The sequence below is a fragment of the Molothrus ater genome, chromosome 5 (genome assembly GCF_012460135.2).
Source record: "Molothrus ater isolate BHLD 08-10-18 breed brown headed cowbird chromosome 5, BPBGC_Mater_1.1, whole genome shotgun sequence".
Lineage (NCBI taxonomy): Eukaryota > Metazoa > Chordata > Aves > Passeriformes > Icteridae > Molothrus > Molothrus ater.
Window position 1 is genome coordinate 25,462,027 of NC_050482.2, and position 144,179 is coordinate 25,606,205.

A 144,179-nucleotide genomic window follows, 5' to 3' on the forward strand; every position below is an offset into this window, starting at 1 on the left:
TGATGTCAGACACCCTGTATCATTTTGTACAGTGACACAAAAGGACTGATAAAACATTAAAATGAAAATTGGCTTTAAAAAAACCCACGCGCCACATCTTACCACCAGTATTATGAATTTTGAGAGGTTTGTAAAAGATGTGCACTTTGATCAATTGCAGGGTTTCTAAGAAAAAAATCACTTTTATGCTCTTTGACTGGCAATAGCACTGAGCAATGGACAAAACTGACAGAGACAGAAGTTGCATAAACAAAATAAGTCAGGGATTTTATTAAATATTAATTCTATTAATTCACAGCAAAAATCTTTGTTTATTATTGTATATTAAAAATATATTTTCTTTATTCTAAATCATTTCTCCACAGACACAGTACAACTTGTCAATGCCTGTAAAGATCTTTTAGCTTGCTAGAAATGCCTCAAGCACAAAGAGCAGCAAAATATTTTTTACACTGTAGACTTAGATCTCACCACATTTAACAAAATATATTAAAATAATGATTTACAATGTGGTTAAAAGAGAATGGTAAAGAACACATTTACTTTTAACCAGCAATAATTGTCATTGTACCATTGAAAGACATCAAAAGAATTAAAAACATTGTGCAATGAAACTTGGCAGATTCTGTGAGCTGTTGTAAGAACACATTACCTGCGCTCAGTGTTCACAAATCAGCATGTGAAGCAGAAGGATGTTGCACTTCTGCATACACACAAAAGAAAAACTCTCTTATTCCAGGGTTCCTATAGGAATTACAACAGTAAATGCATTGTCAGTATAAAAGTTGTGTGGATTAGAGTTGTAGACACGACAATGACCATTCTATCCGTGGCTTTCTGGGTCCCTTACACACCTTCTGTGTGAGGCACAGGGTTTTGGCTCCTCTGCTGTGCTATGGGTCAGCTCAGCCCAAAAAACTGTGATCAGCTGCACTGCAAAATCACAATAAGTCTTAGACGGTAACTGTTTGATTCTTCCTCTTCTAGGTGTCTCCAGAAATCAATTTAAAAAGTAAGCTTTCTACTTTAGGAACATTCATTACTAGCCATGTATTTCTATTAAACCTAATCTCTATACTTGCAACATCAAACACCTAAATGGATCCCATGTATTCAGTAGGATACCATCCTCATGGCATAGACTTTCTGCTATCCTTAATAAAAGCTCATATTTATGGTGCCTCCTGCCTATGTTGTGACAGCAAAAGACATGAACACCTCTGACATATAATTTCATAGCAATTCCCCTTCCTAAAGTTGTCTTGCAAAAGAGATCCAAGCATCATGCAGAGCGGTATTTGATTTTCAGGTATAGGCATACAGTATAACAATTTTTTAAAAATGTAAAAAGACAGCTATCCACCAGTTTAATTTCTGATTTTACAGAATCTAAAATGGTGATTAATACATACCATTAGAACCAAGGAAGAGTTTCCTATCATCATTAATAACCACCTTCCTTCTCTGTGGACACTCATTCACTTGGGGCAATATGAGTACACACACAGAGAACCAGAAACTCCCTTCCCACTGTCATCTAAGTTCCACAAAAGTTCTTATCCAAAGGTCAGCTGCCAATCAGTATATACATATATACACACATGGGTCCTTGGTGGGAATAAATTCCAAGTTAGTTGGCTACAAGAGCGTATAGGTACTACTACTTGAGGTAAAGAAGAATAAATCTTTCTTATTTGATCTTTTCTCCTTCCTGGAGGATGGGATGTTCATATATCCTGTGTCTGTATGTCTCAACAATAAATGGTGGCATATAAAAGATAGAGACAAATTTTAATTAGAATATCTAAAAAACATTAAAATGCCTCTGCGTAGCAGTCATCAGCCTCTATTATACCTTGACTATCAGGTCTTCTAACAGGTCTTAAAATCAACTTAAGCAGTAAAGGAGGAGTCTTTGCAGGGTAATTTCAAAGTTATGAATCCGTCTTGGAAATCACCAGCAACCTCTTCATCTTTATGAAATCATCTCAAGAAGGTTGTGTTTAGTTGAGACAACAATTATAGAAGCCTCTGCTGCTGCTCCTTGTCCCTACAGAAAGAGCACAATAGAGTAACTGCTTCATGGCCTTCACTTACAAAGCTGGAACTGTTTTGAATGTAAAAGCTGTACAATCTTCAGAAGAGTGGAAAGGCTGAGAGTGACAGCTATGAACATCCCAAAGGCAGAAGAAACAAGCAAAGTGCAACTACGTGGGATCTTAGGCCATTGTTTAGGAGAATTTACCTTAAAAATTTTGATTTTCTGTCTTCGGAAGTTACAAAATTATTGGTAATTTTGCAAATAATTTCTAATTAAAAATCAGAAGCAGTTTCCCTTTCTTGGTGAATCTGCAATGTAGTGAAGGCTTTTTGTAGCAGTGTTATAGTGCACCCAGATTTTTTCAGGCAGATGTTTAAAAAAAGCAAGAAGGTGGAGATTCAGTCCCCTTACAAAATCAGAGACCACTAGTTTGGGAGCACTTGTAGAGAATAACATTTGCTCTTGGAACAAGAAAGGAGAAGCATTCAAAAAAATTTAGAAAAATTAAAGTATGTCAATATCTTGGCTCTTATACGCTTATTATTCTCTCAATGATTTCTGCAGGGGACTGCTTCAAATAGTGAGAAGACATATATTCCCTTGAAAAAAATGAAAGTACAAGAAATGGTCTGTGTTGGTTTTGAATGGCCTGGTTTTTGGTAGTGGGGGGACACAGAGGTGGCTTCTGTGAGAAGCTGCTGGAAGCTTCCACCATGTCCAGCAGAGGCAATCCCTGATGGCTCTGAAGATGGACATGCTGCTGCTGGCCAAGGCTGGCCAATTAGAGATTGTGGTAATGCCTCTGGGACAACATATTTAAGAAGGAAATCAAAACAAAGACCCACAGTTTCTAGTCAGAGAAGAGGAGGAAGTGAGAACATGTGAGGGAAATGAACTGGTGACACCAAGGTCAGAGGAGAAGGAGGGACAGGAGGTGCTCCAGGTGCCAGAGCCCAGATTCCTCTGTAGGCTGTGGTGAGACCATGCTGAAGCAGCTCTGCCCCTGCAGCTGCTTGGGGACCCATGGGGGATGCAAAGATCCACCCACAGCCCATGGGGATCCATGGGGGATGCAGAGATCCACCCACAGCCCCTGGGGATCCATGGGGGATGCAGAGATCCACCCACAGCCCCTGGGCATCCACGGGGGATGCAGAGATCCACCCACAGCCCCTGGGGATCCAAGGGGGATGCAGAGATCCACCCATCCTGGGGGAGGTGCCCATGCTGGAGCGAGTGGATGCCTGGGGAAGGCTCTGATCCAGTGGGAGACTCGGTGGAGAGAGGGGCCCTTGCTTCCAGGCTGGAGCAGCCTGTCCTTGGAGGTTTGTACTCTGGGGAAGAGTGACCCACACTGCAGCAGTTTTGGGAGGACTGCTGTTTGTGAGGGTGGACCCAGGCTGGAGAAGTTCATGGAGGTGGAGGGACCCCACGGTGTTACAGGGGAAGGACTGTTCTTCTGGAGCAGCAGAAGAAAGCCTCAGGTGATAAACTGACCAAACCCCTGTCTCCCTGTGCTGTCAGTAGGATGGAAAGAGGGGCTTGGGGAAGATAAGGTGTTTTTAAAGTGCCTCTTTTACTTCTCATTTTCTTCCTCTGAGTCTGTTAGTAATAAAGTCACTTTGCAACTTGAAGTTGAACCTGTTTTGCCCTTGAGGTGTTTCCTCCCAGTCCTTATCTCAACTCATTAAGCCTTTGTTAATTTTTGTTCTCTCCTCTGCCCAGCTGTGGCAGGGCAGGGTGAGCGAGCAACATTCAGGGGTTACTGGCATTAGGTCAGTGTCAAACCATGACATGGTTTCACTTGGTAAGCTTGCTATTCCTGCCCTAAAGAACATGTTTTCTGTGGAAATTTTTCTTGCTGCACAATCTTAAAAGAAAAACCAAAATAATATAATCCTGTACATACAATACAATAGAATACATACAATAATACCATCAATACAATCTTACAGTTCCAAGAGTCGTAAATAACGCAATTAATAATTTTCCAGCTGCATGGACATGTCATAAAGAAAGGTTGATGCTTCTCTCACTTGATTACATTAGGAACACCTATAACAAGACATGGAACAGAAATATTCAAGGAGAATAGAATCAGAATCAGAAACTTTATTAATATGGGTTTAAAATTCTGTCATTTTTTGCATTGCCACACACTTCTGTTCAGGCCATATGAAAGCATGCATTTTTACAAGCAAAACTATCTGAAAAATTCTTCTTTCTTGAGGAAGATAAATAGCTGATAGCTTTTTATATTTATTACTGATTTCAGTATACAGATTTTCTGTTAAATTAACATAAATAAAATTACTTGAATCACTGTATAACTTAATGAAAAACCTTTTTTATGCATGATGATATTAAAAAGCGTCTGATTATGTATTGGCAGCAGATTCATATACTTTAGCCACTGATATCATACTATTAATTTTAATAATCAGCAATGATTCTAACCCATTTAATGAATTGCTTAGTAGTAGATATAACAAAGTTTAATCCATGTTGCAACTACTTGAAAAATAAACCCAACAGTACTATAATTTGATATGACAGTCAGGACTGCAAGTGTAAGATCATTAACACTTCACAGGTTATACCCTGAAGTAAATCTTACAAGAGGTTCACATAAATAAGGACAGATTTACACAATTATGTAGTTATGAATATCGCTGCATTTCTAACCATAAGTGAATTCTTCTCAATTTGCTGTTCATTTGACTTTGATATGCATAAAAACCGCAATCCAACAAAAAACAAGTCAACCCATTTTTCCTTTTTTCTTATTTGGTTTCAGGACATTTATATATCAGGTAGAGGTATATGAACCCAGACAGTTTCATCTTGGAGAATTTTTGCTTGTGAAAGAATTCCAAAAAGTTTCGTTTGTTCCACTTAGGTTTGCATTTTTACCTGTTGTTTTACTGAAATGCTACAAAAGACTTACAAGGAGTTTAAGAAAAGTAAAATTTGGCAAATATAAGACCCTCTCTGGAAATAAAAAAAAAATTTAAAAAAAAGAAAAGAAAAAAGAAGAAACTGCTGAGAATAATCATAAAAAATTTAGATAACCCCTATGGTGGTAACATCAATATTTTTGAATGTTTTTTAAAATAAAAAATGGAAAGACAAGGGAACTCTCTACTTTGTCAAAGAGCTTTTCATTGATATTTGAAACTGAACAACTCAAAAATGTTACACTAGCACACCATACTGCTCTTGTAATTTACATTATCTTGTAAAATTCCTCACCTCTGTGGAGCCACTGATGACATTGTTTGGTTTTTATCTGATAGGGAGAGAAGGGAATTAGAAAGGTATTATTTCAGGATATTATAAATAACTCTACATTAAATAAATAGCCTTGAAAGATGGAGGAGGAGGAGGTTAAATTTGCAGTGATAATGACTTTGTCACAATCAGACTTTGAGAACTAGTAGATTTCTTCTCATTTTTTTTAAATACACACATACACACACAAATAGTATTTTATGCAACTGTTTTGATTTTTGTGGCTATCACCATTCTGAACTATTTGACCTCACCATTTTATAACGCAGCTTTTCTTATGAAATATAAGAGCAACTGATTGCTCAGAACCATTATATGTGAAACTGTGAGAGACTGTATTTTTATTAATCAGAATTGAAAGTTATTTATTTTTTGCACTCCGCTTTCAGAGAGCTCACATTTAGAGCAGTTTGGAACAGTACTCAAAGCCATTCCATTATTGCTTCCAACATTTTGGAGCCTTTTGTTTTACAGACAAACTTTGTGTTACTTCACTGCACAATACACTGAAGGCTAGTAATTACTGGGACATGTGGTAGGCGTTTATCACCACTAACATCACACAACCCACTCTATGATCAAGATAAAATAGGGCAAGTGGTTCAATTAAAGGCACATTCTTTGGTGCACAACAATAGAAGGCTTGTGACATGGCAAGATTAAGAAAAGACTCAAATATCTTTCAAACTACTTATTATCACCAGTTAAAATGTGCATGTCTGACCTTTATGGTAATCAGTAATACTCCATTTGCACACTATAGAACTAAATAAGCTTTATTTTAGACACAAAGAGTTACTTGTGGTGGCCTGCAGTTAACTTAGCTGATCTCAGAGCTTATGCTTGCAATGAATCAATGGCCATAATGATAGGCCATCATCTTTATCAACCCATTTATGATGACAGGAAGAAAACAGGACTGTAGATTTTCCTGACAAGTGGAGCAGTATTTAAATGTTGACTGCTACATACATCAGATTAACAAGGTTGCAAAGTTACTGAGAATCTCTTTCCCTGAGGTACAGATTCACCCTGTGGTGCTATAATACCATAAGGTATATCAAAGATAATTGCTTAGTTTATTATCCTGTTGTCTTTTATGTCAACCCTTAATTGTGAATTCAGAAGCCTCTTGATCTCCCTGTTCTTTATGGACCTGTTATTAACCCCAATCATTTTCATTAGGATTTATTACTATTTTTATTATTAAAGTGCAGATTTTTTAACAATTATGTTTCCAAATAACCCACAACTCCTTCATATTGTTTCAGTAAAAGAGAAATTGATGAGATATTCAGTCAGCATTGTAAATACCAGTCTCTCAAGCTCTTTTCCTTCCTCTGATAAAATTTTGCATATAAAAGTTCAGAATTTTTTACTCAGTTACTTCAATATTCAGTTAAATATCTTGTAAACATACAAAGAATTCTGTGGTAAAATTAGATTACTGTAGTTCTATTTGACTTTATAGAATTATCCCAACAGGAAAGTGCAAAGGTGGCAATGTCACTGCTACTATCTTTCCCCACGGTCCTGAAGTATGGTGGTCAAGCTTTCATATTTCTTGTGCTGCACTTCCAGAGAACAATTTAAGCAATATTCCCATAAAATACCACATGAAACCTACAGAACCTAGAAACAGTTAAAAAACTATGGCCTGGCTAGTACAGATAAGTAGTCATTCATAATTCCTCCTAATGTATACAATATTAATCTGTATGTACCTAGAAAATCTGACTACTTCCTATACTTCAAAGTCATTGCCTTTGCTACGAAGCCTAGAAAGTGCTTCAGGATTCATTATGACATGTGGAATATATAAGCAATAAGGCATGACAGGGAGTGTGGTTATCATAAGATAATCACACCCCTGGGTCATTACAAAGCATGAGGTGCAGCCGAGCACCTCTCATTCCCCCTGGGGTGTGATTATATCATGATAAGCACACTTCATGCAGTTACCTTATTGCTTTTATAAAAAGTCTTTGTTGGGAAGAAAAACTGTATTTTTTACTTAAAGATGATAAAGTTGGCAGTTTACAGTCTTGAGCACTACTTTCTGCTAAGCTCCATGGTTTATATGTATTCATCTACTCCTTTTTAATGTGCATCTGCTAAAGGTGATCTGAACTCATCAATCAAAAGGAGTTTTCATAATTCAGTATGTGTTTGACTGATCCAGTTGGAAAAGAACAACTGCATGTCCCAGACAATCTCAACAATCTCATTGTCATTGGCTGTTCACTGGACACCTATTTCTTTTCTGAGAAATTAAAAAAAAAGACAATAAATTGCTTAACTAACAGTTTAAATGATTATACATATTACAAGTAAGAGAGTTCAGCAACTGGAATACTTGAATCTGTAAAAGAAGAAAAAGTTTCTAACTTGTTTTTGCCCCTGGTAGATGTTATCCCACAAATTAAGGGTGACAACTTAATTTAGGGTCCTAGATAAACTACAAAATCCCACTGCTGTCATTCAGATTGTAGCCTAAGGGGTCTAATGTGATCTTTTGGATTTACAAACACCTGCCTTGGATTATGCCATATGTCTTCTGAGTGGCTCCAGGGGTGTATGCTCTGTCCAGTACTCAGCTCATTTCGTGGCTTAAGAATGCATAACTGAACACAGAAATATGAAGGTTTGCATCCATTTACAATTTATCAAGTGTGATGGCCATGTTCTGATTTTGGAGGCATTCAGTGGTCTGGAAAGGGACATATGTATGGACTGAATTTGGCCCTGGGCCATTTATGAATATAGGTAACACTTTTCACCTAACATGAGCAAGTCACAAATTCAACTGTTTAATTTAAATAGGTCATTATCACCACATCTTCCAGATTTAAGAGGCAGGGCTAGGAATACTGTCAGTATCCTGGATGAAAAGGAAAAATTCTACTAGCCTTCTATCTTCCAATATTTGGTTTGACACAGTGCTCTCACTACATAAAGATGCATACAATTTTGCTTCTTCCAATGACTGTTTGAACTCTATCATTTTGCCTTTACATTTTAATCATATAGTGGTACAATATTTTTTTTTTTCCCTGAAATGTTTATAGTTTGTATTTCAACTAGAAATTTGTTTCTTAATGCAGAATGGTATGCTAAAAGTATTATATATAAAAATATTTTATAGAAATACATGTATGTACATATATTATATTAAGGTTATTCCCAAAAAATGTAAATTAAATCAAAATATGTATTTCTTATCCATTTCCTTAATGGTCTGTAGACTTATAACAAAGAAATAATCTAGTCTTTCAAAAAACAATGATACTTATTACAAGTTAATTTAAAAGACATAACAGAAAGTAGTTAAACAAATATGGGTGCAACAAGATAATCTTAAACTAGTAATTTTTGTCCAGTTTTAGAATTTTTTCAGATGAAACTTTATATGTAATAAATTTGAAGTGATTTTATAAATAACTTTGGAAGCAGGATGGGTTAAAGTTGAGAATTGTGTCTTCTCACTTCATTACAATTAAATGGAAGGAGTAAGATGTTGAAACAGTAGAGGAGAAGTAAACTTTAGCTGCTTTGTCCTTATAGCTGTTATTTTAAAAATTGCAGCTAGTAAAATTACTGTCTTATGGTTCCTAAAAGCATTCCTAGCATTTTCTAACACTAGAGGTACTAACATAGATACTGACCTCTGTTAATACATTTGTGTTCAGAAAAGAAAATTTTGCTTCCAAACTCTTACTCCACATTTTAGATTAATTCTTCATTAATTAAATGGGAACCTGAATGTGCAAGGGATACAAACCTGAATCACACTAATTTGGAGAAATGCTGTTTAGGAGTTTCCAGTGTATTTGAGGCTACAGAAAAGGTTATGTATGCAGAGTTCATCTTAATTGTGCTAATGTCTAATTTGAGTTTTACCTGTGGATATAAGTATTTTAATATAGAACTATTGTGTATGGTATAAAGTACCTTGGTTCCACAGGTCAGTAAATTATTCATAACAGTATCATGAAGCTTGTGTTGATGAATTTCAGGATAGAAAGGATGGAATGAAGAAAAAAAACAGGAGGTGGGAATTTGGGAAGAAACATGGTTTGTATTAATGAAGTACTATATAAAATAAATGCAGTACCAGTGAAATTTATTTATTAATGCACTTCTACATATTCAATTTGTTCATGTCCTTATCTGCAACAAGGACTTTCCATACAGGGATGAAAATCCTGATGTTACACAACATAAGTGGAGGTACATGCAAGTAGCTCTCAATGGATAGGTGACTACCGTCTTGGGAGAATTGGCTATTAGAATGCATTTGCCCAAAAGATTTTTCAGTACTTTTTGCATAAAAGCATCACTGGGTATTAGCATATTTAAACTCTGTTCATTCCCTGGACTGGTAACCATGGCTACACTTGCCCAGATTTTCCCTCCTCCTCTGCAGCTGGAGCCCAGAACAGCTGGGGGTAGGTAGGCTTGGAAGTGGCTAGTAGTGGCTAGCCAGGGCAGCCGTACTCCAAGGAGTCCAGGGAAGGCTTTTCAACTAGAAATGATTTAGCAGGAGCACAGGAAATATCTTACTAGACAACAGTTTGCCAAAAATTCCCTTCATTTATTGTAGCAACTGCTACCCTGACACTTGTCAACACTACATGCCTCCTCGGAAAGTGGGGCAAGAAACTCCACTCTAGTCAGAAAGCCAACCACCTGTCCCCAGGAAAACAGCCTCTATATTCCTAATGGCTAAAGTTTGGAACAAAATCTGAATCTGAAGAATTTATGTTCTTTCCAAGATTGGATTCTTTTCGGATGAGTGAGGTTCTGTGTTCCAGGGGTTTTTAGTTCTTTCAGGATTATCTGGATACATTTGTTAATTTGATAAATTTCCACACCCTACTGGATTTCTGTCAAACTTGTGACCTCGCAACACCAGTTCCTTGGCTTAATCTTTATGTGAAGATATATTTCCATTTACAAGATTTGGATTCACTGCCCCTCAATTTTGACCATCTTGCTTTGCAAGGCAAGAACAGACCATTACCGTCTCTTTTTCTTTTATCTGATTCTAAAATGTTCTTTGTTATTCTCGTCTCTAAAGCGAAAAAACACTAAATTGCCATTGCACAGGTTTAAGATGCCACTCTTGTTCCTCGGTGCTTTCCCCCACATCTCTCCAAGGGCAACAATGACCCCGCACAGTGTCTTGTACAAAATCATACCTTCATTTCATATTCTGACACTAGAAAGTTTTAAACTCTTTCTCCATCTTGTTAATATATGAATATTTAATTCCCTTTTTAACAACAATCATACGCCAAGCAGATAAATTTCTTGAACTGCCCATAAAGTTTTCAAGGTTTCTGAAATGATAATATTTTTTGAGTTTTGTTTGTCGTGGTGTTTCCTATTACGTACTTTAAATAGGTCCTCTTGAAATTCCTCACAAGCTTTACTGATTTACTTTTCTGCAAAGTTTGATTACTTGCTTTACCCCTGAGGCAATCACATCCTGATTCTATAGTTATCTTCTGTTCATTTATAATATATTTTCAAAGGTAATTTATTAATAACTATATTACATAATACAGGACCGCAGATTAATCCATGAACCATTGCTACCCTTTCTTGTGGAAAAAAAATTCTTCCTATTCCTTAAGTCTTGAAAGTCTTTTTCCTAAAATAATTCTTGTCCATTATCTAACAACTACTTAGAGGCTATAATAGTCGACCTCGAGGAAGGTAAAAGCCTTTTTAAATAGGCTAGAATTTAGAATATAGAAATTTCTTCTCCTTTTGAAAAATCTATGAATTTTGCTTTGTAAAGCTTGCCCTACTACAACCTGCTTATTATCCTCCAGTGACTATGTTACTTTTTTCTACATTATGCCAACAAATTAGGTTCATGAAACTTTTGCTGGCCTTTAATTATTTTTCTAAAAACAAATATGACTTTTGATGCATTTCAAATTTTTGTCCCATAACTGCTTCCTAACAAGAAAAGAAGACAATATAAGTGCTAGCCATTTGGCCTGTTCATAGTAAAACTCCTTACAGCTTTAAAAGATTCCTCCAGGTACAGGACATGGCATTTACACATATGACACCTTCAAGTCTTCAAGGTATAAACAGGTGTTGCACTTTCCATAAGTAGGGACAACAGGAACAAGGTAGTTGGAATAAAATGGCTAGAATGAGAAAATACTTACCTAGTAAGCAAATATAAGATTCATAAAAAATTAAACAAACAAATAATAAACATATAGGTAAATTCAGGTTACTGGTTCAAATGAAAAATATATAGCTAGGCCCCACTGTTGCCCACTTGGTCCCAGGTACAGAGTCCAGGTCATTCTGCTTCACCAGCAGTGTATTTGAGAACAAAATCTTTTTTCTTCTCTCAGACACAGTGTTGCTGACATATAAAATATATTCAGATTAGAGTGGAATTGTAATTAGGATAAATATTTGATGTCCAAAGTGCTATCATGATAGTATAGGTGGAGAAGACAGAAATTTGTACGTAGGTATTGTTGAAGTCTTACATATCTGCTGTGCTTTTAAAGATTAAACAAATAAGAAAGATGGACAGAAGCAGGCAATATGAAAGCAGCTTTACTTCAGCAGAGTTGTTAAAAGAGTCTTTCAGAAAATGGAAGCAGCAAACCAAATATTTACACCTCGGTAACGATACAGTATTGCAATTTATTGGTAATGATGGAATTAGGCTCAGTAGAAACAAATTCCTGCTTTTTTACTGAGATCTCATCTATTTGGAACATCTGGGCTTATTATAGGGGATGATGTAGAAAACATCAAAAGGCCAGATAGGCTCCTGTAATGCTAGGGCTAATTTGATGTATCTTGCTTTAGTTTCAAAACTGAGCACTGCTACTCTACCTCAATACTGGATCAGTCAGGCATTCCCTACATACTCAAATTTGCCCCTTAAATTAAGGGGCAACTAACAGCTTCAACAAATTGTGAAGCAAAGGTTTAGTAAACAAATAAAGGGATTTTTCTTCCTAAATATATATACATTATCAGAAACATATATCTGTGCTTAATCATGTCCATAATTATAAAATCTTATTAATGATTGTATGTAACACAATTACATAAGTGTTAAAAGTGGTAATTTTAACGGCAAAAACCTGCAAAATGAAAGGGTATAGATTTCTCTTTTTACAGGGATTTACAGTACTCATCAACTTGTATAGTTCACATTAGCATCCAGTGACATTGCTTTGTCTGTATATATTTCTAGCTGTCAACAGAATGTCCTGAGGCAATCGCATCCTGATTCTATAGCTATCTTCTATTCTTTTATAATACACAAGGGTCTAATTTTCCATCGGCAAAGCATGAAATCATGTAAGAATGCCACATAACCAGCATGTGCAAACAAGTAGCACTTTTTCTACACATAAAAATGCTTCATAAAATAACAAATAAATTAAATCTTCTTGTTCAAGTAAAGTGCTTGAAAACCTAGACTCTTTTTAGAAATTAGAGTACTGTGCATAATTTGCCATACCACACTGTTTCTTTAAACATGTGCACCACCTTGCAGCATTATTTTCTGTGGTAAAAATCATTTCACTCGGGCTGATGCAGGAGCTTTCCTTTTCCTGGATAAATAATACAGTTGCAAATATCAGGCATATTAATTGAATTATTTTAAATAATAACCAGCTAGGAAGTCAACAAAAGAAGAGCATTTGTAATTGATAATGCCAGCTTATTGTTCCAACAGTAGCAGCCTTTCCCTACACCTTTGGAGATTTCTGCAAAGTGCTTTTAACAGAATTCATGGGAGCAAAATGGGTACAGTGACCGTCATTTGCTACTTACAGCATATTTCTGTGGAGTTACCAGAGGAACCACTAAAGCTCAGCAGTTAAGTGATTTTAAAATGTACCAGAACATATGTGCCTATGTGGTAAGCAGACTCCAGCTCCCTGTCTGGAACTTATGCCTCATTCTGCAGCACCATCTGCCAACAGCAATGACCTCTGTATCAGCTTGCATTGGCAATACACTCAAATCACACTCAAGACATATGTCTTTCTTCTTAGAAGGACCATGTAAGCAAAGTTCAGTTCAGTCTCAATGTATTGACTACGACTGCCAAAATCATCATCTTCTTCTTTGCCTCTCATATTTCTACAACTTCAGGGGATTTTTAACACCCTTCCTACATAATGTACAGTTTATTTAGCACATGGCTTTCAGATGTCTGGCTGCAAAGTAATTTATTGTAATTTAAGTCAAACATGTTTTGAATAAAGCAGCTAGTGTTTTTAATCTCTACTTCATCTAGCACAATGGAAGCTTTAAGAAAAAAATGGATTTTCCAGGAGGAAGAGAACCACATAGTCTCTACTCATGAAAAGAACTGACCTAGGATTTATATATAAAACTTTCAATAAATTTGCCTTTGTCAAGTCCTCACCATTATAACAATACCTTTGAGAAATGAGCCTGCATGTGATAAAGTCAGACAACATCCACCTGTTTTTCCAACACACTCTTTGTTTATGGAAATATTTTCTAAACATTACAAAATAAAACAGGATTGATTTTATTTGCCTCTTAAGTGCAGGGGATAGGAACAAGGGTGCTAGTTGCCAAAGCATAATGGACATGACTGAAGATGAGTCACTGCAAGCAAACAGCCCTGAGCTTGCAGGGAAAGTCCTGACCCCCCTCCACAGCTGGGCAGCCCTGCCCACACTGGAACTAATGAGCTTGTGAGGCTGCTGGCCCACACAGGTGCAAGGATTAGCTCTGAAATCAATCCTACAGAGCAGGAGTACAGAGACCTGGCATCACTACAACCAAGACTATGTGCTCATTAATCAGGGACAGTTTTCAGCAAGTTTTCACTGTTGCTGGTCCACAGAGGCCGAGGAAAAAAAGACCATCTGTAACATATGAAAATCTGCCCCTCCAATGTTCCTCTCATTAAAAATGGAATTAAAGGAAATAATTGTGTAGCACACAAATAACCTTCAGGAAAGAAAACTCACCCCACAGAATGGAATTAATCTTGGATTTGAGTGTATTCACTTCAGCACTAGATCTTTTCTAGGCTATATGTGTGACTTTGTAGTCCACAGTGAGGGAGCATCTGTGTAAGGAGAAGCTGGGCAAAAGGTGAAGCTAGCCTGTGTCCCATACTTGTGCTGTTGCTGTGAATCAAGACTCAGTTCGTCTGTGCCTCCAGAGCTGAGGCAGAGGGATGCCTCTGTTTTTACAATCATGCTGTCTGCATTGTGAAAAAAGCCAGAATAGTATCTCCCTTCTTCCCACTAATACTACAGGAGCCAAAAAAATGGAATGCTGAAAGGTTCAGCCACTCTGTCTGTGGGTTACCTACCTGAGATACAGATAAATCTTCCAAGTGTGTAAGGCATGGTGTCTCCTCCAAGCAAGCTTTAACTTTCCTGCAAGTTATATAAGTCTTCTCAGCAACAACAGCAAATGAAACCTTCCTTCACCCAGATCAACAGCAAGAAAATCAGAAAATTTGTGGTAGTTATAAGTTGGAAAAAACAGTCAAAGACAATATAATCACCTATACAATCCTGCCTCTACTACTTTTTCATGGTTTAGCAGCTGTCGAATTATCTTATGTGCATATTTAAACTGTGTTGACAGGCATGCATATTCAGAATATGCTCCTTTTCAGAAGCAAAGTTCTATCTATCTATCTATCTATCTATCTATCTATCTATCTATCTATCTATCTATCTATCTATCATCTATCATCATCTACCTACCTACCTGTCTACCTACCTATATACCTACCTATCCCATTCTGCAACTAAATACATCGTAATAACATACAATTTTTAGGGTTGGAGAAGACCTATAAGATCACCAAGTTCAACTGTTAACCTAAAACTTCAATCTTCACCACTAAACCATGCCTCCAAGTGCCACATCTATATGTTTTTTGCAGACTTCCAGGGATGGTGATTCCACCAATCCCCTGAGGAGCTTGCTCTAATGCCTGGCCACCCTCTCAGTGAAGAAAATTGTGATCCTTAAAGCACATATTCAAATTTTACATTTCTCATTTAACATACAATACAGATGATGACTCAACTGCATGCAGATTTTCTGATTTACACCACTTCTTGTGCTCCAATGGTGTCAAAGGACCAGTTGAGCTTTAAGGCAATAGGCCAAATTTATTTATTTCACATAATCTGTAGTCCATATGTTACACTGAAATTTTCCATATTCTAAATTTTAGTATAAAATCTTTTCCATGAAAAGAAAAATATTATTTCTTTCTTTTATAGCTATGAAGTAAACCTGCAATTGCTAACAGACTGTAAATGGATGCAATGTCTAAGGCTGGAAACAGATGGAAAACTGGGCTTGGGAAGGCGACGACACAACTTCTCTCATTAAGCCGTCCCAATGTTGATATTAAAACCTAATTATGTCTCTTTAAAACTTAGCACTATGTGTTTAGGTGAACATTCAAATACACAAGGAAGAAAGTGGGAATTAAGCCCTCTGAAGTCATAGTGGGAAGCTATGAAGAAGAGATACAAGACTGGAAAAAAAATTGTGGAAATTCTTGTGATTATGTAATGCATGATGAGGAAATAAGAAATGAATTATAGATTTTAAAAAGTTAAAAGAATGACAGGATTAGGAAATAGTAGAATGAGGAAAAATGGTAGCCATAGATTTACATCTTAAAATAAGAAACTTAAAATAGTTTCAATAAGTTTTTAGTTTAAAACATTTGGTTTTAATTGTAGCTTCTTTTAAGAACATTCACTGAATCTATCCTATTTTTGTTTTTAATGGTGTTGGTTGAAATTGGCTATTTCTGTCATACTTTCAATAAACAGGCATCTGAAACAGTGGGATGGATAAGTTCACCCAAAAGCAAATTTCTGCTGTACCTGTAGAAGGAGTGCACAACTTGGCAATGGTGGATTTGTGGAATGATACTACTGATATGTGGAATAGACATCAAATTCTATGTGGTTTGGAGCTTTTATTCTGGCTGGCTGTGATGGGGTCCCAGAGCCTGGATGCCTATTATCAGGTGAACAGGAGAACATCAGTTCCAGCGTTGTTTATCTCAAAAGAATAGAGAGCTGTGATCCCCAAGATACTCCACAAAGTGAATGAAAGCTCATCAAAAGAGGGTTATCTGGAAATTTGCTCTTGAGGTCAACTAAAACATGAAAGTTGGTGTGTCTTTGATTTGGTTGTGTAATGCTGTGCAAATCTGGACCAAAAGCTGGGTGGAAGGTAAGGGTTGTGCACGTGTTGTGTACTTGCCTGTTGTGTTACTATGAGCCAGATCTTCCCATCTGTTCTTTCCTGAATGGGAAATTACTGGAAGAACCTTAAGAAGGATGCCTGACCACTTAGCTTACCCAGACCTTCCCAGGGCAAAGCTAGAGGGTGAAACTGAATGCAGGTATTTCCTGCCTTGCTGCAAAGTGACTGCACATAGCCATGCACTCCTGAAACACTAAGGCACATGAGTGTTCTGTGCATGCCCTCTTCATTCATTTAACATACAATTTACCTCTGCTTTGCTATCTTCTTTCACTCTTTCCTGCACTGTCATCTGCTGACACATAGCTACACTTATGATAGTCTTTGCACTTCCACAGGAGACACTGGGAGCACAAAACTAGGGTCGCTGGACCTTCTCCCACCTCTTTTCTTCTCACAACTTCCTCTGTCTTTTTCTTTGGCTGCCAGATGCACTGTCCTGGCAGCAGGTCAGTACAGTGAGCGGCAAGGGAGGGAGATGAGGCTTTCTGCTCCATTAGTACCAAAAGTGGTCCCTGGCAGGTAGGACAAACCATGGTAAAACTTTATTACACCCAAATCTCCAAATGTTTCTGTGTCTGTATTTCAGCTAGATACAGCTTGGGAGCAGAGGGGTAAAGAATGAGGAGAAAGTTTATAAACACAATGCAAAATGCTTGACAGGAGATAGCTGCCTCTCAGAAGAGCTCCTCAGCAGCCTCCTCAGTAAAGGCAGATTATTTGCTCACCTGAAGACAACACATGGGCTACAAGAAAGGGAGAGGGAGTACAATGAGATTCCCAGAAGGGCTGAAAGATTATAGACTCAGCTCTTCATCTCAGTACAACATGCTCCCATCTCATCCTTTCCAGAGGCCCCATCACACACAGCTTGTGGTTTTGCAGGAGGAGAATTAACCTCTTCCCCTGTACATTTACTCAGACTCTGTCTACTCAAACCATTCACACAAAAAATTCTCAAGGGTAAAATGTGCAGGCAGATGCAATTTTAAGAATTACTTAATTTCAGAGTTAGATCTGGCCAGAAAACAGATTACATGTCCCAGGAAAATGATGGCATTTAAGATATTTAAATGATTTTTAAAAACCAAAAAAACTCAATGAAAATTAAGGCAGAAGAAAAGAGCTTTCAAATTTCTCTTTAAGTATCATGACAAGGAATATGTTGTAATATTTTGAAATAATTTGAAATAACTTTTTTTTTTAATTTGTATCTATATCTTCAGAAAAGCAGATTAAATTTTAAAACAAAACTGCTTGAAAATAAATAATTGCTTAGGTGACAAAGAGAAAAAAGTAGCTCCACCACTTCAAAAAGTTTTCCTTACTCTCCCTGCCAGCCTATATTCTTATAGGAAGATTATCTAAAATTTGTTATAACATGAAAGCATTTGTCTGTCTGTCTACAAGTGAACAGACATGTCTGTCTGTTTATGTCTATATATTATGTTTTTATTTGGTCCACAACCTTTCTCAAAATTTGTTTTCTTAATAAAAATGAATGCGAACTGAAATCCAAACTGGTTACTTACCACTAGTTTTGGGAGAATATTAAAAGGTTTCATTCAACTTCAGGAATTATCAAGTCTCTTGAATATAACAGTAGTTGAGAACAATTCACAGCTTCAAGCTTTTCAGGATTTTATATCAGAAAGGATATCACAAGGATATCAGGATATCACAATATATTTATAAACCAACAGTGATGGGTTTCACTTGCTCTGAGTAATAATGTAATTAAGAATGCTACTAAAGCCTAAGGAGAGCCTTTTCCCTAAAACCATCTCACATTCAAACTGCCTTAATGACTTTTTTATATTTGATTTTTATTTTTATTATTCCTGAGACAGTCTGAAATTGTATCAATACCAGCTCCTTTTCAAGATATATATCAAAAAATAGCACCACGCCACCTCCAAACAGATTTATTAAATGCGGTGCTAAGCTGACAGGGCACCAACAATATAAGCAGATGTTCATTTCTCATCAGGCCTTCCCCATTCAAACCATTCATCCAGAGCCACTGCAGCACCAGTTTTTAAGACAGAACCTTTTAAAGATATATTATGCACTTTTCCTCGGAATGGGCTAAAACCTCGTTGCATGATTTTTTATTATATGCAAATGATCAGTATCTGATTAGGTCCTGAGGCAGCTTCACCTAGGTGTCCATGGGAATAGTAATGGGAGATGGGGAAGAATATTTCATAACTGAAGTATATTTTCCCTTGGGGGACACCACCATTTGATTTTGACATTTATTTGTCCTGTGCTGTTAAGGACAAAACTACAATTACACTTTTTTTTTTCTACTGTGCAGTGGGCATAGTGTCAAAAAAATTAAATCAAAGGTAGTGTGTTCTCACAGAAAAAAAGAAAAAATAATAAGCTTTAAAACCAAATTTAAAAAACATATTCAGTTAAGTCACACTAAGTTAGAACAGCCTAAGTGATTGAAAATACATATAATAAATATATTTTTAAAAATACAAATAAGAATAAAATTAATATATAGCCCTGTTCTTGCTTTTTCTTAGTTTATTTTTAACATTATTAATATTCACATACTCAACATTTTGATTTATTAATAATTTCATTAACAGCTTTAAAAATAAGATGCATAAAAAATAAATAGGTTGCTTGAGTTCATTTCTATTTTAATTCCTACAGTTTTCTCCACATTTGGAGAAAGTTGGTGTAAATTAATTGAATACAAGATTAAATGAGTGATACACATGATGACTCTTGCATTTTGCATTTCAACTGTATACAAATCTATTTTTATTATGTACATTATCATGCAACAAATAGTTTCTCTTTATTTATTTCCACTGGAAAAAAAATCACACAACCTGAAAAGAAGCTTGTCCACATTTTATACAGAGCATGCCTGGAATTTACCAATATTAGAAACAATTATAAGCTACCACTGCATGTTTTATTCCAAGGGTTCCAAAATTCATTGCACATAATTTCCACAAACTGAGCTAATGTTTCCAGAAGAATTCTAGAATAAAAGTGTTAGAGAGCTAGTCAAAAAGTGACACTTCATCCTCAAATTAGTAATATGTTCTTATCTGCAAATCTCATCCAAATCTCAGTCCAAACTAAAACAGTCAAACATGTCTGAATTCCCACTGAATTTAAATGTAGTTGAACATGAAGAGTTCCTAACACATCTCTAGTACATGAAATTAACTTCCTATATCTTATTGACTCCATTAGTTGGAATAAATAGCAACAAACATGAAAAAAATAGATACCTCTTGGTAAAAATGTGAAAAAAGCACATTAAACAAAATTCAAGAAAATTTAAACCAGCATTTGGAGCAGAGATAGGTTGAACTACAATCTCAACATGTCTGCAAAAAGCAGACATGGTCACTTTGATCTGAATGCAGGTAATACCTGATAGGAAAATAGGATGAGATGGAAACAAGTACAATACCTAAAAACTTGGAAGGTTTGGGGTTTTTTTCCATTTCATTTAATTTGTTTTCGAATCTTTCATCCATTGCTGATTTAAACAGTGGTGTTTGATCAGCAGATCGGAGTGAGGACTTCTCTACTAGAAGGACAAGTAAATGAACGTGTACATTTACTTTGCTCCTGCATTGGGCTTAGTTCAAATAAGAGTTGCAGACTATCACTAAATCCTGCTAAAGAAATAGTACTATTTTATGCTTTCATTGCTCACTTGCATTCCAGACACATATTTCAAACAGGTCACCAAAAAGAAAACAACTTATTGGTATGCAAGAATCTACCTAAGATCTGAATACGTGTGTTTTTATGAATTGCGTATACAAGAGACATTACATTCAAGTCATTTAAAGTGGTTGCTCTCTATTTCTAGAGAGGATTTGTAGTAACAACAGTCACAGTAGTTCTCTATGCCAGTTGTGTCTTTAGTCCAAAAAGAGGCCACCCCTCAAGAGTTGGAAGGCCAGGTGATCTTCTATTCACTTACTTGGCCTCTGACACTGACGCTGATGACATTGCTCATAGGAACACTAACAGACTCTAGGGAAAAGTGGGTTTTTTGCAAAAGATTTATCAGTGAAATTCCTTATGTTTTGGCTGGATACATGTTTAAATGATTTGATAATAAATAAGAAATTTCTGAAAGGGCAAAAAAAATTCTTCTGTTTAACATCAGCCTTAGTTTTGCTCTCAGCAGTGCAATAATGTGGAAAGTTTCCTTACCTGGATAGCTCTCAGTATGGCACGACATATTATGTGATAGATTGTGCAATCAGCTTCAATTCTAGTATTAGAGAGAGGTAATATTGCTTGTTATACACATTTATCTTCATACTGAAAGTATTATTATATTTTTTTTTCATAACAGTCCATGCTTTCTACTGAAGGTTTCAAAATTTCACTGAATCTCCTAAAAAACTGAAATCTACATAATGTTATAATTTCATATGGCAAATTTTAATAAAATCCCCACACATCTTTGCTCTTTAAAATGCGGTAGTTTATAATAGTATATTTTAACATTTAGGATTTCAACACCAATGTTTCAGTGTAATAAAACTTTTAGTGATTCCCTGGCATATCTTGTTCAGGCTTAAGTTCCTCATTTACATATCTGATGTCCCCCAAGAGACAGACAAGCTTCAAGTTAATTATCCATGTAGCTGTAAGAACTCCTGTTTCCTTGGTAAGAACTCTCTAAAAGAAAACTAACAGTTATTAAATATTACTTTGAGTTTTAAAGAGTAATCAAATTGCATTTAAAGAGACACTAAAGAGATACTTAAATTTAATACTCTTTGCAGACTAAATAATATATAAACCATGTACAGCTTGCATGCAATTCACAAATAAAACCGTTGAAAACTAGCAACAAGCCCAAAATTCAAGCACCAATATTTTGCAAAAGAAGCAAAAGGGCTCTTCAGCAGACTCACTGCTTCATAACACAGTCATTTTACATGAAGGCAAGACAGCACCTGTTGAAAGCAATGACACATTCCTGACTGCTTCTAGTGGAGCAAGATTGCATTACTAATAGCTCAGAAAAATGTGGAGCCAATCATGCTTTTTACAGAAAATAACAAGTGAGAGAACACATAGTTCTGAAATGAAATTAAACTACAGTAAAGACACAAACATATCTCTTTAATCTCACTAAACTACAATTACAGCGAGGAGCAGTGGATAAATACTGTAGTGTATATGTTGTCATTTGTGACCAAATGCATCTTTAAAAAACTGGTTTGATGTAGCATGGAAAAGAGGAACACAATAACTGTCAAGCATAAAATGGGCTTTAATTCTAACCTTTCTACAGTGCTTCCACTCATGTAGTATCAAAATGCCTTCAGTAGAGTGGTAGACCATACCTAACATATGTCATCCATGGCTCATTGTCATCCTCAGCTTCAGCTGGCAGTTTACAAGTACAGATATCAGGTGAAATAATTAATCTGAGTATTTTACAATAAATGAACATGTGCATCTATTTCCCACAGTCCTGTGATGACTTGCATGAGAGGCAAATTCATTGACTGTCTCCAAATTATTACATGCATCCTATAATTAAGTTACAATAAATGAATAGAGTGTGGAGGCTCCTCTGTACACAGAAGACAACAATCTCATTCCACAAGGACCTTGGAGGTCATTCAAGAAACAATTAGATGTCCTGCTTCATATACTATAAAGAAAGAAGGCTGAAGGCAGAATAGCCTTTCTTCTGTTTCCTACATCTTCAGTGCTCGTGCACTCAAATGAAGCCAAACAATATTAAGTCACAGAGCAACACACATAGAATACAAATGCCTTTGAAAGTTGGTGTTCTTCCCAGCAAAATGAGATGGGAAGAATCATGCCTGACATTTTACAGAAAGGCATTTGTTAACAAATTTCTGTTGTTTTAGTCTCTCAGCATTACTGAGTACCAAGTTAAAAACACTAACTAAAACCATAGATTGTTCTGTTAGGTTAAGACAGAAGAGGGTACATACTGATGTCAGCTATGCACACATTCAGCTCTGGGTTAAAAGCATTACCATTAGAACAGAAAGAGGTAAGACCTAACTTTTACATATCAACCAGGAGTCTTCTATACTATGTAGAAATCATATCTGATATTTTCTGGCAGTTTACATTTGATCAGAGTTTTGATCTAATGCAATAAAGACAGTTAAAACTCAGTAATGCTCACAGACTTTGGGAATGCAAAATCTTGCAATCCTTAGGCAGACAGTGCTGCCACTGACTTCAAAGAAGACAAAAGAAGACTTCAAATAGACAAAGTCTATTGTCACCCTGGGATGATGCCTTCTGGCTGAAACACAAAACAATGTTGACAGACAACTTCAAAATAGCAATTTCCAGGTCTCCTCAGTCAAAAGAAGGGTCACAGAGCAGCAGACCTTTAAGGGTACTTGCAGGACTTATATGGAACTGGTTCCTCCAGGAGCCTCTCGTGAACTGGGGAAATCTTAGCCTGTGAAGCTTACTTCTATAGGATTGAACTAAAATGAAAAAAAAATACAAGAAAACATCCTCTAAGATACAAATGGTTCACAACTCACTACTCTGAAATATTTCAACATTTCTCTCCTTTCTTTTCAGTTTTTTCCCTTGGCCTTCCTCTTTCTAGCAGAACCAAGAAATAATTACGGGGTGAGTGGAGCAAGTATCAGTAATGAGGTAGGCTTTGCAGCTTGATCTGAACAGTTGCCTAGGTGAAGTTCAAAGAGCAATGCAGGCCACTAGAAGATTTGTTAGTAGAAGATTTGCCACTAGAAGATTTGTCTCAGAAATAATGGCTTGTTTAATGTCCATCTTTTGATCAGAGATACACAAAATACTAAGAAGATGGCATAGTCCTGGACTCTCACTAGAGTGAGATTTTTGGAAAAAAAACCCATTAACTCCAACCACAAAAATAAATGAAGTTAATAAAGAAAAATGCTTCTAGGTTGTCTATTATTTTTCCAATGTAAGCATTAACATTTATTCTCTTTTCATAGTCAAGTCCACCAATAAATAGTTGAAATTTCCAAGACCTGACTACTGAATTAACTAGAGAAATTGAACAATATGGAGCAAAGAGAGGAGGACATTAAATGACTACTCCTGCAAAGAAGATATGATATTTTCCCTTGGTCTGGATGAGGACCATGAGTGATTACACCCAGCACTCCCATTATCTAGAATACAGATCCAGTGTCTAGCAAGAGAGAACTTATTCTAAAGAGGAGATGTGAAATAATATGTTTTTCAAAGAAGATCAAGCTGCCTACTTGCTCTGAAGATTGAAGCTGGATTTTCCCTCATCAGAACAGTGTGTAATTGCCTTTGGATTCTTACTGTTGTTTTCAGTCCATGCAGTAGTTATTTCAAATGAAGAATCTGAAGTTAAACAGAGCTCTCTATGCTATTGATCTTATGTATGACAGTCTTGATCCTGCAGTGAAATGAGTTCACACACAGACAGAGCACATTCTTGGATCTGCAACTAAATATGAATTGTGAAAGCTCCCGATTAATAAGAGCTAGGTTCCATATTTGTACCCTTGCATCATTCTCAAGACAATATCTCATCACATCCTTCACAGCAAAACAAAATTAATATTTTAATTCATTCCACAGCACAGCATTTATTATTTGCCACCCATTGAGTTTGTGTGGTAGAGAATACTCAAATTCACTTCAAATTTCATGTCAAACAAGAATTGGAACATTTTGTGTTGTATTAAAATTTACACTAGTGTTGATGGCATAAATCTCCTCACACTTCATTACAGTATGTGAGATTATTTGGACACCATAGTCAAAAGGCAAAGCATACATCCTGTCTCCTCCTTGTGGCACAGAGAGAGGCGATCAATCAAAAAGGTGCTCAGAGTCAGACAAAATGGCCGTATGGTGCTTCAGTGTTCAAATTATGTGTGTTCTTTAAAAAATTGAATGCTGGATAATGATTTTCCACACTGCTATACTACAGGTAAGTTCAAAAGCAGTCATTGTCAGTATGCTGATTGATGTAAAGCCTTCAGTCTCTGGGGGGAAGAGTATAGCACTTCCTACTGCTTGATCCATAAAGCAGCATTTACTGCAGCCCACCTTCCTGGTCTGCGCTGCATAATACATTGCCAGATTATGGGAGTTAGGGAATTAAAAGGCAAAGAAAAGAATGGATGAAAAAGCCCTGACCCCCTCCTCCACAGGTGAAATATTTGAGTCCCTGCCTCAGGGTATTGGAAGTTGACACTAATTGCCATCCAGGTACCCACTACTCACATTCACCTAAATATTTCCCACTTCTGGCTGATCAACCAATGTAAAATTTAATTGAAAAAGTTTTCATTTAACGTTTGCATCCTGTGATGACTAGCTGGGACTGGAAGCATTCACTATCAGAGCTACAGTATAAAAAGGGAGAATAGCACTGCGTGAAGGAGCCCAAGTAAAAGGGAAGAAGTGAGAAGGGGGGGAAAAGGCTCTTAAGGATACACACTTCAAGTTTCTTTCACTAAGAACCAACAACTTCCTCTTCATGTGATACTTCATGTGCCAGGTACTGTGCCAGTTGTTTGATTCTGTATTTGCTACTTATCGATCACTATCTGGATTTTTGTAGGCATTTTCTTATGGCTGTTGAACAGAAACCTGCAACACTATCCACAGATAGGAAGGGGAAAGTATTATTGATCTGTGTCTGCTTTGATGTGCTGCTTTCTGGGAGTGAAAACCAATCTGTTACAATCAGATGCTGCACAGCCTGAATTATATTGAGGTTCCCATCAATATATAGAATATATGGGAGCAAATAAACAGTAGTCACAAAAGAAAGACTTGACCAGGTTATTAACCAACTCTGGGTGTTTAAAAAAAGAAATTCATGTGGGATCCAGACAGGTCTCATTCTTAAAGACCTTTTGGGGACAAAAGTACAAGAAAGGAAACGTTTGATATTGGAGACCATGCAGAGAAGCCAAAGAAGAGGATTTGTGCTTTATGAAGCATTAAAGTTACTTCTGTAATGACAGTCTATTTGGAACAGAAATGCCCCATTAAAAAAAAAAAAAAAAGAGGAATGAAAGCAACCGACATTTAGAACTTGCAAACCTTGTTGGCAGCCTTAGAGATATTTTCTATGTTAGAGTTTTACCTGAAAGGGACAAATGGAATACGGAGCACCAAACCCACAAATCCTTGCTCAAAATTATTTGCAATCCAAGAGAAGGAATATAAGCACAATCAGTCTTAAGAATTATTCAAAGGCAATGATTAGAAACAAGGGAACAAGATCTGAAAGACAAAAGAGTAAAGAGATTGATAGTTTTGAGCAGATAACATTCTCTCTACCCCCTCAGAGCTTGCTACCATCTGCATATCAGCCTCCAGGAAGGGCAAGCAGGCAAAAGGAAATATTGGTTACAAATGGGAATGTATGCCAAAATAAGAATTGTCAGAGAAGAAGGAACAAGTGACAGAATGAAATTTATTTAGAAACAAAATATTCCTGGTAATGATTAACAGTTAAGCAACAAAGTTGAAATGCAAGACTCTGTGTGTGTGTGTGTGTGTGTCTTACAGATTTATAATATGTTTGGATATGATTACACAATATTTTGCATCTTGCTTTCTTCCTTAAAAATCACCTGCAAATCAAAACAATTTTTTCAGAGATCTAACTACAAAAATTTTAAGTGTTATCCTTGTGCAAAACAAATTCCAGCTGCCTCTGCACATTAAGATTTCTTGTAGGTATCTCACAGTAAATGCAGAGATGCTAATGCTTTGCCAAGCCAAAAGTATTCCGTAACAGTGGTAAACTGTGCCATGGAGGCTGAATTAATCAGTAAAACAGGTAAAATGGCCAAATATATGTTAATGACAATAGCTGAATAGAAACAGAACTACATAGGCCTAAAGACATGATGAAACTATTGGAGAGTAGAATCCAAGGAAGATTTAGGAATATCACTTGCATGCCAAGCACATGTACTAGAGGGACAAAGTAATATAAGGAACAATCTTTCATTTTGCTTAGCTCATTCAATGTTTTCAGTGTGCAACAGTAGAAAACAGAGATAACTGGAACAAAACAGGAGAGGCAACTTAGGTACTCTAAATACTGCCAAAGAATTACAGTTTCTGGGACAATATATCTTCTTCTGTCAGAAGACTCCTAATACTGAAGACAAGCAGATTACCTTAGAATGAATCAAATGGCACTTGACATCTACAATGAGGTACCAGGAATATTCTCAAAGAGCCAAAAAAAAAAAAAAATAGCTCTATTGAAATATCTTGAAGTGGAGTTCTTAAAAGAAAAGTCAAGTTCCAGAGATTGGGTTGATGCCTCTGTACACAGGTTATTTCTCCTGAAAATGTATGTGGTCATGACCTAATGAGATGCAGATAATACTGCATAATAAAGACAGAGGACTCTGAAACAGGGTCTTAACTTTAATTTTCTGGAGAAGTTTATGGCAATCATCTATTCTTGGGGCTTCAATTTTTCTTTGAAAGAGTAAATAACTCAACTTCCAGCTGTGGACAGATTGTGAGCAGATAGATATTAACCTGCCATACCTGTGTGTAGCCAACTTCCCCCATTGTTCAGTAGCATTTGAATTGTTTGCCTTATATCTCACTGGCTTTGACTTTGTTGACAAGAATGCAGGTGACATTTATTTCTTAGCACAAACACATATTTGCAAGCTGTTTTTAGAGATGCAGCTCAAATGAGGGACCATAAGGCACACATATGGGCAGACACATTATAGCAATTTTAGAAACAACAAAGATCAGAAGGGAATTGTTACATTTGGAGAGAATGTGATTGAAAATTAAAGGATTCAGGCATGTGTCACTATTCTCTCGATGCTAAAAGAAAGCAGGAAAATAATGACCTGTAATTCCAACAGGGAGCAAAAAAGAATCAGACCTTCTACAGCCAATAGGGGTGCTTCACCCCATACTCCTGTTTTGATTTCCACAAGAAGCCATACACTGAGTAAATTCCTGACATAGTTCTGTCAAATCTCCTATCACTGTAGCTAGCTATTAAATAGCTGGGTTCCACAAGAGAAGGGACAAATGAGTATTACATGAAAAGGAAGTATTTTGGTATTTTGGTAGTTTCTTGACACGCCTGCTATAACCAATAAGAGCTTGATTAATCTGGATAGCAATGACTTAACGTTAAGACATTACATTAGCACTTAAAGAGCTACAAAAAGCAGGTATGCAACTGACCTCAATCAGGAGATACAGAAAGTGCTACCCTGGTATGAAAATGCCTTACAATCAATAGACAGATTGAAACTACTTAGAAGAGGGATCAAAAAAGCCCAGGGTTGGCTAGAGTTGGTCAGGATCAGGTGTGTGTCTGAGCTTTGGCCCTCACAAAAGTTCAGGTGTGGTTCTGCCATGAGGCTTTGGCCCCAGACATGATGAATGGCTTTTTGCAAATTTCTTAATGACCAGAGCACTCAGAGAAGTGATATCTGTGTTCCAGCTACTCCTCAGCTTAAGGAGATTTGATTCCCCAAAATTTTATGCCCAATGATCAACTAGAGCTAACTGCAAGAATGAAAGAGGCTCATGAAAAGATTCTCTCTAACCCTTCTTTCCAGGCTGAGCCATTGTGTAGTCAAAAGAGAAAACGCCTTGAAGTCAAAAGACAATACAGAATTGAGAGTCTGTGGATAGGTGCAGATAGGTGCAGTCCACCTGTGGATAGATAGGCAGAGCCTACTCCCTAACCATTTGTAACATTTTTAAAAATTTCTTTATGAGACATACCGTGGATAAAGACAGAAAAGATAATGTCCATTCTAGTAGCTTTCAATATTCTGCAAGATGGAAGATGACAACAAGAAATGTGTATGATTAGAAAGTTAGTCAAGCTGACTGTTTTTTAGTATTAAGTCATAAGTGATGATAGAAACCAACACCTGACATATTAATGCCTAGAGTTAGGGATAAATTCATCTGAATAATTAATTTGATTGCTTTATAAATTCATAGTATTTCAAAATTAAAAGGTTTGAAATTGTATAAAATTAGATAAAATTTCAGTATCTTATCTGTACTTTTTTTTTTTATTATCACTTTCAAATGATACATTATAGGAAGGCAAAAAAATGCCTTCACTCTCAACTCTAAACAAGAATATGGAGGTAGTTAAGAATGAACAGAATAGGAAAATGGTGTGACATCTGAGACCTGGCTTTGACAGAAATATTTCTAGCATTAATTGGAGCATTGTAAGTAAAATGTGGAAGACTTTGCACAGACTCATAGTCAGTACAGCAGTAATAATCCTTGACACACATTAGTTTTGAGCTGCTGCTGCCCCTATGCAATGTGTTAAAATGAACTTCCAAACCCAGTCAGAGGATGTCACAAACATTAGTGCTCCACTCCTCTGCACAGAGTGGTGAGGCAGGGCAGGCCCCCGGGAGTGCTGAAGTATGGCAGCAAGGCAGGAGAAGCCCTCAGAGCTCTAAACTCTCACACTTCTGTAACTTGGTCTGACTGGGAACCAGCAAACGCTGCAGCTGCTGCTCTTTTGCATGCTGTCTGTAAGCACATGTGCCTTGTGCATTTGGCAGGGTCTCAATTAAAAGGAAAAAAACACAACTAAACCCCCATGTTTTTTCAGATCAGAAAAAACGATCTTTCTTGTATTCTGTATTAACCACAGATTTTACTTAATCAGGCTTCTTTTTATATTTTCTTACAGTATTGTACTCCATCTCAGTTTAAAAGAAAGTGAATTTATATATGTATATATTTGTGTGTGTATATATATATATATATATATATATATACACATACACATATATGGCCTATATGGACCCCAAAATTTTTCTGCATGTGTTCTTTGCTACTCAGTTTACATGGGCAATAAAGATGATAGGATTTCCACAGTTTTTGCACCTTTCATACCCATTCCAGATTCTTTAAGGTTCTCTGAGGGACTATTTTTAAGCATGCTATTTAATCATCCACAGAAAATACAAATCCACCAATCTGAATTCAAAAATGCTCACTTACTTTGATATATAAAGCTGTTTGAAAAGTTTTTTTTTGCCTGAACATATGTGATGCTATTTTGAGTAATTACAGGAATTGTGAAAATACAAATTCAAAATATAAAATATTTGTTGTGTATAAAATTCCTACATAGGTGGAGCCAGGTATTGCTACCTGCTCCTTATTTAAAGCTGTCATTAACATAAACAAAAGGCAAATACTCTCCTATTACTCCATACCCCTTCTGTCCTTAGAGGGTCAGAGTCTACAAGTATCCAACTCAGTTCCAGAGGGATCCATTTTCCACTGGCCCAAACTATAGCATCAGGTTCTAGCACTGGAATATGTTGAATGGCTGAGCATGTCAAGGGGTGAGATTTAAGCCTGAAGCAAATCTCAATTTGCAGATTGAGTTCATCTCTAATATACGCTCAGGTTCAAATACATACTTATTTTTAAAATGGTTCCAGAGCAGATGGAACATGATTCCAAACTAGATGAAAAAATCAAGGTTGCATTGGTTTTGCTTTGCCTGTCTCCTGAAGAATACAGTAGTGCTGTTTAATGGGTGGGCATGTGGAGAGGATCAGTCATCTGTCTGATTATATTTGAGAGGCATGGGGTCCCATACTCACGTGTATGAAATGCTGGACTGAGGAAAGTCCTGAATATAAAGCTACGTATTAGTGGGCATTTTGTACACAATAATATTTATCTCTAGAACAGTATTTCCTGTATTTTAGTAAGAAACACTACAAACATGATAGCAAACAAAATTGCATACAAGCCTCACTGCGTTGTTTTCATAAACAAGGACGTGCTAACAAATTAAACCCTTTATGGTTCATTAGACCTGGACAACCATAAAAATTGTTCCTGCCAACTAAATTCTGAAGTAGTTACAGGCCAAATAGTTTTATCAACTGCTGATTCATCTAAGGCTGAAAATTGCTCATTCATCTGATGGTCATGACCATCATGACCAAATGTCTTGCTCTTCTACCAGTCTCACCAGAATGCAAAGGATCAGTTTCATACACTCAAAAACCCCTCCTGCCTTCACAGGTCAAAACCATTCAAGCCAGCTCTTCTGATCTGGCCCTTATTGTTACAGATCAGGGCCAAATTGTGGACTTAAATGCAGGTATTTGTATGTTTTGACAAAGCCATTCCTTGCTTCTCAGAGTGAGATTTAGGCAGAAATGATTCTATTAAAAACAAATCTGATAAAAGGGAAAATGACAGGAGTGAGACATGGCTCCTCCTTCCACAAAGGATGCTTCCTCACTAGCAGAATCCTACTCTCCTTTTCCCTCCCTCAGTTTGACAATTGCAGAGTGCCAAGACATGGAAATCATCTTTCCACTGGTGACATCTGTCTCCCCAAAGAGCTCTGGAGGCCGTTATTGTGAGAGCTTTGGAGTCTGTCATATTATTAGGTGAATATCGAACAATCTGGGACTTCATTTTCTTAATGCCAGTGGCTCACATTTGCCTGTCTGGTGTCCTGGTTTCAGCTGGGATAGATTTAATTTGCTTCCTAGTAGCTGGTACAGTCCTGTGTTTTGGATTTAGAATGAGAATAATGCTGATAACACACTGAAGTTATAGTTGTTGCTAAGCAGTATTTACCCTAAATCAAGGACTTATCTGCTTCTCACACCACCCCATCAGTAAGGAGACTGAGGGGCACAAGAAGCTGGGAGGGGCACCTAGCTGGGACAGATGACCCAAACTGGCCAAAGTGATATTTCAGACTATATGACATTGTGCTCAGTGGAGGGGAGGGGGAAGAGAGCATCTGTGTGGTGTTCAGCTCCCTCTGGGTTAAAGTTCAAGAGCTTGAATTAATACTATATGTGATTTTATTTTCACTTTTGATGCTAAAAGCAAGGAAAGAAAAGTTTTAACTAAATTTATGTATTTATAGAGCTTGTAGTTTAGGAATAGCTTCTCTTTCATTTATTGTGTGGTATATATATCAGTCATAACTATTGATCAGCATTGTCCATTTACGCATCTACTAAAAATATTGAGTTTTCATTGTGGAAGGCATGATGCTTATGAACATATTAGAAAGCTTTATCTGCCACTTGTTTTGCAAACAGAGACTTCAGAATACTCTCATTAATGAAACGTAAGTGAAAAAGATTGTTTAAAGTAATAGCTCTCTTAAGGAATGGCATTTAAAAGGTGTAGTGATAAATATCAGAAAAAAGTCAAAAGAGTTGAAGAAGTTTTAAGCATTATCCTTTTCAGCATGTCTATCAATAGAAAGCTGACAATAGTATTATTGCTATTTACATATTGGTAACACACTGGTATGAATTTGCATAACGTATTGTAGTTCTGTGCTCTAGGGACTTGCATTGTAACATATTGGTGCTTAATGAACTCTGAAAAAATTGATTTTCCACAGAGTAAATTAAGGAATGCATTATAGCTGTTAAAGCAATCTTAAGGGAAATCTGAGGCTTCCACTGCAGCACCGTGCTTAGTAAGTAATAAATTACATGTTATACTTATTTGCCTTAATTCATGCTAATTTTGTCCAATTAATGTATCACAGTAATTCAGAAGCCTGTCACAGGAGAGCTAATTATTTATTGGATTTTTGTGTTCAGCTCCCTAGGAGTCTACTAGCAAACAAACTTGCGACTGTCTTTCTGTTAGGTCCACAATGACAATCTTATGTCTTACTGGGGAAAGAAAAAGAATGTTATTCTTTTTTTGTTTCAGTTATATAAATGGATCATCACTCATTTAAGTTAGTTTTTGTTTACAAATTGGTGTCACGTCATGACAGACTGGCATACTGCTAGGATGAAATCCAATGTTTTTCTCCTGTATCTTCCTGTAAATCTAATCTTCCTGTAAATGCCTAAACACGACATAATTCTTCTAAAAGACCATGGCAGTACTTTTCACCATCTGAAAGCTTTTTCCTAGTGGTGTGTAAAGTTAAAGAAAAAAAACGTTATCATTCTTTTCACTGCAACTTTCTTTTCAAAATCCACTGGCTTGAAAAATCACAACGTGCCCATAGCAATTGATACTGTTTCAAAAAAATTAGATTTTTAACTGTGGCAGAATGTTAATTCACAGCAAAAAATGAATTATTTATGATATTAATTTGTGCAATTCATACCTATAAATAATATGGCAGTTGCTAAATAATTTGCACAGTGTGATAAGATGCAGACATCACAGTTAAACAATAAGAGAGTCACCAGCTGTGAAATACCCACTATCTGCTGGCATTCTGTCATGCAGAAGCGTTTACAGAAAATTATTTGTTGGGGGTGGAAAGTATTAGATCTGATACTTGGCTTTTTCTCATGGGTAGCAGGAGAATACTTGTCAGTTGATTACTGTCTTCTACCCTACGTGAAAAGAAGTGGTATTTCTTTAAATGTATAATGCAAAGTGATGTTACCAGCAGGCTACATAAAATCATGTGATGTAACCTGCCATAATATGATGCACATGACCGACTGTGTCACAAATTTAAAGAGACTTATTTTCGGATAGCTGCTGAGGAAAAAAAATATTACCCCTTCTTCTTTCAGTCAGTTGCCATTGATCTGTGTTTGCCTATAGCCAAATGAATACCTGGTAGTTAGGTAAACGTTCCTGAGCAATATACAATCTTACATTACAGCTATTATGATCACTTTAAAAGCCTTTGTCAAGTACTTCATAGTTTTCTATCATTGTTCTTCAATCTCTACCTTCCTAGCAAGTACAAAATAGCTCATCAAGGAATTAATTATCCAGTCCTTGTTTCTTGGAAAACAGTTGTTTAATTGTTTATAGCATTTAGAATTTGAAATTGTTTTCTTCATTTTTGTTCTTGATTTCTGCACTCTGGAAAATATAAAGGCTGCATTTAATTTTAAGCATGTTTTAAATCCCATCAAAGCCAGAAGAGATAATGACTGAGCTCTCCTCTTAACTAGGAGGTTTATTTTCCAACCTGCATTGCCCTGACATTTTGGACAAGGGAACAGAGTATGTGCACACCTTTCAAGGGTGGGAGCACATGTGGCCAATCATGCCGTTCAAACATGATGCTGTTTTACAACTGATTCAGACAAAAGGGTGAACTATGCAAAAGAGCAGCAATCAATAAAGAAAACTCAAGAATCAGGAAGAAAAAAATCTTTTGGCAGTGTCAGAAAATTCTTCCTGTCAGCAAATGCATCAGTTTTGAAAGCCCACTTTCCTAAAAGTATTTGTAACTTTTTTCACTTCTCAATCCTTTCTTCCTATGAGTAGTCTGCATCATTGCCTATGTGGATAAGTGTGGATAGCCTCTACTTGTGAGCCAAAATGCACATAACCTGACACACAGCACCACCTTAAACATCACTGATATGGAACAGGTGACAGAGGGTTTGTGTTGTAAAGATGTCACACTGTGGATTGATAGAATAGGAAAAAGTCTAAAATCTAAACCAAGAACTGGAATCCCTAGTTAGGACAGAAGTTTAAAATGGCCACGCTTACTCTCTTGTTAAGCTGGTACGTTTGCTTCTGCTAGATGTAGCGGAAACTCATAAGCTAACATTTGTGTTACTTTAACCTAATATATGAACTTCTAAAGAAACCCCACAGTATCAAAATACCCTTGGAGAGGGAAGGTTGGTGATATTCATTAGATATTAATCAGAGACAGTCTCTCTCTGTAACAGAGACTATGTTTGCTCCTTCCTTCTCCAGGCCACCTTCCTGTAGAGCCCAGCTGCACAAGGAAGGTCGGGAGGAATAGTATTGTGCTTTCCTCCTGCTTCTTGCTGGCTGTGCCTTCTAATAAGGACCTCTCCTTAAAACCCTGTTCTTTCCATGGATGCAGCTGCTTTTCTGCTAGCTGTTTCATTGGGTTCTTTTCTGGTCATTCCGAATATGGCAAAAGAAATCCAATTTCAAACACCTTCTTGTACCTCAGAAATGTATGGGCATCTTGAGTTACACAGCAGCAAATCACACAGCAGTGCTGTCAGCTTTAACAGCCCAAGAGTTCACCTGCAGCCTCCTGTAGATGCTAATTTCTGCATCTGCAATTTTTCCAGCACGAGTGTATTTTCTCATTTCTCCTGACACAACACAAGTCCCAACACACTATTTCTTTCCAATGCGGAGACAAGCACCTTTCTCTACACTCGGAATGTCTTTGTCTCCCTTCTTTTTCTCCCATGCCCTCTTGCCACCTCTGTGGCAAAGACCTGTCAGTAAAGGGTTTTATATCTTTCTTTTCAGACTGCCTAGATTTTAGTGGTCTTTCATCACACAAAAAATTAGGAAAAGCTTGTCATGAAAGCAGAAATATTTACTTAAGATAGCATTTACAATGTAGATTATTTTTTGATTCGGTCCCTATAGTGTTTCCTGCCACACAAAGTCTGTCCTGTTATGCAATAGGTCGTCTTTGACAGAGCATAAAACTTATTTAAAGAAAAAGAGAAGTTTTTACAAATTGTTAAGATTCCCAGATCAATCTTGGTCTCAGTGGTTTCAGTAAACAGTGAAGTGCTGTTCAAAATAGCTTCATCCTTCTAAGCCACAGCTGGATGCAGAGCCTGCACAAATGTCTTTTTGGCAGTTCATATTATCATGAACAAAATCAGTGCAGGTATCACTAGAGAGAGAGAGAGAAAGAAAGATGTGGAAGCTCTAAGAAAACTGCAAGCTTACCTAAACTGCTTTCATCTACTCACTGAATTCAGAAACAGATTATTTAAAGACATGGAGAACAATGACAGTAACACTTCTAAATAACTAAGCAGCAGCTAGGCCTCAATTACAATACTAAACTAAAGGAGGAGTCATATAAAGGAAAAGACAGCCTGACTCAGCATTAATTGTAGAATGACGAAACCACGTGGGTTAGAAGGAAGCTCCAGAAGTCATCTGGTTTGACTTTCTGCTCAAAGCAAATCCAGTAAATGAGGCTGCTCTCCCAGTGAATGATTATCACAATGGAAATCAGAGATGGCTAGTCAAGTAAGGAAGTTTGTGGTTTGTTATAGAGTGAATTGTGGCAATTGTAGGGAAGACAAGAGAAATGAAACTCAAAAGAGGATATAAAAATGAGGCAAACTATGGCTACAAATAGACGTTGCAGGTAGCTACACATCCTACATCTTGCTTCCATGTTGCCTTATAACACAGGTGATTGAATGAATTGTGCTAATAGACACCCATTGCAGATTTTGCTTTCCTGCCCACCAGCAGTCAGTCAAGATGAAGGATACCCAGATTCTTCCTTAGAGGAATTTATGACCATATGCATCATCCTGAGCACCATGAGCAGTTCTAGTTCCTGTCACACGGATGAAACTCTTGCAGTCCTGTTTCATGTCTCTCAAAACACTTATCAAAATAAACTGTAACTCTTTGTCTGTAATTTGAAAGGTGACTTTCCAATTTTGTCTGGTTTGAAAACAAGTTTATTTCTTTCTTTTGATGAAATCAAGCTGGTGAGCAGAAATAGCAGGAGTTCTGCTTGCTTATCGGGATTTCATATTATTGTGGATTCCCTTTTTTCCATCTTGGCATTCTGGTATATAGTTAAGTGCCTCCTCAAGAGAGAGGAAAGAACACAGGCATTGATTCTATGCTGCTTGGTGCTACAACTGCAATTGCCAACTTTCTAGAAAACTGTTTCTTGCAAATGATGGTTCCATATGTAAACACAGGATGTGCAATAGTCATCTTCAAAACTATAGTTCAAAAAAATCACTTATGAAGAGACCCATTACACAAGTGATTCCCCCTGATGTGCAATTAACCCTGTAGTTTGTTGGAAGGCTGCACCTCACCTGCTGCTCATACAAAACTCCTTTTTCCAGCATGTTACCGCAGTTCACTGGGTTTTTTTCAAATGTTTTATATAGTTCTGCTGGAATTAACAGAGGTACTGGCTTGAGATCTTCAGGTGAATTGTGTGATAGAAATGCAAATAAACTACTAGCTTACTATTTGATGCAGAGACAGCTATATAGCTCTACTTAGACATTACATTTGCTTTCCATGCCTATCAGTATGCACTCAGAGATTGATAGATGATGGTTTCATAATTCTTAAATACTTTTTTGATATCCTAAACCTATAGAGCCTTCAGACATTTTCTTCAGGAAATCTGGAATACTTTGCTACTTGAAATAAAAAGAGCTTCAATTGGCAGGGTTTTACATCCAAACATTTAAGGCATTGATTTTACTTAGTTTTTCTAAAGTAACTCCTTTAGGAAATTGAGTGCTACATTGCTAATTTTAACTTTATTCATTTTAAAGTGCTCCAGGATACTAGCACAAAGGACACTGTAAAAATTGCATTGTGATGTATTAGGATTGAATAGGATGAGTTATAGAACTGTTTGAGACTTTGAATTTCCAGGAATGTAGTTATTACAATGCTTATAATAATAAAGGCTTCTTATGTGTGCATTTTATGTTTGGGTTTTTTTTAATAACCATAACTTCTAAGAAATATCAACTATACATAGTCTGTAACTAATACTTTATAATTTCTTCTATTGCAATACATCTGTACAAGAGGATTTTATAGAACAGTTTTTCAACCTTCATAAATATAATTTAAAATGTAAATATTCATGGTTTAATTACAGTGGAAATTCACTTTTTTTTTTTTTTTTTTTGGCAATGAATCTTTACAGTATTTCCAGTCTTGATTAACCTGCAATGGGATTTTTCTTGTGCAATACAATAAATATATTCACCTTGTATAAATCTGAGTACAGCATTCAAAAATCTCTCTGAATATCACATGGTAAGTGGAAGTGTATTCTGAATAAACAATGCAAAATGAAGCAATTTGTAATGTATTTTGAATTTTAGAACATTTTTCCAAAAGAGATTTGGAGGCTTATGACATACAGAAGCTTAATTAAATACACAATAAAAGTGCAATGGATTGTACTCCTTTTCATTTGGTGATTATACAAATTTATCCTGAATTGTTTATTGATTTCAGTAAAATCTGGTTCAGAATACTTTAACTTTTAGAAGAATAATGTAATTTCATAGGTGGATCATTCCCATAAGAATTCACTGAAAAAGATTACAGTATGAAAATGTAAATGATGATGATAAAAAGAGATTCTCTTTTTTCCCTATTATTCATCCCATTGTCACCTATAATTCGCTGGAAGAGAGAAATATCTAACACAAGAAAGCATAGAATTACTTTAAAGGAAATGAGCTAAATTTGAAAAATACTATGAGTAGAGAGAGGAAAATAAAAAAATATCCAAACAGATAAATATTGGCTTTGGAAGAATAAATAGAACATTCTTTATTGCTCTTTCAAGACCAGTGGAAAATATTGCTCACAGACACAGGATTTTTTTTTCCTGCTCCCTCTCAACACTGGATAATTTGTGAAGGAATAACTTAGTGTAGAAAAAACAACAAAGATGAGCTTAAGCAATGTTTTAATAGATATACCACCAAACTTCAGCAGGTCATTGGGGAGACAGATCGATGGAATGTATGTTATCACTAACATCAAAAAGAATAGATCTATCACAGAAAAAACACCCCAAACTATTTAAAAATTTAAAGCATTATCTATAGAATTTTTATTCAGAGGCTTTTTTGAACAATTGTGTTTGCTTGCACATTTCTTTGACAATAGACAGTTCCCACAAACCCTATCCTCATGGTCAAAATACTACATGAAGTTTTTAGATTTCTTGTGTAATTAGATTTGATTTGTACTTCCATTTTGTTTAAAAAGATACATGCATTAGTGATTATAAATTGTCTTTAAAGAAAAAGAGGAATATTACTGCCATCCAACAGAAGAAAAACCCCAAAAACTAAACCAATTTCAGAAAATGTCAGAAAACACATTTTTTGCTTTTATGTTCTCTATATTAAAATACATATTTACTACAATAAATCTTGCACTACACAGGATATCTTGTATTGTCTGCCTGAGTCATATCCAAAAGAGACTGAAATCCATGGTTGCTTTCTCCCTGGTGTCCATATTTCTTGGAGCATGTCTTCTTTGTATTTCCAGTGTGTCCATCCTGATGCTGTAGATCTGCCTTTTCCCTTCCTCCCTGGGGCCAAGGGAATTTGTGAGTTTTTCACTGCCCACTTGTTCAGTGCTGCAGTACAGTAGGCCCTTTATTGATGAACTGAAAGTGCAGAGTTTGTGCTAGAAAGACCCCTTGACTTGAATAGCACAGGAGTTCCAGAGACCTTCACCCTGCTCCTCAGACATGGGCCAAGGAGACTGGGGAGAAGAGCACTCAGTAGCAACACAAACCAGGAGCATCACCTGGAGCCACCAGCATGTGTGTAACATTCATGTCCTGCAGGTAAGCTGGGGAGACCAGAGAATTCTTTTCCTGAGAGAAATAATAATCACAAATTAATAGAATTTTGTGAAAGCCAGAAGGTGTAATGGAGATGCATGATGTGTTATACAGCTTTTACTGTAAAATAATCTGATTCATCTGAATTAGTCTAATGTAATAAACTATTACTTTTCCAGTGGTGAAATCTGCAGTGGGCTAGAGAAGAAGAAAACTGTTTTACACTTCTTTTACAAGCTGTATAATTGGCTGCTTTCTTATTTAGAAAATAGAATTTTACATACAAGTGGGAAATGTTGCTCATCCCCATAGAGAAAAATTTTCGTTAAAATATTCTGGTTGTCCAATGAAAAGTCAAAACATTGTCTATCAAGCAGGAAATAAAGTTATTTTTAAAATTTCTTGCTTTTTCCATCACATGAGTTTTGAGTAAGCATATTCAATTTTATTTCTATGAGTTGCTTTGCTGGAACAAAATATTTGTACAAAACAATCAATGTTTAAAATAAAATAATTTTTGTTGGCTGAATTCAGCCTTTTTCATGTCCTAATCAGGCCTCAAATTTCATTCATCATGGTTATTTTGGATAACTCAAACCATTTTTCCCGTTGTGATTGGGATAAAAAGCAGAATACTGGAACAAATTCATTGAAACGTATTTGCAGTCAGAATTAGTCGGAAAATTCACCCGATGGAAAATTTCAAATAGGAAAGAAAATGTAAGAAGTGGAAATATTTTCACATGGAAATCCTGCCATATTGTCTGCCAAGAGTTGTCCCCCAAGTCTCCCTTTCCAGAGGAGTGTTGCATGACCAGGACATTATACATCCAGTTGCAGCCTTTCTTAGCTAATCTGACTAAAGGAAATCCCCAGATGTAATGTAGCTCGGCAATCCAGCTCTCCATTTATTAGTGGAAAGACAGGGAAGACGACCTGCTGCCCTTCTAATCACTGCACTAAAGGCACTGGAGTAGCAGCCTTCCAGCCTTCTGACACGTGGCTCTTACACTCTTTTTTAATACAAAAACCAGATCTCTTCTATGAGAAAAGAAATGGGTTTAGGTCACAAACCCAGCTGGCCATTAAAAAAAAAGCCCAAATATGAAATATAACTTCTTACACTGCTTTGACCCAAGACTCTCTTCATAGTTAGTGAGAGCAGCAGTCACCTCTGAGCCACAATTCCTCTAGAAGAGGTCAGATAAATTTTACCCAAAAGTGCCTATTTGTCTCCATGGACTCCCAAAATTGTTGGGGTAACTCCTTCAGATATAGATCTACAACACTATGTGAGATTAGTCCTCGCTCTGGTCTTCAGTCATATATTGGTCTAGAGGAAGAAGAGAAAATAAAGGGAAAAAAGATTTCACTGGAATTAGGAAGTTACTTTTACTATCTCTTCTAAGCTCTTTTTGCCTGGGCCTTGATGCTGTTTCACAGATCTCTTTCAGAAGACTTTTATACTATTTCCTGAAGAGTGGCAACACAGAAATTTTCAGTCCCAAATCTTCTCTGTACTTCCATGTGGCTCCCACAAAATTTCAGCAATCAAAGCTACACTAATATTCTGTAAAAAAAAACAAAACCCATCTTTGTTCTGAGTAGTGGTTTTGGTTCAACTTCCATATTCAGTTACATGAAGTAAACCATAAAATTATGTATGTACATTTTCATATATTTCTGCAATTCTAATTAATTTCACTGTATTAATATTTTTTAATTAATAATTTCAAGAAATATTAGTTTGTGCTCTGCATTTTGCATCTCAAGTGCAACATTTTAAATTTATATGGACTTCTCTGAAGTCAGTGGGCTCAGTCCACTGTAAGTGACAACAAAGTCTGCTCTGTGGCCATAACTGTCTCCTAGTAGAACTCCATCTGTAATTGTACTTTATGGCATATTACACTGGAGGATAAAAATTGCTGCAGAAATCCAGTTTTGAACTTTGATTTTTTTCACTTAAACTGCTAGCTTAATAAAAGAATTTAAGGATATTTTGCCAGCAAAGTATGTAAAAAAGAGATAAATGCACTCATTATGCTCTTTATTCTTCATTCATTCAAATCCCTTCAACACCCCTAAACAGCTATTCTTGCACTTATACAATTAAGATAGAAAACAACTATGATGATCTGGAGAGATCACTCAACTCATCGTCTACCTCAAAAGAGGGATCAGAATTTAGGATGATAACCAGGATATACAGTATAGCTTTCCTTTTTCCTGTCACAACATGAAGGTAGCAAGAAAGTAATATTTTCAATATTTTTCAGGAGTTCAGTCCAGGAGCCGAGATATATAAAGGCAAATGAATTAGTAGTTACCTCAATGTTTGTATTTTCTAGTTCCAGTTGGCAAATTATCTACATCTGTGCATAAGGCCTGACCTAACATCCATTGAAATTGATGTTGATTACTTTACCATTACATTTCATGAACTTAGGAGTAACCCCCTATCCAGGCCCCCATGTGGAAAAATTACACACACAACTGCAAACATGCAATGTTTCAAGCAAATTTGACTACTTAAAACTTTTTTACTGGAAGATTGACCCTCAAACAAGCAAAAATCACCTTGTTAGAAGAGAATGTCTCCTGCTAAATTGAAGCATCATTTTTTAAATCAGAATATATTAATTAATAAAATCAATAATGAAGGGCATTTTCATCTCTTCTCACATATTATTGCTGCAGATGACTTCATACACCTGAATAACTTGGAGTTTCTTCAAGCAGCTCTAATAACTGCTCTTAACAAAGCAACAAGACACACATGAAAAATTTAGATATCTATAGAGAACCTTTAAAAAACACTAAAGCTGTGTTTTACTTCTTGTTTCTTGAACAGCAGCCTTTACCATTCTGAGTATTTGCTGTACAATGGAGATGTTAATAGTTACCCTCAGACTGTACCTTATCTTTTAATGTAAACCTCTTAGGCAGTGCATTCACGTTTCATGTCCTTTCACAGTGCAGCTCACTTAGAGACAAAAGCAAGAGGAATTTGTTTCAGTTGAACTATTCCTTTTTAACAGACACTTTCCACCTCCCTTGCAGAAACTGCCAAAAGGAAAATCAAGGATTGATACTACCTTTTTTTTCCTCAAGATCTGAAAAACCTGTAAGGTCGTGGGGATGTTTAAAACTTATTTGTTTGTTGTTAAAGTGTCATAAAAGCATTTGCTAGTTGATGGGCTGTCAACTATGAGACAGTCCTACACCTCTAATTCTCTAATTGTACAGTCTTTTAAGATGCTATCATCAAATCTTACATTTGTCCAAGTGGAAACTGCTTCCAAGTTTTACACTTTTCCAACCACTGCTAATGAATTTGTTTTTCTACAAGAACAATAAAAGAATAATTATGTTGATCATATATTAGTCTCAGGCTGGGCATTCTAGACAAAGTGCTGAACTTTCATTTGTTGACATGTTCAAATCTAATGTTATTATAGATGTGTATGAATAGGAAGTATTCAGTACAGATATTTTTAAATATCCTACTAAAATTAGAATAGTAAATTTTTTATAAGCTTTTCTATTTTCATATGTATGTTGCTTATACATAATAAAGAATGAAGTCTCATCCAATCAGAATTTAACCAACTTAGAAAAGTATGCTTTTGCTATTGGTGTTACACAGAACATAACAGAAAAATATGTATTTCCTAAAGACTTTAAGAATTATTATGACCTTGTAATACAAAATATTACTCTAAGCAGAGGTGTTCCCAGTCACTAATTGAAAGCCTCATAATGAGGGAATTTGTTTCATCAAGAATTTGTGATGGACCTTTTGTCTATCACTTTCCTCTGCAGAAATGCTGGAAATCATATAATAATGCTCATATCCATCTTTCTACTGTATTTGCAGACCCTGCACAAAATCTCAATGCAGAGGGACTGCTGGTGTTCATGGAGCCAAAAGTTCAACAATTTTTCTTGTCTCTAAATGGAGAAGGAAAGGTAAGGTTATCTCCAACATACATCCTAGCACTAGGTAAGCACAGAGTAGAAAAACCTCTGTATCAATACTCAGAATGGGGCTACAGCTTTTTTCATGCTATATTCTCTAAAGCTCCAACAGAGTGACCTATCTCCAGCCCCTTTTGATAACAAGATCTGGTTCCCTGGCTTAAAACCACAACAAGGTCATAAGTAACAAAATGACTTTAATATTTCTTGTATTAAAATATACCACATAAACATACAAAATTTTCAAAATTATTAAGCAGCAAGAGGAGCAGAAATAGAATATACTCTAGCAAGTAATACAGTATGTTTCAATAATTTCTTTTAAGATTTGCAACCAGATCGTGCAAGATGTATTTAATCAGTGTAAATATTATCTTTTGGTATTTTCTATATATCTTCCAAACTGGGGTGTTGCTTCCTTCTCCATCAGAGGTCTGTGCTGAGCACTATTGTCAACATTCCCACCAAGAAAAATATGACCAAAACTGGTTCATAATATCTTAGACCGACACAAGGGACACGGCTGCTTTTGGGAGACTTTACCTTAATACTGGCATTGGACATAAGCCTTGATTTAAGTTCCCAGGCAACGGATCTATTAAAGCTATATTACTAAGGTTCACACTGCCCCTGAAAGCTTTATTAAATGATTATTTCATAGCATGGAGGGAAATGTATTGAAAATTAATATGCAGCATCAGCCAGTCATGGCTCATAGCTGAGATATGCTCTTTGTATCCAAAAGTAGAAATTTCCAAATAAGATAGGGTAAGTGAAATTCCTCTGATTAACTTGACTTTTCTAATCTGACTTCTACAGCTACAGTCAGTGGGAGAAATGGCCATTTCTAGAGCTGATTCCATTTTTCTTCTGCCTTCAGAGCCCAATTTCACACTGGGTGCATTGCTCTTTGGGAGGGCCCCTCTGCTTCTGCAGACCATAGAAGGAGCCCAGCGGCCTCACTTTAATGGCTGAAGTGGAACAACAAGAACCACAACTTATATCAGAAAAGTGAGATTTGATGTATCCATCCAACCCATGGGATTCTGACAGACTCAAAGAAGCATCTTGAATATTTACAGATCTCAGTGCATTAAGCCATTCTTTTTGTAGAAAACAATCTGAGGCAACTAATGCCAAGTAAAATCATGTACTTCTTCAAAAGGATTGTTCACAAACAGCTAATTAGTTAAACTTCTACAGTGTTGCCACACTCAGAATATACATAATTTCTTCTATAAAAACACAATTACATGTTTTATGAAAGTGATTTTTAATGAATAGTTAAGACCTCTAAATAATTTAAAGACACAATTTCAACCTAACAAAGTTTGTCATTTTACATTATTAAACTGCTAAGAAATATATTAATTCGGATCATACAGTTCTAAAGTTATGATCAATTAAGAAAATGGGCAGGTTCTCTTGTTGACTCCCAATGAATTTGGAAGGTGAGGGCGAGGAAAAGCCCAGTCCAGCAGCTCCTGCCCTGCGAGCACCAGGTGGCAGTCCAGCGTTGACTGACAGCTCTTCAAGTTCTCCTGCACTCCCCAGGCCAAAAGCTTTCCTTGGTAGAGTACTTCTCTGCCTAACCCTGTTCTGAAAGTCTTCCATGCTTTTCTCTATGCTAAATAACATATATTCACCCTGGGATTTAAGGGCAGAGAATAAAATTAATGTCTTTCATAAACTTGCCCACACTGCCTTACTGATGCTGAAATGACAGGGAATTACTTAAAGTATATTTCCACAAACTGAGCTCTGAATTTTGCTGGTCAAACAGACCACATTAGTACACCCCAAAAGTTTAAACAATCTGTAAAACCATGTACAGGAAATATGAGGCATATAAGTCTTTTATCTATTAGAGCATGATGTTTTTCACAGAATATATGGCAAAGATAATTTCAAGTCTCTCTTACTCAAAATAAAAAAGTAAAAAAGTAAAAAATCTTGCAAAATTGGGATTACATGTACAAATACCTTTAATTTCTAAGAAGGAGCAATTCTGATAATAATTTAAGTCATTTCAATGTTTGTTGGGATGGTCATTCTCCTAAAATGCTGCAGAACTGTCCTATGAGGAAATAAACTTTGAGGTAAATACAAACAGATCTTTGCCATAGCTGTGAAATGGATCTCTCTGCACATCTCACTGTCATACTTCACCTATCTGTTTTCAGGGATCTACAGTTTTTACTATTTTAATTACAGTTTTATCATTTGGTATCAACAGACTCAAATACTATTCAATAAAGTTCAAATAAAGAAAAAAGAGGAAATATCTACACAAATAAAAGAAAAAGTAATATATTCTAGAAAATATCACTAGTGATGACCAAAGGAATAGCAATTTGACAAACTGCACTAGCTAACATCAATGAGCCACAGTTAAAATGGAGTAGTCCTGCCCTTCTCAAGTCTTTTTTACTCTTCTATCCTGAAGTGGTACAATTTCTGAGTAATAATGGCATGGTTTGATTCCACAGAGCCAGTCCTTTTGAGCATTCTGAGTGGGGTCTGCTAACTACAGTAAGGAGGTAAAAGAAAGTTTTAATGTTTTTTAATGCAGCTAGACCTGCAAAGCCATCACAGCTGAGAAAGATGGATTCTCTTCCTTCCTATTCATCTTCAATAGAATTCTTCAAAATGGCAATGAAAAAATGCCTAGTTGATATAGGTCATTAAATGTGGAAGTTCTCAGGCCTGAACTGTGCTAAAGAAGCAGGATTCTGTGCCTGCAAATAGGCTTTCAGGACAGGGACCTCATAAATGACTTGGAAGCAATACAGATTTTACCTCAATAAAACATAGAAGGGGACACACACTATGAACTGAAAAGCAGCTCCCCAAGAGTAACCACATTTCACTTAAAAGTAATCACAGGACTTTCCCAACCAGAATCCTGCTGTCTCTGAAGCAGCTGAGGCAACTCCATATCAAGCCTCGTATGTACAATTCCAGGCCAGGCTTTTGTGTGCAGGGATTTTGTGTGCAGGCAGTTCCCCACCATCTCCATACCATGCAGTTTCATATAATCCAGAATGCTGACTCTCCTTAGTATCAGAGGGAGAGGACTGCTGGCAGAAGGCTTTTTCCAAAGGTATGCTGACACAGGAACTGTCTTTTGCTGCCCATCTGTCCCAGCTTTGAGTTGCTTGTCATCAGTATGTAACAAAGCCTGCTTTCCTCTTGGGTCATCTTTAGCACAACTCTGAGCTTCATTTAGAGGGATGGATTTTTGTTATGAACTATTTTCTGTTATAGTTGCCTTCAAATTTTATCCATAGTACAAATTGAGACAATGACTGTTAATATTAACATGGCAAATAGTGCATAATGTAGGCACCTACTGAGACTTTTTCATCAATCAGAAATAAACATTTTTCTAACCACACATGCAACACTTGTTTTGCCATGTCTTTTATAATGTGAACTATTTGCCTGTCAATTTAAAAGCAACTTTAATTGATTTTCAGATTTCAAGCACCTTTACAAAGAACTATTTTATTTTATTGCACTGGTTTCTACTTTATTGTTTCCTTTTACATTGGTCTGTTGAGGTTTATTTATGTGAGGTCTTTTCTTCTTAACCATATTATATTGAAATGCCAACTAGGACTAGGGAGCTTTCCATAATTCTTTTGAAATTTAGAAATAGCATGGCTCTTACATGATACTGTCATAATGTTACCAATCCTCTGATAAGTTGTTCACATCAGATATTTAGCCCCAATACCTACTGCTTGAGAATCTGCACTGATTCTCTTCACGTTTTGCCTCTGCATTTCAAGATTTATGAATATTAAGTTGTGCTTGCCCCAAAGCAAAAGTATACTCGCTAAGATATTTGCTGAGATCAGGAGTCTCTCTGCCCCATTTTTAAAACAAAGGCATTAACAAGGAAGCACTATAAAATGTACGACATTGAAAAATAAGGAAAATTCAGTATTTTTAATAAAGTGAGAAAAAAATCCTCTAGTTCAAAGCACCCTATCTGAGCTACCCTAAATAATGCAAAAGAGTAACAATTTATGGCACTTGTACAGGATTATTTCTGCTAAGTGTGAATATACCCTGATTTCTAAAACTATGACCATTATTTTCAAAAACAATGGTCACGTAGGGTAAAAAATATAATTATCTATCATTTTAACCCCTAGAAACACATGGGCAGATACTATATAGAGCATCTATGTAGGTCAATTAGACCCAGTGGCAATGGTTGCATCATTACCCAGCACACACATAATTACTTTGTGTACCAAGCACAAAAAAAAAAAAGTTATGGACACATTCAGAGGGTACACACTTATGTATTACAATACTGAGACATCTTTCACAAGGACTAAAACAACTTCAGAATTTAAAATGCATACATAAACGTGAACTTTAAAAAATTCCTGAAATATCTTCTTTTTTATTATATTTCTTAAATTCTATTCCAAATGGTTTCAGTCTTTGTGCCTTTGTGATTTGGTCTATTTTTATGTGTACATGAAAATAAGGAAGTTATATAAAGCAAGTTAAAACTGGTCCATGTTAAAATGAAAAAAAAAATCACAGAATGAAGAATATGAATGAAGATGTTTATAGGACTACAAACAGGTGGAATAAACGTGCTGTGGGGAAAACATCCTATTGAGATAAATGCTGAAACAAACTAATGGAGACTTGGTTTCTAAACTGTGACTACATAATATTACTTCTGCCCCTCTGTTTGTAATTACATTCCTTTCAGTTTTATATATTAAACAGTTCCCCAGCTGCTCTTTAGAATATAATAAATTGGTTAATTCTAAGAGCAACCACATATGGTTAAGATAATTCAAGAGAGACAACTGAGTTGTGCAATTCATCTCTTTCTTCTTTTTTTTTTACACAAATCTCTTTATTAAACTGAAAATAGAGCTCTATTGTGTTTATTACAGTAGATATTCTTACTGAAGTCAACAGTATATGGATATTCACAGCGGGTTCTGTACAAGTCATTATTGAAATATCTTATTGCAATTATTTTTCAGCAATTTCCTCCCACTGTTATTCTATATATTACAATATATCGAGCACAAAATAAGATGTGGGTATCTGTCAGTATAGCTTCTATTGGGTTATAAATGAAGATAAGTTGGATTGTCAATTAAGAAACTCAAAAAAGTCAAGGCACCCCTTGGATTTAGAATGCTCACTCTGCAACAGAGCCCTCCCCACCAGCATCAGGGCTGAAGCTTGAGCCACTTCAGGATAATTCTCTCACTCAGCATACAGGCAGAAAGAAGAAATTTCCCTGGCTTCAAGAAGTAGTGTTAGAGAATTTTTCCCCCTTTACCGGCAATTGCTATGTAGGACATTATATGGATTCCCAGATAGCATTAATGGTTCTGTTTTCTGCATGCCTCAGGCCACAGGGCTGTGATTACTTTTAATCAGTTTCAAGACTCCCCAACCTCAGCTGTGCTTTGGTTATCTTCAGACTGGATCAGTACTTTGTAGCCTACCTACCATAACACTTGGAAGTTTCCCTGAGGCTTTCAGGCTATGCAGAATGCAGCCAAAATGAAAGTTAGGTCCCTTTCCTTCCCCTTCCTCTCCCTACAGGAACTTTTCTGGCTGTTCCCTGTTTCCCATCACTAGTCCCCAGTACAACATAGCAAGCAGATATCCCACCCTTTTTCTATAAGGTTTTATGCAATACCATAAAACAAAACCAAAACCAAATCAAACCAAAGCAAAAGCAAAATGAAAATAAAAATATACTATGTAAAATAAAATTTGCCTGGAAGTTTGAAATGCTTATTTATGCCACTCTTAAATTCCTTCTGATTACATATGCAAATACACATAAATTCACTTCACATAGATTCCTCATTAAAAAATAGTCACAAAATGATCACTTTGTATTATCAGAAATAAACTTTATAAGTCAACAACCTCCAAAAATCAGTCTAATGAGTGTAATGGGGAGACAGTGTGTGGTACTTGCCCATAAACAGTGAAAATGATTCTGTCATTCACTCACACACACTTGTTCCTCACTCATTAGCCTTCTTCATTTCAGTCAAACTTATGTGTAATTGACCTCTACCAATGTAACAAGCCTGCTTTCTGTTTCATGTGATCTCTAAGATAACTGTCCCTGTACAGGGATGCTGAAACTTAATGCAAGTGCTTAAAGAGGGTGAATATTATTGAAAACAGTAATTTTCATTATCATATGCTAACTATCACCAGCATAACAAACACTAATTTTTCTGTCATTGTAGTAAAATCATATCAGTGTGGTGGTGGTGGGGGGGGGGAATGGGAAGATGTAGTGACAGTACTCTGTGAATATCCAATTGCTATTATTCAGAAAAAGAAGGGAAGGGTGGAGGAAATTTATTTATAAAAATCCCCAGTAAAAAATATATTAATTATCAAAAGGGGCTCAGCCAAACACTCCAACAATTTATATAGGACATCAAACAATAGAGAGCAGCTATTCAGAAAAGCGAGGCAGATGAGATTAGGTTTGTGCAGGTTGTGTCACTGACACGCAGCCTTCCAGACAGCCAAGTGAACATGCTACTAGACAAGCAAGTGAACATATTACACAAGGACCTACGCAAACTACAAAACGATCAAAGACTGCTTCAATATCATAATGTAAAATTGTAATGGGAATGCAGACAGGATGATAAAAAGAAGCAAATCTCTTTGAAATGTGAATCAAGAGGAAAAAAAAATGACAGGCTCATAACATTTTCAGATGAGCGTTTAAGACTATGGCACTTTCTGCAAGAGCAACACAGAAAGTGAACACTAACACATACAGCTCTTAAAACAACAAGATTAGCATATTTTTTACAAGCTGTAAAACTCCACTATTAGAGAACTCTGCTAATTTCAGAAAGGAGGATATCCCAGGACAGGGGGATGGAAGGTTTGGTTAAATGGAGAGTAGTGCTGCTAAATAAAGTGTAGTGGTTTTCAGCCTTCAGTACAGAAACTGTATCTCCTATAAAATAACCAGACTGGCCTTCACTGATTTCCCAGCAGTAATTCCAAAAGGAAATGCAGTTAATTAGCATTGTCTTTTGGTACTTTGGTGATGACAGCCACAAACTTGAGTTTAGTCAAAAGGAGAGTTTTGCAATTGCATGGGCTGAAGTACCACCAGTGTTTAAGGGCTGCCACTTGCAGCTCTGACTGTGGGAAGCCTCATGCAAGACTAGCTGCAGGAAATCATGTTTTTATTTACTGTTGACTACAATACTTCTCTTTACTCATTGTTGAAACATGTGTTGCCAGAAGAATAGGTTTGTCCTTCAACTGTAAAAGTACCCAAGTTCCAGTTAGCTTCACTCTAAAATACTGGCTGACTGGCCTTGCTGTGATGAAAAGAATAAGGAAAGAATATCTGTAAAGAATATCTGTACAAAGAGAGGAGACTGTCATGAGCAGCCATGAAAAAGACAGGCCTAAACACAGTGCAATAAAGGTGAAAGAACAATAAATAAATAAAGACAATTAAGATAAAAGACACAGCCAAGTTACACTGGAAAAAGCAAATCCTAAACCACTGCTGTACCATCCGTGGGAAAACATGCATTTCAAATTATGGGGAAAGGTGTACTTGGGCTGCCCCAAGTACAGGTGTTATAACTGTCTGGTTTCAAAGTAGCACAAATATTTCTGTTAAAATCACCAGTACAATAAAAGGATAATTGGGACAATTTGATAATTTTTGATGGATTCTTAGTTTGGCTGCCTCCTATAGTTATTCCATAACATAAATCTTCATCTTGAGGCATAAAAAAACACCAGACAGCAGGATAAAAATGCTTCTTGAAGTAGCAGTCAATTTGGTCCTACTAAATTGGGACAGTCTCATATATAAACACAGCACTATAGAAAAAGAAACAGCAAAAAGAAGATGCAGATTCAGATTAAAGTTCTTATAATTTCATGATAATTAAGAAGCACTTGCTATTAACCAGAAAACAAAGCAAACAATTTGTGATCAAGCTTATAGGGACAGACCTGCACACAGATGTAGGAGTTTTGCAAGGTCTTGTGTGGCCTCAAGCACAGGATTCAAATACTTCAGCATGCGTGTTGGTTACTTTTCAATCTGAAATATTGTGATAACCTCTTTGAATATCTCTTTTTTTTCTAGTGAACATTGGCTCAAGCCCGAAGTAGCTACAACAAGAAATCAAAGCAACATAAAAAATAAATATTTGCAAGCTTGCATAGCAGGGAAGCCAAAATGGGAGTAAGATAAGAAGCAGTAGACTTTCTCTCAGTGCCAGGTGGTAGGAGGCATGCTGCTAGCCCCATGAGGAGGCAGGCTGTCTGGACCACAGGAGCTCCAGTACCCACAACTGTGATTTGAGACAGGGAGTAAACTCTAAAACACTTAAGAGGAAAAAATTCAACAATTCATAGTAACAATGACTGAAAAACAGATTAAAGCCTCCACAACTGGATGCTTATTCAAAAAATAAATCTCTTTTTTTTTCCAGAGAAAACAGCAATTTACTCCTGCTGTGTATTGCTTTCTACTAAGAGTGGTGATTTGCCAGTGTATGCAGGGAGGGGGAGGACAGAAAAGGTGTTCCAGTTTTTAAAATACATGTTTATGAACAAGTATGTGGCTTTGGTTCAAGTCTTTTTGTTTACTCATTCTGACCTTAATACAGTCCTAAGCAAAGTAGCTTCTACAGAACTAGGAGAATCCTGCATTTAGAAGGGGTACAAGTTTTGTTGCCTTGACAGGTGAAGGTGGAGGGCTTTTTGGATGCTCATGGGACTTTCACTTTTCCTCATTTTGAGCTTAAAAGAAAGACAAATGTTAATAATTCTTCATTTCTGTTGAATCCTTAGGAATGTTTTTCTGCAGCTTAGCTACTATTGTGAATGATTCCTTTACATAGCTCCACAAGCTACTCCCATACAAGAAACAGAAGAGCAAGTTAAGAAAATGATAAGAGAACTGCCTAGGGAAGACAGCACTGCACTGTACATTACAAAGATCAGAGGCAGCCCAGAAGCAGAATTAGGAAAAAACCCTCTGCTCACAACTTTCATCACAATGCAGAAATTCTCACAAATCTCAAATACCATCATTGTCATTTCTGAAATCAAGAAAGCTGGAGGGAAAAAATTGCAGGAGGGACCTGATAAAAGTGTAAGTTAACAAGTCTCTTTTGCGGAAGGTTTTACTGAGACATTTGACCTTAAATAACAGATACAGTAGATTTTAAGTCAAGTCAAAAGACTATCTGTCCATAAATCCAAACCACTTTCATATCTGGTGAAGAAAGCTACTAAAAATGAACGTTTTCTTTGCTTCTTTGGAAGGAATTCACTGAAACAACAAACCAAACAAAAACACATTCAGCCCAAGCAAACAAACAGAAATTGTGTTAGGAAGAATTCTGAGCAGCTTATCCTTCCTAATATGCTGATCATGACAGAGGAGTATGAAGTAGGTGAAAGAACTAAAGGATCTGTGCAAAACAGAGAACGTGACAGGAAATAATCCTGAAGTTTGTACATACACAACAATATTAGTCCTATTTCATTTACTGTCACCTCTCATTGACTGGCAACCTCAATCCATGGAAGTAGTTAAGAGAGCATATTTTTGTGATATGTTAACATATCATACCTATGTCTATGATTGTAAGAGAGAACACCAAGAATAGAAAGCAAGTGACTGGTTTCTTAGAAATAGAAACAAAATTTTCGAGAAATAGTGCTTTAAATAGCTAACTGTAAGAAACTGGAATAAAATTTTCAGACCAACAGACAGAAATTAGAAATTTTCATGATCATTTAGTGGACTAAATCACTTGGAAGACCTTTCAGAAAAGATGAGACATAGAGATCCATGCTGAACTTTATCCTACATGAATTATAGATCAATAAACTAAGATACACAGAGGCTTATTAATTCATAATATTTACAACGCTTCTCTGAGAAGCATGCTGAGAGTTTATCATGTTCAAGAGGCATCTGGATCTGGCACTGGGTGATGCTGATCAGTGGTTTAGGGGTGGATGGTTAGACTGGATGATCCTAGAGGTCTCTTTTAGCCTTGATGATTCCTATGAGTTTGAGCAAAGTTTACTAGTCAGCATAAGAAGGAGAAAGAAGAGGCCCAGCTAATGCAAACATTGCTAATGAAATAAAGATAAACCTTTGTGCTGATGCCTGGTATTTCACTGCAATTTGTATAGTATCTTGCATTGTCTTTTGAATGTCAGCTATAGCAATAAGCAGTTCACAGAATCACAGACTTATTTTAGATTAAAAATGACTTTGAGATCATCAGGTCCCACCTATCACTGAACATCATGTCAACTAGACCATGGAACTGAGTGACATATCCCATCTTTCCCTCTAGGGATGGTGGGCAGCCCATTCCAATGCTAAATCACCATTTCAGTGAAGGATTCCTTTCTAATGTCCAACCTAAACCTCCCCTGGCAGAACTTAAGACCAAGTCCTCTTGTCCTATTGCTTGTTGTCTGGCAGAAAAGGCCAATCCACACACAGAGACAACCTCTCTTCATATGAGAATCTTTGTTTTCTTGACTTTTTCTTTAAAATAATTTGTGCTACAGCTTTTTAAGGAAATATAAATCTCTGGATTCCAAAGATTGAAAATAGAAGCTGTGTTCTCAGGCATCCAGCTACTTATCTGTCACCCCAAATCTGGATAGTTGTAGATCATACAGTCACAGATCAGTGATCTCTATTGTTAAAGATATTCTAATATAGAATCAGTTCATAAACATTAATACATATGGATTTTTTTTCTACATAAAATAATCTAGACATAAATCTAACGATGATATTCTGACATTTGTTATTTGATGGAGGAAAAATAACCCCAAATCAAATATGAATTACAGTGTGGCTAAGTTGGGAATTAGAAGTTCTACAGGAAGGATGATGCAGTCTACATCTGTGTCAACTGGGAAGCCCACATTAACATAAATTTTGCTCTTTCCTGGATGGCTAGACTTGTGATGCTGCTACCAACCAGAGAAGTCCAACTTGTACATGCTTGCATGTGATATTCCCTTGATGCAGTCTCCACTAATCTTCTAAGTGTTGTGTGTGATTCCTTCTGTGTGCAAAAGCTACAGGGCAAACAGCAATCAATGTGTAATTTGACTTGATGCCCTTTGAGTTTCCCAGTACTCTGAAACAGGCAAAATCACTTAGAGCAGATGATTCAATTTGTCAGGCAGCACTGTGGGTAATGTGCATCGGCCTTAATTCAGCTGTAGCAGAAGAGGGTGTCTTGTCAGTCCGTCAGAATATTGGGCTGGTAATTCACAGGAGCAAGGCAGGGTAGGATGTGAGCCATAAGCAATCCAAGCAAGAATATTTAGTTAGAGAGGAACTCATGTGCATGAACAAATATTAACATTTATAGTCACATAGCAATACATTTATAAACATAAATACAGTGATTGTAGCTATTGAAAGGAAAGCTCACAGACAGGTGCTTTCCCACATACTTCACCAAAGCTCATCAAAGGAACAAAGAAATTCTCCCTTTGGCTCTTTATGAACAATTTGGCTTCACCTGTCCCAGAACTCTGGAGAACAATTCTGAGAACAGAAAGGTAAGAGGGAAATGCAGGTTCGTCCATTTAATATGGGTTTCAATGGTGAAGTTTTTTCCATATATATTAGCAAAGACAGAAGGACCCCTTGCTACACTTCTGCCAGATCTTTATACACAGTGTTTGAGATCATGTAACAACAGAAAATGATAACAGAGCAAACAATGCATATCTGTTTAGTATATTAATCTCAGGAAATAATAATTTACACTAATTGTATCTACATATGAACAATCAGCTCTGCTGTCTAGGGTTTAAAAGCCCATTAAAGAAGACTATGTATTAATATGATACCCTTGATTCCAGGATTTACCTGAAGGTTATAGTAATATTCATACATGTAGGCAGACAGTAGGCCTATGCAGATGCAGATTTATAAATCTCTTTCATAAAAAATAGTTTTATAAAATATACAAATATGGTGACTGAGAATATCCCAGGATCATATCTTAGCTCCTATTTGAAATATGCTAGAATATCTTTGGCCTCTATTGAAAATACAAAAAGATCTAATCTGAGAAAATAGTGAGATATCCTACAATTACTTAAACCACATAAGACACTGAAGAATCTTTTATCAGAGATCTAGGAGTACTTACCTTTCCTAATAGACTATTGCTTGAAATGTCAGGATGCTAGAGAATTACCATTAAGCCTCCAGAGAGCATGTACTTTTCCTTATTGCCTCTTCTATTGTTTATCTGAGCTCCAATTTGGCCCAAATCATTCATACACAAGATTTCAACAAGCATATTAACCCAAGCAGTGCTGGAAAGAGTGTTTCATACATAATTAAAAAATCAAGCATGTGAAATACAGTCACCACAGAGGATGTCACAAACAAGTGTGGCCTTCCCATTTTAGTTTTAACAAAAAGCCTCAGAAAGCCTTTACACTTTTGTGCAAATTGCCTGCCCTTTTTGCAGCAGTGTCCTCGCTGGGATGCTGATAACCTACGCAGGGCACCTACAGCCAACATGACTTTGCCTTTCACTACCCTGATTAAGTAAGTAATGTTCACTTCCCAGGAATCCCCCATGGAGCAGCAGCATTCCTATGTGCCCAGCCGTAACAGCAGTAATGACTGGATTCTGAGAGAATTTGAAAACCTTCCTCAACACACTTATTTCTGTTTTTCAACCTATATTCAAAGCGATAGTTTGGCACTGCTATGTAATTTTTGACAGGGTTACAGTAAATTCATCATGCTAAACTGAAATGTTTCTGGCAGATGTCTACTCTGCACCAATCAAGCTGTGTGTACAGTAAGATATGACAGCCACAGAGATACTTCTAGTTGTAAAAATTACACATATAATACTTTATTAATGCTAACTTGGAGCACAATTATGCAGTATATTATTTATTATTTTAATTAGGGAATATTTATTTCAGAAACTTGCTTTAGGTTGTTATATGGATAAACATTTTTAAATTTAGTCTTGAGTCAAAAAGTATTATTGATAAAAAGGAAATAAGCAAATCTTTTAATATCAAGAGAGCTCCTTTTTCAATCCTTCAGTCTTTTCTTTCTTGACTACTAGCAAATTATTTTTTTCAGTAATTTCTACTTTTCTTCCTCAAGACTTCCTTGGAACAATGGATTTTGAAATCTGTTTTGGGGGAGAGAGGGGGAAACCTTGAATCATTAGAGGGGAGTACCACAACATTTCCAAAAGTAAATGCTACAAAACAGGAGAGAAAAGAAGGAGAATTTATTTTGAAAATAATTTCAAAACAGCAGGTTTTGCCACTATTAAATATTTTTGGTAAGTTTCCCTTCTGTGGATTCCCTGACAGCTTACAGGAGCTGCCCAAATTCTGCCAGTGTCCTCTCACTGGGGTAAGAATAAGATCAGTTTCCTTTTGATTTTCTTTGGCTATTTTAATTGCTCTCACTGTTCATTTCATTTAAAGGAGACCACAAGGCTTAAAATTCCTTAGTAGGGACTAAGAAAATGGAGTAGGAGGGAGTAAGAAAATAGATAAGCACACATGCAAGCATATACATCACAGTGGATTATTAAACCCTTTTCTCTCTGGAAACCAGGAAAAGAAAAGGGTAAAATTCATTTGGTCATTGCAGAAATCCCCGTGTCACATAATACAGTCTTACAAACTACTAATGATTTCCATAGGGGTCAATTTTCATTTTATCATTTGACTCCCGTAAGAATAACACAGGACCAAGATAGCCTAAGGGAAATAAATAAATAAATAAACCTAATGGTATAGTTTGTGAGCTAAATTTCTCCTGGAGTAGGGGAATGCAAAATTACAGCTGAATCAATGTAACACAGCATTTTATTAACCTCTAACTAAGGAGCAGGGAAGTGAAATATGCAGGAAAGTCTCCACACACGTCTGACCTCTCCACCTGCTCTATAATTTCCTGCATTGCAAGGTGTGGAGGGATAGTGTACAAAGAACAGTCAGTATTCACTTCCTTTTCTCAGCCCAGAGGAATTGGACCTTCTAGCTCTGTATTTTTGCTTTTTTAACATTTCAGAGTAGATCTGTAACAGTTATGATGGGCCTACTGGCAGTTCACAACACACAAATCCCATTGGTCCTTTGTTTAATACACCGGAATGCATTTTGTCTTGTGAATTTTCCATAAACTTCTATATCATAGATGAACTTTCATGCTTTATTTCACTATGAGCGAACTATTTATCTTAACACTGCTGCTTATCTTCCTTTCACAGCCCATTTTGTTAACTTTTTTTATATTAAGCAAATTCACTTTTTATCTGTGATGTTTGTTTTACAGGTAATTCATCCAATTTAAGGTATTTTCTTAGGGACTTCAATTTCATTTTGCCCTTGAAATTAACATCTAATGTGTTTTACATTTTTGAAATAAAAATTAATCTTTATTTGAATTATTAGTCCAGAACTATAACCAACATGCACCATATTTGAATGTTGGTATGAGAATCATCTGTGACCACATATTATCCTGGACACTACTGTGATAGAGAACATACATATTTGTGTTGTGAAGATCCTGCAGTGACAAAAACCATATTTCTTTTATTTTAATGTTTCACAAAAGTAAGAATTCGACAAACCATTCACACAGGGTAATCTCTTCTTGCCACCAGATGAATCTATGAGGTAGTACTGTAACATCTCATCTAAGTTCTCTAAGATGAAAAGAAATAAAATTCTTTCCAGCTCAGCATTTCTTGCCTACATTTTTGCTCTGTATGTGCTATACATATATATATATATATATATATATATATATATATATATGTATGTATTCATATCCACACACAGCCTTTTAAAGATAAGTGTAACTCTGAGAAAAGCATCAGTTGTGGACCAAGACTGCCAAGAGGTGAGTAATCAAATGCTGGGTTTGATGGTTTGTTCAACTCATTACTATCGTCAGAGGTACATTTGGGTAAGAAATTGGACATCCATTTATGTTTGACTATAGAGCTTAGTTCTTTCTGTATCTCTCTCTGTCTGAATATGATAATCTTCAAAGCACTGTAATTTGTGCCTCAGAAGATACCAGGACAGTGTGATGGAGTCACAGCTCAGTCTTCTGCTGGATAAACTTGAGTAGAATAAGCTCTGAAATTCTCTCTTGCTAAAAGTGATTCTATATCTCTAAGTAATTTCTGATGTTCCGTTTTGACCTTTCTGTTTTTCAAATCATGAAAGCTGAAGTGTTTTTCCTTAGCACACTCACTCTTCCTTGCTTCGACTCACTATCCATTGAAATATTGAAAGGTCACCATGAAAGGCTGCGGGATTTCAGCTGAAACTCATTGTTCAGCACCTTTTTCACCACGATCCTCAAGTCCTTTCAAAGTGTTTGAAATTATTCTTCTTTATATGAAGTAAATTCTGAATATTTCCTTTCTGTTTCATAGCATGGAAAAGCATTTTCTGAGAAGAGATCCATCCTACCAGGTTCAGATTGCTCTAAATAAGCACCTTGTAATGATACGTATTCAATTAACTGTTCCATCAGCTATTGATTAATCTACAAATTCTGCTAGAAATGCTTCCAGATCATTGATTAAAATGTTGAAGAGTTCCAGGCACAGTACCAATTTCCTCAGAACCTCTCTAAAATCACCCTTTTAACGTGTTTTCATTTGACAACTATGGTTCTGAGAGCTATCAGTGACTTGGTTTCAGTCTACATCACATGTACATTAAAGAATAAAACTGCAAGTAAGGATGTCATATCAGTCCTAAATCAAAAGTGTTAAGAACTCAGGTATATAATTTGGAAAATTATTTTTATTAAACTTTTATTCTTATTAGTGAATTATAATTGAGAAGTATTATAAAACTACACTGAAATACATTAGATCTTCTCTGTGAATAAAATTTTTCTAATTACCATGTTTGAACATGAAGAGTAGTAAGGGAGCACTAACCTTTTGAAACAAAGCTTGTTTATGTTAAAATTCATTCTCACCTTTGTTCTTAAAACCATATTGCAAGGCTACTACAAGGTTACAGTTAAGTTCAATAAGAAAAAACATCACTCTTCAAGTAGCTTTTTTTTCTTTCATAAATATGTATTAAGCATCAATGAAGAAATGAGACCCAACAGAACTGGACAAGAAGTTTCAGTGAGAACACAGAGGATGCTGGATTAGTAAACAAAGTGCCCAAAAGAGTGGCAAGAAGCTGAAAGCTGAGATGGAGTGAAAATACAGAAGGAACAAATATAGATAAGCTTTAATGATAGGGTCGATTCGTTTTCTCAGTTTGTTTGCTAATACAACACTTTCAGGTCTCCATCCTGGAAATTTTTTAAAGTGTTCTGCAAATCCCACAAAAATCTTTTAAGGGATTATGTAGATGATCATAATGCTGATTCTTTGGACTGTTTCCTTTGCAGAAGTTAAGCTGCAAATTAAATACTGTCACTTTCATGCCACAGAAATCCATGCACATTATTGACATGAATGTATCTCTTACCTCAATAAACTACCCAACATTCTTATTAGCAGAAAAAAAATTCCTTCATGGGTTGCTCCCTCAGTCTTTTCATACTTTGAAATGAGAAGCACAGCTCATACAGTTTTATAATGCCTGAAATAATGTAGCACTGAAAAACAACAGGTTGGGACTATACTTTGAATTAGGCAAGAGAAGCTAGGCAGGAGTATACAAACTATATGAAAGGTTATGATATGAGAATGGTGATTGTTCTACACATCCACTGGGAATAGAACATGGATACATCAGTCTTATTTGCAGAAATGAAAATAAGATTAAATGGGATGTAAAGAAAAAAGCTTTCTTTTACTGTATCAGAAGTGAGAACTACCTCTAGTGTCTCCCTTCATCAGAGGCTTCCAAGAAATGTCCTTAGACACTGTTACAGCTTAGACGGGCTGAACTGGAAGTTCTCTAGAAGTTTCATCCAATCATGTAATTCTGTGTTTCTGCAAGATTTGTATGCACATTTTGAGATTAATATCTTTCAGTATTAGCCTTATTTATACAAGTGATTATGCAAAGTAATGTCCAGAAAACTTGGAAGTTAATATTACTAAGAAACACAATAAATTTTTGTCCTTCCAAACAATGTGTAAGGTAGGAGTTCAGTATAAAATAACCTTTTTTTTTCATTTACATGTACTACAAAAATACTATGGATCTGCTTTCAGACATTATAGAAATTAATATCAGCTTTAAAGGTATGTGATACATGCAAAATTACCATTTTAACACCAAAAAAGAAAAGAGATTTTCACCACAGATTTTGTAACAAGACTTGCATATGCAATACATGGAACAATTTAAAAATCATTTTGATGCATTATGAATTACCTGTAAAAGAATAAGTAAGTGAGGACATTCTCAATTTTGGTAAATATTTATAGAGCCAAACAATATGAAGTATATGTAACAATCAAATTTCTAGTGAAAATGTGTGCAAGAAGGTTTATTTTGAAAGGAAAATTCCTACTCCCAGTGTCATACCCAATTAAATTCTCCAGGTAATGACCCCATTTGCATAGAGAGCTGAACCCACAAGTGGGAATTTTAATGGGCACAGCACCTGAGTACATTAATTGAGAGTGACACTACTTGAACTAGTTTTGTGCTTACCCCACTGAAAATTCTACTCATATTATTTTTAATGTCAAGCTACAAGTCAAATTTCAAGATGATGGATTTGTTCTTTTTTAAGCATTGAATTTGAATAAAAGGCGGCTTTAATTCTGTTATGCATTGCATAGCTTTAACTAATATGTAGTTCTGATTCTCACCATTACCTCATTTTTTCAGTGATTGGAATTTAATTTTATTCATTAATTTGCAAATAATTAGATAGAAAATAATGCCTTCTGCAGCTAAATTGCTTCTGGATCGCTGTTTAATGTACTTTAACCAGAATATGTGTTATAGTTAAGCTGACATAATAGTTTACTAAAATGTAATTGTGTAAATACGTCTAATTACTCCTTCTGAAGAAACAAGAGTGAATATAAAATTTCAGTCACGGATATCCTAATTTTCTTACGCTTAACCCCATGAAAGCTTGGTAGTTGCAAAGCAGATTACTGAGGCAGAGACAGCAGTTGTCCAGAGTAGTGGGAACCTCGTAACACATTTCCCTTTATCCTTCACATGCTGCTTCTAATGACCTTGAAGTTATTGTGGATTCTAAACCACTGCTGTTAGTCTACACTAAATATGTAATCAAGGTGTCTCCTCCTCATATGATGAAACAGACAAATGGAGTTGCATTTCCTAGGGAGGAAAGAAATATCGCATTGTTTAATACATTTATTCTTTCTTGCTTGTTCTTAATTAGTCCTCAGTAACTGAAGATAGCTCTGAATCAAAAAACTAGCATATATATATACATATACACACACACAGATATACAGATATAATATATATATATTGCCACTCTCAAATGTGCTAGTTTGAAACTAACATGCTAGTTTATTCTTGTAAGCAGAACTATTTTAAAGATTGTCAGTTTGCAAAATTCTGAGGAATCCATCTTGATAGAACTTCTGGCGCCTTATTTAAGCAAGAAAGACATAATAAATTCATTTTCATTTTTAAATATTTCAACACTATTGAGCTTCAGCTATTTAGATGCTAAGTCCAAAGTTCCAAAGACATCATTTTTACAAGTCTCTGACTAGAAGTTGCATATAACAGAGAACATAGAAAAAATGAAGAAACAACTTACAATGCAACATGTACCTTGATATTGTCCCAGATTTCCATAATGAAGACCCTTTCAATTCTCTTTGAACCAAAATTTAAAAGCAAAACAAAACCAAACATACTACCTTGCAAAAAAAGCTAAGGAAACAAAGGCAGACACTGTGAATCTGGTGCCTCAAAAAGTAGGAGTGTAACATGAAATATATTGGAGTACAGCATATTCACAGTGTGGTCACTTTGTGCAACTTGGAGATGAGACAAATTTCTGAATCCTACATCACTGATTGAAGAGGAATTGTGTAGTGCTTGGGCACCAATTACATACCCTACTGAGATGATATAAAGAGCCCCAATTACAGTGGAGTACTTTGTCAGTTAAAATAGCATACGCATACCAGAATAAAAATCAGTAGGGCACTATAAAATGTATAAAAGGTATTATACAGTCTTACATTCCCTTTTTATGAGTACTGAATGGAAATGTACTAACAAATGCTATAATATGCATACATAAAATAAGAAAACAAGATTGTACACAGTGTTTTATGAAGTGTGCTGAACTGATAGGAAAATTGGAATTGTTCAGCCTGAAAAAAGGAGCTTTTGGGTGGCCTAACTGCAGTCTTCCAGTTACCTGAAGGGAGCCTAAAAGGCAAATGGAGAGAGACTATTTACAAGGTCATGTAGTCATAAGATGAAAGGGAATGGGCTTTAAGCTGAAAGAGGGGAGGTTTAGATTAGATATTGGGAAGCAATTCCCAATGTGAGGGTGATGAGGCATGAAAACAGGTTGTCCAGAGAAGTTGTGGATGCCCCACCCCTGGAAGTGTTGAAAGCCTGGTTGGATGGGGCTCTGAGCAACCTGATCTAGTTGAAGATGTCCTTGCCCATGGCAAGCAGGTTGGAATCATATGATGCTTAAGGTCCCTCCCAGCTCAAGCCCTTCTATGAACCTATGATTAAAAACCATAAAGACATTAAGAACATCTAATTAAACATCTGCCTGTTTTGCAGACTGATAATTCAGAGAATGTTCTCTTTCCAACTACAGTAGAAAAAGCCCATCATATTAAAGATTTCGAAAGGTGAGAAAACCCATCCTTTTACGACACTAGCACCAAATCACTGGTAAATAGCATCAGCAAGTGTTTAAGACTAGGCTAAACTTTGTACAAGCAATCAACTTCACATTCAAGTGCATTGAGTACAGTCAACAAGTGCATCTTGGAAGTGAGTGCAGCGTATTATTTTTACTGAACTTCTTTCAGTGTTAAAATTGAGTTAAGGTCTTCCCGCTTTCTTTGGAAGTGCTAAGAGCTGGCAGAAGGTTTGGAAGGTAAGGGAAAACGCAAGATTAATGTCTGTCGGATTCTAGAGCTACTACTGTTACCATCAACACATGGTCGAGTTTTCCAGTATGTGGTGTAGGCAGGCACTCAAACACTAAGACAAGACACTAGGGAGATATTTCTCTAATGTTTAACTTAATTTTGGTGCCAAGAGTAAGATTTCATATACATCATTCATTCTATGATCTGTTTCCATTTAGAAAGTTACAAGACTGAAGACAATAAAAGCTTTAACATGGAGATACATCAATACAATTGGCACTGACCTCCAAGAATATACATCAAATATTGCAACCATAAGATACATTAAGATAATGTAAAAAAAGTCCAAGTGTGGGAAGAACTCAGGAAATTTTCTCTTTTAGAATATTTTAAAATCAGTGATTCATCTAAGTCAACATACAATTCTTAACATGAGAACTATGACTGAAATAGACCCATTAATCAATCCAAAACTCCTGAATGTTCCTGATCCTTCTTCACAGGAGCCATTTTTTTCTACAAATCTTATGTATTATGGATACTGGCTAGACCAACTAAAATATTTCTATGCGTTTATAAGTTCTTTTACTAAAACAATTATTTTGGTGCACAGTCTCAATGCAAGACTTCATGATACACACTCAAACACAATTTCTGCCAGTTTTATCATCTTTCCTCTGTAATGGCCAGAGAAGCAAGTTTTTTTGACCCTCTATGGTGGTATAGATGTAGAAAAATTAGTGCAAAAGACTGCAGACATGCAGTTTCTGCAGTTTTAAAGTATTATAAGATGTTCACACTCAGCTTAAGCTGACATGAAAAAAAATAATATGAATACTAAGAGCCAATTGCACTCCTAGTTCAGCTTGTTTTTAGTAAACTGAAGACTTGCAATGGATGTATTAAAATAACTTTCATTTTGATAAAATTTAATCATTACCATAATTTCACCTAATTAATCCAATTTCACCAAGGAATGAATTTTCCGTCTTACTGACAAACTTTTTTCCTGCTGGAGGCTTCATGTTAGCACAGCTTCTAGTGCCTGAGTTGGCTCAGCTCCACCTGTAAGACAACTTGTACACCGATTCACCCTCTGTGCAAGTTACCCAAGGGTTAAAGTAGAAGAAAAAACACAAAAAGACATTAAATTATTCTTCAGAGGAGTAACAAGGCAAGACTACTAAAGAGTGATAACCAAAAGTTTCAAAATAAAGATCTTTATTTCAAAATAGTGTTTGCAAGTAGCACATCCAATTGATATAAAGTACAAACATCATGTCTTTCAAATGGGCCAGTTTGCAGAACTATAAACTGAAACACTGTACAAGTTCACAAGTACTATTATAAAATAGACAATTAAATTCTAATGTTTTCATTTTATTTAAACTCTATTTTCACATTTGATTTCTGATTCTGTTTTTTTTATTACAAAAGGTGCTTACAAGACTGATTATAGAGTGAAAATTACAAAACAGAATTTAAGGATGTAAATATTGAAAGGAATTCCTTAAACTACATGCTAATATTCTCTGCTATAAAGATACATTTTTCAAAAGTGCTAATATCTCTATGACAAACAGCAGCAGATTACATTTAAATGTCAAACAAAATACACAATTTTTTATTTTTTTCAATTGTCTGTAATAACACTATTTTCACTTCCTTGTATTTCACAAAAAAAGTGGGAAAAGACATATCTGTGTGTGCATATCCAGGTGTGTGAGAAAAAGTATATACACATATGCATGAACAAAGTTCTCATAATTATTGCTTTTATAATTTCAATAAATCAAAAACCCACTAAGTTCCAGTAAGTAGAAACAAGGCCTTGTGCAGGACAAACTCTGAAGATAACTTTTACACAGGAAAATAACTCCCTAGATTGGTATTTTTTTTTTTAACCATATCAACCTGTGGTAAAAGTAATTTTTAGTAAGATCTAGCATTCACTAAAAGCATGATAACAAATGTGCATTTTCCAAGCACAGAACTGGACCTGTTCCAGCAGGGCATGGACATTGGGGCAGCACAAGAGACAGGGAGTCCTCTTCCCTGTCCCAAAAGCACAATCAGACAAGAAACAGCCCTAATTCACCTCTGTGACCAGAAGGACATGAGGAAAGACAGTTCATGGTGCTGTCTAGCCCCAGAGAACATGTTCCCACAACCACGGTGTCAACCACACACCTACAATGGACAAAGTACTGTCTAGACTTTTCCAAGGTGCATTGAGTCCCAATGCTCACTGTGATGCCCCCAATTTCCCCAGAGGCATTATGCCTTACAAAGACAAAATGCCTCCAGGCAATGCCACTCAACCAAGGCACCTCTTCCCCCTTCCCAATGTGGTTCAGCCTTTTAGGAGTCATAATTGAGCCCCATGAGCCTGATTCTGAGCACTGGGAATTTATCAATTTAACTATATTATTCCTTATTAGCCTGCCTATTACCATAATATTTTTGTGCTCTCTAACTGGAATTTAACCAATAAAAAATTCTGACATGAATAGAAATGCACTTAGTTTATGGAATACAGATCAGAATCTGGCCCAATATATGGCAAGAAAAAAAAACATAATAAGAATAATACCTGTAGTAACTATCAAAAAAACAGATTAGGAAACCCTCTGAGGGTGAATCTGCATTGCATCAGAATACACCACAATACTGCATATGCTAAGGCAAAATGTAACACTTCCCAGCTCCCTAGCAGAGTTAAGGATTTGGCTTCAGTGATAACTTGCAGTAGTAGGCACTACTAGTCAGTGTTCACAAGAAGAAGCTTTGGTTAATATCAGACCATTTGTCGACTTAGCTTCACACTCCTGTGATCTTTAGCTTGTCACATTTGCATAAACTGAATTCACTATAGTAGAAAGAGACATTTATGGCCAATTCACTCAACACACATGCTATTGGCTATTGATGACTCCTGTAACAAGAACTGAATTTAGGACATCTACAAATCTATGCTCTACAAATGGAATACCTGGAGTGTAAACAGGAAAGTTTAAGTATGTGAGATCAAGATATGTGGGTGGTTTACAAAGAACAGTTTGTGAGCTACACACCTGGAGGGTAGAAATGAGCAGATGGTAAAGAAAATGGGTGGACTGATTCCCTAAATCTGGGAATGCCACAAACCTCTTTGTGTTCGACAATTACAATTACAAAAGAGAGATATTTCTTGGAAAACCTTAATGGCGTAAACAGGGAATATACAGTTAGGTCCAACAGATCCTAACTGTATTTTTCAAATATTTTAAATACCAGTCCTTTTATTTTTAAAGCATATATTTTTATATGATCTTTTTTTACACAGTTATTTAAAAATAACATTTAAAATGTATCTGAGAATAAACATTTTTCACTTGCTTTTTGCATGTAAGAATATGAAAGAATTCCTTAATAAAGTCAATTTAAATTTGTTTTTATGCCGTTTAAATTCTACAACCCTCTGTAGATCTTTCCTACACCATAAAGAAATAAACAGTAAGTTATGTAACACTGGCTCCAAAGCCACAAAGGGCCATGATCAGGCCACTGGTTGGTGGCCACTGGCCACCACTTTATGCACTGGTTTAGATTCTTGAGTTAACTTCTAATAATTTTCCTCTAATAGCCAATTTTTGAAGTATCGTTAGTCTATTAGTTGGTTACTCTGAGGATGTGTTTCATGTCTACACAGATTTCCAAAGTCTCTTTTAAGAGAAAGCATTTCAAGTAATCATAGTACTGAACTAAAATGATAAGGTGTCTATTCTGTCTTGACTGATGACAAAGAAATCCTGGTACTCTTCTAGCCCAGGGCAAAACTTTTATTTTACTTTAGATTGTCAGATAATCTCAGCAATGGGAAATACCAGGAACTGCTCTCTAATCAATGAGATATTCAAAACAAAAGACATACTGCCGACATGACCGCTATAGCAAAACCAGTGCAAGACTTCTGGCTTTTGAATTAAGTTTAAAACAACGGAGCAAAGTTGCTTTCAACCCAAAGAGAGAGAAACAGAGATATCTTGATTTTCAGAATGCCTTTAAAGGCATGTTATGCATGGAGGCATTTGAGTGTTTAAACATTAAAGTAGGTAAAGGCAAATACTTAAGGTTTGCCTTACAGTCTGTTCTCTGACCAAAACCTATCACTCGATTCAAATGGGAATTTTGCCTTCATATGGCCTGCAGTATCAGGCCTATAATTCACTTTCAATAAACTCTTCCATTTGCAAAGCCAAAAGGAAGCTGGAATGTAGCTTTAGTTTCACATACAAAACTATACAATTTGTATTAGAATACAGATTTGAGGATTGCTTTTTTAAAAAAAATATTTATATAAAGGGAATTAACAGTGCAAGTGTGAAAATCTTACCTTGTCTTTCTTCAAATTTACTTAAAGAAAAGCTCTCCAGTTTTATAGAGAATAAAATAGAAAGGGATAAATTTTCACGATGGGAAGCAGATCCCACAGCATTCCATGCAGATCTCCAAGCAATCTGAAGATTCACAACAGGCGTCCATGATGCCACAGTCCATGTCACATGGGCAGTTACAGTCATCCCCCACCTCGTCCCCACAGCAACAGCAGCACGCTTCCGACGTGCAGATGCCACAGGACGCTTGTCCCAGAACAATGTTACAGAGGGTGAGAAATTCACAGAACAAGCAAGCCAGGATACAGTGAACACAGCAATCTTCATATGCAATAGTTCGGTAGCATGTCAGGAGCAAACAAAACAATGAAAAAAAAAGGCAAAGAAGAAAAGAGAAAATCATTAATATGTCATTCTAAATCCAGATACATGACAATGTCAAGTAAGCAGCTGAATGAAAATGGTTCGGAGTAGACATAATCTAGTACAAAAAAAACCATCTTCATATCTTCATGGTCACTTCTGCAGCTCAACTCATTTCCAACTCTGTGTAAGTTTCCTGACACCACTTCACTTCATACAAATCCCAAGTACTAAACTGCTCAGAGCTGCTTAGATCAATCTCCTTAGTCATTTATTATGTAAAATATCCATATCTATTATCTTCATTTATACATTCTTACACAAACTGATAAAAAACAATTTTAAAAACAACTAATGAGGGAAATAGCACAAATCATTTCCGGCCCTTCCCAGTTCATCTCACCTTTCTGAAACTATTTTGTTTGCTCAATACATGTGAAGAAAAATAAAGGAGTTGCCTAAACATTGTTGCTTTCTTTATTGTTTTTTGCACACGTTAAAACCAGCTTAACTGCATGTTATATGCATTTCTTACTTTCAACAATATATAAAATATTCAGTCAAAATACAGATTCTTCTCTTGCTTTAATACACAAATCTACTAAATAAGTACCATTCTTTTAATGTACTATTTGAATCTTCAAGAGTTCTTAACTATACCTGAACATCAATATCCAGCTTTTAGAAGTACTACTAAATTACACAGATAATTAAGGTGTCTCACAAACTATCTGCAAAAAACACGGCACCCAAAGAGTAAATATATGGAATAACTTCAAACAATAATACATCCATGAGACATGACAGGAAAACAAGGATTGGAACTAAACATGTGCCAGTGAAAAGGAGACTGCAGGATTGAGGGATATACTCTATTTACATAATGTGTATAAATTCATATGTATAAACATATTTAATTTGTCAGAGGCAGTGAATAGTCATTCAGAAACAAAACAAAAAATTGAAAATACAAGATGTGTTCAGGATGGAGAAATACATTTCTTTCCTAGCTTCAGCTTTCATTCTTTTTACTGCCTGTAAACTTTGAACTCTTTAGCCACAGACAGGTGAAGACTAGAAAAATGTTCTGGGGGAAATATCCTGCACAACCTTACCCTATCTCTTGTCTCTTGTAGGACAGTCGAGTCCAACAAGTCCCTACAAGTATCCTCTATGAGAGTCTGTTAGGAACCACAGAATATTGAGCTATATGGACAGTTGATCTGAGCACCTACAGACATTCCATTCTATAGATGTTAAGTTCTCACAGTTCACAGGCTGAAGACTGCTGTCATAGGGGAAAATTTGCAATTACTTGCAACATCAATACTATTATCAGGCCTTCTAACCAAATTTATAAATGTTAAAAATTGTGCAATAGCCATGACAGGTATGTTGATTGATTCCAAATACCTCTAACATTGCAGAAACTCTGACTGTATGATACTGCAGTGGTGACTTACACAAGCAAGCATGAATACCTTCAGCAATGCAGCAACAGAGGCTCAGACAAGCCAAATTTGTCCCAAGAAGCAAATGAACTACTTGAACCCTTAGCCCATTCCTACTTACTACACTACTTAGATGCAAACTTAGCTTGGACATTTCTGTACTGCAATGTGGCCACAGTCATAATGTACGACAGAACCCTCATACCCAAAAGGAAAAAGATGGAAATTTCATAAAAAGCAAGAAGAGGGAAAAAGCCCCAAAACTCTAACCTTAAAATATCGCTACTAGTATGCAGGAAGCAAAACTGAGAGGAAACCACAGGTACATTTAACATGCTTTAAAGAAAATTGTTTCTTGTATTAAAAAGCTTTTATTCCCAAAGACATAATGTCACTAAATAAATGACCTTCATGGAAAACACAGAAGGTATGTGAAAAAAAGCTGGAGAGTATCAGTCCACTGAAGAGGACCAAAGCCAGACTGATAGCGATTAATTAGCTGGTTGTCATGGAGATGGTGTTAAATATGCTCAGGTAGAATCTCCTTTCAGATTTTCTTTTAATATGAAGGAAAAAGATAAAGATGCCAAGAGTTCTATCTAAGAAACCTTTATATTTGCGGAACTAAGGTTTTAGTATATCACATCTTTAAAATACAGCTTGAAGAAGCTAATACAACAACAAATGTCATTCTGGAAATTTTTTTTAGTACACCACAATGAAACTTTGCGTGTATATATATTGTAAATAAGATGTCCAAAAAAATCTTGCCTGCTTCATGCAAGGATATGTAAGATTGCAGGGAGAGGAATACACATTCACAGACATTATAATACGTTTCTAGTGATGGGCAAGGAACAGAGTTCATAGATTATAAAACAGAGACTGTACTCAGAAAGCATTTTCTGGACCCACATAAGAACTTTTCCCTCCTAAGCTAAAAAATCCACCAAATCAAAACTTACAAGAAGAGGCCACATAGATTTAAATGAACACATTTCAAAGGTAAAAGCTATGAAAAATGGTCCAAGAGACAGTAAAAAATTTTGGCCATTAGTATTTTTATGGAAACTCTACAGAGGGTCTTTATTTCCATCTCTTTTTCAATGACTGAAACACTAAAAGGATTTATTTACCTACTCTTTATTTTTATTTCCTTCTCTCCAGATGGCAAACCTAATATTTGATTCAAAAAATCTTTATATAACAATTTTACTTAACCTGCACAAACAGTTGAGAGAAAGCAGAGATACCCTTTAGTGCTCTCTTCATTCTTGCAATGACTCATTTGCACAATGAACATAAACTTTGATTCACATTTCAAGGACAAACCTGAAATAATCATGCTTTTATGTTCTTCATGTTATTGACTTGTAATAGCTATCCAGGTAGCAATTATTTAACACATGACAAAGCATGCTGTTACCTAGTCCTACCTAACTTGGTGAATTCAGGATCATGACTCTAAAGGGCTGTATTACAGTTGGATAAAATGGGTGGAAGAATAATTTCTTCCATGTTTGACCCCTATTTCTTGGCTTCTGATCTACAGATGCAATTATAGGAAAAAGATACACTGTATTTTTGTAGTAATAACAATCCACCATGCCACACAAAACTCATCCTTCTCTAGTATCTACATCCCTGCAGCAACCTGTCAGTTCCACAGAAAACATTACACAGCTAAAACTGACTGCTGGTATGATCAGTGGAATACAGCCATGAAGGTGCTATACAAAGCTCACTTCAAAAGAGATGACCACAGGTTTTTCATTACCATCTTGGCGACCACTACAATATATTTCATTGCTTGCACAAGACACTCCAGTAATTTTTTCCTGCTTATAAGACCAAGGAGACTATTTAAAATTACATATTATTCTAAACCTTAAAATTAACTAATAATTAAGAATAACATTCAATTAACATTAATTAGATGTTAAGATTAACATTAAGAATAAAGACTATACTTAACTTCCACTCTTTAACCTCACCCCATAAAAATCTGGTTTTTTTTTTTTCAGGTGACTGAGGAGTGGATCACTTTAATCAAACTAGAACTAAATCTATTTTATGTATTTGTAAACTTGGTGATTTTAATGTCTGATAATGTGTTTTCTGGAAACCTTGAGTATATTCTAGTCTTTTCTAAAAAGGAAATGACACAGCAATACCAGTTATGATACGGGTGCCAGCTTAAAATTTCTTTAAGCTCTTTTTTGTTTATTTGTTTGTTTGAGAATTAGAATCTTCTTTTCCCATTAGATATAGTACCAATCAAGAGTTAGGGGCACATCTTTATTGTGGACAGAACTCCATTAGTCTTGACATTCATGATGCACTGCTGTTGATAGTAAGTTAACTCTGAAGTTTCTGAGGTTTAAGCTTTCATTAAAGCGATTTCCCTCTCTGTGGAAGTATTTAAGTTTCATCGCATCACACAGGCAAATCATGAAGATAAGCTTTTTCTTAGGACTTCCACACTAAACCCACACCAGTCTCAAATTACCATTGTTTTTCAATTCTTATATTACACTTGTCTTTAATTGAGAAATGCTGCACTAGAGACTGTCACTACATAACAGTGAGGATGCTGGGTGCAAACACTGTCAGGAGGCATACTTAAAAAAAATAAATTCCAAACCACTATATCTACCTTAGTTATTTTACCAAATGCTTCTGATTTCATCAAAACACTCTATCACATTTGTTGACTAGATCCAAGCTCCCATAAGCTATGCTAAATGGCATAAATTACAGCAGTCTTGATCTGTAGGCAGTGCTAGTACATTTTATTAGACCAACTCATGTCTGGGGAAGAAAGGTGAGCTTTCCGATACTCAAGCTTATCTTCAATTATTCTTTCATTTTGTCTGGAATGAAAATTAGACCTGAAGTTAAAAGGGGCATCCCATCTGACACTTTTTAAAACCAATGCAAGTGAAGGTGCTCCCTTAATCCTTTGGCACATCCCCAAAAGGCACAAATTTCTTAGGGAACTTCATCAAAACTGTTAAACAACGCCAAGGCAAACAGAACCCAACCAGCACGTTCAAGTTTTTGCTGCTTTATATCATACACACACACACCCAACCATGTGCTGATTTAACCATAAAGTGGATACAGTACATGTAACATCTACTTTAACTGAGTTTTAAATATTACCACAGACAAGATCCAGACAAGAAATAGGCCTAAGATCCCTTCAAACTGTTTACACACTGTTATAAAAGCCAAGAAGTCTCCATTTCTAACTCACCCCAGTTATAACAGCTACACTCATTTAAGGAAAAGAAACAATATAAAAATAAAACTATTTTAATGTTTGTCTATGTCTTTAAACACTGGCACATGCACACCACTTTTTTCTTCTAAAACTTCTGCATACAGATATTACTATGGTATCCAATTTCTTTCAAATACTGAAATATACATTTAAATTATTTAAATTTTCTTTGTATAACCTCCTTTTCATTTCTATGAAAAGCTGCAGCTCTACTTAAAAAACAGATTTTGAAGAGAACTATCAGCCATCAAAACTGTACAGGAAATGCAGAAGATGAACTGAAAAATGCACAGAGAAATGTATGTACCGGCTGCTATGTGCTGCTTTTGTAATGTTTGACACTAACCTGTCACAAACTGACTCAAAAAGCTTTCATACCAAGCAGGCAGGTCACATATGATTAAAGTTTTTCATGTCTACAGTGATAAATAAGCTCACTTACAGGATGGTGACCTTGGTCAGCTTCTTACTAACTATATTCACCAAGTTCAGACCACTCAAAACAAATCTCCAGGCACTCTGCTGTCTCACAGAGAGAATCAAAAAGGGCAAACCCACAATCAAAGTGACAGCTGAGGTCTTCAGCAGGGGCTTGCTGCAGAGGGCCCCTGCAGAGCCCTGAACAGAAGGCCCAGCAGGCGCTACAGGCGTCCCGCAGCCCGGCAGCGCGGGCTGGCAGCGCACAGCGCGGGATGAGCGCGCAGCCGGAGCGGCACAGCCCCAGCCAGGAACCACCCGGCACATGGCTCCTAAAGCCCTGCCGGGGCAGGGAGGGAGCAGAATTCCTGAGCAGCGGCACACGCGCTGCCACACCTCCCACCACTCCTGCAATGGGGCTCATGGGCAGCCTCTGTGACCCACTGTCTATCTTCAGAGAAAAATCACTGCACCCAGGAAAATGTCCACAGGAAAATAAGCAAAGGTTGAAAGAACAAACTGACATGTTGTATGGAGTAGGGTTACTTCTAGATGAAAGACTGACATTTATTAAGACAGGGGAAAACATACTTAAAAAGGCTAGTATACGTGATATTTCACCATTTAAAATAAAAACCTATTATCTCTATTGAACAAGAAAATTAAAACGTTACCTGAACAGGCAAATCACACTAAACACATGGAAACTTTCATCAAAGCTTATATTCTAAGCCCTCAATACAGATATAACCTCAGGAGTAATTTCAAACATACAGATATACTAAGAAATCTGCTAATTTCCAATACCTAAGACTTCCTTAGAATATGAAGCCTTCATTGCCACTGCTCACCACTGCAAATACTGAGACAAGTTAGGTCAAGGTAGACTATGTCCTTAGGTGCTAGCTAGACTATGTCCTTATAAAATAGATGCTGTTGAAAGACCTTCTTTCTGTTATAGGCCCTGTTTTCCACTCAATCCTGTTAAAAAACAGGTAAATTACCTTCCAAGACTTCTGTGCAAAGAAGTTATGTAAACCATACTTAAAACACATCACTCTTCAAAATGCATTCTTAAAAACCACACATTTGACCATATGATAATGTTATTTGCCCACTGCCTGATTGACAACTGTGTTCTGATACAACCTTGTCTAACAAAGACCCTTGTTTAGCAACTCATGCTCACACACAAATCCACTTTGAACCAATTTCTAAAACATAACAAAATTTCAGCTGAAGTAGAAAGATCGCAGGATACTAACAAGTAGCTGCCTAAATACCACTTAATGCTATGGGATGGCTTTCAGAAGTGTATGTATGTTTAAAAAAAAGCCAGGTTGAGAGATGGCCAATAGATACTTCTGCAATGTTAGGCTATTGATGCACACTTTTACTGAATTTCAGTAAATAATACCAAACAAATGACTGAACAGTATATTAAGAAAACTTAGTGCTGCTGTGATGTCCCTCAAGAGGAAAAAAACTCAACACAATCCTATAGCAAATCATGTGCACTAAAGGACAGTTTCCTGGAAACCATTTTTCCTATATAAAGTTATAGAAACCAAAGTAAAACACCCCTACTTCAAATAGAAGTCTGCTAGCATGCTAAGACAACTACACATTACTTTCCATGTATAAGCACCTACTGGCTCTTAAGACCCTGGCTTAACACAAAGGCTATTTGTTGGATTTGCTTCATCTTCAGTTAAGCCATCAGTACCACTTGGGATATTATAATAAATTAATGTTGTCAGCAGCATGAGTTAAATAGTGTCCACCAACCCCATGCTTTGATTCAAAATCTAGAAGAGATGAAGTTGCCTTATACTAAAAAGAAGGGGGAGGAGGAGAGGGATGTCTCGTTCAAATGCACCCTGAAATGTTGAATTTTAAACACTGGATTTAAAAAAAAAAATCCACACTTTCTTTCAGTGAAATAGTTCATTGCATCTCTAAGCTCAGCACCACAAGAAACACAGTCTGTTAAGTTGAGGAAGGTTGCTTCAGGCTCTGCTTCTGGGAAAGCATGAATGGTAACTTCAATGTGGTGGCAATTCTGCACTGGCTGTCCTTCTCCAGAGTCTCACCCCCATGCTGCAGGCTTTCCTTATCTAGCTCACTTCTGCATCTAGCCTTATTACACTTCCTAAAGATCTCTCCTGAAAGAAACCCATTGCAAAGAAGATGCCTTCTATTGCCTTTCTGATTTAGAGAACTTGGGAAGGAAAGAACAAAGAAGATCTCACTGTCCGTACAGGAGGCAGGCTTATGATCTGTTCAGCATAGTTTAACAATCTACTGTTTCCAAATGAATACAGCAATTGTGTATGCTCAAAGCCTTTTGAGTGAAGTACCACATTAAACTCAAATTATCGAGGCATTGGAGTTGTAGGAATTTCTCTGCCAAACACAGTAACTCCTGAGGTCACAACAACTTGACCAGAAGTGAGAGCTTCATGTCAAAAACAAATAAAAATCTGTATTCTCTCTCTCCATCCTTAACTTTTCATAAATTATTGCTCTGATTCAAAAAATGTATAACATCAAGCTTCATAAGGACTTGGTAGGAAAACTTGGTTTGGTTTTTAGAAAATAATAAGCACCTACCTTGGCCCCTCACTCCCTTAATTAGATTCCTCTTCCATCCTTCCCCTGCCCAACTTTCCTTTCCTCCTCCAACTGCACGTCATTATTACTTCCCTTCCACCACTCTGATACACATATGTGTGTATTCAGTTACTCATCTGTCTTCATTTCCTGACATCTAGATCTACTGTTCTGCTGCCTCATTGCTGTCTCCTTTAGACCTCCTCACTTCTGTAAGCTTCTCTGGAAAGGTCTGCATCTGGATCCGCATCAGGGCTCTGGATACTCTGCATCTGAACACAGCAACTAGACTGTCTTCCTTTTTACTCATTTACAATAGCTTTTTTATGTTTCCAAGGTGTTTTTCTCCACTGCTTATAACAAATGGGTGCAAAATAGTTACAATTCTCTTTGCTAGTGGCCTACCACCCAGAATTTTGGAAGTACTGTGACACCTCTGGCATCAATAATTCAAAATATTATTAAAATTTCTTTGAGCTAAATTTTTTTTTATTCCAAATATTCACTGAAACGTATCCAGTCCCTTTGAAAAATCTTTAGAACTGAAACAGTGTTTAAAAACTGCTTTTTAGGAGTGACACTCCAACTATTTCATAATTCCTTTGGTTTTTTGTAGTGTAAGTTACGGAGCTGAGTAAGATTTCTTCAGGGACAATATGGATTAATAATAGATGTGGAGGAAAAGCAGAACTGGTGACTGCACTCACAACCTCCTAAGTCTCACTGGATGTGAAAGTGTTTCTAACCAGCATATTCTGGAATGCTGACATGGTCACATATACTACAGACTCACTTAAAAAGTAGTTTTTAAAGCTTTTATACCACTGCTATGAAAGTATCTGTTACAATTTAAGCATTCCCTACACAAATTCAGCTCCAAAAGCTCACAAGATATGACCCACAGCACAAGTGGAGTTTTCAGCTGGAACAATTAATAAAAGAGCTCTTAACTGTGGTGGGTGAATTTTTGAGGGGTGGCAGACTGGGAGGTTTCATAGCTTGTGTTAGGACTGCCTAGTACTTTGGAGACCAACAGGAGCAGCACCAACCTTCACAGGCAGATCTGCTAGCCAGGGTAAAGTAATACTGAACTTCATGTAGCTTTTTAGTATATATACTGAAGTCTGCAGTATGAAGCAGCATGCTACATTTCAAATAAGCATGAGCCCAACTATGCTCTTGTGCAGGATGGGGGGCAAGCCCATCAGGTTTCTTGATTCTATCCTGCTTGAAGCCCATCCAGGCTTTCTGTTCTGTCAACAGATACAATACTCTAGAACAAAGTACTAGATCAGGACAAACTTTGCATTACAACCAAGTATGGTGCTCCAGAAATATTCACATCTTGTCTTTTAAGAAGAATCAAGAAGAATGCAGCTTTTGGGAAGGATAAAAATGAAAAATATTTTGTCTTTCCTATAGCTTAAACTCAGTTTGACAGACAAAATTTTTGCTTGTCTTCCTTCTGAGGACATAATCGATTCCTTTTCTCTGGCCACCTTCCTTCACTTAATTTCATTAGTCTCCTGACTGACAACAGATAAAAACACTCAAGGAGGAAGACAAGTCGGATGAAGTAAAAATACAGGGTGTGTATTTTCAGGTTTAAAAAACCAAACAAGGTTAGCAGTTAAAGAATAAAATCCAAGGTACTACATAAGGAATAGCAAAATCAAAGTGAATTGAAACATCTGAAAGTGTACAAGTTTACCTTACTTCTTTCTACTAAAATTTTCTGGATGCTACAGTAAACTAGGCAGCTGAGTTAATTTAGGTGATTTATTACTCAAAGTACAAAAGAAATATACTCTGTCTCTTTCTCCAGAAGACCATTTTAAAAACTGCCGAGAAGTTATATTATTACACTATACATATATGTGCCTGAATACAAACACACACCTTCAAGTAAATTCAAACCCCAGCAACTCTTCAGCAGTAACCAGTGGCATATGAGGTTAGCATGGTACAAGTTAAAGCAAGGCCAAGTAGTTCAGCAATGTCACAAATAATTTTCAATAGCTTTGTATCTTTTCCATCTTCCTGGAAGCTCTGACAATAGCCTCTACAGAAATTCAGTGAATCAGAAGAGGCAACTGCTCAGAAAAATGCCTCTTTGCCCAAAAATTATACAAAGAAGCTGCAAAAGTTAGGTTCAAATTAAAGTGTGTATACCATTTTGAAAGAATGTCTATGCAATCCTCAGTCACTGAAATTAATAATATACTCTTCTGGCTTAGTATAATTAGATTTATTTATCAAGCATATCCATATATAGATATACATATATTCCTGATTTAAATGCAATTACAGTCCTTTAAACAAGTAACTGGGCTAATTATATCAGGTTTTTGTAATGCAGTCTTCCAGAAGTAGTCATAAGGGGCTAACATGACATGTAGTAATAACACAATTATTTTTAAGCTATCAATAAATCATTTCTCCTTTAAAGAGTGTACTCTTCTTTGTGTTAATTTAAATATTTCAATTGACTGTTGCCAGACTTTCTGATTGTGCATCTTCTAAAAAACTGGGATGATAGAATAAATGAAGTATATATTAATACTTCCTGAGAGGTAACAGCTTGATAAGAACACTACTTATAATTTACCGTTCTGTCATGTAGCCCCATAGGGTACCTTACTGAAAAACTGAAGAAGCTGTCAGAAAGCTTGTATATGTGTGCCTGCAGATGTGTTTACACAAATATAAAACATGCCTGTCAGAGAACTGTAAAGCAAAATAAATTTCAAAACCAGAAAATCACTTTTAAAAACAAATATTCCCTTATGGGCATATTCCAATACACCAGACATTAATCATTGCACGATAAAACCTGGGTTTTGCTCAGACTGAGTAACAGAAAAGTTAGAGCTGCAGACATTTGCAGAATGGGACAAGCTACTCAGAGCATATATCCAAGTTCTTACATTCAAAAGGACATTACAATGCCAGATGTACAGTGTTGACTTTATTTAACCTTAGCTTTTAGGTGACTTGTGAAATTGCTTGTGACAATAAGGACTATCCTCTATTTCTCTGCTTTGAAAGAATGCAAGTTATACAATGTGACAACACTATTTAATGATCTATGTTCTAATCAGAGATGCCTTTAAGGATAACAAAATTTCTACTGCATATAAAAATATTGTGTGATGGCAACTAACACAATTGTGTTGGATATTAAAATCAGACATTAGAATTTAGAGCTAACCCAAAGACAATAATAATTTTCTCCTCAATCACTTTTTAATTTGACGTAATTATATTCAGTTATTAAACGGAAAAAAAAAACCCAACAACTGTTTTTGTTACAGGATAATTTTAGAAGAATAAAGGAAATGTTTGCCATAATTAATTGTATAGGGGAATGAACAGGATAGGCACTGCCTCTGAAACAAGTTTGTTTTTTTTTTCTTTGGAGATTGGATTTCTTAAATTCAGAGGCCTGCACATGAACAGATGAATGATAGATAGACTGTATCTATCTAGGATTCTTAAGATACAGTATTTTCAAAGTGCACTAAGGAGAATGATATAAGGAGAATGATATAAGGATATTTCACATAACAGAAAAGGGAACACAGGAAGTATGAAGTTGTGATTTTGGAAAGAAATGTTAGAGGACTAAAAGTGCAATAGAAAAGTAACAGTAGATTCTTGAAAACAGACATGAAAATAAACAACAGCTAGGGGGACCAGCCCATGGAAGGGTCTGACTGAAGCTGTTGTTGATATTACTACACAGATTCACTAAGTTTGACTAAAGTAGTTGAAGCCAAAAGGCGTCACTCCACTGATGTCAGGCTTCATTCAGGGCACTACATGTGGTCCTTCTGATCCCTCATCCTTTCATCTAGGCTGAGAATCTTCCCCATTTCACTGAACACTACCATCTCCCATTTCTCTAGGAGTCTGTGTCTGTCCCCTCCCTCCAGAGGTGTTTTTTCTTAACCAGTAACATCTGTGCCTGCCTCAAACCAATAAAATTTCTAGTGTCTCTACACTGCTCTCCTTAAGGGCCGTAGCAAAGTCCATTGAGTATATTAGTACTAATGGGAAGGCAGTGGAGTGAGAAGCTCAGGAACTCTGGAACCTTAAGTGAAAATTCAAGAAGTGAGAGCACAGAGACACAGCTAAAACATGGGAGAAATTATTTACTTTTGCTTATTTAAGTTATGCAGGAGTATGAAGCTTTTTCATGTGCATTATCTACATCCTAAATATAACATAAGGCACACTGAACACTGAAGCACAGGTCACTGTTTTATTATCTAGTGTTTAGACCTCACAGCTAGTCAGGATATCAGCTAACAGAACATTTCAAAAGCAAAGTCTACCCTCCTGGAGCCTGCCATTACTGGATTTAAATATTTACTATGACTCAAATTAGTAGTACTTTAATGGGTTTTTTTCTGATGTACGTGTGACAATGTTGACAGGAATTTCTATCAGTTCAGGATGCTAAGTACAGAGACTAAAACATTATCAGATCATGTTGACCAAATGTTGAAAGCAAGAACTCTCCCATTCCTTCCCTTTCTTTCAAATACTTAATATTTTCCTTTGGGAAGGAAGCATGTCTTTTATCTTAATAAGTTCTGTTTGCTTCTAGAGTATGAGTCACACTCTTCAATTATTTTCAGTTGATTGTATAATTTTTACTGAGGTTTGGTTAGTCTTTATTCAGTTTGGTTTTTTTAGTAAGAATATCAGCTTACCTTCTGGTGAGGTACCTGGCTTTTGAGAAAACACAGAGCTTATTTTACTCTTCTTGCTGCTGTTGCTGTTGACAGACAAGGTGGATTGAATTTTTCTGTGCATTTTTTCTGAAACAGGAGACGAAAGCTTTCTGTTGTCTGCAGGCATATGCTTGACCCCGTTGTGAATTCCACTTCCATTACTCAGACCCACATGGCCATTTTGGATTTTGCCACTTTCTTCCTCACTCCTTTCCAGTGCTGAAGCATTTGGCTGAGGCAGACGTTGAGGTTGTGCTTAAAGAACAAGAAAGAAAGGGTTAATTTAAATTGCAAATTGAGAACTGACCACTTTAGGCTAGACTGGGAATGCAACTTTCCTTGCTGTTATTGATCTAAAAACAGACTGACAGGTTAACATTCCCCATCAAGACAATAAATCAAAAAATATCTCCAGATTAAAAATAATTATTAGGTATTCAAAAAGCATGTCACATCTGCTGAGACCTAGATTGTCCATTTGACAATGCAAGGAAAGGCTTGCAAAGCTCTATGAACTACACAGAGAGAATAATGCAAGCAACTTGAAGAAAAGGAAAAAGTCAAGATTGGGAAGGAATGTGGCAAAACTGAGATAAATTTGTATTGATGTAATCAAATTAATAACGTGTGAAATACACCCAAATGAGAGAAAAAGTGTAGGAGTAAACATACAGACCACAGTAATGGGCTAAGATGCAGGCTGCCAGCCTTCAGAAAATAACCTGAGTGACGTGGTAGGGGTCCCCTGACACTCAGCCACACAATATATTGTAGAAGAACAGGAATATCCAGGTAACTAACAAGTTTGAGCTTCAATTCATAGAGCTCATGGATTACAGAGAAGCACAAAACCAACCAAGATCTGGTTCTGTGGAACAGGTAACCAGAAAGAACATGCCTTCAAACACCTCAGAGCTGTGGCAAGCCAGAGTCCCCCCCGCCTCTGCATTTTTCAACTCAGAATCACAAGTTAAGAAATGTCTGTAATGGGCCAGTTCGGAATTTAATGAAAACATTTAAATGGTCAAAGGAATAAAAAGAAAAACCCTGTCAAGGCAAGTATCTGCAGTGACCTGCCTAAGTCTCCAAGAGTACATGCTATAAACTCAACCTAGTGAGTAAGTATGAAACTTGGCCGTTTTGTGTTGAGCTAATGTATCAAAAAGGTGAATATTTGTAACATGGAAAAGGGATTTCCTATGTATTCTTTAGTCTGTAACTAAAGAAAATATGAATAACTTTTTAATGTAAAGCTTTGTAATAAAGAAAAGTGGTTTCAATGTAACAATTCTTGTTTAGAAAAAAATAATGCAGATTTCATGGGGGAAAACTAATTAAACTATAAACACATTAACACAACAAGATTTCACAATCAAAAAGCATCAGCCCAATCATCTCTCCTAATCAAAACACTGCTGCATCATGCTTGGAAATAAAGAGGTTTCCAGACAGTCCAATCTTCACCTATTTAAAAATGTTATGTCAAAGAAGAAGTCCAGATTCTATTAGATACCCAATGGACGAGGAATGAGTGCCAGCAGTAAGGAAAAAAAGTGTTGCAGTTCATTCTCTCTTCAGATGATTCATATCCATTTTCTGATGATTTCACAGTATCAAGGTAAAAATATACACAGATAATTGTAAGCAGCTTGTTCCAAAAGAAGCTACTCTACTGATCACTTCAGGTACAAGTTAACAGATTTTCCAACAAATACTACTGGGGCAAACAGACCAAGGTGGTCACTAAAAGGACTCAATTCTAAATTGCCTAAACAAACCCACTATGCTTTCCTTTTATCCAGAACACTAACACCACTCTCATATTGCTTTCTTCATGATCATAAACTTTTCCAGATTAAACTTCACACAAATCTTAAACTTTATGTTCTGGTCACGCTCACAGGTAACAAAGGATTCTTCTTCATAATAGTTTAAATATGAACTGGTTCATGCTTTTCTTGCCACTTGATATTTCAGTCATGCCACTAATGTTTTCAGAAGATAGCCTGGACTGCCTACATTTATCTAGGTCAGAGTAACCTTGCTTGAACCTACTTGACCAAAGTGATAATTTTCTGTTGCAGGAAAGAAAGAGAGGGCTGGGGGAAACATTCATGTTTTAGACTCCCCAAAGATATTACAGGGAATACAAAGATCAAAGATCATTTCTTTCCATTACCAGTAGTAACTGCTCAGAAACCTCCAAGCCAACAAAACAGGAGCACACTATCTGAGACCTGAAGTAACCGGTACCCAAAGGCTTTTTTATTGACAACTCTGAAACTGCTCCTCCTTCAATTTTGCATTAGTGTTTGTAAAATCTATGAACAGAAGCATAAGAAAGGCACTTTCTTCACTTTGGAATTCAATTTGTGCTATTTATGCCTTGAGAGGCTACCTGGAACAGAGGCTAGACAGTGTTAAAGGAATAAAGTAGGTGTTTATTAAAAGGCCTTCAAAGGATACACTTTGGGCACTACCAGAGCCTGGCCAAGATGGACCCTGGGTCACACCTTTTCACACTTTTATAAGTTTTGGTCCATTTACATATTGGGGTTAATTGTCCAATTACAGCTTCAGGTTATGCAGTTCCATCCTCCCAGATTGCTCCTCAGTTCCCTGCTGTTTACACTTTTTGGGCCTGAAGCTGCAATGGTGTCCTTGGTTCTCAGGCTGGAAAAGGATTGTTTTGCCTCACTAAACTGTGAAGAGAACTTGCTAACACTTTATATGAGGTTCACAGTTATACACTAATGCAGTGCAGAATCTGGAAAATATGAAAGCTAAAACTTAAGGCATCACTATATATTTGGTTAACATTTCCAAACTCTCATAAACGTCCCAAACCAAATTTTTATGGAGTTTTCTCCTATTTGAATAAATATTATTAAAAGTATACTACCAGGAACCCATTGTGTAGATTCTCTTTCCATGTATGTGCAAAATAGTCATAAATCTTTGCCAATATCAGAAATGAAAATTTACTCTCTAAAACTCAGTGTTTATGTCTACAGCACCCCGTAGTTTTATCTTCATTATCCCACTTAAATGTAAATTTTGTAATTAAGGAACAGTGTTTTTCACATTTCATGTAATGTTTCCTCACCCTGCATTGCCTATGATTCCCTGCTGTGGAGTGCAGTTGTACCAATGAACTAGAATTGCTGGGGAGCAGTTAACCTCCCTCAATAAACACAAGCAATAGACTTTTCTAAAAATTCTCTATGTCTGAATGTCAGTTTATAAAACTGACATCTATGACCTTTTGCTAAGCCAGTTAAATTGATGGTGGCAGCTTACAAATTGTTTGTATATTTTAGGGGCTTTGCTACAATACAGTAACTTGACAAAATATCCAAAATTCATTCTTTAAAATTAGGTGTGTTTCTGTCAAACTGTGGATAAATGGAAAGTCTTGGAAATCTGAACAGTTACAGGTTTTTGATTTTATTATTATTTTTACTAATGGTTTAGGGACTTTTCTATGTTTTTTTTATTATTTTAATTTTTTATTAAGTAATCCTGCTCCCAAAGTACTCTTACTTGCATCTTTTAGCATTAACATACAACTTTTTAGCTGACTGGCTTTACAGTATTCACTTGTGATACGCAGGTCAAATCAAAATGGAATAAAACCCCAAATGGATTAGTTATCTCAATTTAAATTTATTTTAACTTTATTGATAATTTTGCACTAGGGAGACTTGAATCTTATGGTTAAAACACACTTGAAACCAATTAGGAACCATATGACCGCATTCTAGCATAAAGAACAAAAGCAATTGACAGTTCCGAGATTAAACCACAACTACTCAGTTTAGTACAGAAATATTTTTACCTTATTTTTTAAAGGTTGTGTATGTCTTAAAAAAAAAAAAAAAAAAAAAAGGTGTAATATGGAGAACGACACAATGCTTCTTAAAACACAGTGATACCCAGGGACTCTCACTCTCTCTTTAATGATCCACTGCTCTCATTCAGCTGTCTTTCTTTTTTCAAATCTTTACATATGTGACAGCTCTCAAAAGTAGACCATAGACCATCTGGCATTTTCCGAGGTGTAACTTGTGCAAATTCAGCTCTACTGGGAACACAATGCTATCTTCTGCCTGCGTTATAAAAGATACAATAGAATGTAGAACTTATGAGTTGTTTTGAATTATTCATTTTTTGCCTGTATATTCAAGAAATTTTACAAACTCTGCATTTTGTACTACATAATCACATGCGTTAAAGGTACAAAGAAACTTTTTGACACCTCTTTTCTACAGAAAGATGGCATTTTGTTTGATATGTGAACATTCAGCGCCTGTTATATCATTCTAAACAGGCCGTGTGCTGCTACAAAAGATCCCATTTTACACTCTATGTATGAGCAAAAAATGTTATTCTTGATATTCACTAACTAATGCAACACACATCAAAATTTCAAATGTGTGTTGGATGAACATTCAGCATCATCAAATCAGGATGGTACTGGTCACTTACTATATGTTAAAGATTTAAGAAAAAAATCATTCCTCAGACAACGCAGAAAAATTGTCGTTTCAAACATCTACAGTGAGTAGTTTCAAAATGTCCTAAGAAATACCATGCTTTTCAGGTTAATATGTTTTTAATCTTTAGCAAAACCAGTAGATTTAAGTCAATATTTTATAAAGTGCTAACACTAGTGGATTTTCAATAAGAATGATAAATATTAGATTAATGATTCAATAGACTGAATCTTTTTTGATAGAAAACTTGCAGATAATACAGGTAGTAATAACTGCACATGAATCTGCTGCCTTGGAAAAGCAATAAAAAGGCCATATATTGCTATAGCATATAATCTATTAGCGTGTTTCACACTTCTTTTCGTTGGTTTCCTTGCAAAGTGGGCCTTAATACAGTGACTTCTGCTGTTATTTAACTGACTTTGCACAATAATTTAATTGTAAGGTTATTATCTGGTGAATTCAAGAAGTAAACATTTATAATGGTTTTTGATGGTTTTGAAGTAACTATGCACATTCTCCTTCAGACTGTAAAACTCTTAGCACACTTTAAATGAATATTCACATAGATATGCACCCTGACTGCACACTGATTTACACCTTGCAAAGTCCCAGCTGTTCTTAAAAGAAAAATTCTGATGCATGCATTTAACAGGAAAATGTATGTCAACATAGGGAAACTCTCAACCAAAAGAGGACCAAAAGAAGACAGTCTAAGCTATCATTAGGGATTTTATACAAAACACAAAAACAAACATACACTGAATGCAGACTCCTCTGAATCAAAACAAAACATCAGGCGGGAGAGAAGAACTGAGACAGTTAATTAGTAGCCTAATCACATCAAAAGCAATTCCAAAGCAGCTGATACAGACACCCGTGGAGTTTTGCTAGTCTGGCCAATGAAAGTGATGGAAAAAAAACTTTCCAGTTTACAGCCTGAGTTATCTGACTACACACCCAGAGAGGGAAGAACAATTTTTTTCCTTCTGTATAACACAATAGTTTATGATGACAAATCAGGCCACAGTAACAGTATTTTTGCAGGGGGATGTGGGAAGAATAAAATGCACAACTCCTGGTTGTAAAAACTGTAATTGTATTTTCAAACATTGAAAAAATACATCATATTGTTTCACTGTATTCTTAACCCTTCTCTCTTCCCCAAAAGGTTGCAACTACAATAAGAAGATGAGTTTTTTTGGAAATACAGAGGTCCTGGTCGGTTCCACTAACACTGAAAGTCAAGATCTACACATTAATTTGAGCTGGAGGAACTGTTTGATCTCAGTGGACACTGCTCCTACTCCCTCTGCATGGATCACATGGAACAGACCATATGTAAGGGAGGTAAGAATCAGGCCTCTGGTTTCTATCAGTGCTTCTTTGTAACACTGATTTAAGCATAAAGGGGAAAATAAAGCAGATGACAGTCAAGAATTGCACAGTAAAACCAGGGGCTGACTGAATTCTAGAGTAAAATTAAGGTGATTCTAAATTACTTCTGGAGAAAACATAAATTCTTTAGATATAAAAGGCAACATTTCCCACAGACTAGCAAAAAAATCTTAACTTTTCAAGAAAATTATATATTGTATGTGTTATAGGCTCAATAAGAATAAAATTTTACTGAAACTGGGAGAACTCAAGTATCTCAATCCTTCTCCATCCCCACTTTCTAACTAAATCCTGACTAGTCTCTAATATGATCTTCAAACTACATCAATAGTTTTCTCTGTCTAGCTATCCAGAATATTAACATTCAGATTACAAGAAGTACCTCTGAGTCAACCTGTGAAGTGGCTTTTGTCAGCAATTATTTTTGAATATTTTCTGGGACATAAATAGCATATACTGCAGCTACCATATCACAGAAGGCATACATTAACTAAATAACAAGGTACCATCAAGGCACCCTCTATCTTTTAAAATCATTTTTTTACACTGAATTTTTTATACCATGCTGACTTTACAAGGAAAACAAAGTATCAACTAACAGCATCAACCACCTTTTTAGAATTCCTTCTTGTAAGACGTGAGGACATCTTCAAAATGAATACAATATATTATTATGAAACAGGATGTCCTTTGTAATGAAAATACTGTAGTAAAATTGCTGGTACGAGTTTTACAGGACCCACACTGAGAGCACTTTGTTAGAATACATCTGAGAGCACATCCAGGGAACACCTGGTATAACAGAAACAAGGCTGGCAGGGGACAAAGGGAAAAGACATTTTATCCTGTCAGCTTTCACTTGGTGAAGGGTGGACAAGAATGGCAAACGTGTGCATGTGTGTCTATGGGTTGAGAAGCAACACAAGTGCACAAGACAGTGTCCAAAGTACTCTTATATCTGTGCAAAGACACCTGCAGTGCCTTCCTCTGGAAGCACTGCAGGACTTTACACACTGTTTGAAGGGTTGCAGGAATTGTATAAAGATGTCTTTGACATACCCAGAGAGATGCGGTTAGCACAGGGAAGCATAAAAAGGGCTCATAGCCAGGGTTTACAAAGTTGATAAGCATTCCAACTGGCAATATGGCGTGACTTTCTCTATTTACAAATCCTACATCCTTCCTGATGTGATTCTGCAAAATGAACAAATGCCCACTGATTTTCTTTAATGACTGCAACAGCAAATTTTAAATATTTGCTAAACTGAGTAAAACCCCTAACATTTTTAGTTACCTATCTTGTAACAATTATCTCAGAATCAAAATACCCTTTGGCTTCTAATTACCATTAGATTGTCAGTAAATTTTTCTTCTTTATCAAACACATCTTGCCATCATAAGCAATGTTTTTCCTGAGACTGCAAATATTGTCACCTATGATAAACTTTGCAGGTGATCTGGGAATTTTTGGTAGATCGCAATATAATTAGAAATAAAGAGAATTCACATAATGCACTGATTGTTAAACTACACCTACATAAAGCTGAATACAGTTCTTACTGTAGCATAGTTTGTCATTTCTTGAGAACAAACAACAGGAACTCACCACAAAATACCAAGAGCCAAACACAAACCAGGGCATTATAGGTAACACCCATACACCTGGGGAACAAATCCCTACATAATGTTTCATTCAAGAGTGGAAAATTTTACCACAAACTTTCCACTTGCAACATTTCTGTATCCATTTTTCTTCTCAAGCATTCTGCTAGAACTGGAAAAGAATTGTACTGTATTTGCTCTTAAGTTTCATAGCATTACAAATATGTACTGCAGTGGTAACAGTTGCACACAGACATGTGGAATAGCAGGTTTACTCCTGGTCACCAATCCAACACTCCTAGGGCATATTTATGGAGTTTAATAGATTCATTAGTTACTACTGCAGCTAGTTTCTTGTTCGGTTGTTTGCTGTTGCAGCTGGTTTGTGGGTTGGTTTGGGTTTTTTTTTAATTTAAGATTTTTTTTCTTATTTAAGGTGAGATCTTTAGTTATTTCATCCTGTGTTTTCTACAGAGGTAATTTATTAAGAGGCATCTTCATCTACTTGTTTTGTTGTTGTTTTTTTTTTTGTTTGATTGGTTGTTGTTACATTTTCCTTCATGAAACAGTAGCTTGTAAAACACTGGATCTTAGAAGTGAATAATCAGTGCATTAAGAATCAGAGAATTAGCTTTTTGCTAATTCTTAATGTAATAAAATAGATCTATTTCTTCAACACAAATAATCTGCAATTTCCTAAATGTGAAGACGGGCCCTGAAATGATAAAGGGCACTAGGAGTGCAATACAATCCATCTCACTGAGGAACAGAATGCTTTATTTCTGGAGCTCCAATTTTAAAAGAAAGTTTATCAACCACTAAAGGTAATCCAAGCTGGTGGCCTGCCATTGCAGCAGTTATGCTATTTGTATCTGCAACATACAGTAGTACCACTGCATAAAGACACACTGATGTCCCATGGAATTTGACACATTAAGTCTCAAATATTTGAAATAGTTTTGATGCCCCTCACCATTGTGTTACTTGCTCCCAAATAAAGTAAAAAACATCAAAGAGAAGCTACAAACAACAGGATATAGCTTGCTGGGTTTTGCCTCATAAGCGGCACAGCAGGATGCACCAGACAGGAGAGATAACCTCAGTGTCATTAACAGCTGTAACCTGAGCAAGTGCACAAACAGGTCCTCTTGCCTCCAGCACCTCCTGCTCCTTCCTCAAAACCCCTGCAACCACTGACAAACTAGACTCTGTTTTACCACAGGAAAAAATGTGGGATGGTGAGGCAACAGCTTCTCGCACAAGCCCATACAGCATTCACCTCTGAGTACGAAGATATTCTGAGGTCAGGTTTATTTTCCACTGACCGTATGTATCAGTGTCCACATGTCAAGATTACAGTGGTCAGCTAAACTCATACCAAAAAAATACATATAAACTGGCTGTACTTGGTTTTAAAAAGAACCCAAAAGGAAATGCCTGGAATGAGCAATTCCCCTAATGTTCCCTGCTCCCTTGATTTCTAGTCCTCAACTCATATAAGTGACAGAATTTCAGAAGATTCTAGAAAGTGTTCCACCTCAGGTGCAATCACCTGCTCTCAGTGCACCATCCTTTGTAATCTCTATAATTTTAATACCCAATGCTACTATTAACAAAACTAATTGCAGAAATCAAAAACAGGAGTCAAAACATAGAAACAGCAATAGAGAGGATTATATGAAAAGATGGCAGGAAAACACAGAACATGAGTACAAATATAGTAATATATAAATTGATAACTGAGTTTTTGATTCCACTGCTCCATTTATTTTCTCTCTGCTATTATTTCTTGCAACATATAGCTGATGCTAAGTTTGGCATTGGCTGATACAAAGTACCAGAAAACCAAAGAAAGAAAGAAAGAAAGAAAGAAAAAAGCACAGCTGCAAGAAAAATATAACAAGGGAAGCAAATGGACAATAATGCCAAATAACAGCCAAAACTTGGGATTTTACATTATTAAAACAATAGTAGAGCAAAAACATCAAAAGAAAAAAGAGCCTATAGGAACCACCCAGAAGAAAAGAACACTGGAAGGGAAGGAGACAAAGAGAAATAATACATAGTGAGCTGAGCCACTTTACTTCTTTGAGGGCAGAAAAGAGTATGCAAGAAGAAACAAAAAAATTCACAAGTAAAATCCCAGCAAATCTGAAGCATTTGCTACAGATTTTACAAGTAAGAAAAGAACTAAATGATAACTCATTCATTGATAAGCAGTGAAATATAACAAAGGTAAACATTTCATACTTATACAGAGATCAAGTGCTGAAGCAATAGCTCCCCTTCTGCTCAAGGTCAGAGAGGATCCTGGAGCCCAGGCCAGAAATCAGCCACACTCAGCACTAGCAGCACAATGGAAAATGGAAATTCTGTGTCAGAAAGCAGGGTGAGGACTTGAGGTCCACAACAATAACTCTTCATGACCCATCTTTTCATAACTGCAGACTTCATAGTTAACAGAGTGATTGCCAGTAGGAGAAAAAAGATGTGGAAAAATGGCTGAGAGAGCAGCAAATGTCCATCTATTTCCTGATCCTGGAAAAGCTAAGTGTGGAGAAAGAGAAGCAGCATCTGTCTGCACAGACAACACACTGAGAAGCTTTAGTCTCCTTTATAGATGTTCTTCAGCTGCAAGAATTCCTTTATGGCAAGCAGGGTCCAGCAGATGGATACAGGATACCCCTCACCAAACCACCAGGTTTCTAAGTCCATGGGCTGGATGAGTGGGGCTTCCCCATCCCAAAGCACTCCAGGGACCCCAGGTCACCAAAGAACTTTGAATCACACACAAAGTCCAGGCAGAGCTCCTGTGACCAATGCTGTCTCAAGGGCTGCTGTATGCCACTAATGCACCAGCTTGGCATCAGGGTGACCCAGAAATGAGAGCTCTTTTTCCACATTTGAACTAACTCTTTGGTGTACCTTGAAGTCATAAGGCAAAACCCAAAATATTTTTGTGAAAGCTCTACATGTAAGATTCTTGAGAATATACTTTGAAAAGTGCTCTTTTTAGAGTCCTTGAAAAACCTATATTCTCTTTCTTTCTTCCCTAGATTCAAATCTACAAGCAATCATGGACTAAAAGGCTGAATCTCTGTATCAGAGCTGTCTTTTCCCTTCCCGACCCCACCCCACCCCACAGGCAGTTTAACTTTGACTCAAAAACAGTTGTTTCATATGCTAAGGGAAAAGGCAAGGGAGTCTTTCTGAACATAAACCTTTTTCAACTGAGAGCTTTGTGTGTCAAATACAAAACTGAATGCACTGAACATGCAATCATTGTCACCAATACTAAGGAAAAAGGCAAATATTTTTTACTTAACTGCTTATTTATCACATTCTACCAAAATGATCTAGCAAGACCTCTTTCTGACTTGGCTGGAAAAACCCACACATCCTGGCCAAGTTTTCATAATGACCTCGATTACATGAATTCAATATAGCAATAAAAAGAAAAGCTAAATGAGCTTTTGCCAGCTGCTCACAGGTCCATCCCTTAGAGCAGAGCAAAAGTCAGACTGCTGACCGTGCCTGCTGTAAACCAAACTTCCTGTAAAAACGATGCACTTGGTTTCCTGAAAGGAAGCAAAGCATAAGCTGCTCAAACAATACATAAGAAAGCTCTGATATCTGAGCCACACAGTTACAAATCTGTCCTGTTAAAAAAATACAGTGCCACATCAGTGACCAACAGCAACAAGCGCAAAAATTCAGAGAAACAAATGCATTACCTCAATAGGACAGCATCAGATTAGTTGAAAAAATAGATAAATTGTTTTAATGGGATGTAAAACATTTTTCTTTCATTCCACAACTGAGCTAAAATTCTGATTCTCCACTCTGTTCATGAAACAAGATATAATTCCCTATGAAATTGTTGTGCCCAAACGATATTAACAGCAAAATACTAGTTTTTATCTCTAACATGCAGATAGGGATTATTCTCATTCCAGCATGTTTAAAAGCATTCAACAGTACCTATGGAATTATTTTCATTCTCTATTAAAAATAGTTCTTTCAACTTACAAAACTATGCAATTTGACCCACTGAAGTTTATTTAATTCATCTTTTGGTTTAAAATATTTTTAAGCAGCATTTAAATTTGAATTAGCTCCATGCTTGGAATCAGTGCTTCTTGCAACACAGTTGTTTTGTTTTAAAACCTTTTGGTTTGTCTTAGAAGACATACTTCTCTTTATTCACAGAAAAAAAAATCCTTCTGCACTAATCACAATTACTTTTTTTTAATGGAGTGCAGATACAGAAATGAAATCCATGCTGTGTCAGTATTATTTGCAATACTGAAAAATGTCCATTTATGCATTTTAAAAACATTTTATTACAAGTTTTTACAGTAAGCTGAAGGATTTCAAGAAAAGAAACATCATTTTAAGTGAAAGCATTAGAATTTAGCTACTTTTTTTTTGTCCTTTTATAGTTTAAGAGCTTTAAAAAGTCACAGCTGAGACAGCAAGCTTGTCTTACCTACAAAGATCCAACGCACAGCACAGCAACCACATCAAACACAACCCACCTTCCCTTGCTGCTTACACAAGCCTTCAGCCACACAAAGGCATTCCCAGCATCATCAGCAACAGCAGGACCTGCCCAGGCTGGTGACAGGTGAGCCAAAGTGCCCCTGTACTGTGCAGCTTTTCCCTGCCTGGAAAACACTGCAGACTCACTTGCACTTCTTGGCCCCAAACAAAAACACTCAGGGAACCACTCAAACAACTGCTAAGGGGGCAGAACTACACTGTTCTTGATACCACCATATCCACTCTTCTGGAGAGTCATGGCAATCTGCCATTTTATCTGCCATTTGGAATTAATTCCAGCACCCTTTTCTTTCATGTCCTTGAGTATAACTGGCTACATTTTACTGTGCCATAACATTTTCTGAGACTGCTAGAACTAACAAATCATTATGGAATATTTCCCTACTACCTTTTATTTAATTAGCATTATGATGATTCAGCCAAAATTCCCTCTTTCTGTACAGTGCAGTACAGAGAAGCCAACCTACTCAAAAATCACCAATGTTTTATTTTTAAATACATGCTTTTTATTGGCTTCCCCAGTCTTTAACTTCCTGCTTTTGTCAGTAGCTACAAACTAAGACCAGGATAATTTTTTTTTTTATTTTATGAAAAATTAAATCTCATATTATCACATGGCTCTAGAAGCTGAGTTTTGTAGTGTGTTGTGAAATTTAACAGCTGGGGGTTTTGCCTGAACTGCACAGTATCTTTACAAAATTCACTGTTAGCTCTCCAATAGTCAGATTACTCATGCTAACACAAAAAAGGTCATTGCTGCTTAAAAACCAGCTTAAATGTTGATGTTAAGACATAGATGCTGAGACAGGCTTTTGTACTGAAGCACTTTAAAATACTTTCAGTCAACCTCTAAGCACAACCTCACTGTCATTACTTACAGGTTTGCCATTGTATTTGAGAAAGAAGTGGGGAAACAAAGGACTGTTCAAGCAACCAAACAGACAAACAAACAAAAATAGGAAAAAGGGGCACTAGAGAAAATTATGCAAACAGAAAAGAGAAAAATAGCTTGGCATCAGAATTATTAGAGGGATGGGTCAGTCTTTTCTTTATCCTTTTACTTTATAAAGGCAAATAAGGGAAAGAGGATACAGAGTAATTTATTAAAAATGGGAACAAACCTTCAGCATTCCTCCAACTTTGATTCCACCATATCACTGATACACACCCTTTACTTTCTTCCAAAATTACCCTAAATTCTAAGGAGTTTTTTTAAAAATCAATAGTTTAAAGTGCCATTCCATTACAGCCATCGTGAAATGCACTTCTGTCCCTAAGTTTTGAAAGTAAAGTATATTTTCCATCGAAACCTTCCCTGTGCTTTCAAGCAAGTCTTCTCTTTTCCATAAGGACCCGCTTCAAAAAAATTCAACAAAATATAAATAATGAGACCTGAACTTCTTGCCCTATTCCAGCTATCACAGCAGAATTCCTAGTGTGGATGCTGATTTGATAACAAACAAAAGCTTTTGCCAGGTTATTTTCTCTTGTTCAAGGAGGGAGCATAGCCCAGCGAATGGGAATCTCTCTGTTCTCTGAAAATGCTAGAGTAACAGATGTTCTATAATAACACAGTCAAAACCAAATAGTGATTTACTTAAAATTGAGTCTGTCAACTAAACTGTAAGAAAAAGATTCCTCAGACAAAACACCATGCTACAAATGGGAATCAGAAAATCAAGCGGACCAAGAAGTATATCAACTAACAGTCAAAGGAGTGGAACAAGAAGAGGAGCGGATAAAAACCAGATACCTTTTACTAGAATTCCTCCTTTAAAAAGTGTTCTGAGTTGTTTTTTTCCCTTCTATATTTCCAAAGTTAAACACTGTCTTATTTGTTGTAAATACAAAACTCACACTAGTTGCAAGTTTCCAGGATTTGATCCAGCACAGGACAGCTTACAGAAGGGCTGTGCAGAGACTCTCGCGGAGCACGGAGACCTTACAGCTGCTTCAGCTGCATTAATGTATGCTGCCAGTTACTTCATAGCGTGATTAGCGTACAGTCCCACCCAATCACCTATCTAATGCTGCATAAAAATATTTACCAAAACTGATTTTACATTATAAATATGACAGTGACTCATCACTATAAAGTCATCACACAGTAAAAAGAATATATATATATATATATTGAAGTAGGGAAATACTTCACGAAGTCATACTTACAAAGTGAGCTGCAAAATACTAAATGAGATTGTGTAATTTGATAAAGTCACCTATAAGAAAACTACATGTACGCTATCCAAGGTTACTCTGTATCCTGCCTCATCATCCAAATATTTTTCTGCATCATCTCTGTGAAAAACTGAGGTTGATCCCTCAGAAAAGTTTTTCCAGGCAGGTTCATCCCAAATCTTCTCACCAAAACTTATTTTCTTTCATTTTGAAATTCAAGCAAAAAGAGTACTGTTCACTGATCTCCTGTATTCCTGAATTGTACAGTCCTAAAGGATGCTCCATTCTGATTTGACACTGCTTTTACAGCTAGTTCTGGTCAGCACAATAATCTTTCAGTGATTTTCTGTCAAAATGTGAATTTTATTTCAACTTGCAACTTATGGAATACAGTCAAAATACGCACCTGTCCTATTGAAGAAAGCAGACTGGGAAAGGTAGATGCCGTCTAACTGGCTGAGGTTTTATTTTTGAAGATGTACTTCCGAGTTACCTGTACCTGAGGACAGTCTTGCCCCTGATCTGCCAAAGAATGGCAATAGTTTATGCTGTCTCTCAGTAGCAAAAACTTGCCCTGAAGGTCAAATCTGACTCATAGGCCATTTTTAATAGGTTTGCTTAACTCTTTGCTCTACTTGACTTGTCTCGAGAGCAAACTTCTTGACATTTTATGCAAACATTATACAACCTTAAGTTTGAGTTATAAATCAGTAAAACTCACTTAAATGTGAGGATCTTTGCAACAGGAAATAGTCTCTTAGCTGAAATTCTGCTGTAATTAACATTAGCATTGCTAAATTTTCTCCAAACAAGTGTCATAATATTTATAGTTCAAAGAGAAAACATGATAATTGAGATACTGCCTAGAATTTGAGGGAAGAAAGTTTACAAGTAAAATTTAAGCCTCTAAAAATCATGGGTCCAGACAAACTCAGAATTTGAAAAGTTCTTCTGGTAGGATGTATGAATTCGCATTTTATAATCACAAACTTCAAGATCAGTATCCACACAAAAATGTTTCTCACACATCAGAACACTCCAGTTCATTCAAAAAGAGAAGGCTCAGGTATCAAATAATCAACCATTCTCTTAAATCAAGCCTCAATATATGTGGAAGCCTACTTTGCCAGTAAAATGATTTTTAAAAATTGGTATAAGAAATAGCCTGAATGACCACAGCTGTTTGACACTGTAATATTTTTCAAAAGGCTCCTTGGGTTTGGATTATGAAAAAATTTTTAAGGAAAAAAAGAAAGCCACACCACAAGACACCAATAGGTCATAGGCTCCTGTTTGTCCTTTATAAAAAGGAAAGGTACTTGCAGGGTTCTTTTGCACTATAGGTATCATATTATCAGAATGCATAAGAAATAAGCAGTATTCAGATCTCCCTTTCCTCTATGTAGCTATATAAAGAAGAAAAATGTTTAACTGTGATTACTTAGCTGAGGCTTATCCTGTCACCATGAGTCCCTCTTCCCCACTTTCACTTTTTTATCAGTAAATAAAAAAATCAAAAATATTTAAAACTATTTTGACCCTTCAATTTTGAAGAATTTAATTCATTATTATGATGTAACACAATATACAATATACTGCCTTTGAGCTGTATAAACCTACACCATGCTTTTCACACCAATGAGAGCAAATACAAAATTAAATCTAAAACAAAAAGAAACTTTTGCCACGGTTTAAATTCATGACATTTTTGCCAGCAGACAGGTTCCTTAAAGTATGTCTTAGATAATGACACTTTCTTACACTTTGTAATTTAGTGTTTTCTTTGCTAAATATGGCTAACTAAATACTGTTAGTACTGAAAACAGAAGAGTAAAACCACACTGACTCATTGGCTTGGTAGTATAATATTTCACATAGAATGCAGTCAAGAGTTTTCTTATTCCTCCTCTTTAAGGAACTACTACAAGCATATTCTACTTTTTTCCCTATAAGAGGAAATGATCAGAAAAAGAAGATAACTATTCTTTCCCATATAGGCATTACAGAATGATTAATTCTGAGACAGTACTAATACACAGGAAAATATTCTGAAATAAAGATACAATTTACTTCAGGCCCAAACACAGCAAGCACAGTAATCTTCACGCTACTCGAAGAATTTCACCTTTGTATGTTACTGGTGGTTATTGCCATCCAAACTTCCTCAGCCTCAGACCATAAATTCAGATAACATTTTGAGAGTCACAAGTAAAATAAAACAGAAACTAAAAGGCTCCAAGTAATTCTGGCTATTAGTGATATGCAGAATACATACACCTATCTTATGGCCATCTGGAACAGTTTAAGTTTGACTACTATTCTGTAATGGTTAAACAAAAGCAAAAAGTTTATTTCTTGACATGGAGTGACAACAAAGTATAGAAATTCCTCATCTATCTCAGTCCACCATCAGCTGCATTGCCTTACAGCATGCAATGTAGAGTTGAAGGGAGGAGGGTAAACAGAAAACAAATACACCTGGCAGCAGCTGAGTGTACGAGGGACTATTACAGTAACACTCAGGTCATTCTGTAAACACAGAAACACACGGGATCAGTTCAGTTGGAAAAGACTTTTGAGATCATTGAGTCAAACTTATGACAGAACACCACCATGTCAACTAGATCATGGCACTAAGTGCCATGTCCAGTCTTTCCTCAAATATCTCCAGCGATGGTAAAACTACCTCCCTGGGCAGTCCATTCCAACATCTGATCTTCCTTTCTGTGAAGAAATTCTTCCTGATGACCAACCTAAACCTCCCCTGGTGCAGCTTGAGACTGTGTTTGCTTGTCCTGGGAGAAGAGACCAACTCCCCCCTGGCCACTACCTCCTTTCAGGCAGGTGTACAGAGTGATAAGGTCTCCCCTGAGCCTCCTTTTTTCCCAGCTAACACCAAAGACCCAGTCAGACTCTGAAGAGTGTAACTATAATGGTACAGCTACCTGTGAAAATCCCTCTCTACCCAGGAGAGGGTAAAGTGAAGATCAAAGGGAAAGGCTTTGATTGTGCAACTCACCAGGCCCCTCAATAGGCCTGAGAAGGTTTTCGAAGACTTTTGGAGCAGCTGTAGTAAAAGAACTGCCAGGTCAGGGGAGAAACAGAAGCAACACAGGCTAGTTCTGTGCTGGGGAGAGGATTAGAAAATCTCTAGGAGAGGAGTTCTCAGGGAGGACCTCTTTACATCTACTAGCCAGATTTGTCATAGATTAACCTTTTTTTAAAGAAGGTTCTAAATATCAAATACTGTGCTGCTGTATAAATATTGAAGTGATTAAGCTTTGTTCATTCATAGGTTAACAGATTTTTATACCTGGGTCTATTTGGAACATTGTACATAAATCACTTCTTTAACTAATAGAATACACCTTTCAAACCCAGTAATATATTTTGAATAATTTCCATTAATCTATTCTGCACATTTTCTGTAGTCACACACTGTTATGCTGCAAGAAGACTGTATTTGTCATACTATCTAGCTTTGAAAAGATCCATTTAAGTTAACTCAAGCACTTTGCACCATTTTATAGACAGAATAAACAGGATCATCTGAAATCACAGTAATTGTAAGATGACTGTGCATCATAGAACAGCCAAGAAATGATATCTGGATTAATATCAAACAAAACAGACTTCTAACAGCAGATTAGCTACTTCTTGTTGGGAAAAAAAAAAACCAACAAACCAAAAGACTCAAAACCAAACAGCATAACAAACTACAGAAATCACTCACTTAGCCAGACAAAGGAAAGGAATTTCCAAAGCTTAAAATTAAATAAATAATCACGTAAAGTGAAAATGTCAACATAGAATACAGAAAGCAAAAAGATAAAAATATTTAGGTTTTTACTCCAGAAGAATATAGTAAATAAAATAGTGGCCACAAGACCATGTAAAATTTATCCCCACAGAGCTGAAAGAAGCATCCCTTTCTCTGAAGAACCACTCTTATCAGGAGCGTGTTCCATGGAGGAGAAAGAGACAATTGAAGCTAGAAAATGATGGATAGCAATGACCTTTCTATCTGTAAAACATGGGCATATTTTAGGTATTTAATCTTCAGAATTGGATTATTATTAATCAATTATTCATGACAATTTGAATCTATGGTAGATGTTTTTTGTTTTCTTAAATATCACATAGCTAAGCTTCTGCTGGAGAACTGGAAAGGAGATTAAATCCTCACAAGCAAATAGTGTTCAAGACTGGCATTTTATTCTCTCCTAAACATTCCCTTCCCTGCATAGCAACACACATTGAAGATAACCTAGTGCCCTCTGCAAAAATCCTGCCTAAGTATTCTAAAATCCATCTTTATAGCCTTTTTTTCTCTAAGAGGGAAAAAAATCCCATACCTCTTCCAGAGAACAAAGAAGAGCATTGTGGTTACACAGAGCAGCAAAAACTGCTATGGCTTCATTCCTATAGCCACAGGTTACCCTGCTGCATGTTTAACATGCACTCCTCCTCACTTGCCAAGAGTGAGTGATAACAGAAGCAGAACCACTTCATTATGGGCCACCAGACCATACAATGAAAATAAGCAGAAGGTGTTTGCAGATATTTTAAATGCACTGCCAAAAAAGATAGCAGATGGAGTTATTCTAAAGCTCTTTTGTAAAGCAGAACTCCTACAGTCAGAAATAATATAAAAAATACTTATGCGTCTGTGAAGAGAAGGGAACAGGTATCAACATTTTCTAGAAGAATAACTTTACTGAAAAATATGTGTCTTCCCAGCTGGGGGAACCACTATGGAAAGACTCTACTTAGGTCCTAAAATTCAAGGATATGGATAGCAGTTGCCACCTTATGATGACTAAAGTCAATTTAACACACATAAAGCCACCAAGGATTTGGCAGTTTTTCCTGTTCTCAAATACTCTGTTAAAAAAAGTACACCTGATTCCTAGTCTAACTGAACTTCCTGACATTATATTTAGTTCTCCCTTTGTCTTGCTATAGTTTAAGAACCGTCTTAACAAATTTCTGTTTGTTGTGGTATGCTTCTTAGGGACTAGGCAAAGCCCCTCTTTATTCCCTTTGTTAACACCAAGCAGATTGAATTCCAGGAGGTTTTCCACAACATGGCACATTTTCAACTACTCCAGTCATTCCTGAGATATTTGTGGTTCTCCCCTGACCCTTCTCCAACCGAACGATCTTCCAGTAACAGTTATGCAAGTGTATTAACAATTACTACAGAAAGGTAATACAACTGCTTCCTTCTTATGCGGCCCTTCATTGTTTATATGTCAGTATACAGTAATCTTTTGATTCTCAAACTCTCTTCCAAAACAATAAATTCTTTGGTTGAGGCTTCCCGTAAGATTAACCATTTACCCAGGATATTCTGAACATTTTCATTAATGGGGAGAAGGGATACTCCAAAGGAGACAGGGAAAAGGCTAATCTGGAGGAAATCTCTGGAGGCTCAAAAAGGGAGCTTGAAAAAAAGAGCGAAAGGGCAAAGCAAGGTGAACGTAAAACATCTTACTGTGGAAAACGGGGGCAGTGTTTTAGTTTATTGATGTTGCCTGGTAAACTGAGTTCACAAGTGCAAATGAGAAATCATACATAATGAAGTCATTACAGGGGCTCTAACACTGGACTTCGTTGTTAGTGTGCCAGTAAATCTGACTGATTAATCTAATTCCATATAACAGCAGGATAAAACAGCTGCAAACAAGGAAAACCTTGGAAATTAAATGCTGGAAACATTTATAAAGTAAAAGCTAATGCTAAGACAAATGGAGTATGTATCAACTGTGGGGATGGAAAACAATCTGTATGGGAAAAAAAGAAACTGAATCATTAGGATAGTGGGGAACAGTTGTGAAGTATGCGCCGTCTAAAACAATTTTTAGAAAGAGTTTTAAAATATACTGTAATAATCAAAACACTGTTTATTTCTAACCTCAAACTTCTTTCAATATACAACAGTCTGTGAACTTTAGTCTGGTGGGGTAACAGATCTGGTTGAATCAAGACCATTTTGAGCTACAATACTTATTTTTTACATGAAATACCCAAGTACTGTTTGTGATAAGAAAGCTTATGTTTGTTTCATTTTTTCTAGTTTTCATACTTGGCTACTAGGTATATTGAGTTGTAAGACTTCTGCAAACTACAAAATGTATAACTGGTCAAGCACTGTTCCCCAGTTTTTAAAAGGAGAACAAACTTCCCTACTCATAAGCCTTGCACCCCCAAAAAAACCCCAAAAATAAACTGCTTTGATTTCATCATTTTTGTTTCTTCCATGTAGAAAACTTTAAACTAAAGGTTATCTGAAGCAAGGAGAGGTTTGCATCATAGCATCTAATCAAATATGACTCATAATAAAGCCTCTACTACACACTTATTAAGACTAAGTGTTTTAGAAACTTACAGCTTTCAGCTAAACTTGCTTTCCACAAGTCAGAGTGGTACTCTGACTCAAAGTCAGAGTAAAGCTACTCATGACTCCAGGATGAGGACAGTCATGCACACTGGAACACATTTTATCCTATCTTCCCCCTTTTCCCTTTTTTTTTTTTTAATTCAGCAGCAACTAACCCTTCCATCACAGAGATATAACTACGTATAATCATCAAGTCACTTTACCAGAGGTTTCCACTATCTGCTGCAAATTCTACTATATGTTGAAAAAAAAGTTTAATTTCCTCACACTTCCCAGTGCAGCCACTGCAGTATGTCTCAGTGGTGAACAGATTATAGAGGATGCACAGAATCACCCTACAGTCCTCAAGGGTTTGGGAATAAGGAAACTTCTAGGAAAAGGGAATGAGAAGGAGGCTATTCCAAAAGCAGAAGATGCCATACACACCCTTCCATATCCTCAACATAAGAACAAAGCAATTGCTTGTCCAGGGACAGTTAGATCTAAAACAACAACCTTTTGGAATGAAGTAAATCTTAAGTAAACTCTCAAGCTGTGCAGGACAATTCTCCCTGTTTATATCCCCTTAAGAATTATTTTAAATCATCAGATTTAAATATCTGATAAGGTAAATTCAAGTTTCCTGTAAAGGATTGACATAACTATTCAATATATTAGAGGTGTAAGCATTTACTGGGATTAATTATTTAGGAAAAAAAAAAAGTATTAACTAAGATTTGAAAATAATTTCAAATACTAACACAAAGTTGCAGAGAAGATAAATGTATAGATAAGACTAAAAAACAACTAAGCAAAATAACAAAACAATTGAAAAAACAACCTAAAAAGAAACAGATAACTGCAGCAAAAAATCACAGGTTTTGACAACAGCAGGTTCAGAAATATGAATTTACCCCACTGTCAACAGTATAGTGTGTATTGTAAAGAGAGACTAACACTGAAATGTGTGATCAGACACCTCAAGAGAGCTGAAGCACCACTCCGCATTTAGTCCATTTTGTTTCTGAATCCACCCAATAATTAAAGAATAGTTCCTTATGCTGCCCCTCCCTTGAGCAACTAACGTTCAAGCATTCACAAAATTTTAGAGCATTACAGAGTATTACCTCTGGCAATTGACAGAAATATTTTTGCCTTAAGAGGGTACAATGGATAGCATATGATCTTCAGTCCAAGACAGGAAAATAGGAATGATCTTGCATACCTTTTTATGTTTTAAAGCACACAGGACATACACTAGGAATGTGGAGCTGTAAAAACTAATTTAACAACTCCACAGTTCCATAGCATGGGTCTACTACTTCAGGACTCAAAACCCTTGAAAAAACTTACACCTGACCAGCACTCAGTGCATCTGGAAGCACAGTTTACTCTGCTGCTTATATATATGCATTACCTGGGAAATTGAGGGTGATGACACCTAGCACAGCTGCATACATGCAGCACTAACAACTGTACTATTAATGAGAAGAATGTAAGACTAAGGCTTTAAAAGCTTAGATGCTACAGAGGTCTATACCATACTGTACCACTTGAATCACACCTTTCTTTGTACTTGTTGCTTATGCATGCTGACAGGAGTCAATCTGGGAAATAAATTCAGTAGATGTGCATTAGAGTTGCAACACAATCGCATTTGACACACATTTAACAGAGTCAACAGGCAGTATCCCATTACACTGTGAAAGCAAGCCTCAGTGGCAGCAATTTGTTCTGGAAATACTTACTTCTGATGAGGTCACCATCAGAGCGATTTCCCCAGATGGACTGCTCTTGTATCTCTGCTTGTATACTTTGATTACTGGAAGGCTGGTTTATGTCTTTATCTTCTGCCACAGTAGTCTCTTGGTCAGTTTTTCCTAAGTCAAAAGAAATTTCAAAGTATTATTTTCTACAGTATTTTTTCTCTATGTGAGCAAAATTAATTTTGAAAATTAAAAGTAAGATGGCATACATTATAACTTGTCTTAGCATCGCCTTTTGTTTCCTTAGAATTAACTTCCAATAAAGTTGATTTTCCATTTGTTTTCTGGCCTAGATCAATATAATTTCTCATTAACAAAGACTTTTAGTCATATTATATCCAATAGTGAAAAATAATACTCAGCAACTCAGCAGCTTCTGTAACAAATTATATTTTTGGGGAGGTGAGGTGTTTTCTTATTTAGTTACCTTCCACAAAGTTTTCATATAAAAATTTTAATAGCTTTGTCACACAAAAAACCATTATTTTTTACCCACATACATGTGGGTCTAGCACATAAAAGCTATAGTAATTTCACAAAATTTTGTTCTCTGTTTTTTATAATTAAACACATAATCAAAGACAAATACAGTTGAAACTTCAAAAGTGACTAGTACAAAAATTCAGAAAATTATTAAACCACAATTACCTATTTTTTGTTGAAGAAAAATACTTTTAAAAAGCCACTGCTGATTAAAAGTAAACATTTAGCCAAAAATTAAAAAAAAAGTATTTCTTCTCTCCAAGTATACATAAAATGCAGGGAAAATTACATAGTAAGGTTATTTGAAGGATTTTTCAGCTTATTTCACAATGTAACAGATGTTGTTTTGATGATGTTGCCAGTTATCACAAGGAGACCAGAATTTCCTCGAACCAAGGCAAGTGACAGTTTTCATCTTCACTGCCATTAATGTTTTAATAATCAAATCCACACACACAAATCTTTCTGTTCTTGATTGTTCCAGGTTTTTCCTACTGGCATTCAAGGAAACATCTCTAAATCTGGATTTACTTTGTTCATTATTCACAGCAACAGATAATCAGTTTATATTACTTACTCAAGGGATATGTAAAACACTAAATATTTTCATAATATGTATTTTTTTCAGTATATCTACAACATTTAATATTTACAGTAAACCTAGATGAGCAACTACTGAAAAGTCTGTTAACTCTATTTATTTGTTTCAAACAAATACATTTATAAAACCTGTATTACACTTTCATATACTGTATCCTCTAGTAAAGCAATTATTCCAGTCCTGAGACACAGAAAAATCACTTTTTGCTACTGTGACATAGTAAAGGTTAGTTTCTTATGTAACCCACAGCACTTTTATTTTAAATCCTAACTTTCTGCCTTTGTTATCCACCCTATTAAACTGAGGCACTGGACATCACTCAAAATAATATATGCCATCTTGTGTGGATAGTAGCATATGCCTTCAAGCACTGCTGCTCCCCTTCCATCAATTTCTGCCTCTGAAATGTCTGACCTAGCTACCTCCGTGGTACTTTGCTCTCAGTCCTCCCTCCCACCAACAACTTGTCAGTATTTGCTCAAGCCCATCCTGAGAAGAACTGTTTCGCTGGGATTGGTGTAGTTATTGAAATGAATGGGAAGATATTTACTTTAATGAGTTTTGCCCCTTACCCCAATGACTTAATCTTACCTAGATACTCATCCTATTAACATTAAAAAAACAAAAAACGAAAACAACAAAAAACCCCAACCAACCAACCAACCAAATAAAAACCCCAAACCAATAACAACAACAAACAAAAATAGAGTTTTTCAACCCCTTTGACAGACAGCAGATACAAATTATTTCTGCTTGGTATCTATCAAATACCAAGTGGCTGTATTGAAGTATGATGATTTAGCCTGTGCAGTTAAGTATTAGGTGCAAATATGTTTCAAAAGTGTTTGAAAAGTGTTCTGGAATAGACTGAATAAAAATAAGTAGTGTCCTGACTAGTGCAAAAGCTCTCTGCTTTCCACAAACACTAAGCTTAAATGAGCTATTTTATGAGATTTTGCTCTTAAATTACTTCACTACATTGATGGCACCAAAATTACAATATGTACCCAGCAGTGCTAGTACAGACCCAGAGAGTAGCTGTATACAATGCTCTCATATAGGATATGACTTTGCAGAACCCTTTTATTTCATGTAGTAAACAATGAATGGCTATAAGGAAACAATAATGTTAATATTATGGGGCCCTTAGAGCTCTAGATTACATTTTTATCTAAGAAATCTGAAGGAGTGCAGAATACAATCAGTCATCATTACTCATATGAATTTATTTTTCATCCCTCTTCTTGTTTTCAGTTCAGCATTTTTTTCTCTTTTTTTCTTTTCATTGTCTAGGCAGTATGTGTATTTTTCATGTGCACTTTTATTATCCTACCTGGATATAGTAACTGGCCAGTCAAGACCATGTAAACAATAGTAGAAGTTAACAAGAATAAAGAAGCACCATTAAAAAGTTAAACAGAAACAATATTGCAATTGAGCAGCAAACAATTTTGCTAGAAATTTCAAAACAATTAACATTAATTATCTCTTTAATCTATTGAATTCACATGAAGACTTCCCTGTAAATGCACATAACAGAAACCTACACCTTTAAATATGTGTTCGGTATCTTATTTTGCACCCCAACATTACCCACTGGAGCAGCTCATCCTGATAGATGCTGCTCTGTGGCATGGTGAGCTCACCCTGGGCAGCAGCAGCTAAGGACCATGCAGCTTCTCCTCCCTTGCCCAGCCCCCAGCAGGATAAGGGGAGAGAACAGAAAGACCCAAGGGAAGAAACGTGTGTGTCAAGATATAGTTTAATAAGTGAAAAAGAAAAGAGGAAGGAAAAGTAAAACAGGAGATGCAAAGGTAATCACTTATCATCTCCCACAAGTAGACCGATTCCCAAGCTAGTCTCTAAGCAATGGCTACCTCCCCTAAAACCTCGTCCCCTGTTTTTATTGCTGAGCATGACATTCTATGGCATGAACAGCCCTCTTGTCAACCTGGGCCAGCTGCCTGGATCGTGTCCCCTCCCAGTCCCATGCCTATCTGCAGTCTAGTCACCGGAGAGAAAAGTGGGAAAAGAGAAAACCTTGACTGATGTTGTGCAAGTGCTGCTCAGCAATAGCCAACCCACTGGTGTGCTATCAACCTTGCTTGAGTCACTGATCCCAAACACAGCACCACAGGGGTTACTCTGAAGAAAATTAACCCCATCACACCCAGACTTAGTTCAATGGGGCTTTAGAAATAGTAGACCTTATGATCTCTCTTATATATTTGAGCATTTTTTCATAAATCGCTTCTGGTGCATCACACTACTGAAAACAGGCACACACTGGTGTCTTGAGTCAGTTGCTTCTTCTTGAATATGTACCATGTCTCAGTTTTTGTAGAAAGGGTTATTCCCTTATAAAAAACAGTTGATAATGGGATCATATTTTCTTAATATTAGAGGTGCCACTACAACATACCAATTACAACAAATCACACATGAAGACAGCCTCAAGACCATTCCTGTCTTTTGTTGATGCCATTACTTTTATGTTAGGTACCTAAGAATTTTCACAACAGTAGTTTATGAAGAATCAACACAAAGACCTTACTCTGACAAAAATACTAATGACTGGATCTGGTCATAGAAAAGCATGACTTTTTTTTCCACTGCATCTTCAAGTAAGTTTGTAACACTTTTCTGTTTCAATCAAGCTTACCCTTAAGAATTCTTTCTGTAAGACTTCCTTAGTATTTTAGCTTCTGCTTCCTTTAGCACACCCTTCCACTCTCATGTGGCTAACCTCCAATACTGACAGCCAAGAAAAAAAAGAGATGCTCTTCTTAACAGTTCAAATAATGGAAAGAAAAGACTCATTATGTTCTGAGTCTGGCAGAGCTGAAGTATAAATCCAATCTCTCTTCAAAACCACAGTAAGTTACTCTAGGTCAAGTCACAAAAGCAACACAGACTTCTTACCTACCACAGTTCAGCCCCAAACCAGCAACTTGTGTGGCTCTGTACTTCCCCTAAACTAACAGCAGTGCCAGGGCTGAAAAGCTTCTAGTCAAAAGCCCCAGGGAGTGACACCCACACAGAACACCTTGTGATTTATTCTGAAGGTAAGCATGGGTAGAAACTCTGCTTGTCCAGGGACTAATGCAAGTTTAAGATTTAAATAGTAAGAGATATGACATGCTCGCAAAGTATAGAGTTGAGATGGCTAAAAGCCAAATCATACCTATGATACAGACAATTGGTAAGGCACTTAATGAAAAAAATTAAAATTTTAATCACATCTCAAAGTTACTGCTTCATTAAATAAGCGAATAAACTGAATTACTGCTTTTTCTCTCTGGAATTACTTAAATACATATAAATCATTTCTATAGCCTATACATTCATTTTACCATAATTTTGTTATATTTATTTTTAAATTACACAGAAATACACATATTCCATAGAATAGAAATCTGTTTTCACCTTTAAGACTATTGTAATATTGATTGTTAACTTTTGTTCTAGTTTGGAGAATGCCTCTGGTTACACATGCTCCTTTGCAACATGACAAATACATTCTGCAAGACTCCACCAACTGAATAATGTCAGCAGTCTGGATTAGCAACAACACTACTATTACAACAGCCACATCAAAAAGTAAACTTAACAAATAGTCACCTGTCAAGAAAGACAGAAAGCCCCATGTATATTAGGCAAAACAGGTATACAGGGCAATCTCCCCAGGTTACTTCTAGTTCTGTATCCTATGCCTTTGGAAAGTTGTTGGAACATATGTCAAACTGATTCCTGAAAAATTCCTAGACCATCCCAGTAAATAATCTCTCTTTTCAGAGCTACATTTGTGTATCTTTCTCTGCAATGTAAATCATATTAAGTAAAGATGAAATTAATACACAAAACTGATAGGAAAAGATAGGTAATGGATGTGTGTTTGCAAGATACAACTGAAAGAGCTCAAGTCTCACAAACAACCAACTTTTCTTCTCTAAGGGTTTGTCTATTCATACATTCACATACCTGCTGCCCCCAAGAGCCACACCACACCTTCTTGTTCAGAAATGGGTCTCTGTGATTTCATACATGTGCTATCATGCATCATGAAGCATATAACATACACAAAACAAAAATGGAAACAAGTGCCCCCATTAAGTGCACGTCCTCAGAGTTCAACTGTCAGCTGATTTCTGTTCATTAGAGGACACATAACCTCATATACTGACTCAGCCATCTCTTCCAAGAATGTGAATCATTAGAGTGCATGACTAGCAAAATGACAAACTGGACTTGAGAAACAGGTTTAGAGTTTGTCTTTAAAATTTAGGAGCTTGTATATAAAATGAATTTAATGAATACTGCTGCAACAACCAAAGCCTTTGCCACTATGACACATTCATTTTCTGCTCACCATCAATGTGGTAGACTGCTCCAAATAGCATGTAAAGAAAAAAAACAACTGTTGGGAGAAGTTTCTGGAAACCTGAGTGCATCATTCTCATCAAGGAGAGAGAAATAAGCAAAATGGACTGGCACAGTGATCACTGATCTCCAAAAATGCAATCACAAATGGTGGTCCAACAGTTTTGTTGTGTAGGGGCAAAGGAAAGATTTGGAAGCAAAGTTACTTAGGCACCTAAAGCTGACCTAGTTGTTGTGATGAACCATCAGAAGGCCTGAGTGTTTCCTACAACAAGGAGATGCAGATTTAAAAATAAATGTGCTAGGTTCAAATCATCCCAAATGAAATTTTGTCCTTCAAAGGAAAGAGCAATTACAAAAGAAAATCAATTGCCACAAAACATAAACACAAACACATAAGTAGATCTATGAAGAATAAAAAAAGTCAAAGAATGTTCCCAAAAGGAAATGTAACAATCAGTTCTCTGTATACAATTGTTGGGAGGGATTGAAGAGCATGTGGCAAACACTGCATTTTTAACACTTCCTTTGTTCATTAATAACCTTGCTGGCAAGGAACCACTAAGGATGCTACTTCCTACTGAAAGTTCCACTGTTCACAACAATAGCACAAAGAAACCCTGATAAAACCACATTTCACAGTGTAATCATTAACAGTGACGCCTAACATCTACTTCATGAAATGCCTAAAACTTCTAGGCATCTTATATAACAAATAAATTCAACAGTTTGTGTAACAGAATACCTATTCCAGCATTTACCTGAAACAATCTCATTTCATTAATGACATCTAACTAATAATGATAATCCACGACTTATGGAGTTAGAAGCTTCCAATTAGATGTTTGTTTTAAAACTTAAAAAGAAAAAACTTATTTGCATTAATTTAATTTCAGTGGCTTTCACTTAAGCATCTCTTGTAACTTTCGATGGCTCCAGAAGTGTCACAGAAAAAAAACACTTTCTCAAAAATTAGAGCAATTTAACTGAGCAATTTTTTGGAAAACTCTTACACAGGATTTTCCAGGTGCAAGCTATGGAATAACTATGAAAGCACTAGAAGTTTTGACAGCCATGAACAAATTTGAGTCATGATAAATTAAAAATGGACAGCAACATGCAAATAGGTATTCTGCATTATTTTAAGTCTTAAAAAGGTCAAATACATAAGTGAAGCCTTTTCACAAATAATCATACTAATTATACAGTCAGTTATGCATGCGTGTCATTCATCCAAAGAAGTTTCACATGTATACAAAACCAGTTTCATGGAAGTGCTAAGCAATACTTGGCAGCTATAGCTGTACTAGCAATGGCCAATAAAACTGGGCCTGTACAGTGAAAGAGTTAACTTTAAGAATATTTCATGTAATACATGTTCCAGGGGCTTTCTACTTTGAACTAGTTCTCAGATATAATCTTAAAGATTCAAGGCTTACTAGTGGCTGGAGTGTATTAGGCACATTCCTGCAGCTTTCACATTATTTTGAGCAAAAGGAATCCCATCCAGGTCACTCCCTAGGATCACTCCACAATGCAAATCAAAGTAGAGGCGAACAGATTTACTTCAAAACTGCATGGCTGATCCAAATAAAAAAAGTAGGATAACACACTCATTGCTGAATGTTACTTACTAGGGAAAAAAAAAAAAAAAGAAAAGATAAGAAGTGTTTAAAGCAAAGAGAAATCTAACTTCTGAGAGCCCAGAGCTGAATTTAAGGAGAATTACTGTGATATAAAATAAACCTGTGATGTAAGATGGAACAAAAATATTTCAAACTTGATACAAGATCTTTACAGTCAACTCTATGAAATACAAGTCTATCACACCCATGAGGGCATGAATCACTTGACTGGAACGTTATGCACGTGAAACTGAAAGCAGACATATGCTTTCATGACAAACTAGAGTCAGACATCTATTTACCAAAGTTTTAGATATTTTAGTCAGTAATATTAAATAAATGCCTCAGTACTGGCACATAGCAATGAAACGAATACAGATTCTCTCAGCTCTTGTCAGATAGCAAGAGGGAATAAAATTATAGAGGAAATAGTTGGTAAGTTTGAGCAATCTGAGTACACTGGTTAACCGTTAAAATAAAAATATATTACTCACAACACTGGTAAAGTGGAATAATTGTTGTGATAGCAATCACTGTTGCCTCAAGAACGTCCAAACACACCCTGCATTAAGTCTTTTGTCACCCAATCTCATCTAGCCATCAGATTCCTTTCGTGTTCCTCATCATGAAAACAGTTAAGCGCTGAAAACATGAAAATTAGAATCACATTTCTGAAGAGGAGTACTTTGTACATATTCTGAATGGAAGTATTAGTTGCTGCATATGGTTTCTTGAGATACCAAATCAGAGCTGCATCTCCATCCAGCAACAGTGAGATGATGTGCACCAGAGAGAACAGTCACTTATAGAATCTGATCCTTGATATTTCTGGTATATTTCTCCATCCTCCCCACCCCATCAAAATAAAATGTTCTAGTGAATTTCCATCATCTAAAGATTTATTACAGTGAAATCAGTTTCAATTTTGCAATAAGTTGCTAATTATTATAATTATTGTTTTTATTTTCTTTCTTAATTGAGAAAGCTAAATATTATTCCTTCATTATTCTAGCTTACAGTTAGTTACCAAAAAGCAAAGATAAAAGCATTCCAAATAATTTATAGATGACAGCCCTGAATTTCTCTCTTGTATTCCATGGTTTATTCAAATGTAGAGGATTTAAAAAAAAAAAAAGCATATCCATAATCCAGGCAATAATCACACCATAACTTTGAATATATGAAACATTTTCCTTAAAGCATAGAGTCCAAGGGTCATGAATTACAACATTCTTTCCTCAGGGACATTATTTTGGTACCTATGAGTTGAGAAATACCTGATCACAATCAAATTGAAGTGGTCTGAGCAGAGACCTATTCAGTGACTACATCACACAAGTAGATGTAATCATAATTTGGTTCCAAGATCCATGAGCTAAGGGAAGAAAGAAGGCATCACTAGGATCTTCAACAAGGGTGCACAAGCAGAGCTACGCTTTTGGAAGGATGTGGCAGAAATTAACATATTTGCAGAAATTACATTAAACCTTCCACCCTGCAGTGTGTCTCTTAGAGCAGCAGACCACACTGACATAGATAATGGTTCAAGGACTGAAGTTGAATTTTGACATTGCTACAAAAGAAGATGCCATGATTTCATTTGCTCTCTCTCACAGCCCACTAATTGTGGATGGGTGGCATCCAGATTCTCACTAACATTTATGCATTTATTCAAAAATGAACTAATAAGGAAGAACAGTGACAGGGGATATGTTGAGAGAGCATATTGGTTAAAGTAACACAGAAAAATTCTTTTCAGTTGTGACAGCCAGAGCATACCACATCTGTAGGCCAAATTCTACCTCAACCCAGTTTTCACCATGTCCACAACTGATGAATATTCCTGCATACTGCCTAAGCTTTATTAAGTTTGCCTGATCCTTAATTACATTGTGGGATAGCTATTTTAGAATATTCAAAATTCAACTGAAGTTTCTTTTCCTTTCTTCAGCATCTGAATGTATATGATAGCAAGCAAAAGGAACACTGTGTATCTGGATTTCTTGATGACACCTTGCAGAACTACAGAAGAGGAAAAGTTTGCTCCTAGGACGAGGTATCTCTATCAGTTAAACATATACAAAGCACATTAAAGTATGCTGTTACAAATGACAAATTCCTTCTCATTAGAATGCACTTAATACTTTATTATACATACAAGATAAGCCATCTTCTCCTGATTAAGGACTCTTAATTCTAGGTCAACCCAGATTTCAGATATCTCACTGTAAATATATGAAGTCATTTATAGGTCAATAATATGAATTTCAATCAAAGCTTTTAAAATTATCACCAAATTCTAGAGAAGTCAGTGTAATTTTGGATGTCCTGGTGGCAGAATAGAAGGATAGGGGCTGTTGAAAGTCCCAGACATACAATCTTAGTTTTTCAGCCCTGGAATATCTGAATTACCTTACCCTGTAACCACACACCACAAAGCTGACAACAGAAATGCTGGAATATAGACTGGAAATGTTATGAACTCACCTTTTCCTCTTTCCACCCCCACTTCCCCAACAAACTTAGACTAGAAAAAAACAACAAATATCCACATTAAAAATCGATATTATCCTTAAATATAAATTCATTAGAATAAAATCAATGTATTTGAATGCTGAATTCTGTTTTGTCTTTATGTGAACTCTACATAAGCTTTAAAATTGAGCACGTGCCTTGATAGGTGTGGTCAGTGAACAAACCATAATCATAATGCTTATTTGTGCCTTACTGATCCCTCAGAAAGCTGGGAGGTTTAATTGTGTCATTTAGATTTTCTGCACATTACTTATCAGGGACAGATCTGTATTTGTTTCCTTACTTTTCATTAAAAAAAAAAAAAGCATGTATTTACAATCATACATAGGACTTGCACTTCATAGTAAACACTGTGTTTGAAGTGGTACTGTGAGAATGAGACCACTTCCATGCTAGTTAGTTCACTGACTTACCACTTCAGTAACTTTGATGTATGGCCTACATGCAGAATTTAACCAGTGTGGTCAGTTGACCACATGGCAAATAAAAACAACACACTGAAATTAAACATATATCACAGGTACTGATGGTTCTGGCAAAAATGTGATTCTAGCAGTTCAGTTCTGCATGCTTGATCTTCTGCATTTAATCTCTTTTATTATTATTTTTTACTGTTTAGAAGTTATGAGTCATTCTCTAGAACAAAAAAAACCCCAAAACCCATCCAACAATAAGATAAGTATAAGCCAGCTTGCTATGCCCCCTTGCCAAAACATTTTTTACTTAGCTACAGATACTTTCTGGTTTCTGAAACAAGTCTTCAGCTCTGATTACACATAGCTATTGATTTTCTTAGTTACATAAACAAGACTGCACTTTTAATCCACAGTTGCACAACTGTATTACCAGGCTCTGCTCCAGTTAACCAGTTATGAATAAAGTTACAGTTCTTGAACAAGATTATTTGTCCGTTTTTCAGAGACTTTTTAAACTCCTGTCAGAATTCTGGAAAATCATAGCTGTAAATAAATAAAGAAAAGTCTCATCTTCACAGACCAGGACTTGACAGGCAAGCATACTTCCCAATTTTGAGGATAACCTAAAATATACTTTGTCCAACTTCTCTACATGAAGGTGATCAGAGTATCAGTGCATTTTTTTCAAAAGCAAATAAGACATAAATAATTTATCTTTAAGATGAACATACTTTTAAATAACCTTTTGAACAGCTGATATGAAACAAGTTATATTCTCAGAGACTGATTTTAGCTGCAGCATCACAGAGTAATCTAAGAAAAAAACAGCAAAGTGACTTCCAACCTGAACAAGGCTCTCACTATTGGATCAAACTTCCATAATTTACTTCAAGACCTGGAAGGACAGCTTTACAGGAAAGAATTTCTAAACACGAACACAAAGCTGAGAAAAACAAAAGCGATTTTTAAGGAGCAACATCTGCCTCTGAATGACTGCAGTTTTTCAAGTACTGAAAATCAGGGTTGAGAGCAGCAAAATTTTTCCTTACTTTTTTTTTGTTGTTGTTGTTTGTTAATTTTTTATGGGAATTTTGGGTTAAAACACTAAAATGGTGAAGCGAAAGTACTACAGAGATACACTACAGAGGGGAGGGGCAAAAAAAGACGGGTTAAAACCCACTAGTCAAATCAGTAAATGTATCATTCAAATATAACGCGCAAAAATTACAGAGAAACTTTAAAGCAACTTACCTCGAGGGAGAGAGATCAAAGAGCTGTTTTCAGTCGGAGCTTGCTCTGGCCCTCCAGGCCCCGGAGGAAGAGGTTCTCTCACTTGGGACATCTGCCAGCTCTCTCGCCAAGTAACAGAGAGCCTGCACCCCTCTCCAACAAAACTAACACGCGACCCTGAAGGGACAAGCAAATGAAAGGACTCGTTAATGTATTTTACGCAGAAAACTCACGGTTCGGGGCGAGGGACCGAAGAGGGACAGTAGGGAAGCGGCGGCAACTTTCCGGCGCGGCAGCGGGCGCGCCCCCCGCCCCCTGCAGCGAGCACCCGCGGGGCCGAGGGCGGGAGCGGCCGTGAGGGTGGCCGGGGGGGCCCGTCGGCCGCGGCGGAGCCGGCCGGCAGCGCGCCGCGCCTACCTCCGCATTTCCTCCGCTCCGCTCCGCCCGGCCCTGCGCCGCGCCCCGGCCGCGGGAGCTCCGCGCCGCTCCCGCCCCGCCGCCGCCCGGCCCGGCCCGGCAGCCGCCTCCTCCGCGCCGCCCGCCCCGCGGCCGCGGGCCTTCCCCCGGCAGTGGCGCGCACAGCCTGGCACTCACACCCGCTGTCCCACCGCCGCCACAGTCACTCCTTCTCCATCATTTCCGGACAATGAAACAGCCCGCTCCGGCTGGCGGCGGCTGCGGCTCGGGCGGCGGTTGTGCAGCTCCTGCCGCCCGCCAGCGACGGGCCCGGGGGCTGGGCTGGGCTGAGCGGGGCCGGCCGGCCGCGGGGCGCCGCGCTGGCCCCGGCCGGGCCTCCAGCCATGGAAATTCCCCCAGGAGACCGTAACCCGTCAGACAGAAGTAGGCAAGAAGGGAAAAAAAACAACAACAACAAAAAAAAAAAAAAAAAAAAAGCCCCAGGAGAATGTGAAAGGGAGGCTGTCCAGGCCGGGCAGGGTGTGCAGCTCAGCGCTGGCAGCGGCGCGGGGCGCAGCGCTGGCTCCCGGGCTGGCCGCGGTGCCACGGATCGCCCGCCACCGGTTGCGCCTCGGAGCGCGGAGCGGCACGTGGGGCACCGCAGGCACCCGCAGCCTCCGGCGGGCCCTGCTGCGCGTACCACCCCTTCTGCCCCTGTCCCTGACTGGTGTCGTGCACGTATGTCCATTGGAAGGACTTCACAGCGGGCACACAGAAATACTGAAAGAACACGAAGAATAGAACAAGCAGTTTTCAAAAGTAGAGCCCTAAAGTGCAAAGTACTTCCTCTGCTACCATCTGCCAAGCAGTGTTACCTAGACTTTCTCCATATAGGAAATAACACTTTTTTTCCCATGGCACAGTGTGATGTGGTCATCAGTGTTATGCTCTGTTCTTGCCCACAACCTAGGGTACTGCGATTATTGCTCACACGTGTGCTGGTGTCCATAAGCTACATGCTTTGCCTTGCTTATGGGAACACAGTATGTCACCTTTTTCAATCAAGTGTGTCCAGGTTTAAAATGTATTTTCCTTAAAATTTACAAGCAGATTATTTTGTTATGGTTTAGTAAATATGCTAGGTTTACTGGTATGTCTCATGACAGTGAGATATCTAAATATATTTTTTGAGAAACAAGAGTAGGAATATAAAATATACAAGTTTTAGACTGTCAGCATCCTAACATGAGAGACTATAGCTGATAGATATTTATTTTGATATCACACATGCTAAGCAATATGCTCAGTTATTAAACGTTAACTTCTTAAAGTTTAGCTTTTCCCTGACATGCTTGCAAAACAACCAGATGAAGTGTAAATACCTGACTAGGAGCCAGTTCTATGTGAACTCCACACCCTTCAGAGCTAACTCTTAATTCAGAAGTCATCAGTAATTTTGCACCACTCTACAGCTTTATTTTTGTCATTGTTGGTGCAGAAGAGAAGTGTGATGAAAGGTGCACATGCTTTCCTCCAAAAAATACCATAAATTTTTAGTATTTCAGTAACCTAAGGTGTTTTTTAGTGCAGCATAGTTTTTCTTTAAACATTTATATGGAGAATGGGGTGGGGGGGGGAAAGATGTTTTATGTAGGAAAGAAGCTGTGTGAAAAAAATCCATTTGGGGCCAACGAAGCTATTATTTTACTGTGTAATAATAATGTTGGTCTCTATATCTACACTTTTCATCTATGCAAACATTGCATAACTTTCCATAGTCCCCTCCTTGCTGTCCCAGGGGGCAGAGTGATCAAAACATAAGGTAGAATGACTTACCTCAAACTCCCAAGTGAGTCAGTAGCAGAAGAAAGGTTATGACTCACTCTCAACATACAAGCTTGTGTTTTTCCCTCTGAAACTGGAAACATAGAGGAGAGCTGTAGGAGGAGCAATAATTTAGCCAACCACACCCTGCTTCCAAAATATTTCATTGGATAATAAATGCCTATGGAGAGCTGATACCACCCAGGGTTGGTATTTCGGTGGGTTTTTTTAACCTTATCTGTGAAACCCACATGGTAAACTCCCATGATGTTCGGTTTATCTTCTTTAAAAAGGTAATGGGACGAGGTCACCCTGACAAGGTTCAGTTGTAGAGTTTAAAGCTCTAACTAAGTGAATTTACAGGATCTTCAGCAGACAGTACAGCAGATGCAGTCGGAGGCAGTCCTAAACAAAATCCGATTAAGAAAAGGTAAGATAATTCAATACACAAAAAGCACAATTCACTGAAAATGTACATTAAAAATATTGTGCAATAGGCAGCACATTGCATACCAAAGGCTGTGATTGTAAAAAGATGGGTCCAGATGTGGTTCCTGTTAATGAGATACCGCAGATAGGCAAAGCTCATTGGCATCCGCACTTCCTGTACAGCATACTTCTAACAAATGCACAGCAAATCTCAAATATTTGTTGGATTACTTTCCTGTAAAATACATATCATTCTAAAATATTATTGACAATTCTCAGGAAGTGGGCAGTGCAGATACTAACACCAGCCGCCTTTCAAGTAGGCTACAAATCTGAGGTATACTGTATCTTACTATAGCAACCAAGTTACTGGCTGTTGCAGATATGTATTCTGATATAGTCTTCCATTACTAAACCATAAAATACAGGTCTTGTAGGCAATTGATGGCAAATCTTGGGATTGATGTAAAGAGAAATTCAAAAGCCTTGTAAATAGAAAATAAATAGTTTGTAGGCAAGCTAACATTTCATGAAAGAAAAAATAAACAACCAAAAAAAACACCCTGACCAAAACAAACAAACAAACAAACAAACAAAAAAACACCAGAAAACCCAAAAAACCCCCACAAAACCACACCTGGCAAAAAAACCCCACACACTACCATCACCACGGAAAACGCCCTCCAAGTTTCTTTCGCTATTAAAAAGATTCTTTAAAACACACTTCTGTTAAAAGTGCACTAAATGTACAATATAATCCCATGTCTTCAGGACAAAATTGTTTATCAACTGTTCCTAGACTGAGCTCCAACACAAGCCATACAAAAGATATTACCTGCAGTCAAAATAACTCGTCCCTGAACAGAATAAAGTGTTTCAGAAAGATGCAAGTTGTTTAATTTAAAGCAAGCCCACAACATTCCAAAATTACCAGCTGCAGAGGTTATTTACTCACATTATTAAAAATTCGAGCTATATTTTGAGCTTGAATTTCCAAGGCAAACTTTTAGTGTTTGTGGGTTTTTGGATTTTAAATCGTTTGTGTTGGAGGAAGTAGCGGATAGCAGAGATGCCCATCTCAGAAATGCTGTAGGAAAATTGTGCATAACTCTTCAAATAAAAAATGTGGTCAATAACTATTACTTAGGGATCAATGAAGGTCTGGGTACTCAAATTTTCCCTCCATCCTAACACTACCCTTTCCTTCCCCAAGGCTGTTCGTCAACTGATGTTCATTTCCTTCTGTCAGGAGGAACTGAAGACATTTTGCTTCCCTTTTAACACCCTTAAATAGTTCTGAATAATGGACAATAATATTATTGAATCTTTTTGTGATTGATTGCTTGTACCTCAGTACTTGTGAGTTCAAGTTATTCTTCTGCTATGCCTGAGAACATGATTTTCAACATTGTAATATGTAATTTTAACATATGTGTATTATTCTAAACTTCACCAGTTTTTTCAGTATTAGGACCATGGCAGGATCTCTGTCCTAAATATTTTATAGTGTAGCAGTGCTGAAATGGAAAGACAGTTATACTTACAAGGGCTAAATAAAAAACTTGGAATTAAAACCAAATTATATTGTAAAATAACATAATTACAATTGAAGCTTATAAATTTTTTAAAAATAATTTTTAAAATATAGATTAAAAGCAGAAATACCCACAATATATGCATAAAAGGACAGTAAAAGAGAATTTGAAGATCACTATTGTGCTTGGTTTGGAGTACTTTTGGTTCCTGGAGTTCGTGACCTAGCTTTTGTATTACCCTTCTGCAAAGCATCCTTTAAAAAGCCATGTAAATTGTCAGGTGCCAGGGCAAAGCTGGTTGCAGCTGTGTTGTAGATGAGGATTTGTACTTCATAAAGCATGATGTGCTGTGGGATTGATGGTGCCTTACACACCAGCTGGTCCTAGCAGGGCAACTGCCCCCTTTTAGGCCAAGGAAATCCACCTCCAAAGAGCACTAACAGAAACAAATAAACAGTCAAATGTCTAAAATGAAACTAGAGACATGCAGATTTAACTCCTTCTGTAACCAGACCGGAAATAAAGATATGCATTATCTTTTAGAGGAGCATCTTGTTCCAGTAATGCTGTAGCTGGGAGCAAGATAAAGAATCCTTATCCAGGTTTGATGTTCTCTGCCATGGGATGGACTCTACAATGGGGAGAAAGGGAATATGAGGCTTAATGATTTCTGCCAGCTCAAGGTATTTTTCTCCATTTTGTTTTTCTGTTTAGACTAAGTAGAAGAAATATAGTAGTATAAGAAATAGTTTCTGTAAAATATTGTCTAACACAGGTGGTAAAGATTTCATTAAAATTGATAAATTATTAAGTCAAGCAAAGAAGATTCACCGAGATTAATTTTTTTCTGATGTAACTCTAATGAAGTTCAAGGAGTTGCATGAAGATGAATTCAGCTCAAGCTTTGTCCTGCTTAGGGCAAAGAACATCACATGGCCTGGCTGAGGGTAGTTTCAGCTGTTCCTTAGCAAGCTCAAGCAAGTAGCTCACTCAGGCAGGTAATAGATCTCATGAAAAATAACAGATCATATATTGAGGCATGGAAAATGACGGTTCATCACAACAAAATGTCAACTAGTAATTCATTACATTCCTACAAATAAGTCAAGAAGTGTTCAGTATACAATTACACCTGTGCTGGATTGCAACAGTTAATTAATTTGCATATATTCCTTCAGTTATTCAGCTTTTCTCTTAGCAGTTAATATTGCACCTTCATTAATAAAAAACTTATTTAGGACATCAGAAGAAATAAAATTGAGCAAAAACTAATTTTTCAAACTCTGTACTAATTTTTAAGGCATTGAAGATTATTTGGAACTTGTAGTGACATTAAAGATCATCTCAGCAAAGGCAAGTGATGGACAACAGCATCTTTTGAGTTAACTGGGTAGGAATTTTAAGATAATATTGATTAAAAAGTGTAGCTAGCTTAACACAGAATATTGTAACATGAGTTATATAGAGACTTAGTGAATTTATAATCACTTAATGAATTTTCCTGCAATATTTAGTCCTCATAATCCTAGAGGCTGTATTTATAGCATACAACAACAGCAAAAAAAAAATTGAACCACATATTTCTGATGCTTTTCCAGTTAACAAGGCTCCTTATGCTTTTGCACCCTGAGAAATATCTGGATCTGGCATTATTCTACATTAGTATTTCATGCACATTCCTTACAATTGTGAGTATTCATGAAATTTACATTACCTTTTCTCAGCAGTATCAAACTAATCACCAATATCAAATGATGTTTGTAAAAATACCTTATCTAGAATTCCACAAAATCAAAAATATTTCTATGTGAAAAGAGTATCTAATCAATCCGTTCCCAAAGATTTTAAATCTGAAAATACTAAGCCAAGAATGTTTTACAAATAGAATAAATAATGCAGCAGAACAGAAGACTATATGTTATATTTCTGTGTGAGGTCATGGTAACACATCCTGAGATCTATAAAAATTTAGTTAATTCTGTACATCTTTAATATGAGCTGATAATACTGAGTATAGATGCTCCTTTTGAGCTGCAAGAGACTACACTATGAATGAGTATTAAAAATACTGTGCATTCTATTTTATATTTTCATAATATAGAATGCTCTTACTTCCAAATTGTATATTATTCCTCATACATATTCAGAGCATATATTGTAACAGTTCCTTTGGAATCACTAACATGTAAGCTGTGAATGTGTATTAACAGCCAAATGCATTTGCATATTGAGCCCATAATACTGAATGCACAGCCAAATTGTTGATAAAAAGTCATTGCTATACATAGAAACAGAATTTGTTTTCTCATGCTTCTCACTCACAACTGTGCTATCTTGCAGTTATTTCTCACCCATATGTTGAAAAAAAAGACAAACTGAAAAAAAGAAAAAAAATGCCAGTACAACAACAATTGGGAATTATAGTTTTCTTGAAGTAAAATATTTTGGAAGGGTTTTTGTTCTGTATCATGATCAATATTTCTTTTAATTGCCTGAATATATATGCTCCTTGTTGAATTTTGGTATCCATATAGATGACTGGAGCAAACCCTTAGCATCAAGTGCTCATTCAGATAGTACATGTAAAATGCAGATGATAGGAATAAAGAAATATAAATATTATTCTCAGTCAGCTCCACTAGTATTTTAACTGTCATGATTTTGTTTATTTGTATATTTGCCTAAAATAATGGGGGGGAGGGGTGTTATCTGTCAGGAACATGCAGTTCTCTAAATTGAACAATTGAACAGAACGAAATTTACAGAATAATATTAAACAACAACATAATTACAAAACTCCATTTGTATCAAAAAGTTATTGTCTGTCTACATTGACAGGTGACCATTCTGGCAACCCATGCAAGGATGGAAAAAGACACCATTTTACTTTTCAAAAACAGGGAATGGAGGAAAATAGTCCTCTGCCTCAGTTTCTTAATCAGAAAAATGAAACTTATACAAATATTAGGTCCAGGTCTGGTCTAATTCTGTGACTATGCTGCTAGGATGGGGATTTTCCCCAGGAAGGAAAAGAAAAGCTAAGGACCAATTGCCCTTAGCCCAGTTCCCTTCCTCATTCTATAGAGTTGCTGAAATAACTGGAAAGACACAAAAGGAAATTACCTATACCATTTCAAGGACTACATAGTTGTCATACTGACCATTTGTTTTAGAATAATTTCAGATGGGTTATTTTAATAAGCAATACTGAAAGCTACTTTATATTTCTAATATCACAACAGAGATACTAACTCCAAAAAGTATTCTGTTATACTTTCTGCCAATTAATGGCAATTCTAAACCACCTACTGTGCAAGAACCAAATATTTACACAAGGTCTCATAATACCTCAGCTAAAATACTGATAAAAACAGAAAATGCAAATGAGGTTTAAAGTGACTCCCATATAGCTGGTAGTTTTGGATCCCATCTAGGAGATGCAGTTCTGCCTGGTGAATGGTGGCACAATGATGCTGTTCGCTAATATGTGTAATATCTGCCACATATCATTGAGAGAGAAAGAATGTATGTTTGTATGTGGACATAAAATCACTGGAATTTTTGTGGTTTGCCTTTAAAAGTTATTACATTTTAGTTTACTGTAGGAGCCTATTACAGTGTAAAATTCCTTTATTTCTCTTTAACTATTTCTGTGGTTTGTTTAAAACATTTTAAAGTACTAATGAAAAAGCTGTATAAGTCCTAATGTTAGAGTTTAATTTTATTTCATATTGTTTTATATTTATAAGATGTAAAATAGGCTCCTGTAAACATATAAAATCAGTTATTTTAAGGTCAGAGCTGTGGGCATTTTTCCTTTTATTGTTGTAAATAAAATGAGATTGTTTGTACCTTGGTTATTTTATACTTCTAACATACTAGCTGCTCTCTCAGAGAATGTTCCAAGATATAAATGCCAGCAGACTAAATTACCTTGATAACCAGTGATAACCTAAGCAAGTGAAATATTTTTCTGAAGTTTTCCAAAGTGGTCTTTATATTTTCTCAATAAATTATTTGCATTTTTGACTTAATAAAATTTTTTATAGTCAAAGTAAAATTCTGATAACCATGACCAACAGACAAGGAAGATTTAAGCAATTGTGGCAAGGCTGCTTTCACTTTCATATCTCTGATGTTCCAATCCTGGATCTCTGACCACTTCCCTAATTTTTTTGGCCAATTTTGTTATGTCAGTATTTTTTTATTTTATATATTTTTAAGTCAGATTTGATTGTGTAACGGTAGTAACCAGTCCTGACCTGATCCAATCCTCTCCAGTGGCTAGTTAAACTTTCAAGCACTACTACTCTGGTCTTCAAAAAGATTTGATACCTGTTTTTTAAAATAAAAGGTACATTTCTAGTCAATTTGCACCATAAATATAATTAAGGAGTAAACCAAGTGACTAGCAAAATGCTGGTGCCATTTTCTCCCATGACTTTGTCACTTGCAGTGTTGGAGCAGAGACTTCCACTCACTCCACTTTTCCAAAATATGCACTTGGAAATTTAAGTGAAGGAGCACTTAAGGCATATATTCGATATGTATTTCTTTCTGCCTGCCATTGTATATGGGATCAAGTATGTTAAGAATTAAAAAAAAAAAAAATTAAATTATTTGCTACAATGGGAAAAATATGGAAGTTAATCTTCAGAAACATAGAATTTATCAGCCATTTAATTTTCTTGTTGTATATATATAAAACTGTAGCTGGAAAATACAAAACATGAGGCTAAGCAGAAACACTAAAAATGCTGCTTTCCCCCATTTAATACCAACAAATAACTCTCTTCTATGGCATCCAAAGCTTCTCATGTCTTATCACATACTAAATTCTCCTCTTGTATGAGATTTCTGATTGAATGAGAGCTAATAAATAGCACCAAGGTGTCATGACACAGAAGAGCTTCTTAAAATAAAGCAGAAGATATTTTGTCTTTTTCTCAATGTAATTGGTTGATCTTGGGAACAGAAGAGTGACTTAGGCCTCACACTGACCAAAAAAAAAATCAGATTCTTGACCCATGGATACAGCAATTTGAAAACTGCTACAATAGTTTCCTCTACAGTTTTCAGGGAAATACACAATCTGGGAATTTGGTAAAACAAAGTGAAGAAAACAGATGACAGATTTCTGTACATACTCTGTAATGTTTGTGTGTCTGTCTAGACACCCCGTAGTTAACTACACTCACAGTGTGCATGCGTAAAGGATATGCTACACTAGACCATGAGATTATACATTTATCCTCATTTGTGAAGGTGGATGCCTAGAACTCATGAATGGAAAAAGATATGTTATAAAGTATTTAATCCTAATCAATATTTATTAAAGGAGACAAAGTAACAGTAGCACAAACCTACGGTACTTTGCCAAAAAATCCAGCAAGCTGGACTTCTCATCATGCAATAATTAATGAAGTTTTATGATGTATTTTAACCCTGAATTGGGTTTTTTAAAACTCTAATTATATTAATGTACTAAAAGAAATACAAATGTCACTAAGTTTCATTAAGCATGACAGGTAACAAAGACAAATACTGAAACTTTTGAAAATTGCAAGTTCAGGTTGAAGTGACAGTATGGTATCAATGGGATGGAATTGTGCTGCTCACCGCATTAATCACTACTAAAATTTATTTTTTAATGTGTGAAGGATGTTTGGTTTCATTAATTTATGACTAGGTTCTTTCTACTTATGTCTTTCTGTCTTTGGATTTCTGTCCTTCATTTTAAAATGTTTTGTCTGTTTATAAATCCACAGCCAATCTCATAAAATATTACTGTTGAGAAAGAATCAGTTTTCTGCAATGCAGTGCAGTTTGTGATATTGATCATGCAACTAAGTCAATTAAAGGAAACATAGCTCTGTTAAAACTGGAAAAGTACTATTGTCACCTGTGCTATATATACTCTGTGCAAAATCAGAAGATTTACATTTATTCAGTTTATATCTCACTCGTCTTTGCAAACCAAGGCTGTACCTGCAATCCCCTAGCATAACCTAGATTTTTAATTTCCACTTGTGAGTACATAAACTACTGAACCAAGTCAGCATCATATTTAGCTTAGCAGAGCCTGTGTCACAGGTCACAGATCTGATACTCTTGAGCTGGAACTGAGAGGATCCTGCCATAAAATATTTTCATTACAGCTTTATGGTTCAAAACACAAACACACACATGCTCCATGCTGCTGTCCATAGATGGGGTTTCCTTATGTTGCACTTTGTGATAGCCCATGTAGTGAAATTTTAGCACTTTGGGATAAGTGAGCAGTTAAAGACTTTAATTTCCAATGCACTTATTGAGCAGTGGTAAGGTATGTGTACAATAGACTTTTATGGACAGCTATCAGAAAGAATGCTTACAGACCCTGAACAGAATAGAATAAACAAATATTTTAACTATTTTCTCTAAGTGTGGGTAAATAATGTAGAGATGATAATTGATACATAAATTTAAAATTCAGAAATGACAGGAATTAAACCATTTAATCAATCTCTTCTACAATACTATAAAGTCAATACATGAAGGGTTTCTAGAGCAAACTATTAGTTCTGTGTTGGGATACAAAGGCCTTTCCAAGTGAAAATACAGTTAGTACCAACTATCAGGCAGTACTGAAACTTACCCCTGTCAACAGGTCTAAGCTTGCTAGGGTCAAGACATAATGTAAACATTTTCATGTTGAATGTAAATGACTGTGAACCTGTTGGTAGCTTTCTCTGCTAACAGCATTTATTTCTGCTCTCTGCAGGCTGTGTAAGCTCTAGGTTTTGGACTTGCAACTTTTATTGCTCTTTACATCTCCTGTACATCTGGCTCATTATTCCCATAACCTGCCAAAATTCACATATATTGTGGGTATTGTCTCTTAAACTTATTAATCCAGTTTGATTAAGAGACAGTGTTCATAGTGGAGGAGTACACAAAGCAATTTATGGCTTTGAGAGTGCATAAATGCTGAAGTGGAGCTGAGGCATTTGATAATCACAAGAGCTATTTGGTGTTGGAATATTCCAGCCACATGACTATTTTCCCATCAGCCAGTAAGAGAAGCACATTTAAAAAACAACATTAAAAAGACAGATTTTTCTGGGTAATTGAAGGTCTGAAAGCAGGTGAGAGCCCCAGCTCATCTCCCATGAAGGGCAGGCATAGGTAAAGTTTGTATAGAATTTGGAAGGAGAATGTTCCTCTCCCTAAGAGCAGGGCTAAGGGCAAATAATTGCCCAAGGGAGTTACCTGCATAGAAACTGAGGGCTGAGACTGAGGTGTGAGCATATGTGATTTGAGGTAGGATTTATGACTCAGTTTCATATTGCCACTGTGACAGGGTAACAATTATCAGCTGCCACACTGGCCTGTTAGCACATGCTGGAAACAAGTCCAGCGTGGTGGCAATTCTCTGGTCTCATGGGAACAAGCCTCTTTCATTTATATCCCCAAAAGTATAGATGAAGTAAGGATTGACACCTAGGAAGAGGCCATTACAGAATTAGAAGGGAGGTTCTGGTGGAAAAATCTCCTAAGAGCTTGGAGAGGAAGTTGAAGTTGAGTTTGGAGGATTTTTTTTTTTAATGTTGTGAGTTATAAGTAAAAGGCCAATGCAAGTATATTACTTCATATTTATTTAGACAGTGAATTCCAAGAAACTCAAATCATTCCCACACAGTAGCCTGCTATATATAAACCAGCCATGTTTGGTTAATGTGGGGGGTTTTACAAAGAAATAATTACTGGTACTCAGGTTAAAAGGAGATAATGTCTTCTGCAGCTGAACAACTAAACCCCAGAACATTAGTTTGTAATCTGGTGATTTCTAGAACTGGGGAAACTAATCTAATGACATTTCTGATCATCATTCTCCCTCTTCCTCTGAACTCATATGTAGCTGTCTAAAGTTACATAAAATTCAATCATTTTAATTTAGTGGAAATGAGGAAGGAAAGTTGGGTGATGATGCTGAAGAGTTGGGTGGGCAGGTTTGGAGAATCTCTCTAAGCAGGAAGCAGGTAACTTTGATCCACTGGCAAGCTGGCACTTCCTGGAGTGTTAGTCAGAAAAGAAATAGAACAAATTTTATCCTTTTCACTGACCATTATAGGAAAAAAAAAAGAATAGAAGGCCTTATTTACTCCAACAGTTTTCTGTCTTCATCTTTCTGATGTTCTCACTTCATATCCACAAATGATTCACACAGACAACAGGGAGGAAATCTGAATTGGTGAACATACTTAATGACGTTTTTTAAAAAGCATACTGGAAAGGACAGGAGATGGACTACAACTGCACAGTAAAATACATGAGTATTTATTATAAAAATTCTGAGTCCCAGCTGCATTTCTTTAAACATAGTTTCTTCTGCTTTTTTTTTTTTTTTTTAACACAGGAAACCTCAACTCTTCTAAAATCTACCACAAACTTTCGCTGCATCTATAAGCACCACACTTAATCTTTGCATGTCTCCTTTAATTACCTATGAAATAAGAATGGCAGTATTTGCTTCCTAGGAAGGTTAAATTTGCCTGGGATCCTGGGATGCCAGAATCCAGTGAATTCCAAGCAGTTATTATTTGTTAAGACTCTCAAGGCAAAAATTTGCAAAATCAGTGAACACACCTGTAAATAATCTTCACCAGGACCATGTCAGGGTGTCCATTAGGAGGCACCATTACCAGATTTTTAGTCTTGCCTATTAGCATTCCAGTTTGGCCCTTCTCACCTGTGGTATTATTGACAGAGAGGGCTTCACCCACTTTTGCTTTCCTCAGGCAGTCAGAAAGGATGTGATGACAAAATCAGAGTTTCCACCAAGATAGCAGGGTAGTTATCTCTGAAAGCATAGTGGGCCACGGTTTCAGAACAATCCCACAACATGATTTAGAAGTTGATGGGGCTCTTGTTAAAGACATAACAAATCAGCTTGTTCATTCTTGGGATGATAATGCCATTTCAGTGAAGTACAACTGAGTTCCTTTTACATTTTTTGTGTGCAGCAAAAAACTCCATAACAATACTGTTGAGCCTTCTGAAATGAATGCCTCTTGAAGCAATAAATCTGTTAAAGAAAAAAAATAGTTTCTGGGCACCTGGGCTCTGTGTTTAAGGATTTGAACTTTCCTAATGCCTAAAATCTGGTGAAAAAGTCCAGAAAGGACACCCAATTAGAAGGATATTGACTCATCCTGACAAAGAGGTGGGGGGAGGGAGAAAGGGAGAAGGAGGGAAGAGATCAAGGCTCACAACAAAAGGCCTATTCATTTATAACAGCTTGGCTGTGGAACCATTCCAGCATGCTTAAAAATACTTTATCCATTAGTTGGGAGCTCTTTTCTAAATGACGACTTGCTACCCACATCTGACCACAACCAGCTCCCTTTTCACACTGAACATAGTAAGGTTCACGTTGTCAAAAGCAGCTTGCCACCTCTTCTGGACGTTGTAAGGAGGTGAGGCAGAGTAAAGCAAAAGTGCTCTGAGAGAAACAAAAATCCCTGACCTGAGCATATAGCGAGGGGAAGGACAATGACACTCAGTTCCTCCCAGACTATTTTAAAAAAAGAGAACAAGCGAATACAGCATTTAACTAGATTCCTCCTTGTACAAAAACAAGGAAGAGCATTTTAGGGCAATCAAGTTATTAAAAATAAGATAATTTATTGCCTCAGTATATAAGCTCAGCAATAGTCCTTTGCAATTTTATATGAGGCTCTCTGTGGTAAGCTCTGATCATACACCTGAATAAAATCATCAAACATATTTCACCAATGTTCCTACATATTAGCCAAGAGATATACATTTTTAATTACAAATACTAAATACTTGTTGAACATCAGGATTTTTTAAATCAAATTATTCTCTCCTAGGAGCACTTCCTCCTCAGTTATAAAGCAGTATAGCTGGAACTATTAATATTTTATGCTGGGGACTGTGGGTACAACTTCATACAAAAGCTTTTCTTTATCTAAAATGTGACTGTTGCTGTAAAATTTGCACTCCTATCTTTTCACAGTATTTTGTTGCATATGATTTCAGAGTGTAGTTTGAGGAAAATGAATGTCTGGTTTAATGTGTGTTTATTTCTCTTGACACATACATTGTGTCCTTATGTTAGTTTGCATTGAGACTCTGGAGAAGATTCTGGGAGAATACTTTGCAGTTGATCTTCTCATCAAAGTATCAGCTTTTCTAAATGTGTCATTCAGCTACAGCAAAAAGTACTCTATATTACAGTATATGCTATCTGATTCACCTTCTTACAAGGATCATCTTTGTAACCTTCTCTCATGTGGATATTCTTAATAACACCAGCTTTATGTAAATGCAAAAAGACTACATCTGTAGCTACAATATCTGTTTAAAGTAAAAAATATGAGGAAAAATACTTAGTTTCTTATTACCAAGTATTCAATAATTTATATTTGGAGTTTAGATTTTAGATATAGAACAACAAGGTTTGTGAGAATTCCCTGTTTTCTTTTCTTAGTTTAGTTGATTATTTTCAAGCTAGCATGCAGAAGCAGTGGTTAAAGTTGACATTGTAAATAAATATTCATATGTGTCCACTTAGTTACTCCTGAACATGATTTTAGTGTAAAGAACTGAGTGTACAATAGCTGTCTTTTTAGTTTTCTAAGACAAGATAGCTCTTAACCTAGGTTTGCAGTACCTTGAAATATTTATGAGCAATACAGTATGGATTCTAAAATATATTTCCTTTAATGAATACTGGCATGTTGTAACCCACCTCTGCAGAAGACCTAAGAAAAATGGCAGGGCAAGATCAAACATTTGTTTACATCTCACTTCCAGCAAAGTATTTTACTTTGGCTGGCCTTTAAGCGAATGTAAAATTACATAATGCAGTAAACCACAAGCCAGATAGAAAAGAGAGACAACAGGTCACACTATCCAAAAGGAAGAAACAAAGTCTGGTTATAGTTTTATCATGAGAAGTGCTATCTACGTTTTATGTGCAATGCTGGGCTTGTAAATGTTTCTAATTTAATGGGGCAATGTATCCAGACTTTAATAGCTCATTTCATTTTCTAGACTACATCAAAGAGCAAGATGACCTCTATGCAATAGCAGGAATGAAAAGATTTCCTGAATTCTGAGCCCAGATGCAAGGCAATTTCAGAAGCCTTCCTGTCACTGCCTGTCTCCTGTCTTCTCATGAGTTGGCTGGTTGGGGATTTTTATTTAAGAGGAACATTTACCTACTGCATAGGAATGCTCTGAAGATTAATTAATTTGCATACAATATGAAATATGAAATGTGCTAGCAAACAGATTTCAATTGTGGAAGTTAGGGTGCTGCTATCAAGCTGTGCAGGAGAAACTGTCTGGTGGTGTCTGTTGGCTTTAAGGTCCTTGCTCTGTCACTTCTCAGAAAACACTGGGGCAGAAGGAAGGGGTATCAAGGACAGTGTCCTCTTTCTAATCCACAGTGGGAAATGCCCTGTGGCCCTCAGCCAGAGGGCATTTCTGCAGACTGCTTCCGTGTCCTTATGGCAGGTGAGGTGTTGAGCCTTGCATAAAGTTCTCATTCCCACTTGGGCTTCTCTGTCAAAAGTACTTTTAGCTGAGGTTGAATCTTAATGTATATTCACAGATGTTAACCAGACAAATTGGACCCTCAAGCAAAACAGAGAATGATCAGCTTGTCTGTATAGGTGTAGCTCATATATCATGTTCCACTTTCTTATTGAATTCTAATTCATGGGGCTAATGGACTCCTTAAAACAAAGAAACACTAAGAAATCACCTGACTCATCAAACATAAGCAGTCTTAAGCCAGATCTTAGTACCAAAAGAAGCTGATTGTTAATAACAATATTACAGTGAATACCTGAAAACTAAAATGTCACTATTCTTTTTGTCTGCAGTAACAATGTCCTGTTCTCCATCCATAGCATGAAACTTGAGGTGCATTTGCATATCTTAATAAATTAAATTAACTTTTCTTGAAATAAAACTATACCAAATACAACATGAAGCAGAACTGAGCACTCATTATCCTGTTTATAGGAATATATAAGGAAATCAATGGTTCTTTTAATGAAATATGTAAAATAAAGAGAGAACATAATAAAACACTCATCCCTGAATCAGGTAAGACCAAGTTCAAAGTACCTCATTACCTTGTCTCCAATATTAGCCTGGAGAAGGTGCCTCTGCAAAAACAATTATATTTCATAGAATAATAGAATGTTAAGAGGTTGAAATGACCTTAAAGATCATCTATTCCCAACCCCAACTGCCGTGATGAGGGACACCCCCCACTAGCCCAGATTACTCAAGGTTTTATCCAAACTGGCTTTGAACAGTGCCAGGGCTGGGACACACACTGCCCTCTCCCTGGGCAGCCTCTTCCAGTGTCTCACCACCCTCATAGAAAATAATTTCTTCCTAATATGTAACCTAAATTAGAGGACTGGGCAATCATCAACCACATGAATTTCAACAAAGAAAAGTGACAGATTCTGCACCTGGGATAGGGCAACCCTGGATGTATGGACAATCTGGGGAATGAAATACTGGAAAGCAGCGTTGTGGAAAGGGTCCTGATCGATGGCCAGTGGAATTTGACTCAGCAGTGCCCTGGCAGCCAGGAGGATCACCTGTGTCCTGGGGTGCATCAGGCACAGCATCGCCAGCCAGGCAAGGGAGGGGATTGCCCAGCTCTGCTCTGCACTGGGGCAGCCTCACCTTGCATACTTTGTGCACTTTGGGGCACCACAGTATAAGAAAGATATAAAGAGAGCATCCAAAGGAAGACCATATGGATGGTGAAGGGCCTTGAGGGGAAGCCGTGTGAGGAGTGGCTGAGGTCACTTGGCCTGTTCAGTCTGGAGGAGACTGAGGGGAGACCTCATTGCAGATACAACTTCCTCATGAGGGGAAGAGGTGGGGCAGACACTGATCTCTTCTCTATGGAGCCCAAGGGAACAGCCTGAAGTTGTGTCAGAGAGGATTGTAGGCTGGATATTAGAAAAAGTTTCTCCACACAGAGGGTAACTGGGCACTTACCCAGGGAAATGGTCACAGCACCAAGCTTGATGGATTTCAAGATATATTTGGGCAATACTCTCAGGTACTTGGTGTGGTTCTTGGTCTCCTGTGCTGGGCTGAGACTTGGACTCAAAAATCCTTTTGGGTTGTCTTCCAACTCAGTTTATTCTGTGATTCTGTGACTTGTACCCATCATTCCTTGTTCTATCACTAAAGTTCTTGATCAAGTGTCCTTCTCCAGCTTCCCTGTAAGCCACCTTCAGATGCTGGAAGGTTGTTATGAAAGGTCTCCATCCAAAATTCTCTTCTCCAGTCTGAACAGTCCCAGCTTTCTCAGCCTGTCTTCTGAGGGAAAGGATACCAGTCCTCTTATCAGCTTCATGGCCCTCCTCTGGACTTGTTCCAACAGTTCCATGTTCTGATGTTGGGGACACCAGAACTGTATGTAGTACTCCCGGTGGAGTCTCACAAGAGCAGAGTGGAGCAGGAGAATCACCTCTGATCTACCAGCCGTGCTGCTTTTGAAGCTGCCCAGGATTTGGTTGGTTTTCTGTGCTGCAACTACACACTGCCGGCTCATGTTGATTTTTTCATCAACCATCTGTCCCAAGTATTCCTCAGCAGGCTGTGGAAAAAGTTATTAAGTTATATATCCTAAGTCTACTCTACCAGGCCACTCATATTGTCAGTTTATAAGTAGCCAAACTCAGTAATTGCTGTTATTCAGTAGCTTTTTTGAATAGCTCATTCTTCCAAATTTTCAAGCTTATATCAAGTTCTAACACCACAAGTGTCCTGTAATAACTTCATTACATGAAGAGGATTTTTGTTGTTTCAAACTTGCCTTATTCAAATTTCATCTGAAGCTGCTTTTTCTCTCTAGAAAAGACAGTACGCAATCATACCCTTTTTAGCTCCTTCATAATCTTGATGATTTTATAAACTATTGTTACATTAATAATGTCCTTTTTTTCTAGTCTGAAGAGTAAGAAGATGTTTAATTTACAATCATATAGAAACTGTTTCATACTTCTAATCATCCTTGTTGTCTTCTCTGTATCTTTCTGATTGGAGAGAGAGGAGAGAAAACTGAACAAAAAGTATATACAGTGTTCAAGACAAGCTCACGCTGTGAAATTACAGAGAGGTGTAGCAATATTTTCTGTTTTGAGATGACTGTTTCTTAGAACTGCTTCTCTACAGTTATCTACTTTTTGTAACTTGAAGATACAATTCCTGAGTGAAGGTTGTGTATGTTAAATTAGGGTTTATATATATAGCTAGAGCTGAAGTTATTTTTCCCCACAAACATCACTTAACATTTATTTCCATTTCATTTCACTTGTTTTTTTTATTAACAAGGATTATGTTCTTCAACTCTTCTCAGCGGGTCCTCATTCTTCTTGTCCTGAATAAATTTGTAATACTAGCAAACTTTATTGTCTCTCTTTCTACCCATCTTTCTACTTCATTTTCCACTATGTTTAAGAGCACAGATCTAGCACACACTTTTATAGTTCTCTGCTAGTACCCTCTATCAACTGAGAAAGCAGACTGTATAAACTTATTTTGTCTCCAACTTTTCAGCAATTATCCATCTATTCCAAGACTTTCCCTGCTACTCAGTGGCAGCATAGTCTATTTTACAGAAGTATTCTAAAAAGGGCAAGTAACATTGTAAAAAGCCTTTTGGCATTGTAAGACAATTTTGGCAGCTGGACTGCTGTTGTCTGTGTGGTTGCTGACTCCTCCCATGAATTGTATGCAAAATTTTAGATGTGGCTTTTCTTTACAAAAGCAACACTAATTCTGCCCCAACAGATCATATTTGTTCCATGCCTACTAATACTTTTCTTCTATTCTGTTTGTAATTGCCCAGTTCAAATGAGAAACAATAGATTCATTGATCCTCCTTGGAATTTTTTTTTTTTTGAACAGCAACATATATGTAAATTCCATTCATTGGGTAGCAAAGCAGTTTAAAAAAAGGTTGCACACTGTAGTAAAGAATCTAGCAACTTCATACCTAAATTACTCTAAAGTTCTAAAGTTCTTAATTTCAGAAATGCTAAGTTATCTTTTATTCTTAACTTTGCGATTTTGTTCCATGAACTCCTTTGTTGGAACAGATGCTTTGATGTCAGAAACTGTTTTTCAAGGGCTTGGTACCAAGTTTCTCCACAGTTAACACAGATGCTAAAAGTAGTTTCATCTTTATTTTTCCTATATTTTTTTCACATACCCTGATTATCTAATATCTCTACAAACTCTTATTTACTACTTGCAAGCTTCTTGTTCTTTATATGTGTAAAAAATATCCTTTTATATCTTTTGCAATTTTGTCTTAAATTCATATTATTTCCAGTTTATTCCTTTTTAGAAGTCTCTTCATTCTGCTGTAGTTCCCTTTTTTCAAACTTAATGGGTTTTTTTGCTTTGTTTTCTGTCGGTGATTTCAAAATTAGGTACATTATAGCTACTGTCATTCTAAGCTTTCTGTGTTGATTGCAAAACAAGACTAAGCAGTTAAAGCCTGCTATATTTCTGCTTGCAATAATATTTATATTAACACCTTTTATTTTAACGTAGGAGGATATTAAAGGAACTCCTGATACACCTAGTAAAGAGCATGCTCATAGTAAGGCAGTAGTGGGAGATCATGGTACAAGGCTATTAGGACAGCATACTGGAATTTAAAATTGTTCTTGGTCATTCCAAAGATAAAGAGTGACAGTAGCCAAGAACTAGCATGACTCTGTGCAAGTAACCTTCACATCAGCTGAAGTGGCAGTGGGACAAGGTCCCATGCACATTGCTGAGCTGAGGACCATTGTCAGCATCAGTTTTCAGTTCTCTGGCCCAGGGATGAACAGATGATTGCTCCCAGAGCAACCACTTGGATGTTGCCTCACATGACAACACATTCAGCGCTTTCCCAGAGCTCCACTTGGTCTTGCTACCCTATCCTGGGGCAGTCAGGTCACTGTGGTGGTGCAGAGCAGTGACAGGCAGAGGCCCTGTACAGAGCTGCTTGCTGAGGTGGGGGGTTGAACACAGTACAGAAAATATGGCTACTAAAGAGAAATAAAGAACATGTTAGGGCTGCAGCTCTTGTCTTGAGCCTTTCATGAGCATGGCCAATCTGCGGTCCAGATGTCACGATGATCCTCCAGCCTAGAAGAATCTGTATATGGCCTCTCAGCCCCACAGATGGGACAATGAATGACCTCTCCAGATTAAACTGTGAGAAAAAGGCCAAAATATTGAACCAAATACAGCAGGCAACGCTGACTATAAAGAGGAAATTTGGATTACACTGGCAAAACTAATGTTACATGGGTCAGAGATGGCCATTGACTTTTATTGAGAAAGGTTAAAAAAACCTAAGGGGTGCTACAGTATGGTTAGTACCTGACAGGGTGTTAAATTTTACTCACCTTAGAGGTAAACCAGAATTTGGACACATATGTTTGCCTGAAGTGATAGCATTCAACGTTCACAGCTACAGTGTCACTCTGTATTTAGGAGGACTGCCAAGAGAAGTTTAGAAGTTAGTCAGTCATGGAGCAGGTTTAACATTTATTTTACAATTTGAAGAATCGCAGCCAGATCTGCAACAGAGGGCTCTCGATGACTCATCCTTGTGGCTGTTACCTGCATCATTTGCAGTCTCAATCAGCTGTTAATGCTTCTCCTGTAAGATTATAAAATAATTGCAAGTAGCTCAGATTAGGAGGTGTAAATGTCACTTAAAGCTCATTTCTGTTTCATGTTCTATCCAGCATTCTCTGTAGGCAGCAGATGAGCATCTACAGAAAAACAGGATCCTAGAAACAAACAATAATAACAAGACCTAATCAGAGTGTAATAATCTTTTGAATTGCACTTATGTTGGAAGGTAATCACTGATATTCACACGAAGCTGAATAAGTAGCATTTCATATGGACTTCATAGTTACGGAAAGAAAATAAAGAATTTGATTACCTAAAGAGCATCAGGAACAAAATATGAAGAAAACACAGCTCTGAAGTTTTAGCACTGGCTATCAGGAGAGCTGTATTTTCTCCATTATGGCATAAAATCTGGTGCAGTCCTAAGCAAATTTTATGTCAGTCCTTTACAAACACTGTGCTTGAACACATTTTTCAGTTGCAATATTGCAGCAACGGGGTGTCCACTGGGTCAACAGTGTAGAGACAAGCCTATTTGAAAACAGGTATCTAGGAATTTTAGCTGGTGGAAACTTATTAGGGAGTTATAAGCACCAGCCTGATTAGATGCCACACGAGGGATTGCCAGGATAGGTTTCATGAATCAAAGGGTCCTGAAAGACACCACCAAGGTAAGGAGTTGGCACCCCATGTCTCTTGTTCCAGTGGCAGCAAGGCTTGCTATCCACAGGAGAGCTGCTTTTGCCACAGCCTCCATATGTCAGCGTGTGCCTTGAGAGGGCTTTCAGCACAGACATGCACTTAGACACCTGCATCTGGGGGTATTACACTCTATCCTACAATGCCTCACCTCTTGTGGTTTTAAAATACAGCAATAATAGCTGCTTCACCAGTGAGTGCAAAAATAAACTTACTGTTTATGTGAGGCACTTGAAGAAAGGGTGTTGTTGAGTAAGAATTACCTTTTTTATTTCTTCATCAAAGATGTCATTCACTAGAAAAATTTCTTCACAAAATTGAGATGCCTGAAAAAAGTTGGACTTTAATAGCAGAAAATACAACACTAATTCCAGATATAAAAGACTAGCTGTTTTTCACAAAATAAATAGAGAAAGAAAGATTTCAAACCTCTGCTTTTTTTTTTCCATACACTAAAACAATATATATACATTACACAGATGCGTGGGCGTAATGCACATGTCCTAGCCACTTGAAAGCTTTTTATCTCCTTAAAAAAATATGTCTGCAACATGATACTGAATGTATACATTTTGTACAGGTTTATTTATTTTTTGATTAAGATAAAAAAAAGTGCTTTGAGGCCTAAAATGTAAAATTAAATATCTGAAAGGAAAATGTATCCAGTATATTATTTATACATTTATCAGACTCCATCACATAATCTTTGCATTCATAAATATGGTAATCAAGGGCTGTGGACTTTAAAATCAACCATATAGCAGAATGTCAAAAGTAGTATTTTAGTGGTTCATGATAACAACCATAGTGTGTTATGAAATTCTTTATATACACAAATATGATCTTTAAAATGGCCTCTATCAGCTTAAAAATGGACAATATCATGAAACTAGTTAAAGCCAAGGTGAACTGTGGCACCATATCCAAATGCAGAAAAAGACAATCACATTTTTCGACATTTCTACTGCTGATGGCATTGAAATGTCAGCAAAGCTCAAAGCAAAAGTACACAATAAATTTGATATTACACCACATGTTTGATTAAGCCCAAGGGTGAAATTGTAACCTGCAATTTTATTCTGAGTCAGTAGATTTCTGACACATTTTGATTTTTAACAAAGGGAAGCTCAGTCTTAAGGCTTCACAGAATTCAGCAGGACTGTCATTGTTTTATTCAGACTCTGCTAGAAATTGGTCTCTACAAGCCCAGTGGACAAAAGTACATTAATAAATTTTATTTTTGTAAAAACTGTTTCCACGGAATTGTTTCAAATAGGAAGGCTGTGACTATACTCAAAATGCAGACTATTAATTAATGGCACACGTGTGGAGAAGCAACAATAATATTTTGTGATGAAAATTAAACTATTTTCTATTTCAGGTTTTTTAATACTTCAAAAAGAGTTTTATACATGTACCTGAAGTAGTTCACATTTAAAATGTAGGAGTGTTGAATGAAAACATCAAAGAATTTCTGAAAATACATGTTTATTTTTAAAAATTCATTTATTCTCATTAATATATAGGATAATTCCAATAACCTTTCAAAATCCCAACTCTGCCTCACAAGGAAGACATGGAGAAATTGTATCAGTTATTGTGACAGGTCTTGAAGAAGAAACACTTGACTACAGATAAAAGAAGTACAAATGATGAAATCCACTCTGGTTTATGACCATGGAGCATGGTAATTAACTCGCACGTATTCAAAGACTTTTTAAGAAAGACCCTATTCAAAAGCCACGTGTTGGTTTTGTTGTTTCCTAATTTTTATCACATTGCTGGATGGCTCAGAAGTGATGCTGTCAAAGCGACAGTCAAGGACCGAAGTAATTGGAACTGCTGGCTGAAAAGACAAGCTCCATACAGGAATTTCCTGCCACTCCAGTGACTGTGACAGAAAAGCTCTGAAAGTGCCAGTAGAGATTTAGAATGATGAATAGCTGCTACGGTTAGTGAGAAATCTTGGAAGTTCAGTTTTGTTTTATTTGCTGAAATATTACCAAAGAAGGCTTGAAGTCTGTGACTTGTAAAATGTGACTCAAGAATGACCTCTGGCAGTTGGGGCCCCTGTGGATGTTATGCTTCTATTTATCTGTGAGTATTGTCGGGTCCTTTGTCTCATTTCTCAAAATAAAAGCACAACCTTTGTACCAATGTTTGTCATTATTTATACACTACAAGGTCTTCCTTTATTTTGAGACCTCCTAGTTTTCCTGACACTATCTTTTTGGTCTGTTTTTTCCACCATTTGTGATAATTATCCTTGTATGCCATTCTCCAATCTTCAGCGATAAATTCACAAGGCTATGTCCACCTAATTGCCTTCAAAGTAAGTTTGTGCAATGTTGAATCTAATTACAGTGCTGCTCTGTGGAATCTGTAACCCTATGACAGACACGTGGGCTTTGGCTATCTTGAAGCTCCTAAAGAAATAGGCTTGTGAGAATAGTAACCACGGAAAGCAGGGAAATGACACAAAGGAGGAAATTCAAAAGGGTATCTATCAGCACTCCCAGGCAAGGGAGCCACCTATCTCCTGGCTGTACACTGATTGCCTTTTTTTCTCCTGAGGTTCTCAGATGTGAACTCCCTTCAGGTTGAGGTGCTTAACACAGGTTAATGCTGATGACCACAGCAGAGAGACAGCGGTAGTAAGTTAGTAAGTGTAAATAATGCAACAAACCCAACTAGAGCATTCAGCTGCACAAGACCCACACTCACATCCTACCTCTGAGGTAGGAACTCTTCAGTTTCTCAGGTCTTTGGAGAGCATTCCCGAGACAGAGTTAGAGCAACTGAGAACTAAAACAATGTCTTTATAGGTCTTTTTCATGAAGGAATTATATGGTAAGTGCAATTCAAGTTTATCAACACATAAGAATCAAAAAGATGAATTTGTGAAATCTGGTGTTTAACCATTGTTTGGTTGTGATATACAGAAATGTATGTCAAGTACTTTATACACATCATCTGGAATGTACACAAAAGCAGTAGAGTGATAACTTTAAAGAGCTACCCAAAAATATTAGTCATCTGCAAGTTATTTGAAATGAACAGGCCTTGGCATGATTTCACCCAAGTGGATCCAATTGCAGAAACAGGGCCTGAACACTTACCTGAAGAGCATCTTCCACCAGCATTAAAGCTTAAGTCTGGTGAAAACTCCATTGGTACTAAAAAGTTTCTCCTAGGCACTCTTAAGACATAAATCCAGCACAGAGAATAAGTGCTAAAACAATTTTGGTTTGTATATGATTTTTCAAAAATGCTACAAAATGAAGCAGACAAAATGAAAGCATTAATCTCAAAAGCCTAAGACCACATCCTTTTGCTTCCGGGCATAAGTATAAACATGCAAGCTAAAAGAAAATAATTTCTTGCTGAATGAAATCACTTTCATAGAGGCTAGATGTAAACTAATTCATTCTCTTCTCAAGTCTCTTAAAAAAAAGAGAAATAAACTAATTTGAGGGAATGGGAAAGAAGAAGTCCAGCAAACCTAATATAAAAAGACAGAAATATATTACATGGAAAATGTAAAATTATTGGTATAGGTGAACATAAAAATATTCTGTAACTTCTTTCTAGATGATTACTGTAGATGAACTTCCAAAGGGAAACACTTCTTTGAAGTTATACATGGAAACATTTACAGTTGATAATTTCACATATGTAGGCTCTCTATTTCTCTCTCAATTGTAAAATATATCCTGCAAATCCTGCAAAAATATAAATTTTCCCCAAAATCATAATGAAATGAATTTTCAGGCCTCTAAGATATTTTTCATCTTTTTTTTCTTTTGTCTTGTGCTGTCCATATATCATTCCTTTTCCTATACAGCTTCTCTTTTCCAATTCTGTTTCTAAGTATTTGGCTCTATTCCTGTTTCATTGTAACAATAAACTTCTAAAGGATTACAGTAGGTCTCTAAAGGTATTTACCCAATCAGGAATAAAAAAACTATGAATTTGTTATCTATTTTATTTCTTTGATGATTAAAAAGAAATCCTTTCTAAATTTAGGACACAATATCTATTGAGAAGATATAATTGAAGAGTTGGCATAACAGTACTTTCAGAACACTTTCATTACGGCAGTGCTCAACTACTTACCTTGCTGAAACAGCAGAAAAAGAGATGAGAGCAACAGTCATTTCAATACAAGACTCATGCTACTCTTCAAACTACCAGTCATGGTCAGAGAATAACCTCCCAGTTTTATCCTGGAGACCCATGTCCTCACCCATGTTTCCAAACTGACTCTATTTTCTCTTGAGTGTGCTGAAATGGTACAGAACAATCCCTTGCCAATCTTAGAAGAGTTACTGGTAAGATCAAGAAATTTTGAGCTAAGTTCATATTTTCATTTAGTTGACACATATGTGCATATTGTGATATGTCCCATTGCTTAAGCTTAAGCAAACAAAAAAAAGCCATGGTCACCTTAGTCTTTCTTTCTGCTCTCAGCTGTCTGGAGCTGCTTTTTTGTGAGAAAGAGTCACAAAACATTGTGGTACTCTCATAAAGGTAAAGTGTTCTTTGTCCAGTGGAAGAACAATAGACAGTTTTCCATTACATTCATATAATGTCAGTACGTTATTAAAAATGCTCTGAGGCATTCCTGTCCCAGGAGAAGTGCCAATTGAAGGGAATATCATTTATATTGTGCCTATTTAAAATACATTCAAAGAACATTAAAGTTGAATAGCCAGTGTTTCAGACAGGATTACCTATTAGGGAATGCCAGATGAAAGTTTATCTACCCAAATTTTATATCTATCTGTATCATAGAGTCATATACTATGCTGAGTTGAATGGGACCCATCAGGATAATCGTGTCCACCTCCTGGTCCTGTGCAGTACACCCAAAAAGTCACACCATGTGCCTGAGAGTATTGTCCCAATGCTTCTTGAACTCCGGCAGGCTGGTGCTGTGACCACTTTCCTGGGGAGCCCATTCCAGTCACCTTCTGTGTGAAATACCTTTTTCCTAATATCCAAAATAAACTGCCCCGGCACAACTTCAGGCCATTCCCTCAGGTCCAGTCACTGGTCACAAGAGTGAAGAGATCAGTGCTTGTCCCTCCTCTTCCCCTCATGAGGAAGTTACAGACTGCAAGGAGGTCTCCCCTCAGTCTCCTCCTCTCCAGGCTGAACAGACCAAGTCACCTCAGCCACTCCTCATACAGCTTCTTCTCAAGAAGAGGCCCTTCCTTTGGCCCTTAACCACCTTGGTTGCCCTCCTCTGGATGCTCTTTAAGAGCTTTCTATCTTTCTTTTATTGTAGCACCCAAACCAGCCCTCAGCACTCGAGGTGAGGCTGCCCCAGCTCAGAGCAGAGCAGGACAATCCCCTCCCTTGCCTAGCTAGTGATGTCCCCAGGACAGGGTTGGCCCTCCTGGCTGCCAGGGCACTGCTGACTCAAATTCAACTTGCCATCAACCAGGACCCCAAAGTCCCTTTCTGCAGTGCTGCTTTCCAGTTTCTTGTTCCCCCGTCTGTCCATGCATTCAGCGTTGCCCCATCCCAGGCGCAGAATCCAGCACTTTCCCTTGTTCAAATTCATATCATACAGTCAATGATTGCCCATCTTTCTATTTGGTCAAGATCTCTCTGCAGGACCTCTGTGCCCTTGAGGGAGTTGACAGCTCCTTCCAGTTTAGTTTTGTTCCTTTAGTGTCATTGACTCCTCAATCGTGCATTATTTTCTGCATCACAGTATATCATTTGAACCTAATATGGAGCTTTTAAACCACCAAAAAAACCATCCTAGTCCTTGAACAGGTATAAACGCTCCTTGTTGCAAGGCAAGCTATGGAACAAGAATGAAATGCAGTTCAGTTCTCATCCATTCACCAGGAAGAGGTTGATCTGCTGTCTATAGCCTCTATTAGCTAATAAAGCCAGCCACATTGAACAGGCACATTCATTCTGAAGTGCATTGTACTTGCATGTAAGTCATGGCTCTTTAATATTAAGAATAGGTATTTTTCTCTTTCTGCTAGATCCCAATTAGATAGATAAACCTGAAATAAACTTTTTGCTTTTGTAAAACTGCAGGAATCTGAGACAGCTATTATCTCATCTGCATCTTCATGATTTTACCTAGACTATGATCAGATGTGACAGGGGTATCATTGGTAGGATCAGCATATGAAAACTGTTGGCTCAATGCCACGTACTCAAATGTGCTTACTCCTGACATTTCTTGTCCTCTTTGACTGCCAGGACCTTTCAAAAACCTTATCCTATTTTTAAAAGAAAACTAGAGCTTTCAATGTTTATTTGCTTTTCAATTCTCAAAACATTTCTGTTTGTTTGATTTTTCCCGACTTCTCAGAGAAGGGGAAATTCACACCCATTAATAATCTCCCTTTGTGACTTGGAATAGTCTGAGGGACACAAACTTCAGCAGAGGATATAGCTTAACTTTTCAGAGGTTACTAAATAATTTTATGGGTTTTTTCTCTAGATCATCCATATGCTGAAAGAGACACAGCTGTCATTGATTTGGTGATTTTAATAAATGTATATCATCAGATATCATTAGCACTTAATAACTTGATATGTGACAAGCTGGTGACCATAGCTACACCTGTGTCATTTTTGAAAGCAGGTAGTCTTAGCAGATGCCATAGATCTTTATGTTGATGTGTAGATCACACAGCTGAAAACTGAGAAAAGCCCTTAAAATGTTCTACTATATGTTTTCTCTGGTTAAAGTGAAGGGAAATTAAATATTCATACAATTTGAAGCTTCCTAAGAAGGAAATAGGGTGTCCCTTGTGCCAAAGGAAGCAAGCACCTTCTATGAATATTTTGCTTGCCAGAAATATGGAATGAGCACTAGCTGACTTCTTAAATTCCCCCTTTTATTTGATTTCTTACCAGACTGAAGTGAAATGTGAACTGTAGCTTTAAGGCTCAGGCTTAATATGCTCCAGGTGTACTGGAAGCAGTTAATTGCTTCTGAAGGGGACTTAGAGAATATTGTTCCAAGAGCCTGTTATTTCTGAAAAGACACTAAGATCAGGGTTTGCTGCCTCAGTGAGTTCCTATGGTGAAAGTTATTCATGTACAGGAGCTATCTGGCTTGAAAGAGAGAGCTTTTATGGAGAACCTCTTTGTGGAAGGATGAATGCACTGAAGATTCTCTACAGAAGGCTATTTGAATTAGATGCATCTTAAACAGTGTATGTTGAACTAAACCCCTCTGAATTTTATGGAAATGGGCCCAAAGTGGGAAGCCAGGCTTATGATCCTGGCTTCCTTCTTATAGAAGGGGCTAAATTTGGGGTTTACATAAGGCTCCTCTCTAATTCCATTAACAGTGAACTCTAGATGGCTCTTCAAAAGTGGACTGAAATCTCTTGATGTAACTAACATGCTTTTGAGAAAAATAAAATCTTCCACAAGAGTAATTCTGCTGCACCATCATATTCTGACACAGTTTCTCACTTTCTTACACTGTACAACTAAAAATGCATTTGTATTATTTATGGCAATTAATTATAATGAGAAATTCTTGAAAAATACCAACCTTCAGGATCAATTGCTTCCCGTGTAGCTTCAACATTGCCACATCCTTATAACTACCACCATAGTGCAGCCAAGAGATACCACAGTTATGTAGTTATGCTCTTGTAATTTCAAGTGATTATGTTAAAGTGGGGAGGGGTAATACAAAAAAAAAGAGCAAAAAAACCCCACAAACAAAAAACATCAACAACAAAACACTTTGGCAAGTGCTTCTCTCCGGGGTCACAGATTTTTTTTGTAAAGGACATTGAATTATGAAACACACATCATGTTTGTTTGTAAAGAGCTGACTTGTGACAGGTTCAATCTGTTGGTATTGAAATTTTCCAAAAATTTAGTTGATATGGGAAATTTTAGAACAGATGTTTCAGGCTTGACAAAATTACAACTAAGGAAAAGAGGCACTCATTTTGGGAATCATGAATCAGTTTTAATGATTGATGAGAGCTCTCTATTTGAGTGTAAACAGGTTTTACACAAATAACTTTTTAAAAATCATCATCTATGTCCAATTTTTTACATCCCATGTACTTATCTTTATTCTGCTGACTTTACTTGTCTGCACTCATCTCCTTATAATTTCAAGATCTCTAACACTTTCAGAAGACATGAAAATGTCTTTTTCAAATCTAATGTGACTCAAGTACTATAGTATTTGTGTCATTTTCTTCTTATTTAAACTTCCTAAAGAACTTTTCCAGGGAGGAGGTGAAATTTTCCAATGAGATACTAAGTCCATATTTAGCTACACATCAATTTACTATAATAAAAAAAAAAAGAAAAATCTCACCAGTTTTCTATCGTACCTTAAAGTGCTGTTCCACATCATCATTTGCCTTTCTCAGGACCTAACAAAGATAAAGATCTGTTTTTTCTGTGTTACCTGTAAACTGGTCTGTTTGGACTGCTTCAGACAGAGGCAACAAATCAGTTGCAATTTCTTCACACTTCTTGTCATGCTAAACTTAAATATAATTAAAATAATATAATAATATAAATGTGTTTCTGTGTTATTACATATATGGCCTTTTTACACCTTTCCTTTGCAGA

General features: G+C 36.6%; 1 protein-coding gene across 3 annotated transcripts; it reads right to left on the bottom strand.

Moving 5' to 3' along the window:
• Window positions 1-64,313: 64,313 nt before the first annotated feature.
• Window positions 64,314-116,290, bottom strand: MDFIC (MyoD family inhibitor domain containing). Of its 3 annotated transcripts, none has more exons than XM_036401456.2 (5): window positions 116,242-116,290; window positions 114,031-114,186; window positions 102,722-102,853; window positions 80,334-80,609; window positions 64,314-67,806 (listed from the first exon to the last, which is right to left on the bottom strand). In XM_036401456.2, exons 2-5 carry the CDS (start codon window positions 114,119-114,121, stop codon window positions 67,559-67,561), a joined length of 747 nt encoding a protein of 248 aa, XP_036257349.1. In that variant the 5' UTR covers window positions 114,122-114,186; window positions 116,242-116,290; the 3' UTR covers window positions 64,314-67,558. The 3 variants fall into 3 exon arrangements, with proteins under 3 accessions (XP_036257349.1, XP_036257350.1, XP_036257351.1); XM_036401457.2 differs by lacking the exon at window positions 116,242-116,290 and adding an exon at window positions 114,606-114,718; XM_036401458.2 differs by lacking the exon at window positions 116,242-116,290 and adding an exon at window positions 114,427-114,458.
• Between the last annotated feature and the right edge of the window lie 27,889 nt (window positions 116,291-144,179).

What these genes read in the sequence shown, in the direction of transcription:
- MDFIC (XM_036401456.2), bottom strand. Translation starts at nt 114,121, where the DNA reads ATGTCCCAAGTGAGAGAACCTCTTCCTCCGGGGCCTGGAGGGCCAGAG. An exon ending in TTTGATCTCTCTCCCTCGAG is followed by an intron (nt 102,854 to 114,030) that starts GTAAGTTGCTTT and finishes CTTTTGACTTAG; the next exon opens with GAAAAACTGACCAAGAGACT. An exon ending in TGATGGTGACCTCATCAGAA is followed by an intron (nt 80,610 to 102,721) that starts GTAAGTATTTCC and finishes TTGTTCTTTAAG; the next exon opens with CACAACCTCAACGTCTGCCT.